The sequence below is a fragment of the Schistocerca serialis genome, chromosome 8, assembly GCF_023864345.2.
Source record: "Schistocerca serialis cubense isolate TAMUIC-IGC-003099 chromosome 8, iqSchSeri2.2, whole genome shotgun sequence".
NCBI lineage: Eukaryota > Metazoa > Arthropoda > Insecta > Orthoptera > Acrididae > Schistocerca > Schistocerca serialis.
The window spans coordinates 545,712,073-545,856,251 of record NC_064645.1 but is presented as its reverse complement, the minus strand read 5'-3'; positions in this window follow the sequence as shown (position 1 = coordinate 545,856,251).

Below are 144,179 nucleotides of genomic sequence, written 5' to 3'. Positions count from 1 at the left end.
CCACATAAACCAACAAAAAAAATATGCTCCTCACTTATTTTACCTCTTATCCACCAAAACTCCAATAATCATTATCATCACATAATCTTAATACTTCAATAATACCTCTTACGTCGATACATATAAACCTTATCATCAATGTCATTTACCTTACCTCTTGTCCACCAAAACTCCAATAATCATCAACTTCACACAGTCTCAAAACCTCAATAATACCTCTTCAATACGTCGACACATATAAACCTTATTACCAATATCATTTCACTTCCATAACAACTCCTTTCCTCTAGTCAGTCTCCTCGAACAAGTACTGACAAAATCCTAGTGCAAACTTCAATTCATCATCCCATACAATCCGAAGACACAATGTCCACACACAACCTCTGTGTAGTCCATCTCACCCAAATCTTCTACTCACTATGAATCATAAAATACTTTTTGGTTACCTTGCCCACCATTAAATAAAAGAAATGCCTACATGACCTCTAACAGCCTTCAGTTTGAATAACTTTTAGTAAGTAAGTACGAGTACGGAGTGTAAATGATAGTAATAATTCACAGTTGTGTACAACACTTTAGGAATCATGGCAAAACAGAAGCAAACATGTGGAGTATTTCTTGTGTCAAGTGTCACTTGCTATTTCAGTTGCTCACGAAGAATGTAGTGAAATAACTGTCAATGGTCTAAACCTAGTGTTGGTATTTCATGTCGTTAGCTTCCTTTCTATTAGCATAAATTTATACAGCTTCCATAAAACCCCCAGCTCATGGCAGTTAATTTTCTTATCTTAAAATATAAGGCACTAAGCGTAAGCAAAACATGCAATAGCGAGTAAATATACCAGTAGAGAACAGAATGTCAACAAGTGGATGCAGCACAATCCCTACAACCAGGCTCTGCCAAGCGAACAATAATTAATACCATAGTGTAACCTAAACTCTATGTTCGTACACCTCATATCAGCATTTCTATATACCAAATTAAAGAGTAGTTATGACAACAAAACAGAAATGTGTAAATATGCAATCCATACGCAAAGCAGCAAATATATATCTTACATAATAAACAGGTCATTAGCATCATATCAGCATAAGCAAATAAATGTTCATATGTAATCTTAATAAGTAAACATGAAGGCGCAAGCAGATAAATCACAAAGAATAACTTACATACTTAACCATATCAGCACAACTAATCGGGTGACAATTATAATTTAAATAAATAAGCACAGCAGGCACATAAAAAAAAATATGACATCAGTGAAAAAGCAGTGCAGCCAAGCGATGCATAATATACATAAGTAACAACCCTGGTCATTAATCAATCATTGTCAAAATCAGATAACACAAAGTATAAATCACGTAATCGCGAGCAGCAAATTACGTCTAAAGTATGTACCTAAGTGGAAATATGTTACCTGAAAAATAAACTCAATTAATAGTTACCTTTTTAGTTTATTAGTTTCTTCTTCGAAATTACATTCTTCCTGAAAATTTCTCGATAGCAAGTCCTCTTAACGTCGGACACACACAGAATTTACCTGAAGTTCTTAAATATTTTATACAACCGTATCCTGAAAAATACTGAACGTTACTAACACAATTTTTCAAGCCACTATAGCTTTATACTGAATTTATGCGGAGGAATTACATCGTGTATTTGTTTACGGCTGTCAGTGCATTCGCACTGAGCGCTCGATCAGCTGTAGGTACGCGTGACGTAGGAAGTAATTGTTTGCGGTCAACGACTGCCTTGTGCGGCACGCAGACTTGTCTGTTGCTTTGAGTATGTGCCGCCGCCGGAACGCGGCGCGGTATCCTTGTACTCTCCGTGTTTACATGTAACTGTTAGTCTCTCAAAAGTATGTCATTCCGCAAAAATTTTAACGTTCGATATATGATGTATTCCCTTAGAGCGCCGAGATTTAAGAGTTTCTACTTCGACATTGTTATCATGAATAATTTTGCGAACTCTATATGGACCATTATAAAGCAGAAAAAATTTGCGACACAAGGCTTTTCCTTTGTGAGACAAACGGTGAGACTTAATTAACACCTTTTGACCAACTGACAAGGTTTTTAAACGACCAGGACGTTTAGCTGATTTCTCTCTTCTAGCAGCCGCAGACGCAATATTTTGTAGAGCCAGGTTGACAACTTCAGAATGCCGCAGTTTCCGTGAAGGCGGAACAGGAACGATTTCAGAAATGCGATTTGTCGGTGCTTTATTTTTTAATATCAATAGAGGCGGTAAAGAAGTTGAATCATTAGGGAGTTCATTCAGAATGTTTTGAAAAATATGAAGATACTGATCCCAAGTTCTGTGATTCTGATGGCAGTAAAGACGACACAATTTATTGATTTCCTTCATCCATCTCTCTGAAGCGTTAGACTGAGGGTGAAAAAGTGAAATGATAATTGGTTTAATCTTACGACGCCGTAGAGTACGAAGCCAAATTTTAGAACGAAACTGTGATCCATTATCTGATATAACTTTATCAACATGACCCACTTCTTTAAGAAAATATTTGATGAAAGCATTAGATACTGAACGAGCTGTTGCTTTGCGTAAAGGTGTAAAACACACATATTTTGATGTCAATCCCACTGCTACCAAAATGTACGCAAAACCATTAGTAGAACGAACCACTGGACCGAACAAATCGACTGCAGCCATGTCCTTTAATTTCGCTGGAATGATAGGAAACAACGGTGCTCCGTGAGAAATAGTGGGCTGCTTAGCCTTTTGTCATAATTTGCATTTGGCAAGAACAGATCGAATACGTTTTTCCATATTACTGAAGTAGCAATTTTCTCGCAATTTATGAAAGCATTTTCTGGGACCAAAGTGTGCATAACTGAAATGTGTATACCAAATCAATTTATTAACCCACTCATCAGGAATGCAAACTAACCAAACAGAGTTGTCGACCGATTTTCGTTTAAAAAGAATATCATTGCGAACTAAATAATACTGTCTAATCTCTACGCTTTGCTTTTTCCTCCACTTCTCCTTAATGTCCTTCCAGATTGGATCCTTATTTTGCTCCTTAGGGATGTCCTGGAGCGAAGACGAAATAAAATTCTCAAACGCAACACCTTGAATATACATCAAACAATAATTGTTTTCTTTGCAGTCCTCCTCAGCACTTTATTTCAAACCCATAGGTGCGCGTGATAAAGCATCAGCAATAATATTTGAAGAACCCTGTATGTAAACAATACTAAAGTCAAATTCCTGTAGGTACAGCGCCCATCGTGACAATCTGCCATGTGTTAATTTTGTTGACATAAGAAATTCCAGAGCTCGATGATCGGTGTAAACCTTAATATGTCTGCCATACAAAAATATGCGAAATTCTGTGAAGGCCCAAACAACAGCCAAAGCCTCAAGTTCTGTAATCGAATAATTCTTTACTGATTTAGAGAGAACACGACTTCCAAATGCAATAGTTTTCTGTACTACAACGCCGTTATCTTCTATCTCTTGAAATACGTGTGCACCTAGGCCTTTGTATGATGAGTCCGTCGCCAAACAAAAATCTTTAGATAAATCCGGATATGAAAGATGTGGAGCAGCAACTAAAGCATCACGAAGTTGTTCAAATTCTGATTGAGCTTCCTCATCCCAACACCAATTAGATTTCTTTCCAGACAGTTCACATAAACGAGGTGTGGCCAAATCGTCCAATCTAACAAAGTGTCTAAGAAAATGACAGACACCAAGGAAACTACGAACATCACGTTTTGTAGTAGGAACAGCATAATTACGAACAGCGTTAATTTCTCTGGATCAGGAAGAATACCGTCTGTAGAAATAATATGACCAAGAAATTTCACCTGAGAACGACCAAATTCAGATATTTTCAAGTTCACCGTAATGCCAACTCTTGCAAAAATATGTAATAATGAATCCAAAATTTTGTTCTGCTCATTCCAAGAACGTTTAGCAATCAGAATATCGTCAACATATGAAGTAATATTGTCACGAATATAAACAGGTAAAATTTCGTTTAAACTACGAATGAATGCAGATGAAGATACAGTAAGTCCAAACAGTAATTTCCAAAATCACTTTTGGGTACAATAGTCATATCCGCTTATTTTTTACCGACTCTCTAGATAGATTGATAGTAGAAGAGTTGTTTTGATAGATACAAAGAATAGTAGAAGAGTAGGCAGCGGTGCAGAAAACTAAAAGGGAAATAGCACCACTACAGCTCGGGGCCCTGTGCACACTACGGCACATATTAACTTAGTGTAGCGAATCCCCTGAGGACCTTAACAGCCACACGTAAATTCCAGTTTGTGACTTAGTTGCAAATTTGGCGGAAGTGCGTACGTAAATTGATCTAACCATGAACATGGATGTATTTCACTCTTAGAATAGCGAAAGATCTTAAATTTCCGAACAGTTAAGAAGTACTTTTGAATGCATTACGGGAACATCAGTGATCAATGTCTTGTAAATAATTACTATTAAAAACAGTCTTGATCACGATTTATTTAACAAGGTGACCGGTTTCGACCACTACTGTGGTCATCCTCAGACCATTGAGTAGGAACCCCTTTCTGTTGGAGAATTCTGTGATTCTCCAACAGAAAGGGGTTCCTACTCAATGGTCTGAAGATGACCACAGTAGTGGTCGAAACCGGTCACCTTGTTAAATAAATCGTGATCAAGACTGTTTTTAATAGTAAAGTTAAGAAGTATTTATAGTCAAAGTTTTCTCCTCGTGGCGACAAAGACCTACCGCGTCTGTCCCAGTCCCAATGTCGATTATTGTAAAGTTCGTGCGCCTGGCGCTCTCTTGTTGCATCTCGTAAATGAAACAAATTATTTTCTTCAAAGCCCTCTGCTATCTGTGATTCTAAATTTCTTCTGCTGTCTTTTCCTACGATTTCGCCTTCAATTTGTTTGACTTGCTTTTGTAATGCCTAAAATTCCCTTTTAACGCGTTCATTAAATTTTCCCTGAATTTCAACATGTTTATTAATGCTCTGGTACTCTTCGGTTTCTGCAAATGGCAATGGAGCTGTATCATCTGAATCTCTGTCCCCATTTAATCTAAGACTTGTCAGCTTATCTGAAATCTCCTAAACTCTTTCCGATGAGTAACCTATTTTTTCTTTCTGTTTATTTACGCCTTCCGTAAGTGTCGCGACTCGGGTTTCGGTATTGTCACATTTAGTAGTTAACTGTTCATACTGTTGCGTTAAGTTATTTGTCCTGTCATTTGGTACGGATTCCTCGATTCTTTCAAGTATTTCTTCCTTATTGTGTGCACGTTGTAAATTTAACTCTGAAAATATTTGTACTATCACGCGATCTCTTTCTTCCTGTTCTCTGTCCTGTTCCTCTTGTCTAATTTCTATTGAAATTAAACTATTATTGTGAGCATTCAAAATCGATTGTACTTCTTCTCTAATTTCTTCCTTTGATTCATCATTCATGTTTTTGAAACATGTCCCTATTTGTGAGCCTAACCGTGTTACCATTGCTTCCATCTCTGTTTTTAATTCAGATCGCAGCTGTGTTCCCAATGTTTTTAATTCAGATCTTAAGTGTGATCCCAGATTTAATATTGCACTCATTAACTGCTCCATATTAACTGGGTCGAAATTCTTTTCGCCTCTAACATTTCCCGCAAAACCAACTTCTTCCGTCAAAGCTGTAAAGCTATCTGTGTTCGATACTATTCCAGAGTCTTCTGTCGTTAATCTCGTATTCTGAAAATGTTTTGATTGTGAAAAATTTTGAACTGGTTCTAAACTATTTTCCCGACTTATTAGATTGTTTTCAACTTCATTATTCATCATAAAGTTGTCCTGTGTTGGCGAGTTCGCCATGCCAACAATTTCGTCATTCTGACTATCCATCATTTTTGCCTTTTTCATCGATCGCGTGATCATTTACAAAATATACAAAACTCGTCCCTATACGAAAATTACACACAATGACATTTTATCACCAACAATATCATTCACACGAAATGCTTCCCTCAAACACGATTAACGAACAATTGAAATCTTTACCATTGCACAAAATTGTCAAACCCGTATACAAGACAACAAAAATTAAATTCTGCAAATATACCGTTAGAAGAATGACAATTACCAAATCTACACATGCAATATAGACTACAATTACTAAACTACAAATTACTACAACAATACTACTGTCTGCTATTTGTACAATCAGAAGAATTCCAAGGGACGAACTGAAGCAGCGGTCGCCACGTGCATGGGGGCTTAATTATATTATGAATGCAAATACTTCTTAATTTTAGTCGTTGTATGTCCGGTTACGAAGTCTCGTAAACGGTTGGCCCTGACCAGTATTAGTACGCAATCTGACTGCATAGAATAACAACAAGAAATGAAAGAAAACTTCCGTTAACACAATTAATTAATTAAGTCCCCAGCAACTATGAAAGCTACGAAACAACAAGGCACAAGTGTCACTGTTCTGTGTGTGGAAGTGTGATTCAACGTACACATCTGACACGGTTCCTCCTCAATAAGACCAGATACTTTAAACACCATTTATACTGAAGTAATTAAAAAAAACCTGAAATACTATCATTGCACATAGAAACCAGAAATACAGTCTAATACAAGAACACGAGCCAGATGCTTTGTTGACTGAGGCTGTGACCAAGTGGCATTATTGTTTAAGACATTGAAATAATAAAAAAAGGAATTTTTTACCTTCATATATATTGACAAAAAGCACATACACAATGGCGTTGATTGCATCGCAATATTCCCATTACCTCCCGAGATATTGAGACGCCAAGTTGACGCTTGAAACACCCGACATGCGCTGCTAGCGCACGTCCTGAGGCTCATGCGAGAACCCCATGCTGCAGGATGGCAGCAGACCGTATTATTCGTTTCGGACCTCTTGATAGGTATGGAAGTGTGATTACGCATGTCAATCATATCGCGATTACGTGCATGATTTGTCATGCTATGGATTGCTGAAGAAAACATATAGGAGGTCCATTTAAAAAAACATAAGTTTGTGTTAAAAAACACATATGCTTTCGTTTTAGAATGTTTCCAAATATGTACATTACTGGGCCCCAGCCCTACATTGATACCGGCGAAAGTCGTTTTCCAATAGCTGTTATTGTTCCAGAGATATTTTGGGTGGACAAGATAGCTGGGACACCCTGTATAATCTCCTTTCGTGAATTAAATTCAATATCTCTTGAGTTACCCAAGAATTTCTACTAGCCCTCGTCTTTTTTCTTACTTGATCCTCTGCTAGCTACACTATTTCATCTCTCAAAGCTACCCATTATTCTTCTAATGTATTACTTTCCCCTGTTCTAGTCAATTGTTCTCTAATGCTCCCTCTGAAACTCTCCACAACCTCTGGTTTTTCAGTTTGTCCAGGTTCCATTTCCTTAAAATTTTGCCTTTTTCCAGTTTGTTCAGTTTTAATCTGCAGTTCAGAACTAATAAATTGTAGTCAGAGTCAACATATGCCCCTGGAGATGTCTTACAATTTAAAACGTGGTTCCGAAATCTCTGTCTTACCATTATACAATCAATCTGAACCCTTCCGGTGCCTCCAGGTCTCTTCCCCATATACTACTTTCTGTCATAATTCTTAAACCAAGTGTGAGCTTTGATTAAACTACTCTCTGTGCAAAATTCCACCAGGTGGCTTCATCTTTCATTCAGATCATATTCACCTATTATTATTCTTTCTCTTATTTTTCCTATTATCGAATTCCAGCCACCCATGACTATTAAATTTTCGTCTCTTATGACTATATGAATAATTTTTTTGATCTCATCATACATTTCCTCAATCTCCTCCTCATCTGCGCAGCTAGCTGGCATATAGACTTGTACTACTGTGGTGGGTTTGGGTTTAGTGTCTATCTTGGGTACAATAAGGCGTTCACTATGCTGCTCGTTGTAGCTTACTTGCATTCCTTCTTTTTATTCGTTATTAAACCTACACCTGCATTACCACTATTTGCTATTGTATTTTGATTTTAACTAAGGCAGGATCATATTAAATTGGTTCACTTGTACGGGAGTGGTTCGAAGACTTCTTAAGCAATTCAGTCTACTATGTTGTCCTCGACTGTGAGAGACAGGGTTATCGTCGGGAGAGCCCCAGGAAAGCTTAACAGGGACACTGTTATTTTTTATTTGTATAAATGATCTGGAGTACATGGTGGACAGCAACCTGCGGACATTCCTGTTGTTGCTGTGTTGTGCGGGAATTTTTCCAAGACGAGTGAGTAACGGTAATTTGATACAAGATGACGTAGACACAATTTATAGTTGTTATGATGAGTGGTAGTAGAAAAACAAACCTGTAGCGTTGGGATACAGCCCTGGTAGTTTTCTGCTTGGTACAGTCACTTCGTTCAAATATCTGGGCGTAACGATGCAAAGCGATACGAAATGGAACGAGCGTGTCAGTATTGTGGTAGGGAAGGCTAATGGTCGACTACTGTTTATTGGGACAATTTTAGGAAAGAGTACTTCATCTGTAATGGAGACGACATATAGGGAGCTAGTGTGCCCTATTCATGAGTACTGATTGAGTGTTTGGGACCCCTACCAGGGCAGTTTAAAGTAAGACATCCAAGCAATTCAGAGACGAGGTGCTAGATTTGTTACCTGCTGGTTCGAACGGCACGCAAATTTAAGGAGATGCTTCAGGAACTCAAATGGGAATCCCTGGAGGGAAGGTGACATTCTTTTCGAGACACATTATTGAGAAAATTTAGAGAACAGGCATTTGCAGCTGACTGCAGATCTATCCTACTGCCCCCAACGTACATTTCCTGTAAGAACCATGGGCTCATACGGAGGTAGAGCAGGAACAGAGTTAATTTTTTTGTATCTTTTATTTGTAGTAACTGTCCTTTCACACTTATATTTCGTATTTATTACAATTTTACTATTTCTTCCTCTTTATTTGCAAATACACCACTATGAACACATATATCTGAATATGCCTCCCTCTTTCATAAATTTTAGTTGCTTGTCCATAAATATTCTTAATACTGTAATCCCATTTTGTTGTTACAGTTTTTTCAATACTAGAAATTATGTAAGGCCTCCTCCTTAACAAGGTGCGTCAAGCGTCAGGAAGGGCAAATGTGCGTCGCTAGAGACCTCTGACATAGAAATCATCCCAACTGCCTGTCCTGTAAGTCCCAGAAAGCAGTCATTGACAACTGCGCCTCCCAAGAATTCGTACTCGCCCTATTTTATTTAGGTTGGTAGCGCCCAGATTTTCATACGTTCTGAAGTCATAAATGAGAAGTGCGGAGGCACACCAGTCACGTTCACCTGATTTTCATCGGACCAACGGTTGCAGCAAGACGATTACGACCCTTCGACTATCAAAATATTGACAGTAAAGTGTCGATGTGTCCGTAACAAGGCCTCTGAATTTACTGCCCTCCGAGAAAGTTGTATCGCTGAAATTATTCTCGAAACGAAAAGCTGGCTCAAATCCGAAGTAGAAAGCTCTGAAAAATTTTGCGAGACATGGAATGTATATCGAAAAGACATATTAGACGTTAGCGGAGTGGGGGGTCTTCATAGCAGTCCACAACAGTATTGTATCTATCATGGTCGAAACAGAGACTAACTGTTAAGTTATTTCGATCCTTATAAAAGATCTAGGTGAAAAGTTAAGTATCGAATGTTTTTACCGGTCACCCAACTCCACCGCAACGATTTTAGAATCACTCAAAGAAAGTCCACGCTCAGTAGTACGGAAATATCTACATTACCCAATAATATTTGGAGGCAACTTTAACCTACCGAGTATAAATTGGGACACCTATGGTGGATACAGACAGCCAGCCTTGCAAAGTGTTCTTAAACACGTTTTCCGGAAACTGTATTGAGCAGCTAGTTCGGCAACCCACACGTAATGGAAATATCTTGGACCTAGTAGCTACAAACAGGGGATCAGTATAGAGACGGGGATTTGTGATGATGTTGTCATCGTAGCGATCATGGTTACGAAAGCTAGTAAATCAGTCAAGAAGGATAGGAAAATGTTTCCCTTAGAAAAAGCAGGTAAACAATTGTCAGCATCTCACTTACACAATGGACTGACGTAACTTAGTTCCATTATGATGGTCATGGAGGAATTATGGACAAAGTTAAAACAGACAGTAATCGTAACCTGGAGAAGTATGTGTCTAATAAGTGGATTAAGGATAGAAAATACCCACCACGGTTTAACAACGAAATTCGGAAAATTTTGAGGAAGCAAAGGCTGTAGCACTTTCGGATCAAAAGAGAAGGCGGAAATGACGACAGGCAAAGGACAGTGAATATAACGTGAATCTATGAAAAGATACATGAGCGAAGCATACATAAACTGCAATCGTCATACCTAGGCAAAAGATACGGCCAAGAACGCGAAAAAGTTGTGGTCCAATATAAAATCGTGTAGCCTGTCTAAGCCTTCCATCCAATCACTCGAAGACCAGTCTGATGTGGCAACTGAAGATTGCAATACGAAAGTTGAAGTTTTAAATTTCGCGTTTAAGAAATCATTCACGTAGGAGAAACGTACAAACACACCGTCATTTGACCATCGAACACACTCCCGTATAGATGGCTAAGTTATAAGCATCCATGGCGTAGACAAACAACTGAAAGCATTAAAAACAAATGAGTCGCCAGGTCCGGATGGAATCCCATTTCGGCTTTACGCACAGTACTCTACAGCAATTGTTCGTTACTTCACTTGCATTTATAGTGAATCACTCGCCCAGTGCAAAATCGCAAGTGAAACGAAAAAGCGTAGGTGACTCCCGTATATAAAAAGAGTGAAATAGCGAACCGACTAAACTACAGACCAATATTCTTAACATCGGTTTGCTGCAGAATTCTTAAACATATTCTGAGTTCAAATATAACAAATTTCCTCGAGATCGAGAAGTTTATCTCTACGAATTAGCACGGCTTTAGAAAGCATCGATCGTGCGGAACCCTGCTTGATATTTTTTCACATGGTGTACTGCGATCAATGGATGAAGGGCAACAGGCAGATTCCATATTCCTAGATTTCCGGAAAGCTTTTGTCTTGTTGCCCCACTGCAGACAGTTAACGAAGTTTCGTACATATGCAATAGGTTCCCAGATATGTGAGTGACTCGAAGACTTCTTAAATAATATATCCCAGTACATCATCCTCGGCAGTGAGTGTTAATCAGAGGCAAGGGTATCGTCAGGAATCACAAGTTAAGCGAGAATACAAATAAATCATGAACTGTAGGCAACACAAGTAGATACAACAAATAATCATGAGTCCACTGGGTGGCGATTGGTTGGAAAAGACTAAGATTTATTGGTTCAATCTGTCTACTATGCCTCAAAATAAGGATAACACACTCTGAAATTATCTAACGCTGAATAGATTTTGATGGATTTATTCTACACAGAAGTTATAGAACGTTGGTGCAGCTGAAAACAAGAGGTGAGACTGTGATCCTGTTTGCCCTTTAAAGGCACATTTCCATGCTGAGCTTTTATTAGCAGCAAACGTAATTATAAGTCATGAAATAAAAAAAATGAGCCATAGATATATTCCACGGCTGTATAAATGTCGTATGCAGCCGCTGGAAACATTTGAAGATTTTTGATCGTAACATGAATAACAGGCACCTTTTGTTTTCTAGGTCTTGTCCAGATCGGACGTATGCGGCATACCGCCATTAATAATAAATTATTTCATTATTTTATTCAAGAGTGGCAACCAAACTGCACTCGGAATTACATAATGTAAGTGTATTTTAAATTGTGCTTATATTTCAGAATATATTGTTATTATTAACCTACGTATGTTTTACTTTGTGTCTCTAGTCATTGTAATATAGTTGGGTGTCTTGGCATGCCAAAAGGTTCTGTACTTTTAAGCAAAAAGTCGTCCAGCTCGATCCACCGTCGTCTTCAGGTAATGTATTTTTTTCACGAAGTCCTATTCACCATAGAGAGAAGACACACGGTTAAAATACGTAAACGGACCTTTAACGAAAATGCCATGCTCCAGCGCCGAGAGTCTGTATGAAACATATTTTACCCATCCGTAAACATAATTGATCTCTATTTAATATTCATTACTATAAATCACTGTATGGCCTCGATCCAGGAACGAATGAGCAAAAAAAAAAAAAAAAAAAATTAATCAAAGCCCTAACAGCCCGGTGCAGCAATAACTTCTGGATGCATAGCGCTGTCTCAGATGACTGTCGCGGTGCAAGCGTCTGTACAGTAGCGATGTGCGACTTCTGTAATTCTTTATCGCGGGGACGAAATAGGCGAAGTAGCGACTTCGTGTCCGGAATCATTGTTGTATGTACTATATTGTCTTCCTTTTCTTACATGTTTATAGGAAACTACAAACGGGATGCGAGGCCAGAATTCATAATTAAGACAAATTACTGGATTGTATGTCGACACCTGAAATTTCGCTGCAGTCGCGGATACAAGATAAGGCACCGCATCTTTACATCAGCAATCTTTCCCAAGCGCTTTGTATCATTGTAGCTAGCTTGGTAGACCTATCACAATTTTCCGTTTCCGTAGCAGTGATTTTAAGCTACATCGTGGTTTCCAAAATTGTTTTCATTGTTCATAGAGTGCAATAGTTCACAATATGGCCGACTTTAGTTCTGTGAGACGTAGTATAACGTCCAGCCATTAGTATCCAAAATTCCACCATTACTTTCGACAATTAATGTTCTTACTCAGACATTGGCGCACAGCGAGAGTAATTTTTACATTTATTCTGCTTATCCATACGAGTTTCAAATTTTATTGTGTCATACATTACGTGTGGCATGGTACTGACTAGAAGAAAATAGCAAAGATGGAGAACCAGGGACTGCAAACTCAGTCGCAATCCGACTCTGACATACCATTAAATAATGAAAGTGGCGTTACGGTTGACTCGAATACTAACGAGCGACATGTTATTGACTATTCTGGTGACTCAAATTTAGAAAATAGACCGTCCACCATTAATATGCCTAAACCTAGTTCCGAACCCACGTTGGTGTCTGACGTCATGTCTAACGACATGGCGGGGGCGGAACTGTTGCATATCACTAGGACTGCCAGAATCTTCGATGCTATTATGAAACAAATGACACAACATAAACAGGACATTTACTGACTGGACAAATGTCCTACTTCAACGCGAAATTTTCAGGGCTTTCATTACAACAAGAAAACACAAATAAAAATGTGATATATCTACAAGCATATGGAAACAATCTCCGTAAAACATACGAGTCTGTAGTTACTCAGATTAAATATTATCCGCCTGGGCATGATGATATAAAAACGCGTGTTGTCGATGTCGAAAACAAGGTTGACACAATTGACAAACAGTTTTCTGATAAAGTAAGACTACGCACTGACAACCATTTCTCATACATCAATAGAGAATTTCGCAATTGTATAGAGCAAAAAAATAAATATCTTGACGATTGTTTACAAGAAAAATTGCCTGCTGTTGTCCACGATACTGTCGCGGAATTTATAAATAACAATATACACCTAATCAGTCAGAGAGCACAATCTGCCGCTGCGCAATCTAAACAGTTAGACAATTAAGTACAACCAGTGTGCAATGACGGTAATAGCAACCAAAACACACAGTTTGGCAATGAATACAAGTACATTTATGATGCATACTCACTGCACACCACGTGCTCACAACAAAAATCGTATGCACCTCGATATGACACACTGTATTGCAGTCGTGATAATTATCAACATTTTCTTTGCCATTCACCAGCTGAACCTTACAGTAATCAATCTTAAACTAAACATTACTATAATGCCAAGTAAGAGGAGAGCCTCATAAAACACAGACAATTTCCACCATTTATACCTGAAAATAGTACCGTACTTCCTGTCCTCTTCCTTAAAGCCTACAGAAATGCATTTCCTCGTAAGTAGAGTGACCGTAAGAGGATATCTTATGTTGCTGGTTATATCCAAGGCGTCGCAGCTGTACGGGTGTATAATGAAGCCGACAGATACATCACGTAAGAACAATTTGAGAGAGCCTTTTCATCTAAATTTTGGTCACAGTCTGTACAGGAAAGACTTCGTAGGCAGTTTGTGGATTCTGAACCATTCAATATTTAAATATGGGACATATCCTTGACGAGCCGATTGCAACGCGCTACGTCCTACGCGCACTGAAGGTAAGACTGCCGTTTGATATAAAGATAAACTAATGCATATCCCCGATAACGACGCAGAGTATTTTCTGACAGGGCTAGATTCTGTTTATATGCCTTACGAGGACCAACATTCCGTACGGCAAAACAATTGCTACAATGTTTACACCAGCGCCAAGCAAAATACGCGGGATAGCCAACCCAATTCCGGCGCGCCGCCTGCTGTCGGACAAGCAAGCCAACAGAATCAACCGCTTCAAATGGCAAATGTATATACACAACAGAACCAACATGCTCAACACAGCATAAACAGTAACTGTAACACTTCTTATTCGACTGGCGGTAATCCCAATAAGAGACAGCGCAACAGCAACCACAGCAACACCAACAACTACAACGGTAATAATAAGTACAGAATGGCAACAAAAATTTTAAGAGAAACAAAAATAACTGTCAATACCCACCAAACCAGCAACAGAGCCGGAGTAACAACTACGCTGCCCAGTATCAAAACACTGCGACACCGTCGCAGCAAAACAATAACACATGCCAATGGCGATTGCCGCCGCTGCAAATGCAAGCTGAGAACTAGAATGCGTTTACGAACCCGAAGGTGAGTCAAAACATGAGAACGTAACGACTGCCACAGTTCGGAGTCTAGAATAAAAAAATACCCAAACGTAAATATTACCGATGCAACTAGCGATACTCCACCTTCGTCTGTGCCTGCACCCACTACAAATGTGACGACGTCAAACTTAAAACAGTCACTACTATGCCCCAGGTCGTGGTTGTGAGTGAATTGCGAGGTGACTTCAATTTAAATTTTCTGTTTGACACACCCAGTTTGCAACGGCGCAATGATCATGTACCTGACACTTGTATATAGCTACCATTATTATTCATAAGGTATGAACGTGACGAAAACTTGTCTGATGAACTGTTACAAAAGGACACACAATGTCGTTCATCACCCAATGAAACTGTTTTGGCCTCAACTTCTGGTGTTGTGGGTGGTATTCCCACTACTATTATTCTGGACACAGGAGCAGCTGTTAGTGTCTTGTCCTATGGTTTTTATAAGAAAATGTTTGAGTTTGAACCCTTACCAGAGTATCCTGTCCAGAACTGTTAAATTTTAACTGCCGCGGGCATTAAGTCTTCTAGGGTTAAGAAACAGGTATTTGTGACAGTCAAGGTAGGCAATGGAATCGTACAATGGCCATTCCTCGTCGGCCAAAACCTAGCCACTAATTGTATTTTAGGTTTAGATATATTGTGCGAGAAGGACAGCGCTATTGACTTCTCCCAACGTAAATGTATACTTAGAGATAAGGGCAGTGAAATTTCAATTGACCTGTATACCAGGACTCTGAAACACGATAAATATTCTACAGGGTACAAGATTCAGTTAACTGAGGACACTGATGACGCTGACACACAGACACACGCATCTGATGCCGAGTTTGAGGACTTGAAAACTTTAATTAGTAATACGTTATCAGTAACCAAGCTGTCACACATGGTGAACGTAATGAACTTTATGTTTTGTCCAAGTATATACAAGTATTTAGAAAGCGACCAGGTGTGATCAACACATATGTGTATAAAATAAAAGTTAAGCCTCACCAGATTCTCTTCCACAAAACCTATAATGTGCCACTATCCCAACGACCTGCTGTGCGGCACGAGTTGAAATAAATGTTAGAGTGGAAAATTACCGAATCTTCCAAGTCACATACTGCAGCCCTTTACTTGTTGTAAAGAAACCCAACGGGAATATCAGAGTTGTTTTGGATGCTCGTGCAATGAATGAGCCGGAGTGGCCGAGTGGTTCGAGGTGCTACAGTCTGGAACCGAGCGACCGCTACGGTGGCGTGTTAGAATCCTGCCACGGGCGTGGATGTGTGTGATGTCCTTATATTAGTTAGGTTTAAGTAGTTCTAAGTTCTAGGAGACTGATGACCTCAGCAGTTAAGTCCCATAGTGCTCAGAGGCATTTGAACCATTTTTTTTTTTTTTTTGCAATGAATGAGGTTATTTTATCTGTTCTCATGAAACCTGAGAATGTAGAGGAGCAACTACAGAAATTTTTAGATTCCAAGTATTTTTCTATGATAGATCTGACCAATTCGTTCTGGCAAGTCCCAATCACGCCAGTTTTTACAAAGTATACTGCATTTACATTCAAGGTGGAGGGGGTGGGGGACGAACATATCAATATTGTGTCCTTCCCTTCGGTCTGAACGTCAGTTCAGGCGCGTTTATTACCCCATTGGATACTGTACTTGGTGATGAATTGTTTGAATCAGTTACTCACTACATTGATGACCTGCTCATAACTAGTAAAACTTGGCCTGAACACATTGATACTTTGCACAAGATTCTGCATTTATTCGCACATGCTGGAGTGACAGTTAATTTCAAAAAGTCAAAATTTGCTTCCAGTGAAATTGATTATCTTGGACATATTATTAATGCACAAGGTATACGAACTGACCCAGTTAAGTTAGATGCAATCAGAAATTATCCTAGTCCACGCACTAGAAAGCAATTGAAATCATTCCTTAGACTTTATTCTCTCTTTCGACGATTTTTGCCCTGCCAACTTTTAAATAGCAAACATCTATGGAACCTACTCAAAAAGAATCAGATATGGATATGGTCAGATGGGTGTCAGAAAGACTTTGCTTGTATTAAACACGCTTTGGTTAGCCAAACAATTTGGATCACCCTGATTTTAATTTAGATTTTAGTATGACATGTGACGCCTCATCCTATGACTTAGCCTGTTGTTTGTTTCAAGTTGTAAAGAATGGAGAACAAGATTTGAAAATTATTAGTTTTGCGAGCCGCACACTTAGTGAATGTGAACGCACATACTCTACCACAGAGCTTGAAACACTCTCTGTAATGTGGTCCTTTAAGAAATTCAATTATTATTCGTATGGTAAGCACACTAAAATTTATACTGGCCACCAAACTCTCATAGTTCTGTTGACTTGTAAGCCTGTACATCCCAAATTATCACGGTGGGCTTTATCTTTGCAAAACTACTCCTTTGAATTTGTTTATATTACGAGTAAAGAAAACATCATTGTCGACGCTGTGTCTCCTCTGCCTCAAGGCTTGAATGAGTGTACCTCTGAGCTGGAAATGTGAATGATTACCGAATACATCTCATGCAAGATAAGCTATATCACCAGTATTATATCGACTTATGTAGAAATATGTCAACGTTGCAGAAATTTGATCCTCACTGGAATAATGTAAGAGTTTTACTCGGAAATCGACCTGACCATCCTCTGTCCAACCGATATTTGATACTTAATGATGTGTTACTTTATAGCCGTCATCCTGAAGCCACTACTTGATGTGTTTATTTTCCTAATGATTCTGAACGCAACTCAATTCGGCAAACCCATTTTGTTTGGTGTCATTATGGTACCAAGAAGTGCCTAGCAAAGCTTAGTAGCTACTGTTAGTTTAGCAATATGAGATGTAAGATCCACAGTATACTAAAAACATTTGCAATCTGTCAAAAACCTAAATCGCTTAATTAGTCTACAAAGACTGATTTGCATTCTATTTTACCCAGTAAACCTCTATAAATTGTAAATTCTGACATAAGTGGTCCACATCCCACAAGCAGTGGCGGTGTGAAATACATTCTTGCATTTTACGATTTACTCTCCAAGCATATTAAACATGCTATAAGATTTCCTCCTGCCATTGCCATCATTCGTCATTTCTCAAGTGATTACATTCCTCAAGTGGGAAAACCAAAAGTTATTTTGTCCGACATTGCTGCATACTATACTGGGTACAAGTGGCGTATATTTTTCAAAGACAATAGTATTATGAGTATTTTTATCTCAAGGTATAGTCCCCAGTGTAATCCCACTAACGTGTGTTCCGTGAGATTGACAGATTTATGAGAACCTACATTTCTACCAAACATACCAACTCGGTAACATATTTACCTTTAATTGAAGAGCTACACAACAAGCTCAATGTTTATGAAACTCCGTACACTTCTAATGAGCTCATGTTCGATCGCAGAGAAGACAACGATAGGACAACGCCGTTAACAAAACTTTCTTTTCAGCAGACAACACTCGACGAAAAGGTACGGGAAGTGTATCAAGAGGAAGCAGGAACTTAAAGCTGGTATGATAGTGCTTTTACGTACTCGCCAGAAGTCGTCTGCTCTTCAGCGGCACAACGCGAAGTGGCGTCTGTTGTACGACGGTCCTTATATCATAGTCAGCATTCCACATCCTGGTGCATATCTGCTGCAGCATCCTAAAACAAAAAGAATTATTGGACTATATGCTCACCGTGATCTTAGAGTATACCATTCTCAACAGTAACCACATCTATAGATCATGCTTGAGTTATACGCAAGTATCAAATACACATACCTCACAGTACTTCTACAGAGGAGATACGTAGTATAAGAGTTTTATTTCAGCTATTATTGTCAGCAGCAGAAGGACAAAGAAGAGATTCGTCCTCACCGAATACTTACAGCAGGCACTTAAAATTTTAAAGTAAATTTTATATTAACTTTGTGCAGATGTGAAGAAGATATATTTTCAGTCAACGAGACTGACTAACTACACCGTCAGTCTTCGACTACTAATGACTGACTGACGTGAATATTTAATCATTCTACAACCTTCCACTTTCACCTTGAAACTGACTGGATACCCGTCTCACCATTGAATACAGGCACTTACGAGTAGCTAAGGCCATGCTTACAGTGCACACTTACATTCGTGTCGCGAGTGTTTTTTGTGTTTGATGTTAGTTAATTGCTTATTTGTGGTTGTGCGCTTGGTCTTATTGCTAGTGTGGGATGTCGTGTCTAATCCTCTGTTTCAGGTGACATTTGCAAAAGCAAAACATAGATCTGAACTTGTAATAATTGTAAATACTGTAAATATTGTAAACTTATGTAAAGCTATAGGAAAAATACTTCTGTGTGACCAATCATATTTGTGTGAAGACAAGAGAAATATGTCTCTATGTTTATGTAAAGCCAATACGTAAAATGTTTGTATGTATTTGCACCTATGTAAAAACCTGTATCTAACATGTTTCTCTGTATTTATCTGTATTTATGTCAAGCTAAATGATATATGCCAACTTATGTATCTTATCTTTACTTGTTACACGTGTCCATATGGGAAAAGTTATCAGACTTGCATAACCTGAAATTATATGTGGACGTTTACTATACGTTGCTGTTCGCTGCTCGTGGTCTTGCGGTAGCGTTCTCGGTTCCCGCGCACGGGGTCCCGGGTTCGATTCCCGGGGAGTCAGGGAGTTTCTCTGCCTCGACATGACTGGGTGTTATGAGTCTTTCATCATCATTTCATCCTCATTCACTCGCAAGTCGCCGTAGTGACGTTAAAGAATTCGTGGAGCGGCGGCCGAACTGCCCCATGAGGTGTCTCCCGGCCACCAATGCCATACGCTCACACACTATACGTCGCTGAGCTTGTAACTATGAGAAAACTGGTGTACAAAACCCCATAACTGAAAAAGACTATTCGTAATATATTGCTATCTATATAGACGTGACGAACTATTTATGGGTTCTGGGCGCTGCAGTCTGGACCGAGCGACCGCTACGGTCGCAGGTTCGAATCCTGCCTCGGGCATGGATGTGTGTGATGTCCTTAGGTTAGTTCGGTTTAATTAGTTCTAAGTTCTAGGCGACTGATGACCTCAGAAGTTAAGTCGCATAGTGCTCAGAACCATTTGACCCATTTTGAACTATTTATGTTTGAAATTTGTTTAGAAAGTGTTAATGTAAAGTGTTACGAACTGTTTGCGTACAGACTCATCAACGGAAGTTTGTTCTACGTCACAACTACTTGTGAACGAATATTTGTATATCGCTTGACAAACTGAGTACGTGAAAAAACTGACACTTTTGAGTGCATCGCAAATTGACATTTACTGCGCTACATCTCTGTATATCCGCATCTCTGCAAGTCTGAATAGTAAGAATTGGTTCACAACTGCACCTACGGTCGCTTTGTTCCAAAACTATGAAGACCACTGGACGGGGGGAGAAATTTAGGACGAGTCCTCAGGGAGCGAAATATTCTCGGAAATGACGGGAACTCTTAGCCGGTCTAAACGAAGATCGACGCCAGAGGTCGTGTCTACATGCCTTCACGAACTTAAGCTGTGGAATGGGAATCCACTAGTCTTCTATCAGGCGATGTACGACCTAGGGCAAAAAACAGTGACATCAGTCTAAATAAACAGTGCAGCCAGTGAAAAATATAAAATGTGCTACGAGTTATCGCGCACACGCATCTGTATCAGAACTGCGACATTTAACTGCTATAAACGATGCTCACCTATATAATGTTTCGTATGTTTTCGGCTCATGGGACTGTGAAAGACGACACGTTAAAAGACGTTGTATCTGAAACAAAAAGACATTTCAGGCGCAATACTGTGCGAAAAAGACTATCAGCAATGAGAATTTATAATTTCATGATAATGAATGTTATAACTTCAGGATTTTGTACCTGTTTTAGATGTTAATCCACATTTGTAAAATCCGTGATGATAAATCTTGCGACGTCTTGTGGGCATGAACACAAGGACTGATTATAAACTACGTGTCACGTGATGAACTCGATTCGCACCGGCCGCGCTATTACTGAGCTTTACGCGACTGTGCATGCGCCACAATCAAACATTGAAAATCTCTTTTGTGTAAATATTATATGTTATGTATGTTATATATGATATTTATGTATATTTGTAAATTTACATATGGAATGTGCTTTAGAGTGAATTCCTCGCCTGCAGATGTGTCCTTTCGCCTCGCAACTCAGGGGGCAGTTTAAAGGCACATTTGCATGCTGAGCTTCTATAAGCAGAAAACGTAATTATAAGTCATGAAATTAAAAAAAAAATTGAGCCATGGATATAGTTCACGGCTGTATAAATATCGTATGCAGCCGCTGGAAACATTTGAAGAATTTTGATCGTCAGATGATTAAGAGGCACCTTTTGTTTTCTACGTCTTGTCCAGATCCGACGTATGTGGTACGCCGACATTAATACTACATTATTTCATTATTTTATTCACGAATTGCAACCAAACTGCACTCGTAATTACATAATGTAAGTGCACTTTAAACTGTGTTTTTATTTCAGAATAAATTGTTATTACCGAGGGGTATCTGTTGAGACCCTAGACAAACGTGTGGTTCCTAAAGAGGGGCAGAAGCCTTATCATTGGCTGCAGGGCCAACAGTCTGGATCATTGACTGATCTGGCCTTGTAACGCTAACCAAAACGGCCTTGCTGTGCTGGTACTGCGAACGGCTGAAAGCAAGGGAAAACTACAGTCGTAATATTTCCCTTGGGCGTCCAGCTTTACTGCATGATTAAATGATGATGACATCCTCTTGGGTAAAATATTCCGGAGGTAAAATAGTCCCCCATTCGGATCTCCGGGCGGGGACTACTCAAGAGGACGTCGTTATCAGGAAAAAGAAAACTGGAGTTCTACGGATCGGAGCATGGAATGGCAGATCCCTTAATCGGGCAGGTAGGTTAGAAAATTTAAAAAGGGAAATGGATAGGTGAAAGTTAGATATAGTAGGAATAAGTGAAGTTCGGTGGCAGGAGGAACAAGACTTTTGGTCAGGTGAATACGGGGTTATAAATACAAAATCAAATAGGGGTAATGCAGGAGTAGATTTCATAATGAATAAAAAACTAGGAGTGCGGGTAAGCTACGACAAACAACATAGTGAACTCATTATTGTGGCCAAGATAGACACGAAGCCCAGGCCTACTACTGTAGTACAAGTTTATATACCAACTAGCTCTGTAGATGATGAAGAAATTGATGAAATGTATGATGAGATAAAAGAAATTATTCAGGTAGTGAAGGGAGACGAAAATTTAATAGTCATGGGTGATTGGAATTCAACAGCAGGAAAAGGAATAGGAGGAAACATAGTAGGTGAATATGGACTAGGGCTAAGAAATGAAAGAGGAAGCCACCTGGTAGAATTTTGCACAGAGCATAACTTAATCATAGCTAACACTTGGTTCAAGAATCATGAAAGAAGGTTGTATACATGGAAGAACCCTGGAGATACTAAAAGGTTTAAGATAGATTATATAATGGTAAGACAGAGATTTAGGAACCAGGTTTTAAATTGTAAGGAATTTCCAGGGGCAGATGTCGACTCTGACCACAATCTATTGGTTTTGAACTGTAGATTAAAACAGAAGAAACTGCTAAGAGGTAGGAAATTAAGGAGATGTGACTTGGATAAACTGAAAGAACCAGAGGTTGTACAGAGTTTCAGGGAGGGCATAAGGGAACAATTGACAGGAATGGGGGAAAGAAATACATTAGAAGAAGAATGGGTAGCTTTGAGGGATGAAATACTGAAGGTAGCCGAGGATCAAGTACGAAAAAAGACAAGGGCTTGTAGAAATCCCTGGATAACAGAAGAGATGCTGAATTTAAATTATGAAAGGAGAAAATATAAAAATGCAGTAAATGAAGCAGGCAAAAAGGAATACAAACGTCTCAAATATGAGATCGACAGGAAGTGCAAAATGGCTAAGAAGGGAAGGCTAGAGGACAAATGTAAGGATGTACAGCCTTATCTCACTAAGGTGTCAGATAGATACTGCCTACAGCAAAATTAAAGAGACCTTTGGAGAAAAGAGAGCCACTTGTATGATATCAAGAGCTTAGATGGAAACCCACTTCTACGAAAAGAAGGGAAAGCAGAAAGGTGGAAGGAGTATATAGAGGGTCTATACAGGGGCGATGTTCTTGAGGACAATATTATGGAAATGGAAGATGATGTAGATGAAGATGAAATGGGAGATATGATACTGCGTGAAGAGTTTGACAGAGCACTGAAAGACCTAAGTCGAAACAATGCCCCGGGAGTAGACATTCCATTAGAACTACTGACAGCCTTGGGAGAGCCAGTCCTGACTAAACTCTACCATCTGGTGAGCAAGATGTATGAGACAGGCGAAATTCCCTCAGACTTCAAGAAGAATATAGTAATTCCAATCCCAAAGAAAGCAGGTGTTGACAGATGTGAAAATTACCGAACTATCAGTTTTATAAGTCACAGATGCAAAATACTAACGCGAATTCCTTACAGACGAATGGAAAAACTGGTAGAAGCGGAACCCGGCGAAGATCAGTTTGGATTCCACAGAAATGTTGGAACACGTGAGGCAATACTGACCCTACGACGTATCTTAGAAGAAAGATTAAGGAAAGGCAAACCTACGTTTGTAGCATTTGTAGACTTAGAGACAGCTTTTGACAATGTTGACTGGAATATTCTCTTTAAAATTCTGAAGGTGGCAGGGGTACAATATAGGGAGCGAAAGGCTATTTACCATTTGTACAGAAACCAGAGGGCAGTTATAAGAGTCGAGGGACATCAAAGGGAAGCAGTGGTTGGGAAGGGAGTGAGACAGGTTTGTAGCCTCTCCCCGATGTTGTTCAATCTGTATATTGAGCAAGCAGTAAAGGAAACGAAAGAAAAATTTGCAGTAGGTATTAAAATCCATGGAGAAGAAATAAATTGTAATTCTGTCAGACACTGCAAATGACTCGGAACAGCAGTTGAACGGAATGGATAGCGTCTTGAAAGGAGCGTATAAGATGAACATCAACAAAAGCAAAATGAGGATAATGGAATGTAGTCGAATTAAGTCGGGTGATGCTGAGGGAATTAGATTAGGAATTGAGACACTTAAAGTAGTTAACGAGTTTTGCTGTTTCGGGAGCAAAATAACTGATGCTGGTCGAAGTAGTGGGGATATAAAATGTAGACTGGCAATGGCAAGGAAAGCGTTTCTGAAGAAGAGAAATTTGTTAACATCGAGTATAGATTTAAGTGTCAGGAAGTCGTTTCTGAAAGTATTTGTATGGAGTGTAGCCACGTATGGAAGTGAAACATGGATGATAAATAGTTTGGACAAGAAGAGAATAGAAGCTTTCGAAATGTGATGCTACTGAAGTATGCTGAAGATTAGATGGGTAGATCACATAACTAATGAGGAGGTATTGAATAGAATTGGGGAGAAGTGGAGTTTGTGGCACAACTTGACTAGAAGATGGGATCGGTTGGTAGGGCATATTCTGAGACATCAAGGGATCACCAATTTAGTATTGGAGGGCAGCGTGGAGGGTAAAAATCGTAGAGGGAGACCAAAAGATGAATACACTAAGCAGATTCAGAAGGATGTAGGCTGCAGCAGGTACTGGTAGATGAAGAAGCTTGCACAGGATAGAGTAGCATGGAGAGCTGCATCATACGAGTCTAAGGACTGAAGAGTACAACAACATCGTTATTACTAACCCATGTATGTTTTATTTAGTGTCTGTAGTCATTATAAGATAGTTGAGTGTCTTGGCATGGCAAAAGGTTCCGTACTATTAAGCAAAAAGTCGTCCAGCTCGATCCACCGTTGTCTTCCTTTTTTTTTTTTTTCACGGTGGCCGATTCACCACACAGAGAAGAAACACGGTTAAAAATACATGAACGGACCTTTAACGAAAATGCCCTGCTCACGAACCGAGAGTGTATGTGAAACATATTTTACCATTCCGTAAACTTAATTGATCTCTATTTAACATTCATTACTATAATTCATTATGTGGTCTCGACCCAGGAACGAATGAACAAAAAAAAAAAATTAAAGCCCTAACAGGCCGAAGCAGCAATAATTTCTCGATGCATAGCGCTGTCTCAGGTGACCGTCGTGGTGCAAGCGTCAATAGAGTAGCGATGTGCGGCTTCTGTAATTCTTTATCGCGGGGACGAAATACGCAAAGTCGCAGGCAGACGATCTGTTAGATAGATCGCAATTAGTCTGTCATGGAGCCCTGAAATCTCGGCATATTCCAGCGTGTGACAATCCAGTTCGCCGGCCATACCTTGGATCAATTTGACTCACTCAAACGGCAGTGCAAGCAAGGCGATCAGAGTGAAGGTGGTAGACCACATACAAATAAGATTGCCCTCAGCACAGTTAATTGTCCGAGATGACTGATGACTAAACTCTCGGTACAGATAAGAATTCACCGAAGACTCATGAAAAACAAGAAAAGAATAAAAAACAACACTCGCGCAAATAGCTTCACAAAGGTTTCGAAAAGAATAAAAAACAACACTCGCGCAACTAGCTTCACAAAGGTTTCGTGCCAGTCAGTCAAAAGACTCCACAAGCTCCATGCCTCCACTCTAACTCGTCTGTTCTACCCTTCGGACAATCCAAACAATATTCTTTTACCTGTTCAAGAAACAGCCAGTCACTGACTATTAAATTCCCGCTCAGGGAGGAGAGGATGTTATTCTCCCAAATCGTTTTTCCCAATGCCACTTTATGCAACAAGTTTTGCGTTTGCTTTTATGCCTAAAGTGTACAACACATTTATCATAGAGATCATTATCTTTATGGGCCGAATGTTACAACATGACAGACCAGGGCCTCATCAAAAGTAAGATAAGTGCTTTTTTGTGCCAACATAACCGTTTCAGACCCGTCATAAATGTTGCGTCGTTAGAAGACCTGAGGTTTCCCAAAAAACTCTGCAGGCAGAAGGGTGACACCATCGATAGCGCCTGGTTCAAGGTGAACATAGAAACTCGCAAATTTTTATGGCTGCCACCTCTTTACACAACTGGCGTTTACGACACTGTCGAAATGCCTTGGACAGGCGATCTACTTCACTTCTGCGTCCTTGTCCCTGCTGCGGCAAGAGGTGCCTAACAAGTAGATCCAGGTACACAGATTTTTGCCTTTTCAGCCAAAAGCATTGTCTCCACACTGGTGCGAGAAATTCTTGGGACCAGCGTTCTGTCCCCAGTAAGCGCTTCAAGATGTTCCTCTCTCCAATAGCTACCCCAAATGTCCACTGCAAGAGTTACTGTTAAATAACCAAATTGCCTGCTTGTTCTTAGCTTCAAAAAATACTGTTCGAATGAGAGCCGTCATAAATATCCAACATGCATTACCAATGTGCATGCTCCCATCAATGGCTGCTCTTATAGATAGCTTCCTGTTGTCTCACGAAAATTATGTCTAGGGTGTAATAACAACATTAAAGAGTGGTCTTGAATGGTAAAATAAGAGAGAATGACTTGTCCTCTCTCAAAGAATGATCCATGGAAGTGTGAAAGTGCCGTTCTTATTCTCTGTAAAGGATGAGTCAGAAGTCATGTGTCGTGGATAGAGTCAGTATCACTGAAGATAGCAAAAACTAAGACAGGGACGACCCATCACCACCACACCACCGAAATGGTTGTTTATTTAGTTATTTGTTCTTCACATAACAGCCTATTATCTACAAAGCTAACATAGGGCATAAGGTCACCTTTTTCTGGATAGTAATAAATGTGTGTATTAATTACTCATATCTGGTACCTGAAAATGCTACTACCACAGTTATTCTCTCACGGTAAAACTAAATGGGAAGAAAAAATCCTTGTCCAGTTACCGCTCTATTAATACTATTTTAGTGCTACAGATTCTGTTCTGTTTATGTTCATTTATTAGGATACAATCTAAACTGTTCATATTTGTTCTGCTGGTGGATCCGCCTGCATACCATTCCGGTCAACAGCCACTGCTGCCAGATTCCTTGGGCTTAGGGTTGTATGTCAGCAGCGTTTCCTGTTTACATGTGATTCCACGTTTCACTGTAACATCTTAGAGTTCACAAATCTGTGTTCACTTGCAACAACGCTATGTAGAGTCTTCAGAAATAATTTCATTCTGAGATCCATGACCTCAGTTGTCTTCTCTCCATCTGTAGAGCATCTCTACGCTACTTAAATCATTGCATATAAAAGGGAACAGGTCCGATGCTAACAACTACCAACGAATCTCACGTATGACAGCTTTATCCGAAATTCTTTAAGAAGTAATGTATTCAAGAGTAGCATCACATATTTGTAAAAATGAATGCATTGAATAACCGAACATCACCCATTTGGATATTTTGTGGTCTCTCAAAGGCTTTTTATTGTGAAAATCATGAAATTCCTCTAGATAAGCTTAAGTATTGTGGTATGAGTGGGACAGTGCGCAAATGGCTTAATTCATATTTTTGGAAGAATGCAGAAGGTTGAAATTAACAGTACAGATAGTCTGCAAAAATCGTCAGAGTCCTCTAACTGGGGAGGTATCAGAATGGTTTCCCACGGGGTTCAGCCTTGGGTCCCTTATTGTTCTTAATATATATTAATGGCTCTGAGTACTATGGAACTTAACTTCTGAGGCCATCAGTCCTCTAGAACTTAGAACGACTTAAACCTAACTAACCTAAGGACATCACACACATCCATGTCCGAGGCAGGATTCGAACCTCCGACCGTAGCGGTCGCGCGGTTCCAGACTGTAGCGCCTAGAACCGCTCGGCCACTGCGGCCGGCGTTTTGCAGTGTACTGATCGTATACACACAAAATAAAAGGTGGAAATGATTCTCATCCATGGGGCAGACGTGAGCTAACGAGAAACAGCAGCAGAATACCACAGGCGGCATCCAAACAAACGTAAGATTTTTCACAGAATGAATGGTCTTTTAATGTAACTTCGAAATCTGCAGGCGTTGTTCACAACAGAAGACGTTGAGACGACCACGAGTAGAAAAAGGGGATACACAATCAGCAGCCGTAGTAGTAGCTACGGCGATAGTGAGTCCAACTCGGTCAGTAGGGAAGATGGCACAGTAACGAAGCATCAGCCATGCCTACGTGTCATGGATACAGTCCTTTAATCATTTCCATCACTATAGCACCCACTTTGTGCAAGAACTACACGCTGACAATACAGATAGGCAGGTGCAGTTCTGTGAATGGTTTGAAGAAACACACACATACCAGAGGAACCGTGTAACTAATATTGTATTCAGCAATGAAGGTGATTTCTATTTGAACGGAATGGTGAAAAGACGTAACGCTGTCTACTGGGTTAACGAAAATTCAAATGTTGGCTGTCGAGGCATACGGTCAGACTAACGTTAAATGTGTAGTGTAGCGTACAGGGGGATGTCCTCATTGGTTCAATATTTTTTCACGGCCACACCTCATGCTGCACGCTACAGACACCATCTTGACGAAATGTTACAACCGTGCTTGGATGACCTGTCTCTCGAACAGATATTATTTTTACAGAACAATGCTTTCTCTAATTTTCAACATAATCCCCTTAAACATTTATGCACTTGTTCCAACGGGCTACAAGCATTTTTATTCCGCCTGCAAAGAACTCTTTATCTAGATGTTTGAACCAATTTCCCACAAACTTTTTCACGTCGTCGTTGCCCTGGAACTTCTTCCCACGTAATCCTTCCTTCAGTGCACCAATCAAATGGAAATCACTAGATGCTAAATCAGGACTTTTAGGGGGATGAGGCAGTACTTCTCAGCCCATTTTGTCGATGGTTTCACGGGTTAGTTGAGCAATATGAGGTCGTGCGTTGTCTCGCAGGAGAATCACACCTCTCCTCTGAGATCCACGACCTCTCTCTCATGGCTGACTTCACCTTGTTGAAAAGCAAATTCACGTAGCACTGGCTGTTCATTGTACGCTGGTCTTCGAGATAATCACGAAGAACTGGACTTTCAGCATCCCAAAAAACACCGTTAACATGCTTGGGTTTTTAATTTTTTCTTGGCAGGTGAGTTGGTATGCTTCCACCCCATGCTTCCTTTTTGATTCTGACTCATAATAATGAACCAAAGTTTCAGAATAAGTTAAAATTTAGTTGAGGAAGTGCTCCCCTTGTCTTCCATAGCGTTCCTTTAGCTCTGTGCACACTCTCAACCTTGTTTCCATGTGTAGCCGCGTCAACTTCTTTGGGACCCATCTTCTACATGTTCTGCGGTACTTCAGCTTGTTACAGATAATGTTATGAACTGTATCAGCACTAACTTGAGCCTTATAAACTATCATTTTCACACTCACACGGCGGTCGGTAAGAATAATGTCATCAATTTGACTTTCAAGTGAGGGAGTTAAAATTGTAAGTGGTCGCCCAGAACGGAGCTCGTCAGTCACTGAATCGCAACGATTTTTGAACTGCTCTACCCACTTGTAAAAATTTGCACTAGTCATAAAGCCTTCACCATAAACTTCAGACATTCTACAGTACATATTCACTGGTTTCTCCCCTTCAGCATGTAAAAATCGAATAACAGAACGTTGTTCAACTAATGTGGACGTTTCAAGCTGACTCGCCATCTTGAAATGTATTTTTGAGTTTATAAACAAAACAATGTTGGTACATCAGCTGATCAGGGCTCATCCCAGTGATGCCAACTTAAAGCCATATAAGTTCCAGACTTTCCCTGTTAACAGTTTTTCTCCAGACCAATTTATCTCCTTGATTATTGAATAGCCCTCGTAGGTTTTTCTTCCAACAGAATGGCGCACCTTCACTCTTAGAACGAAACGTCCACTGATTCCTGGATGAAGTTCTTCCTGGGCGTTGGATTGTTACACAGTGTCAGGTGGAATGGTCACCTAGGTCGCCAGCCCTGTAGTCGCTGAACCTTCTTCCATTGGGCATACCTCAAGCCTACAGTGTCCACCAGCTCACCAAGAACATTGACACGAAGGAGAATATCACCAGAGCCACTACAGAAATACCAACAACGACTTCACAGTCGGCGTGCAGCAGTGTCCATCGTCGTGTTCAGATGTGTCGTCTGAAGGATGACAGTCAGTCTGAACACCTTCTACATTACAGGCACGTGTGAATCACTGACCATAGATGGTCGTACCATTGTACTATTATGCTTCAGGTGGTCTCTGACTGATGAAGTAACACTTTGTTTGTATGGCTATAGCACAACTGCAACGACCGTTCGTATCTTTGTAGCCGGCCGCTGTGGTCGAGCGGTTCTCGGCGCTTCAGTCTTGAACCGCGCTGCTGCTACGGTCGCAGGTTCTAATCCTGCCTCGGGCATGGATGTGTGTGATGTCGTTAGGTTAGTTACGTTTAAGTAGTTCTAAGTCTAGGGGACTGATGACCTCAGATGTTAAGTCACATAGTGCTTAGAGCCATTTGTACCATTTTGTCTCTTTGTATTTTCATTATCTCTAATTACGATTTTGTCCTATAGTGGAAGACTGTGGAATCACCACTGTAGACTTTGTCGTGTAAGACATTACTTCTGCATCGCCCTACAGACACATAAATGATTACACGTTCAGGGTGAGCAGCAGCTTTCGGCTGTTTACTGATGATGCTGTGGTGTACGGGAAGGTGTCGTTGTTCAGTGATTGTAGGACGATATGGGCTGACTTAGACATTATTTCTGCTTGGTGTGATGAATGGCCCGTAATGTTCGAGTATAGCATTAGTGCTGTGCCGCTTGACACAGTCACGTAGATTAAATATCTATGCCTAAATGTGCGAATCGATATGAAATGGAACGAGCGCGTAAGGTTGTAGGGAAGGGGAATGGCCGATTTCGGTTTATTGGGAGAATTTTAGGGAGGTGTGGCTCATCTGCAAACGAGACCGTGTACAGAACATTAGACTGAGACATTCCTGAGTACTGCTCCAGTATCTGGGATCGCCAATAGGTTGGATTACAGGAGGACGTTGAAGAAGTTCAGAGGCGGGCTGTTAGATGTATTAGTGTCAGATTCTATCAACGAGCGTGTGTTAGGGAGATGCTTCGTGAAATCAAATGGAAATCCCTGGAAGCACTCCATCTTTAGGACACAAGTGGCCCATCAGGACCATCCGACCTCCATGTCATCCTCAGTTGAGGATGTGGATAGGAGGGGCATGTGGTCAGCACACCGCTCTCCAGGTCGTTAGGATGGTTTTCTTTGACCGGAGCCGCTACTACTCGGTCGAGTAGCTCCTCAATTGGCATCACGAGGCTGAGTGCACCCCGAAAAATGGCAACAGCACATGGCAGCCCGGTTAGTCACCCATCCAAGTGCCGGCCACGCCCGACAGCGCTTAACTGACGGGAACCGGTGTATCCACTGTGGCACGGCCGTTGCCCAAAATCACTGGAGGGAAGGCAAAATTCTTTCTACGAAACGCTATTGAGAAAATTTAGAGAATCGGTATCTGAAGTTGACTGCAGAATGATTCTGCTGTCGGCAGTGTAACGGATGGTGGTGTTTAAAACCGTTCGCAGAAGTTCAGTATGGGCTGTAATTATCGTATGGCACCAAAACTTGGTAGTTATTATAATGCAATAATGTGGAACCGATTTACGCTGAAAATTAACTAGCGCCAAGTTTGGCCACTAGCTGCAAATTTGGTGTATGTTTCCATATGTAATGGATTAGGAACGAGACGTGAGCGGAAAAGGTCAAGTGAGAAAGGCACTATGGTGTTTTTATTATTAACCACCACTTACACGATCGGTATGAGCACCGGAGAGGTCGACAAGATGCTGCATCCGTGAAACGACGTTATCAAACTTTGCTCGCGCCATTGCCGGTGGAATCTGAGCAACGCGTTGCTGTATACTGGCCTTCAGATCAGGTGGAGACTCAACATATTCCTGATAAAGGTGTTTCTTTAGATACAAGCAGAGACAAAAGTCACAAGGATTAGGATCACGTGATCTTAAAGGTAATCAATCTGGAAATCCTCTCTTCAATGTTACCTTCGTGGAAGGTAGCAAAAATAGATCTTTCACAGAGTGAGCGACATGAGGTGTCGTCTCATCTTGTATGAAAACAGCCCTGCTCTTCTAAAGCACTAATCACATGCGGTACAAGGAGATCTCGATAATGTGCAGATGTCATGGTGTATCTAACTAGCCCTCTGGGTGTATTCCCTTCAAAGACGAACGGACCCAGAAATAATGTGCTTCTGAGTCCCCACCACACACTCCCATACGGCGATTCCAAAAGTTCTTCATGTGCAACACACGGTAGAACTGTTTTCCAAATTCCGCAGTTCTGTGTATTCACCACACCCTGTAGTGTAAAATGAGCCTCGTCACTCCAGAGAACATTGTCCAGCCACATGTCAACAACCTCGATTCGTGTCAGAAACCGAAAAGCAAATTGAGAAAGTTGCTGCAGATCACGAGGTTTCAGTTCGTGCAACTTCGGGATCCTGTGTGGGTGCCATCCTGCTGACGATGTGATGGATAATTCTCGTGACGCTGCACGAGCACTAACACGACTCGGGGCACGCGCTGCGTATCAGTTACAGCAGCTTCGTCAACAACTTCCACGGGGGTAGGACACCTTCCTCTTCTAGGTACCACACCAAGGTCGTCAGTGTTTTCCAATTCCAATATCATTCTCTTTAAAACGTTTAATGACATCGGGCCTCTGATCAGACCTCCTTTCCGTCTTCGATACACTATCAAATCAGCATTGTAATTGCTGCCATTCACGTAAAAAGTTTCACCATCAGTGCATGGTCTTTCTTCTCGACAGCCATACTGTCCACTTATTTCATGGTTTGTCAAAAGACAGCGTGGATGTCAGATCGTCATGTAAGCATACAAACAGTGTACAAAACCACATTTTCTCCTGGTGCCCAAAATTTGAACTAATTTTTTTCCAGCGTAATTTGCTTCCGCATTAACCTATTATCGTATATACCCAGTTCCTCTGCAATACGATAATCAAAACCCACACTGGACGTCCTTGAGTAGTTACACATTAACTGCTGTCAACAACGAATTTACAATACAGCTCTGTGTCATGCATATCCTAAGACCAATTTCTGCTGTTGACTGTAGCCTGAAAAAAAAGAAAGAAAAGTATTTGAATGAATTAAGGAGCCTTTCGCTAATCTCACATTTTATGCACATCGTTCTTAAGATTCTCGAGTACTGCTCGAGTGTTTCGGATCCGTAGCAGCTTGGATTGAAGGAAGACATTGAAGCAGTTCAGAGGCGGGCTGCCAGATTTGTTGCGGAGATACTTCAGGAATTCAAGTGGGACTCCCTGGACGGAAGGCGACGTTCTTTTCGAGAAAGTCTATTGAGAAAATTTAGAGAATTAGCAATTGAAGCTGACTGCTGAAACAATTCTACTACCGCCAACATACATTGCGCGTAAGGACCTCGAAGATAAGATACAAGAAATTAGGGCTCATACGCATATGGACCGTCGTTTCTCCCTTGCTCTATTTGCAAGTGGAGTAAGAAAGGAAATGACTTGCTGTGGTACAAGAATTAAGTCGAGTGATGCTGAGAGAATTAGATTAGGAAATGAGATACTTAAAGTAGTAAAGGAGTTTTGCTATTTGGGGAGCAAAATAACTGATGAAGGTCGAAGTAGAGAGGATATAAAATGTAGACTGGCAATGGCAAGGAAAGCGTTTCTGAAGAGAAATTTGTTAACATCGAGTATAGATTTAAGTGTTAGGAAGTCGTTTCTGAAAGTATTTGTATGGAGTGTAGCCACGTATGGAAGTGAAACATGGATGATAAATAGTTTGGACAAGAAGAGAATAGAAGCTTTCGAAATGTGGTGTTACTGAAGTATGCTGAAGATTAGATGGGTAGATCACATAACTAATGAGGAGGTATTGAATTGAATTGGGGAGAAGAGAAGTTTGTGGCACAACTTGACAAGAAGAAGAGACCGGTTGGTAGAACATGTTCTGAGGCATCAAGGGATCACAAATTTAGCATTGAACGGCAGCGTGGAGGGTAAAAATCGTAGCGGGAGACCAAGAGATGAATACATTAAGCAGATTCAGAAGGATGTAGGTTGCAGTAAGTACTGGGAGATGAAGAAGCTTGCATAGGATAGAGTAGCTGGAGAGCTTCATCAAACCAGTCTCTGGACTGAAGACCACAACAACAACAACAAGAACCGCCAAGAACCGTGACGTGGGTTGCGGAGTATCTATATAGGTGTAGATGTAGATTTCCGCGTAATAATGAGATCTTAACAATGATTCACGTCCTGCCATTCTGATTTAGGTTTTCCGTGATTTCTGTAAATGACTTAATGCAAATGTCGGCACGGTTCCTTTAAAGGGGCACGGCCGCTTTCCTTCTCCATCCCTCTTAAGACGACTTTGTGCTCCATCTCTAATGACCTCGTTCTCGACCTGTCGCTAAACACGACACTCCTCCTCCTCTTCCTCCGTAAACAAAGACTTTTACAGTCTTTACCCGAAGTGCAGTTAACTTCAGTTTTTTCAAAAGCTTGGTAACATTCTGTTCCAAATATAATGTTTCGATGAGTCCTCCATTTGAGGTTCTTTCGTTCTGAGCACTGATGACCTGCGATCTCTTTGTCACATTAGTATTAGGAGCAGAAGGTCTGGGTGGCTGCTGGGTTCGCTGTACTCGTGCCAAGTCACTACTGCTCGGGCTGCTTCTGACTGTTCCCTGGCTTTGTGTGGTACAATCGCTTAACCTGTCACTGTTCACACACAATACAGGGTGAGTCAGGAGGAAAGATGCACGCTGTGAGGGGTGATAGGGAATCTGAATGAAGAAGAGTCGTACGAATGTACGTCCTGATCTTAACAGTTTCTCCAGCCGCGGTGGCCGCGCGGTTCTAGGCGCTTCAGTCCGGAACCACGGGACTGCTCCGGTCGCAGGTTCGAATCCTGCCTCGGGCGTGGATGTGTGTGATGTCCTTAGTATAGTTAGGTTAAGTAGTTCTAAGTTCTAGGGGGCTGATGACCTCAGATGTTAAGTCCCATAGTGCTCAAAGCCATTTGAACCATTTTTGAACTTAACAGTTTCCGAGGGAAACAACGGGAAACAGGACAAAAGCTACTAATAGTAAATGAAAAATTGTGATCTAATGTTTTGTTCAATTACGTACGCACCCTCACAAAACATGTTCAAAAAGTCCACCGTCAACTGAAATACATTTCGCAGCTCTTTGGCAGCTCTGGTCTGTTGCTGATCTGATCTCATTCCTACAGTCCTCCTTTGAGCACGCACATGTAAAATACGAGCGAGAAATTCCTCCTTTGTGTCCACTCTGCGCTTGTAGACTTCTCTCTTAAGCCAACCCTGCAAACAGTAATGCTATAGAGTAAGATAGGGCGAAATCGATAGCAAAGAAATAACTACATGGCGACCGATCCAACGCCCAGGGAACGTTTCAGTGAGGTACAGTGTCACTGGCCGTACGGAATGTACAGGAACTATGTCGTGATGAAAGTACCAACGACGTCATATTGCCGAAGAAATATCCTCCGAGTGCCGGCCGGGGTGGCCGAGCGGTTCTAGGTGCTGCAGTCTGGAACCGCGCGACCGCTACGGTCTCAGGTTCGAATCCTGCGTCGGATATGGATGTGTGTGATGTCCTTAGGTTAGTTAGTTTTAATTAGTTCTAAGTTCTAGGGGACTGATGACCTTAGAAGTTAAGTCCCATATTGCTCAGAGCCATTTGAACCATTTTTTATCCTCCGAGTATTCTGCTAACACATTTTGAAGGCTATCAAGGTACTGTACTCCATTAAGACGCTTATCTAAAACAACTGCCCCGACGAGTTTTCATCAATAGTACCGCACTGAAATGCTCAGTAAATAAACATTACGTAGCCTAGGGTCACCTTGGTTGTATTCGCATGTGAGTGTTGATGAAGATGGACATACGACTATTTTCCGTGGTTTTCAAACACGGAGACAAGGGTATATGTTCATTTGAAGCCTTTTGTCAAGAATCACCATTACTACCAGCTCTCAAAGCATGTACCTTTTCTCCTGTTCACCCTGGATATGAAAAAAAGTATTTCATATTCTTACATTAAGTAGTAAAGGTCAGAACAGGAAGTCCTCAAATGTATGTCCGGAAACCAAAACGGACAGAAATATGTTCAATATTTTTCTTTGATGTCCGTTGTCACAACGGAGATTTTGAAATGTCCAAAGCACTCATCATTACATGTCTTTCGCCCCTCTGTTTCCAAGTAGACTTCCGTAAGCTGGTTACTAAAATAATGAATTGCTGGACGAAATACTTCATAAAATTTTTTTATCCCATTTTGCATTTGAAGTCACATCACAGCGTTTGTGTGCTAGCTGGTTGGTTTGGAATACCTCAAGTTGCTAATTTTCAATCTGCCAAGAAATTCGAAATATGCGCAAGCATGGGGAAAATTCGTTCTGAAAACAATGCTCCAGTCTGTGGTTTAGCCATGTCTCCTCAGTATCCTTTCTCCGACGAGATCTGGTCCGGCAAGACATGCATGAGAATTTCTGTAACGTTTAGAAGCTAGCAGATCTAGTGGCGGAATGAGATCTCTGAGAGTGTTGCCAGAGTCATGTAGGGTAGTTCAGTCGGTAGAGCGGACGCCTGTGATGACGAAGGTCCCAGGTTCGAATCCCTGTAGGATACATAGTTTCCATCTGCGAGGAAGATTCGAATCAGCGTACACTCCTGTGGCGGATTATGTTCATAGGACATATCCTGAGGCATCAAGGAATTCGAAACAGAGGTAACTGTAGGGGGAGATAACAAAAACAACAATGTTCAAGAACAATGTAATTAAGGTCGACACCTCGACTTTATAATAATGTATTGTGCGTTAAGTGGGGCAGTTGCTTTATATACACTCCATGACAACAATAAAGTATGCGAAAATAGTTTATTTCACACAATTACAATGTTTCTTGTAAGATGTGTTTTATGTGAATCACTAAAAGATCACAAAAGTTGACCTAAATTTGCATGTAACAAGAATCATGAAGTGAGAATTCGTTTTTTAAAACAATATGATTTCTTCATATATCAGTATTGTCAGTGTGAAAGTTTGTTGTCAATGTTTCAATTGAGAAAGAGTAAGAATCATTAACTTCATATTTTTTTAAATTAGTACGTAGGACACCGTGTCAGAGTCTGCTAGAATGTGTCACGTAATTAAACAGATAAATGAGGTGTATTCACTTCACGAGAAGTTGAGACGACGTCATCCGAAGTATTGTTCGTTACGTATCGTCACTTGAAGCGACTTTTCGTGTCTTTCGCCAACCTCGGCAACCTCACAGTTGTGACACCATTGCGGCGTGGTAAAGCCCCGTGAGTTTCAGTTTGTTTTTGCTGTGGCTGAGTGAGTGCAACTAATTCAGTTAGGTTTATAGAATAGTGAACCATGGATAAAAGCAACCACAATAAACAAATATTACGCCAGAACGATTGAAATGACGTATAGAGGGCAAAGCAACAGCTGGAAATGGAACTTGTTGTTTGGTTAACTAGTGATTCGTGAAACAAATATATTTTAAAAAGTAAATTATGGGGAGTTTCATTTACAATCACTTTTACAGTAATAGGACAGGTAAGTAGAAACATATTTTGGGCCTGCGTGACTTGTGTATTCTTAGGTGTGGCCGGCCGCGGTGGTCTAGCGGTTCTAGGCGCGCAGTCCGGAACCGCGCGACTGCTGCGGTCGCAGGTTCGAATCCTGCCTCGGGCATGGATGTGTGTGATGTCCTTAGGTTAGTTAGGTTTAAGTAGTTCTAAGTTCTAGGGGACTGATGACCACAGATGTTAAGTCCCATAGTGCTCAGAGCCATTTGAACCATTGAACTTAGGTGTGTGTTTTGTTATGGCGATGGTGGATGGCTAGTCTGGTGGTTAGTGGTTGGTGACGGTTGAGGTCAAGGGTTTATTCCTGTTGTTTTCACATTAGCAACATCTTAAACAAAACTTAAATTAAAATTGGAAATGGAAAAAAATGACCTGATTGAGACATTTCTGGACTCTGAATTTGCTTCCACAACTCAAAATTCATCTTGCTGTGATCAAGAAAAATTTACTGCGGTTGAACTAGTCTTAACGTGTCACACGGTAACACGTAATTTGTCCTACTACATTATCGTCTGTATTTTTAAAGTGAATAAAATTATTTATTTTAATTGAAGCTCAGCCTCAAGTATTCGCCTGGCTAGAATCAAAAAGAAAACTCAAGTTACAGAGGTGTTGGGGCCTTACGCTTTTCAGAATACAATAAATGAGCTAAATACAGTCAATTTATTTTATTGCTTACAAACTGATGCTTTTAACAAGAAAAACATAAGATAGTTTGCGTCAGTGATTCAATATTTCCATCTGAAATGGCGTTAAATATAAGTAAATAGATTTTAACGACAATAGTAATATGTCTGCTCATACCATGTTTCAATCAATTCAAAAGTCAATGGAAAATTAGAAATTTTTCATAGTGTATCTGGGCTAACAGCTGACAACACAACGCTAATTCTAGAGTTAACTATTCTTTAACCATGAGTCTTTTTTATCATATGACAGAGAGACTGTTACTGTGAAAAATATGTGTTTCTTTTTTACACTCTGGCGTAAAAAGGGAAGAACTGAAAGAAAAGTATAGTATCAGTGGATGGAGACGTCCACGAAATGAAACATCAAGTGGTAGCAAGGTGGCTTTCTCTTTTACCCTGCATTCATACATTATTATTATACAAAAACGCCTCAGAAGTTTTATGTAAGCTTAGGAGAAAATAAAATTTTATTAATAAAACTATAAAATGCCTGCAAGGAGCTGCATGACATTTTTGATATGTGTTATACCATGGATATTCTTAAACACATACTAAAAAGAACTGTATTCTTTGAATATGAAATAGGTAGAAATATTAAACTGTTTCACTTAATTGAACTGAATGGTGAAATTCACAGAAACTTATTTTTTTACAAAGCTTTATAGTGCTAAAATAAATAGTCTGATTCCAGTGACAAAACTGGTTTTATCCAGTTCTTCACCCTAAGCAAAGTAAATTTAAAAAGCAGAGCTCAATATGACTATTTTCTTGACGTAGCTGAAAATTTAAACTTGCTAAAACTCAGTCAAAGAGTGAAAATTCTTTGTGGGGAAACTGCAGTATTAAACAAATTTTATGATCAAGTGTATACTTCAAATGGTTCTGCAGAATTATCCACGACACGAAAATGGGAAGAAAAATTAATAAGGAAAATGATCATTTTACAAATCTATACAAATTAATTTCATTTCTATTGTCGATTCCCGCCACGTCAGCATTCACTGTACTGAACGTTAAGTTGTGAGACAAAAGAGACAAAGCGCCTTCATTTCACAAAAACAAATACTTTATTTATCTTAACTTAGAAAAGCTCCAAAGGTGCTGTGAAGCGGTTTAGTAGTGCCAACTATTAGTTAAATACTGCTAAAAGCAATAAAATATATGTTTAAATTGAATAATAAAGCAAAATGAATAATACTGTACTTTATTGCGATACAATCTACTTTCTTTCATACCATTACTGAACAATACATTCTATTCGCTCAAAGAAATGCTGGCAACTCTAAGTATAATATACGTTGCCCGTAACTGTCTCTATATTCCTTTCTCCCTCCCTTCATCTCTCTCTCTCTCTCTCTCTCTCTCTCTCTCTCATTTCCTTGCTAGAAAATTTTTGAACTTGTTTTCTTTAATCTTCTGGGACGTGGCAGCGTGTTGAAGGAGTAGTAAAGCATCTTAATTGAAATCACAATTGTTGTAAAAACGAACTCGCGACACTGTTATGGAAGTTGGACTCCTCCTAAGTTAATTGTGTTTCAACATAAAACTGACAGTGTGGTCAATTAGCTCAGCGTTAGATCTGTTTACCTTTTTCAGAAGGAGCGTAAGAAAGAATTAGAGTCACTTTCAACATTTTATTATTGACCTCGGGGGTAACAAGCGACGAAAACGCGGGCAGCAGAATTATACACGCTCAAACGAAGAATCCTTGACCGAAAAAAGAGTTACAACTTGAGTAGTTATTGAAATAAATGAATAGTGAACCCTCAACAGAAGATTTACATTCTTAACACCCAATAGCAATGTGTTCTAAAACGAACAGTAGAGAGGTAAAGTAGTGTAACGAATTAGTGTATGGTATTTCCACGCCTAGTAATAGCGCTTCTTTTTGGGTAAATTCGAGTCAGCAGGATTTAACGTTCAGTTGACTAAGATGTCATTAGAAAAGAAGTACATTTTCACTTTTGGAAAGTACAGGAAATAAATCACCCGTTTCCGCTTCATGCGAAGTGTCGCCGCAGTACTCTTAAACGAATGGGGAAGCGAATGAAAGACTAAATATTGAGGAGCGGAAGGGAACAGGAATCGATGTCATCCGAAAGGTCAGTCTAGTGTCTTGCGTATGAAGCACCTGGCTCGGTTTAGGCAATTTTGATAATATTGTGGCCTAATGATTTACCGACAGCTGCAAATTACGCATATTCGGACGGTGTGAACAACGCAGATATGTGTAACATACGGCCCGAGTTCAGACTGGAACTCGGTGACTCACTATCGCAAACGCTGTGGACGAAAATACGAAAAGACCAGATTAACGATTGAGCTATTCGAGGAAGAACAACACTGTAGCAAGCAGAACGCTCGTGTTTCCGTGTGGGGCAACTGCAATTTCAAACGCAATTAGCTGATAATTGCTATGGCTAATGTGTTCACGTTAATTATCTGATCGAGAAACCTACGAAGCTCAAATTGTACTAGTTAAAGTGGCTTACCCGAGAGCAAATATTATATGTGAGCGCTCCTGCGGTAGACGTGCCGAGCAGTTGCGACAGCATGTGTACAAACATTGAACATTTGGTGAGCTGTTTCTGGAATGTGTAGTAAGACTTTGAAAGCCATTATTGTGGGCTGAACCATGCACAAATAAACTGAAATCAGCCAGTTCTCACTTTTGTTTTCTACCATACCCGTCGTGTCCGTCGCGTTATCCCGTGCTTCTAAATCGTTGAAGTCGTGATAGTGTCGTGTAACTTGACCCCAGGAGGGTGTGAGTGAAACAGAAGTGTGCTGCTTTTATTTAAATAGTCGGTTGGTGAACGTAAAACTGGAAGTAAGTTTCGGAGGCAGAGTTCCCTGTCATAATTGGAACCCAAAATATCTTGTTGTCACCCTGGACCGTACAATATGCTTCAGACAACACCTTCTTAACTTAGCTCAAAAGTTGAGGACTCGAAACAACATCCTCCATAAGCTATGCGGAACTACCTGGGGATCTTCAGCAACAACCCTGCGATCCTCAGCTCTGGGTTTAATGTACTCAGGTGCTGAGCACTGTTCACCTGTCTGGTTCAAAATGGTTCAAATGGCTCTAAGCACTATGGAATTTAACATTTGAGGTCATCAGTCCCATAGGCTTAGAACTACTTAAATCTAACTAACCTAAGGACATCACACACATCCATGCCCGAGGCAATATTCGAACCTGCGACCGTAGCAGCAGCGCGGTTCCGGACTGAAGAGTCTAGAACCGCTCGGTCACAGCGGCCGACTTGCACCTGTCTGGATTAACAGCCGTCATACGAGGCCTGTTGACACCCAGCTGTATACGACAATGCGTATAATATCTGGCGCAATCAGATCTACTCCAGTTTATTGGCTTCCACTGTTAACCGGTACAATGCCTCCTGATCTACACAGATGTACGGCCCCTATGAGGGAATTCCATAAGATCTTCAGGAATTCTAACCCACCCGTACATAGCGACCTGCCACTTTTAAATCGTAGGAGACTATAATCACGCCATTCAACTCTGTGCGATGCTGCTGACATGGCTGCTGAGGATCTGACACCCCTTGAGGAATGGAAAGGTGGATGGGAAGCAGTGACAGATGTGCGCCCGCATACCATCTTCTCAGGCGCTACGCTTTGAAATGGAGTCGACCCACCACGCAAGACCTGGACTAGCCTGAATAGTATTTCCGAGTAAACGATGACTTTTTTTTTGTCTACCGGAGAAGCTGCCTCTGTGTAATCTCTTACTGCTATGTTGCTAGAGGATTGCAAATGAAGAGTGGCGTTGATGCCTGTGATATCCAACAGGATGAGTTCAGCCGCCTGATGGAGAGGGTGTTCTCCTATGCGTACATTGGCCCTTTTCGTTGGTGATATGTGAGAGTTGTGTCGTATATGTGTTGTTAGCATGTACGTGAGTCTAATGGATGCTCCTATATTGTGATGTCGTATTCGTGTCGTACGACGATGTTGAGACAAAGGGAAGTGGGAAACCAGGTGCCACAACGTAGCCTAAAGCTCTCAAATAGCACCAAGTGTGGTGCCAAGCCTGCCCTTCCCATCCGACGAACGGATCGCCATCGATATTGTCACATCCCCTCACTTCATGAGACCCTGCGGGAGGTCTGGAATTTAATCCAGAACATTAGTGCAAAGACTTTCGTACACCACCTTCCTTCTTCTTGCGGCAAAATGCAGTGAATATTTCATCCACGTTCTAGATTGGAACCGGGTTACTTACCAGCTGGGTGCTACTGCACGGGCGTGCGCTACTGCTTCTGCTACGGAGGTGGTTTTGTTTCTAAGGGAATCGTGGGATAAAAGAGTCACATTACAGACAAGAAGAGTAATAATAGAATACTTACATGTAATAAAGTAATATTATTAAAGTTATATGTACTAAAGTAATGTAATTATGTATTAAAATAATATGTAGACACTTCTTGGGAGCATGAGCTGCAACAGTGCATAAAGTAGAATGCTCGCGGCGATGAGGAAGACAAATGATACTGTTATTCCACAGCAAGTTGGACGAGGTGGGGCGTCCTAGCTGCGTCAGCTCGCAGTGTCTGCAATGTGGGACGTTGCTGAGTGCAGCTATGCTAGGGATTGCTTATTGGGCTGCTGGCAGCGTTTGTAGACAGTAGTGCTGCAGAACGTAAAGTTGCGAACTATTTACTGCAGTCTGGTTTACTAGCAGCAGTAGAACTAGGTTGGATGGAATTTCGGAAACGCTGCGCCAAGTACTTGCGCTGGAAGGTGTTACAGCAAACACGCTAACCGATCTGTCCGCCATTACTGTACTGAGAGAGCAAGAATTCGTGTGACGAGACACAGGAACACACTATGCAGGCTGTCATTGCCATCTCAGCAATGACAGCCCATGGACGCTCAGGACACGCTGGCGACCCGTGCCGTTGGTGCACCTAATCATCTCAGCCAGCAGTAAGAATATTCGATAATCATCGATATTCCCAAAATATCGATGTTGAAAGTTTAATAGTTAATTTTCAGTATCGATAGTCAATTTGAGCATCATAATACTGATGTTAAGGACAGTATATCATCGTTCGATGTTGACAGAAAACCAAGCTTCTTGTCATTTTATTATATTTATTTATTATTAATCCCTTTAACTCCTTTTGTGGAGAATAGGGCTGTAACAAAGGATCGCCATCTCCTTCTGTATTCTGCTACTATTTTCACTTCTTCCCGACCAACTCCTTGTTGCTGACTTTCTGCTTCAGATGAGCGTCTCCTTGTCATTTTGGTCTTGCCTCGCATCCGTCGTCCCAGCGGGATCCAGTAACGTGCTTCCTTCACAATATGTTCATTTGGTCTCCTAAGTGTGTGTCTTAACCGTCTCCACTTCCTGCTTCTTATTTGCAACTCAATTGGCTTCTGGCTGGTTCTTTCCAAGAGCGTTTCGTTAGAGACGACATTTGGCCACCATTCCCCCATGATGTTCCTCAGACATCTGTTGTTGCATATCTGCAACTTATGGATTAGCTGCTTTGTCATTGTTCACGTCCATACAGAAGCACAGATTTTAAATTAACTCCAAATATCCGAAATTTGTTTCTTAGTGTTATTTTCTTCGGTTTTCAGATAGAGCGGTAAATTGTTAAAGCGCCTTAGCCTTTGTTGATGCGGCTTTTCATGTCCTCTGTTGCACCACAGTGTAGTGTAATAATGTTTTCAAGGTTGCAAAAAGTTCTCCTCTCTTTCGATTACCTGGATCCTAAGCTTAAACTCTGCGGTGTTCCTATCATTCGCCCGCATATCTTTTGGTTTTTGGGCATTAATTTTCAAATGACTTTCTTCGCCCCAGATTTCAGATCTAGCCTCTCTCTTTCATGTCATCTGAGGTCCTTGTTACACTGTGAATATTTTCTGTTATTTTTCTAAATTTCTGATCGGTGCAGATATCAGGACACAGAGACATGAGGACAGCTAGGTTTGCCGGAGATCTGCGACGTCTTTTTAAGGCAGTGTTCGGTGTTCGACATCGGCGGGCGGTTTCAAAGCAGTCATTGTTTCTGCCGCAACATGTATAAACAAATGGGGATAGAAGTCTTAAAGACGTACAAGTTTACATTTTGGTCAGCACGGAAAGGTACTGCTGCAGCTGGATGTCCTCATTCTTTAAACATTTCTGATAGTATTGCGAGACTGACGCGCATTTGACAAACTGCCTTTGATTGTATAAATACGACGTATTGTTTGAAGTGAAAGCAGTTCTCCGCAGCTGCGATGTGGATTACTGCTAGGATTCAGTTCCTTAAGCTAAAACTGTATTGTAATATTTAAAATGAAAGCATTGTCTACGAGAAACATTTATTTGCCGAACTGCGAAGTGTTAAATATAATGACTATACCATGGACTTATGCTATCTAATAATTTTGTACTAAAATACGAGTTAAAAAATTCTGTCGAGAAACTAGTCTTATGTTTTGTTTCAAATATGTAGTACGAAGACAAGCATGCTATTCGAGGTATATTCTGAGGCTAAACAAGCTTTTGTTTGTTCATGAACTAGAAAACATGGACTGCTGTTTGAATTATCTGTCTTTTTCACGTTAAACTTCAGCCTGTGGCAAATTCGTGGTGGCAACAATCCTCTCGACTTAACTAACATACTAAATAAGAGTATAGTAAGAGAGAAATGTCCTTGAAGAAGAAATATGAGCATAAATCAAGTTAAACAGTGCCCAACAAACTGTACACAATCATAAAAATAATCATAGACATTGAAAAATATGGAAAGTTAGCCCTTAAATGATGGTTAAGCATAGACAACTTCGAAGATATGTTTAAGGTAGATAGAAAACTAACACACTCTTTGCAAGTACAGTATCATATTTATTTTTAAACCTTCGCCTTTTAAGATTACTGCAATCATCGATGGAACATTCGTATTAATTTGCACAGGCTTCATCATTTTGTTGACAAACCGGCACGAAATTGTATCACACACATATCAGTATTTACAACGGAGAAGAGAACTCACAAGACACTGCTGTGTGTAGCTGAAACAATATTGTTTTCGACACGTAGGGTGTTCTCAAATATCCGCTGTCCGCAAGTCACCGTATCCGCGTATATCTCGGACACCCAATTTTTGAACGAACTGTGTAGGAACGTAGGCTGTTGTTGCAGTAATTATGAATGGACGAAGTCATTTTGTTGTGCATTCATGCTTTTGTGGTATCACATAGTGTATGCCTGAATTGCTTGGTATATGTTTTAAATGATTATTCGAATTATATGAATACGTTTTCTGTTCATGGTGCGCAATATTTCATTTCATCCGCTTAAATATGGAAACCATATTTTTACTGATGTTTGTGTACTGTCAGTGCTCGAAAAATTTTACATTTTTCGTTTGTTATTTTGTAAGATAATTATTACGAATAATAAACAACTTTAACATTTTCATATTCACGTGGTACTTGTTAACGCTAAAGATGACTACGAAATCATACGGCAGTGCAGAAACGTAATATACGACGACAACCGATGGCAGCTTTAACGAAATCGTCGTAATGAATGGGATTGATTTGAAATTTCGTTAAAGAAGAATAATAAATTTTATCTTTTGCTTTTAAGTTAATTTTCTTTCGTGCGAACTTTGTTGTAGAACCACTCTCTGATTTTCGTGTGGTAATAAAAATTTTTTACTTTCTTAAGAATTACGTACATCTAAAGAAAAAATAATATTTACGTGAACTCATATGAACTGGTTAAGAATATTAGGTTGACAATTGAGTCCTTTAAATCATTCGGCCTTGGCATACACTTTCCAGATGCAGTGGGTTTTTTGTTAAATATTTTTACTGAATTTTATCCCGGCACTAGCCATAGAACACAAGATTACCTCTATTAGCAGAAAATGTTTTAATTATTGCCAAGCCGACATTTATCACTGATCAAACCTACTTCATTACACATTTAAGATATTTTGAAAGAACCAAACTGTTTAAATTTCAATGTTAACTAACATTAGCTATCCGCCTACGAATGCACAAACGTATAATTAATTCAAATTTTATCAGCCACAGGATCACTGAAAAAGAAGAACAATTTCTTAATTCACCATTGATTTTTATGCATCTGTTCCCGATTTACGGGTTTGATAATTTTTTAAATATATTTATATGCCTATCATTGTTGGTCACGGCACAGCCCAGCAACACCGCTAAAAAAATGCTGAAAAATTCTTAAAGAAATTTTATAGATGACGTGGGCAAGCTAATTTACATAAATAATTCACACTTTTGATAAACTCTAATATATTTAGATCAAACAACAATACAACTCACATTAATTCGTAACGCATCGTCTAATGGCGGCTAAGTCCAGACAGAGACAAAAGAAGTCTACCCATTCGTAAAAAACTCTTTCACAGTGTCCTACCGCAATGACTTCTGAACAGAGAAGACCAAAGAATACATAATGCATTGTGCTTAAATAGTATTGCTGACTATTAACATTTCTTTGCAAATTGACGATATTATTCTCTTCTGGCAACATATCTCTGCTATCGCAAATACTGACACATTTTACAATCACATAATAAATACAGAAAAATTCCTATCCTAAATACAGAGAAATATTACAACAAAAAATATAAGGAGAATAACAAATGTCTTTTACACCACATTCAGTAATATTTTTGTTCAATAATTACGATATATACAACTTGCCCAGAGCGGCGTATATGGTACAAATAAACTCTTGTTCTTTAATAACATGAGTTTGCCAGGGAACGTTACATTGCCCCCTGGCAGCATTTGGCAAAGAGTTTTTACACTTCGACTCAATGGTGCCAGTAACGTTCTTTACACTTGTATATTTTACGGAATGGCTCTTTTATTTAGTCCCAGGGTTATATAAGTTCATGGCTCACCCATTTGGGCGTAGGCAAACAGAAAACCTGGGCAAAACTGTGGCGGAGCCCAGCCATCCCATTTGGTTCATGGTCAATATTGTCTCTTTAGTAGTTATTCATTTGAATTAAATTAGCAGTTCGTCACAAACGGTTACACAATTACACAATATCACAGTCACATACAGTTCGACTGAAGTTTTTTTTTTGTGATACTATTATTCTTGTGATACACTACAAGGTCACTTGTCCTACGTAGTAAATGTTCAATGTTTATCGAAATGAAGCCTTTGACATGTTATTCAGTTTATGTGAACATAAAAAAAATCAATAATGCTGTATTTGGTGAGCGGTGCGGAGTGATTGTTGAGCAGCGCTCGGCGCGGCGCGCTGACTCCGTGTAGGTCACCGCCCCCGGCGTTGACAGCTACGGCGCGGAGGGGCGTGGCTGTCTGTCTGGTCTGCTACGGGCTGCTGCGGCCGCTGCATAGCTGATGTAGCCGGATGCGCGTTGGATATCCGCTCGCCCGTGCGACGTCTTCTTGCAGTGCTCCAGGAAACATGCAACAAGTTCAGAAACAGTGTACTATCCTTATAGGCATTTTTCCTGCTGTGGGAAAGAACGCACACAGTTAGTGGCAGTTATTACTCAGTAGGCCTTCACTAGTCTGGTTTGCACAATGTTTCGTTGTCACAGTAACACGTTTTATGGGCATACAATATTTTTCACCATGTCCTGACTTGTCATTAGTCACACGCAAGTTTTCACCTTTGAACAAAATGTATCTCTGTAGTCAATGCGCTTTCCTAGCGTCCCTTGACACACAAAGAGTTAAAGTTTGACACTAGCTTGATCCACCGTCCGTTATCGGTTCACTGTTCGTGTCGTGCTATTTCCTTGTGCACTTGCACACACGGCGATGATACAGTTTTTTATTACTTATACTCAACTACTCCGTGACGTATTGCTGCAGGTTTAACAGTCACTGTCTGTCTCTGCCGCACAATACTGCACTTTTGTTTAAGTTCCTTTACTTTTATTTACAATGTCCGCTGTGCAATTTTTTTTTTTTTGTAATAGCACATTCGTAACTCTTTACCAAGGTGTGATATTTGCGTACATGGTAACAAAATATTAAAATTTGGTATTAGTTTGCCCAAAAGTCATCTATATTCGTGTTCGAGTAGATTTTATTTGTGCATTCCAGCCGGATTCAGGCATATTGTTCAATAACTCCTTTGAACTCATGTCACACTTTACTATCAACGTCCTACGTAACTACAGTGTAGTCTCTGTAGGCAAAAATTGACTTGGACTGTATCTGGCTAGCTCTTTTTTACTGTTTGAATCTGCACATGCTTCAATTGAAGCTTCTTTGTGCGTAACTTTGCATTACATAAATTTGCAACAAGTTTGCCTCCCGTGGTGCCCTCGGGTCACTACTGGGTGCATTATTTTCTCTAATAACGTTGGTGAGATAATAAAGTTCTCAGGGCCTCATATTATTGATATTATTCTGGGTTCGAATCTGTCAATCTGACAGCTACACATATCTACATACATACACATAATAGAAAAAATTGTGCCAAGAAATATTTCAAATTTGGGCACATAGAAAATTATGTAGTACACTAACTAATCATTACTAAAATGTTCTTTTTGATTGAACTCTGTCACAGCTTAATACTACAAATAATTGCACTAATCAGATTATCTGTGCAAACATTTAGAGCATGTTCTAGATAACACAAATTAAAAGAGTACATAACACAAATATCCATACACATGAGAAAGTCAATCATATTCTTATAACTAAACACTTCTACACTAGTACATTATCTCTAAAGATCACACATCATTAATGTTCATTATTTACAAAAGAATGGTGTCCACATAGGACTATTAGTCTTTTACTGTAGGAATGCTTTTACATCCTTACGCGGATACAGTCCCCGTACTCTTCCTGAGTGGGGATCTGCTAAGAGATAGCTATACTCATGTGGCACACTTACTACTCTAAAAGGTCCATTGTACACCAATTGCCACTTGCTATTCTGTTTCAAGGATGCCGAGGACTTAGGATGATTGCGTAAGATTACCAAGTCCCCAACACTAAATTTTTTGGTTATTCGTCACATGTCGATTATATTTTTCTTCCCTTTTTTAGCGCACCTGGTAAGGTGGTACAATGTATAACCTGAACAATTTATTTAACTCTCCAAATGTTCGTAAAAAAACTTTTTCCTTCTTGGGCCAAGGAATGGAGTATGAGGCTCGACAGTAAGTTTTGTGAGGCTTTACCTCGATCTTGTACTGATAACCCTTAACAATTCCTGGTCGTTCAGAAAATACATCTGCATAATTAAATAATAACTGCACCAAATCCTGTTGTTGCATTGAATTTAAATTTTCGGACTGTGATACTTTGTTCACAAGTGCGTCCACATTTGCTTTTAATTGATCACCTTGTACGTCAGGATAATAGAGATTCTGTCCTAGACAATGATTGTCTAAATGTAGTATCGACTGATTCCTACACCTTATGTTAATATCATTACAATTAGGTACAGGTACCTCTTCAGATCTGAGCATGGACAATTCTATTCTCCTACCAGCATTCATCAAGCTTAATTTTCCCCGAGAAAGGTCGATTATTGCGTCCCTTTCTCTTAAAAAATCTACCCTCAAAATGCAGGCTACCTTTAAACCCTTTACTACCAGGAATGAGCACGCTATGGCTTCATCCCCTAAATACATCTCTACCCGCACTTGGAGTTTAATTAATTGTCGCTGTGCACTTATGGCTCCAGTGACTTTACAATTATTCACGGGAAAAGTCAGCATACGCCTTTCCTTCCCCAGTACTTTGAATAAGTCCATACTCATAACACTGACAGTAGCACCTGTATCTGCGACCGCTTGCACATCAATATTATTAATTTTGTCCCCTATTATCGCTTGTACTTTGTCTTTGTGCTCCTTTATGCCCGTGGATGGTTCAGTTATTAATTCATCTCCCATCTGTACCCCGTCATTATACCTAAGGATACAGATTTTGTTCGGTGTTTTGTTCTGTGTCGGGCTGCTCTCACTCCAAACCTCAGCCGACGATGGAGAGCGTATCTCGGCTGCATCTAGTTTGTTGAATTATTGCTAGTGGATGGGTGTGGCTGCTCTGTGTCACTAACCTCCACTATGTGCACGTTGTGTTGCGTCGGCCGCCACGGTTGCGCAATTGGCGCATTTTGTGGTGGCGGTCGGTTATTGTCATACCTATCACTGTTTTGCCGGTCCGGACTGGGCCTCTGGTTCTGCGGCCAAGTTCGGTTTGCATCATTTTAAGTATTAGTATTGCTCGGCCCCCTGGCATTTTTCCATCTATTATTGCTTGGTGGGCCTGTCTCATACCGGTCATCGAACCTCCTTTTCCGGTCATTATTCACCGGCGGACTATTGCCGTTCCGGTCTCTATTTCCGTTTTGTGCATACTCTTGTCTCCTATTATTACCTCCGCCGTTTCCATTACTTGGTGGAGGCGTGTTATTTCTACCATTTCTATAACCATTTCCGTTACTTCTAGCCTGTTCAGAGGCTGCCTTAACGTCCTCCTGAATCAGGTCAATTGAGTCCAGAACAGACAAGAAATGTTCCATATCATTTTCAGGCACGTGTATAAGCTTTTCCTTTACATGTATCGGCAAGTGTGATTTCAAAAGCCTGATCAAATCCCGGGATGAAATCTGTTCGTCCCAGTAACGGGTCTTATTAATGTACTTCTCGAAATATTTTCGCAAATTGCCTAGTCGTGGAGAATACGGCTCTGGATTATATACCTCCTTCCGTAATCTCTCCTGGATACATGTTGACCAATATTTGGCCAAGAATGCTTTTTCAAATTGCTCATATGTATCACAACTGTCAGCTGCTTCGGTTGCCCATAAAGCAGCATCTCCTTGTATGTAAGACATAACGAACTGTATTTTCTGGGTATGACTCCAAACGCTAGGCAAAATGTTTCTAAATCCCTTGATAAACACTAAAGGGTGAACAGATCTCTTCTCCGTTGTAAAGATCTGAAACTGTCGGTTCCTAATCAAGCTTTCTTCAATCACTACTTTGGAATGACATTTATTTGTTTCGCTTACATTGGTTGCCTGTTCTGTCTCGCAGTCGCAATTTTTTACTGCAGTATTTATATGCCTATCATTGTTGGACCTGGCTGGCGTGACATACGCCTGTGCCTCGTCATGCCGCAAGCTAAGCTCCATTTCGGCAAGACGACGGTCCACACTCCGCTGCCACAGCGGAATGTCTTTGTGCACTATCTTTTTTAGATCCTGCACATCCGCACTTGAGCCCACATCTCTGGCCTCAATTGCGGCGTGCACTTTCTGATCTATTTCTTTTATGACTTCATTTTCTACTTTGTGCACTTGTTCGATCACTTTGTCCTCAATTACTTGAGTTGTGTCAATTTCCAATTGCTCGACTCTATTAGTCAGGACACTAATTTCCTCTACGATATTGGTGTTAGCCACTTGAATACTGTCTACTCTTTCGCTTAATTCATGCACTGTTTTGGGTATGGTTTCATATTTTTGTTTCAAACTAACAAGCTCACTTTGCATAACTTCTAAAGTCTGCATCAACTGCAAGTCCCTCTCATGCAGGCGTCGGTCACGCTCTGCTTGTTTAGCATCACGTTCTTTATCACGCTCTGCTTGTTTAGCATCACGTTCTTTATCGCGTTCTGCTTGTTTGCATGCAAATTCAGCTACCAATCTCTGGTCACGCTCTGCTTGCATATGTACAAATTCAGCTTGGAAATTGAGCATGCGCTCGAACATAACTCTTAATGATTGCACTTCTGACATCACACCACTCTCTGGTCCGTGTCCAGTGCTTGCAGATGGCTCAGTATTTCCGCTATCAACTGAATCACTGGGTGGCAGTGGCAACATTTCTTGTCCTTCTGCCCCCAGATTCTCACATTGTACTTCCTGAACTACGTCACTAACATTATTTTGTGTCCCACTTTCCAACTCGGTATCACTACTTACTGACTGTTGCTCATTATCCATGTTGATATCTTTCTGACTACGCAATCTAACCATAGTAAACAAAAGAAATAAAATCTGAACTAAATATCCTAACACTCAGGTTTCACTGACATAATCACACAAGAAATGGACATTAACTAATACACACTTACTATATACTACAATGACTAACTACCTAAATGTCCTGTTATTTTAAAACAAAGTACTAACAACAAGCACACCACTAATGATCCGAGAACACTGCACTGAGGCTACTTTACTACCCACAGGACAACTACACTGTAGCTTTACCTTTTGGTGATCTATCTTGGGTGCAGCTGCCCCCTGATATTGTGGTAGGTAATTAATTTTTCGAAATATTGAGCTCTCTTCTTCAGCTTGCCTCTGGGTACATAGTGTTCTCATGCAAAAAATCATACACAGGTATTACCACACAATATTGGTTATGCAATACATACAATACATAGAAAAATTATTAAATGTTCTGCAACAAAGTTCGACTATATTAATTCCCTAGTTATCTCACGGGTATTTAGTGGCCACTGCATATTCATGCCCCACGTTGGGCGCCAATTTAACGAAATCGTCGTAATTAATGGGATTGATTTGAAATTTCGTTAAAGAAGAATAATAAATTTTATCTTTTGCTTTTAAGTTAATTTTCTTTCGTGCGAACTTTGTTGTAGAACCACTCTCTGATTTTCGTGTGGTAATAAAAATTTTTTACTTTCTTAAGAATTACGTACATCTAAAGAAAAAATAATATTTACGTGAACTCATATGAACTGGTTAAGAATATTAGGTTGACAATTGAGTCCTTTAAATCATTCGGCCTTGGCATACACTTTCCAGATGCAGTGGGTTTTTTGTTAAATATTTTTACTGAATTTTATCCCGGCACTAGCCATAGAACACAAGATTACCTCTATTAGCAGAAAATGTTTTAATTATTGCCAAGCCGACATTTATCACTGATCAAACCTACTTCATTACACATTTAAGATATTTTGAAAGAACCAAACTGTTTAAATTTCAATGTTAACTAACATTAGCTATCCGCCTACGAATGCACAAACGTATAATTAATTCAAATTTTATCAGCCACAGGATCACTGAAAAAGAAGAACAATTTCTTAATTCACCATTGATTTTTATGCATCTGTTCCCGATTTACGGGTTTGATAATTTTTTAAATATATTTATATGCCTATCATTGTTGGTCACGGCACAGCCCAGCAACACCGCTAAAAAAATGCTGAAAAATTCTTAAAGAAATTTTATAGATGACGTGGGCAAGCTAATTTACATAAATAATTCACACTTTTGATAAACTCTAATATATTTAGATCAAACAACAATACAACTCACATTAATTCGTAACGCATCGTCTAATGGCGGCTAAGTCCAGACAGAGACAAAAGAAGTCTACCCATTCGTAAAAAACTCTTTCACAGTGTCCTACCGCAATGACTTCTGAACAGAGAAGACCAAAGAATACATAATGCATTGTGCTTAAATAGTATTGGTGACTATTAACATTTCTTTGCAAATTGACGATATTATTCTCTTCTGGCAACATATCTCTGCTATCGCAAATACTGACACATTTTACAATCACATAATAAATACAGAAAAATTCCTATCCTAAATACAGAGAAATATTACAACAAAAAATATAAGGAGAATAACAAATGTCTTTTACACCACATTCAGTAATATTTTTGTTCAATAATTACGATATATACAACTTGCCCAGAGCGGCGTATATGGTACAAATAAACTCTTGTTCTTTAATAACATGAGTTTGCCAGAGAACGTTACACAGCGGTTGGTGGTACTTTACTTCTTATTTTGCAACAATTACGTTTTTACTAAGCGCACTACAGGTTTGAAGGGGAATTCCTTGTTACTTTAAATGTGATGTTAACAGTTAGAAACTATTTATACTTGGATCATTACTATCAACAAGTAATAGTAACTGCTTTACAGTCTGTAACCAAGTAGTTATGGAATATGTAATCCTAACTGCTGTTGTATACATTGGTTATATAACATGGTATTGCATGTATTTGGATGTTGATTTTTACTCCAAGCTATATATTTAACATTTAATATCGATGTAAGAAACACTGGTGCTTTCAAATCGCTCATCGATGATCAAAATGTAATCATCGTCGAATATTTGTCAGCACTGCAAGTCCCTACGCTATATTTCCACTGTCGAATGGTCGCGCGACCACTGGAGCGTATACACCAGTGTGCAGACCACTGCAGTCATGGCCACGTCTGGGGGCACACACTTGGTCACACAGTCACCGACTAATTTGTCAGAGAAAGGGTTCTCACTCATCCCTCCCTCCACCCCCAATGCACCGTGATAATGCGCAGGGCATGCTTTTACACTGGAACTCTTGATGTACCTGTGATTAACCCTCAAGTGGGATTGATCACTTGATCGCCGCCTTCCTCATTTCATTACTACTGCTGTATCCGACTTCAGCATCTGTCTGCCGCCTATACTCGTATCTAGCCTTGCCACTGCTATTCATTCATCCACCATTCCAAGAAGCAGTGTTCATCAACTAGCATGATTACAACATTCTTACTGCAATACACTATTTTTCTTTCAATTTTTTTCTAATTTGTCTTTCCTTCTGGTTGACTGATTGCAGGATATTCCATTCTTTACTCGATCAGTTCATCTGATCTCCAACAGTCTTCCGTAACATTGCATTTAAAAGGCTCCCAATGTCTTATTGATAACCCTTTCACCACATGATTGTTGTTTTATTTCTTCTTATACATATTACAAATTTAAATGTTCCATTATTAATGTCATATGTCAATAGCCTTAGTATCATTTAGACAAATCTCCATAACTGACTCCCAAAAATAGTAAAATATTTGTATTTATCGTCCTCATCCCGCAAGTTTCGTATAGAACACGATAGCTGCTCATCAACACTTTTCATGTCTCTAGGGTAGGGTTCTCAAACTTTTTGAGCTTCAGGCACATTTGAAAGGCCGCAGAGAATTGTGGACTCACTGTACACACATGTTAATACAGAAAGTAAATACCGTGATAAAATAACAAGTCATTTTATTTTGAATTTCGCGTCCAGACTACAGAAAATACATCTCATATTGATAAAAGCATACACCATCACAATATGAACAAATAATTTTTGTATAAAAATGTCAGAGGTTCATGAAGCACCCAAATACGACAGCCGAGCGCCGTGTTACCTCCTACCCTGCCAAGACGAAGGGCAAGAGAAACTATTAAGTGAAGCGTATCGAAATAAGATAATGCAATAAAACTAATGATTAATTAAAATCATAGAGAAAAGTAATAATGTAACACAAATGAAACGTACCTTATGTACTCGAACCCGGGATCTCCTGCTTACATGGCAGACGCTCTATCCGTCTGAGCCACCGAAGGCAAAGCGGATCGTGCGACTGCAGGGATTATCTCGCGCCCTCCGGACATGTCCGAAAGAACAGACACCATATCCATATAAGTATACACTGAAGAATTCCTCCCTTTTTACGCTTAATTGTGGTGAGGATAGAAAATCCTAATTCACATAAATATGACGCCGGAAATTGAAATAAAATGTTGGAAGCCTTTTTAGATATCTACACATATTCTTCTTTTATAGAAATCCCAAAGGCTTCAAGCGCAATTCCTTACGCTTAATCAACAGTCCACGATCAGTAGATATAGGTGCTAGTTCTTCTTCTGTTAGTGGTAAGCCAAAATCACCTAAAGTTTCCATGAATGTGTTTCGAATCCTGTCGTACTGTTGAGTGATGGAAAATATGAATTCAGTATCTCTTCTAAACTTATTTAATGATCTACTACTGTTGTAAGTATTTCATTTATGTAAGTGCTCCTCTCCAACGGGACTATTTCCAAGTTACCTTGAACAGCTTTTCTTTAGAATATTTGTAGTTTTCTGTGAAACGCTTTAATTTTTTCGGTGGATTGAGGAAATTTTTCTCTCCATTGCATGCTAGTGCTTAAAGTATTGAACTGGTCAAATATATCGGCCAAATACTGCAATCTGGCAATCCAAAATTCACTCCGAAAGAGGTTTGAAAAATGTAAATGTTTCATTTCTTCGAAAAACACGAGCAGTTCTTGTCGTTGCTCGACAACGACCTGAATTCTTTGTGTGAAAGCAACCGTCTGTGTTCTAACTCCATGTTGATTAAAATTTTTTCGAATAAACGGGTTTTCACAGGTCTTGCTTTAATAAAATTTACCATCTGAACAACTTGCTCCAAAAATTCTCTCAATTTTTCTCCTAACGTTTTTGCTATTAAGGCCTCCCTATGAAGAAAGGAGTGAGTTACGATAAGATCTTCATACTGTTTTTTTACAAAAGAAATAATGCCCTTAACACAGCCTACCACTAAAGGGGCGCCATTTGTACAAATGCCTACACACGACTTCGATGTTAACAACCACTTATTAAGATAATCATTCAAAATGTAGAAAACGTCCTTATCTTTAGTAGACACACTTAATTCTTTTCAAAGAAGAAACTGTAGACACACTTAATTCTTTGCAAAAAAGAAACTGATTTACTATTTGATCTTCATTAATGAAACGGTCAAATGCTAAGAGTTGCGATTGGTTGGTAATGTCTGTTGATTCATCAACTTGCAATGCAAAGTTTGCGTGCTTGAGTTTATTACTGCATAAATTTTTCTTAATATCAGAAGACATTTCCATAACACGCCCGTGAACTGTATCATTCGACAAAGGAATCGTGCTCATTTTCATAGCTGCTTCATTTCCTAGCATCGTCAGGACAATTTTTTTTTTTTTTTTTTTTTTTTCAAACAGGCAAAATAAGTGACTCACCTAAATATGAGCTTTCATAGTCTTTGATACTAGTTCGGAGACTTGGTAGGAAACTATCAGAGCTTTATCAAAAACTGACATTACACTTTTAAAAGGATTTGCTGCCCTTGTTTGCTGTTCAGACATTCTCTTGAAATAGCTTAGAGGTTTATCTTGCAAATGTGAATGCATTATTTTAAAATGTTTTCTCAGCATACTAGGAAGCAGAGATTCATTTGCCATTTCATACCCTCATACTAAGCATACTGAGAAAGGATAATCTTCACTCCCAGTCCAAGTGAAACGATATCGTAAGTAGCTTTCATTGTACTTACGAATAGGCCGCTGTTCTGCTTTTTTACTCGCACTTGGCGTTTATTCACTTCCAGAATCGGGTTCTTCGACGGCATGCTTGTTTTTCAGAAACCTGTCCGTTTTATTCGATTGTATTTTGCATCTAAGATTACATCTAGCGCTTTTAAAACAAGCAGTAAGCTTTACACAAAACACGAGCCCCACGTATGCTACCATCAACTCACTGAGATGTCACCTGAAAGCTCTGTGATAAAATCAAGCGCACAACGATGGAAACGCGTTCTCCTTCTGGGTCTGGATTCTTGTGCCTCCATAGGTTAATAGTGCTGCCAACGACAATTTTCAAGTTCCGTTAACCTTGCTGGAAGCTTCTGTCATGATTCCGCTGGATCACTAAACATCAGTGGAAATGACGCTCAGAAGTGAGGCAAGGCTTCATGTACAATGACGACCATGTTCACATGTGCTACTGCTCTGTAGCAAAGAACATGAAATGAAATTCTTTTAGTCACGGACAGCTCGAGGTCAAACAATAAGCAGGTCTCATAGATAATTTGCTCTCCCAGTTTCTCTTTTCAATAACATTTTATTGACAACAGAAAGGTATGCATTTCCAATAAAATATTATTAAAAAGTGACGGTTGCGGATGTTATTTAGAATTTTTGATACACTAATGCGGTACCTAAATAGGCCACAATGGCCAATAATAATAATATGCAATTCAGCTCCTACGTGCTGTAGCAGCGCCACTCGGAGTAAAGTGGAATAGGTTCGCAATTATTGGGAACGACACGAAACCTTCCGAATTCTATAGACATGTTGTGGTCACATGCATCACGACCAGTGCTAGTCATCCACGGATGCCTATGCGCCTGGTACCGACCGGGGCTAAGACAGTTATATTTTGCACACAAAAGTAAAAAGCGCATTATTTCTTTCAAAAACTGTGAAATTAAGGAATGACTGTTGTAATACAATTCTAGTGCAAGGAGTTGAAGAAAACTGCATTTAAGGCATATATTAATTATGAATGACCATGAAGCATTATGTTGTAAGAAACTTGCAGTCCATGGTTTACAGTCTTGGACTGAAAGTTTTTTACAACATATCAAATAAGTTATTGTGTTGGCCACGCCAAAGTTTACCATGGCTAAAGTGTTACATTCATAAATAAAGTTAAATTCATTGTTAAATGAATTAATCACACCCACCACTGTGTATTGTTATGATTGTAGCACTATGACAATTATCTGACCATTCTGTATCTCCAGACCGCATCATTCTGCCATCCCACTGCGAATTACAGTTTCCTTAGATTTCCTCACTCGGTGGTGTAAGGGATGACCTCTATGGGCCAGCAATGGCTTTATCATCTCTCATTACTTGGAAATACCTTTGCCCAGTTCCCAAACAGCCGCTATTGTTAGACAGCTAAGATTAGCTACAATGGAAGAGAGAAGACAGTCGGCATGAAACGTTCTGCCAACGAGTGACTTCTCGTCCGACCATATTCCACATATGGTCGATTGGAGGCAAATCAGGAGATCGCGCTGTCCAGGGAAGTTGCTGCACGTCTTGCAGAACACATTGAGTTTCACGGGCAGTGTTTGGGAGAGCATTACCTTGTCGGAACAACATATCACCTTCCTGTTGAGAGAACGGCAAAACAACAAGTCTAACAACATTCTGCACGTACCGAGCGCTGCTCAGCGTCCCCTCCAGAAACACCAAAGGTGAGTGAAAGTTATAGCTTATCGCACCCCAGACCATAAAGGCCTGAGCTAGGGACAGTGTGAAATTACAATTAATTCAATACTATGAAATTAATACCCTTTGCTGTATACAGGCGCTGATATATGTCAACGAGTACAGCTGAAAATGTGTGCCCCAACCGGCACTCGAACCCGGGATCTCCTGCTTACATGGCACGTGCGATATCCATTTGAGCCACCAAGGACACAGAGGATAGTGCGACTGCAGGGGCTTATCTCTGGCACGCCCCCCGTGTGAGCCACATTTCCAACTTATTGTCCTGCACTATATTTGTAGTACCGCTGCCCATTACTCTCATTACTCGCTGCTTTACCGATTCCCGTACGAGTTCGGGCAATGTGTGTGCATCTGCACAGAAGATGGTCAAATGGTCGGTGAGCTCTAACTGTATATATGAAGACGGTGCCTTTTCTTTCGGACATGTCCGAAAGAACAGATACCATCTTCGTATAAATAGGGACGGTGTGCCTTGGATGAGAGCGGTGAACGAGACAGCCCTCACAGGGGCTAAGTAGCATACGCAATCGACCATCACCTGCATGCAGGCAGAATCTGCAATTCATCGATGAAGACCACGACGCGCCGTTCCATCTTCCAAGAAATACTCTGATAGCGTCAGTCGAGCCATAAACTTCGATGCTGTGACGTGAGTAGAAGACGGGCTAGAGATGTGCTAATAACCTGTTCATAAACGGTCGTGTTGCCACGTTTGAGCTCACAAACGCTCTTATCGACGCAAAGCTAGCTGTACGATCTGGCAATGCTGCCCTTACAATACGATGATTCTGGGTGGTGTTTGAGCTGCTTCGCCGTCCATAACTTCATCTCATGTTCTCGTGACCAGTGATGGCTCTGAGCACTATGGGACTTAACTACTGAGGTCATCAGTCCCCTAGAACTTAGAACTACTTAAACCTAACTAACCTAAGGACATCACACACACCCATGCCCGAGGCAGGATTCGAACCTGCGACCGTAGCGGTCGCTCGGCTCCAGACTGTAGCGCCTAGAACCGCACGGTCACTCCGGCCGGCGTGAAGGCCACAATTGGACCCCTTTCAAACTCACTCACTTGACTGGAGGACACACGACTTCTTCACCCTGGCATGGATGAGTGCTTGCTTGACACATTTACACCACAGTGAGCCCTCTGGCTGTGAACATTTCTTATTAAAGGGTAGACACATGTGATGAGCTTTGCCACCACACGATCTGTTGGTGGACGACATTGAAATCATTATCAGCACATCTACTGTCCCCCATGTAGCATATGCCATCACCAGATCGAAATCGACAACATCGTTCAATGTATGCAATTTCCTTTACCTGTATTATCTATCATGGAGTTCCATGTAACTTGGTAAGGACGTAGCTTTTGTTTGTGTTCGGTCTGTCTGTTCGACGAAGTTTCCGTCAAACAATAGTACGGAAATGACCGCGTCTTTTCCTAGAATTGCTCATGCCTGGAAGTTTCACAAATATATAAGGAATTTCTAAACATAAATACCCGGGCAGGTTTGATTTATCTTGGCTTTTTCCGACTGGTTTGAGAATATCGAAGAACAAACAAATAATAATAATTAATGATAATAGCATGTGATAAGTTTATACAAACTTTGCGCGCTTGACAATGTCCGTTCATTGTAAGTTTGGCCGTGAGTCATTTTTCTGAAAATATGTCTTTCTCGGACTCGCACATTGAATAGTTCCAAAGCTTTGGTTCGTAATGGACCTTTGATATAATTTATAATACGGAACCTTTACCCTTGCCTAGATGGCGTTTAATTCGAACAATAGCTTCCAACATAAATGAAACACATGAATAAATAATATCACCGTATTCAGAAAATGTTACACTAAATTGAATTACATAGACACATTCACTCTGTTGCTGTGTGCAACTACGAGCACGCCTAGTGAGATTGCGTCTCATAGAATAATTAGGGTGTACCGAATAATTATGAGCAGCGATGGCAGATATGAGTCCGATCAGGACGGCTTCCAGAACAAAAAGATGGCGTCTTCTCGGCAAGACAACTGAACTGCGTAAATATTCTAATGTTTCAGTGGTTACAAGGCACAATAGATACAACAGCTTATTCTAGTGAATATCTTAAGTAATTCTTTATTTATATTCTGAACTTATACCTACGTTTTGGCTATATATCCACGCCCATCCGGCCAATGTGCCTTTCACCAGGTATGCGCCGCCTGCGGTACCGGGCCTAGCTCCTTCAGTTGAGCAGAAACAGCACTTGGTGTTTAGAAAATTTCCCAGACTTTTTGCGAAAATTTATTTTCAACCTGACGAAACGTGAAATAACTGATCTTTTACCAACAGCTTCCGAATGCCACAAAGAAGCTGTATAGTGCCTTCAATAAAAACGTATTTGCATCGTTATTTCAACGGTCAAAAAAAGCTGAAAACAGTGCTATTAAGCATATTATGTTATTTGTCGTTTTACTTTCTGTATCTTTCCGAAATCTTCGTATTGATACCGAGACCAGTTTAGAAGATTTTCGAACTGGCCATCTTAGGCGTTACTTCCTATACATAAAAATATTAATGATAAATAACACTGGCGCCGTGAAGGTTTAACGTAGCTGGATCTAGAAAACGTAAAATACTGGCATGGCAACAAAGTCTACTAACTAAATCACATGAAACCAAAATCCAAAGACTGTATTTACTACAGAATGTTCGACTGAGAAGGTATTTAGAGGGAAGCACCGTTTAATTAAAAGATTCGCAGTCACAACTTACAATATAGTGATATGAATTATTATATTTCCCCTATGTCAATAATGTTTTGAAACGGCGCGCCAGTTCCCTCAAGAAATACCGACACCTAAATCAACGAACATCTGACCCCTGTGCGCCTTCCAGGACAGTTATTTCAGATAAGTAAAGAAAATCTGAAAGCATAGTTCTGAGCTGTCAATTTTCACTACTTGTGGGTTGTTTTGTAAGACTCACAACGTAATCTTTGCTCTTAGTGTCACTGAGTCAGTAGCAGTGCTTGTCGAAACGGGTGTTAAGAGAAGAAGCGCTGATGGTAACTCGCTTTTTACAAACTGTCGAAATTGCACTGAAAGCACCCTCTGCAGTAATAAGTGCATTACAACCATATTTCACGCTACACGGAACACATCTGATTTTGACGATAACTGGTAAATGTTTATCGTCATCGTAGTATTATGAACACTTAGCAGCAAATCATTTAATGCAGTACAGCCATCTTGTGACGACCAAAATATTCGAAATCTCTACAGCATTTGCAAGAAATAATGTAGTGCTTGAAAGAAAATAACGAAATGAGCGTGTGGCATGTTGACCGGGAGGCCCCAACCGGGATGTTTGGCCGCCGAGGGCAAGTCTTATTGCAGTAGACGCCACATAGGGCGACTCGTGTGCCGGTGTTGAAGATGAAATGATGATGAGGACAACACAACACCCAGTCCACGAGCGGAGAAAACCTGCAACCCAGCCGTATCCGGGCCCGCTGCGTGGGAGGCAAGCACGTTACCACTCAGCTAAGCAGGCGGACTATATATATATATATATACTCCTGGAAATGGAAAAAAGAACACATTGACACCGGTGTGTCAGACCCACCATACTTGCTCCGGACACTGCGAGAGGGCTGTACAAGCAATGATCACACGCACGGCACAGCGGACACACCAGGAACCGCGGTGTTGGCTGTCGAATGGCGCTAGCTGCGCAGCATTTGTGCACCGCCGCCGTCAGTGTCAGCCAGTTTGCCGTGGCATACGGAGCTCCATCGCAGTCTTTAACACTGGTAGCATGCCGCGACAGCGTGCACGTGAACCGTATGTGCAGTTGACGGACTTTGAGCGAGGGCGTATAGTGGGCATGCGGGAAGCCGGGTGGACGTACCGCCGAACTGCTCAACACGTGGGGCGTGAGGTCTCCACAGTACATCGATGTTGTCGCCAGTGGTCGGCGGAAGGTGCACGTGCCCGTCGACCTGGGACCGGACCGCAGCGACGCACGGATGCACGCCAAGACCGTAGGATCCTACGCAGTGCCGTAGGGGACCGCACCGCCACTTCCCAGCAAATTAGGGACACTGTTGCTCCTGGGGTATCGGCGAGGACCATTCGCAACCGTCTCCATGAAGCTGGGCTACGGTCCCGCACACCGTTAGGCCGTCTTCCACTCACGCCCCAACATCGTGCAGCCCGCCTCCAGTGGTGTCACGACAGGCGTGAATGGAGGGACGAATGGAGACGTGTCGTCTTCAGCGATGAGAGTCGCTTCTGCCTTGGTGCCAATGATGGTCGTATGCGTGTTTGGCGCCGTGCAGGTGAGCGCCACAATCAGGACTGCATACGACCGAGGCACACAGGGCCAACACCCGGCATCATGGTGTGGGGAGCGATCTCCTACACTGGCCGTACACCACTGGTGATCGTCGAGGGGACACTGAATAGTGCACGGTACATCCAAACCGTCATCGAACCCATCGTTCTACCATTCCTAGACCGGCAAGGGAACTTGCTGTTCCAACAGGACAATGCACGTCCGCATGTATCCCGTGCCACCCAACGTGCTCTAGAAGGTGTAAGTCAACCACCCTGGCCAGCAAGATCTCCGGATCTGTCCCCCATTGAGCATGTTTGGGACTGGATGAAGCGTCGTCTCACGCGGTCTGCACGTCCAGTACGAACGCTGGTCCAACTGAGGCGCCAGGTGGAAATGGCATGGCAAGCCGTTCCACAGGACTACATCCAGCATCTCTACGATCGTCTCCATGGGAGAATAGCAGCCTGCATTGCTGCGAAAGGTGGATATACACTGTACTAGTGCCGACATTGTGCATGCTCTGTTGCCTGTGTCTATGTGCCTGTGGTTCTGTCAGTGTGATCATGTGATGTATCTGACCCCAGGAATGTGTCAATAAAGTTTCCCCTTCCTGGGACAATGAATTCACGGTGTTCTTATTTCAATTTCCAGTAGTGTATATACATTATATTGTTCTGAAGCACAGAGTATAAATATTGTAGTTAATAGCGTAAGCATTCGATGTTAATGTCACACGCAATAGCTGGTTGTGTGAAACTTGCAAGTTTTTGACTGACGCCCTACTTGTAGGAGAACAAATTACCTCTTTTAACTAAATCGTGCGCGGAAGGGGGGGGGGGGGCGAAACAAACAAATCCACAGCTGTCCGACGAGACTTCTCGGGATGAAAAAGGATTGCCATCGGGCAGTATTCAAGTGACTGCTCCAGAATGCATTTCGCTAGTGGAACCCTACGATGTCTATCTTTAAGGTCATGTGAATTTGATAGAAAACATTCGATAATGCTTTTATCTCATACAGAGAGAAACTCACATCAGGAGAAGACTGCACCAAAAATATGTCCCATTGTAGATCACAAGCTATCCTCATCATTATTTGTCGTCATCTGCTGCCAAACTGAACAATGAGGCAGAACCTTTTATGACTGTAAGCCACGTTTGTTTTTCTATAGAAACTGTAAAACAACCAGTTAACTGTAAAAAGAGGGCGTTTCTAATGTGTGTGAGATGCTGAAAAAACTAGTACTTCCTCTTATTTTGTTACGAATATCACCCCAGCACGTGGAAATCATCAGCTGTAAAATAATAAAAGTAATTTTGCATACGAAGTTCTCATGAACGCCTTACAGTCCCTTCCTGGAAATTTATTTGCAGTGACACACTTTCCTATTCCTTTTCTTTTCAAGGCTTTTATTATTCTATTAATACATGCAATATACTGAGCATTATTTCTCTTCATTGGCAGCGTAATTTAAAAATTTAAAAATTAATTTTCCCAGGGGGTTAGAACCTACAACATTCGAAGGACAATACTCTTCTCCTCGCACTGTGCCGATGGTGCCTGATACAGATGCAAACATAAGTGCCTAAGGCGTCTCCCCATCCGCGTCATAAATGATATTTTTTCCTAAGTGCTCTGTCATCTGGAGCCCCCACTGAACCACTTCCACTTCTGGCATATACTCTAATGTTGGACGAAGTCTGTGATGACGAATAGGTGCGGTGTCCTTATTCTTAGTGAGTTGTTCCACGAAGACACAACGTAACATTGGAAGAATGTAAGATTTTCCACTTTGTTATTGTAATTGACTAGTGTTAAAGTTTAAAACATAGGAGTGATACGATAATAGTTGTTAAATTTCTACAGCCATTATTGGAAAGTAAGAATGATTCTCACCATTTTGTCATATTCACAGTATAATGTTACTTGCCATGGAAGGAGACTAAATTTTGTTTAGCGATGTCGTGCGAATTGCCTTGACTGAGCCGGTGGCCCAATGACGGGAACTGTATCTGAGCAAGCTGTCGTAACAACTGTTTGAATAACGTACCTTAAGAGTGCGATAGTTGACAGAATGTAACGAGTAACAGACTCACTAATAAATCTGACAAATAAGCAACTGAATAATCAATAACTAAGTGAGAAAAATAGTTAAATATTAACAATCGATCTAGCAAAAAATAATTGAACATTTACTTTATAACAATCAGTTGGATAACAATTAATTAAATAATTAATTTAATAAAATGATATTGCTCTACATTTTGTATTCTTTTCCCTGAGCACTACATTTCACTCACCTACTGTATTCCCTTAATACGAGGGTTGTCCAGAAAGTAAGCCCAGATCGGCTGCGAAATGTAAACAACTGGGAAAATCTGGTAAAGCTTTGCACAGATGTGTTGCGCAGTGTCTCTAGTATGAACGTCGATCGTGTCGCGTCGCTCTTTTCAGTTTTGAGTGAACAGTGAGCACGTAAAGATGCGTAGGGAATAGCGTCTGCCACCAAGTGTGAGGGCCTGGTTGGAGATTTCGCCTGTGTCATGCAGCCCACATAGCACAACTGTCCAGCAGTTCCTTCTTCATGCCAATTCTCGACCGCACACTGCAGCGGCAATGAAGACGCTCCTGCAGCGTTTCCGATGAGAAGTGTTTGATCATCCACAATACAGTCCGTAATTGGCTCCTCCTGAGTCTCATCTCTGCTCACAAGAAGCGCTGACTATGAAGACACAATTTTTCCACACACAACGAGCTGCAGACCAGTGCAGATAACTGGCCAAAAAAACAGGCGGTTGCTTTCTATGACGAGGATATTGTAAAGTTGATACAACACTACAACAAAACTCGAAGCTGGAGCGGCAACTATGTAGGTGAAAGGTGTACCTAACTGTTGCAGATAAAACGTTTCTGGTTTTCACTGTGGTTTCCATTTCGCGACCGATCGGAACTTACTTTCTGGACAACCCTCGTACTTAGTCTTAACGGCGAATTACCTGGTCCTCCGGGTTGGGGGTTGTGCAGTAGGCCAGCTCCTCATTCACATAAAAACATAAAAATGCTAAAAAACCTAATAATATGCCTCGGAAATATTGGAACTTTGGACGACGAACTGGAAACGGAAAATGGTGTTTGGATGCTGGATTGTGCAAGGTATTTCCACTAAAAGAAATTTACTACCTGCAGAACTTGACACGTTCAACATGGATGTTGTCGTACTCTCTGAAACAAAGAAGAAAGGCCAAGGAGAAGAAGAACTGGATAATTATGTACATATCTGGAGTGGGGTATCAAAATCAGTAAGAGCCAAAGCAGGAGTCTCCATTATGATAAAGAAATCATGGAAAGAAAGACTCATAAATTGGACATTCATCAATCAACGTATTATAACTGTTGAAATGACATTATTTGCTAGGGAAGTTGTGATTATTGGCGTATATGCACCCACGAACGACACAAAAGATAAGGAGAACGATACATTCTGGGACACCCTCAGGGAGACTATTGAAAAAAATCCCAAGAAGAAAGGAGCTGATTATCATGGGAGATCTGAATGGAAGGGTAGGAATTAGAGAATCCTGTAGAATAGCAGGAAAACATGGAGAGGACGAATATCATGACAATGGGGAACGATTGATTGCAATTTGTGAACAATTTGATCTAAAAATTACCAACACATTTTTCAAACATAAGGACATCCATAAATATACTTGGCAACAGAACACTAAAGAACTTCGTTCTATAATAGATTATATTATCATTAGGCAAACAAGTAGTTTCAAGGCAGTAGACGTCAGACCTTATAGAGGAGCCCAGTGTGGATCAGACCACTATCTAGTAAAAATGAAGTCTTTCTGGCCATGGAAGAATGCAAGGAATGATACAAGTAATATAAATAAAACGAACCAAACTGAGAAAGACGAAAATTTACCTTTTAATATTGACAGCTATAGCGTCCCCAGTGCTAAATTTTTATCATGTAACCGTAAAATAATAATTTCTCTGTGTAGGTTTAGATTGCAAAGAAATAATTTATGACAGAATGATCTAAAGAGACGACAAGATACGCTCTTTTGTTATTTTTTTAGTCGACTTCACTTCTTCTCTTGTCTTTATTGTATATCGACGGACATCCTTCGAGTGCTGGCAAATGTAAGCATATTTGTATGAGTTAAACATATAATATAACGATTTAATATTATTGTGCACTTTTAATTTGTGAGAGGTGATCCCGATTTCATGTCCGCCTTCCTTGAATTAACCTGCATTCAAGTAATTTACAGTTCAACAATCGCAGCGGCCGATGCAGCCAACGACGCCATTACGTGGCGATATTAACTTATGAAAAATTAGCGGAAGCGGAAAACTCGCCCGCTATTAGCATAATATTAATTTTTCTCCACAACCGCACGAAGTTGCAGAAATACTTAACTTTAAGATTCTTATTTTCAGTACCATAGCCGAGACCCAGAGCCAGGACTCTGACTACAATACAATGGTTAACGGAGGTAAGAAAAATACTCTCGCGCGTGTGTGGGCCGCAATTGTAATTAATAACTAAAGATCTTTTGCTTTAAAGTGAACTGACTAGCCGAGGAAATTAATATGAAAAGTTTATTACATTGTTCAACTTAAATATCATTTTTATTAAGGCCCACCACGTAAGTCGGCAACAATCAAAAAATAATAATAACAATAATAATATATATATTAAATTACGACGGCCGACGGACGCGAGAGATTGGCGCCGCAATTTTGGGGCCCGATTAATATGATTCTATTGTATTGAATGTAATTATGTATGTGTCTAATTGTTGTAAAATATTAATGCTTATATGAATTCTTGTACATGTACAACAACAAAACCACACCCTGAGGAGATCTGGAGAGGAAAAAGTGTAGAAAAGAAAAAGGATTGCGAGAAAGAAAAATAAGTAAGGTAAGGCCTATTGTGCAAGCATCCTGTGTAGCTCTGTGCGGAATATCGAACCCATGTGCACATGAGACACCTTCGGTGTTTTGTGTATTTATGTGTTTATTTTTGGAGGGGATAATTATTCGTTTTGTGTATTTATGTGTTTATTTTTGGAGGGGATAATTATTCGTGTGTGTATCAGTGTTAAAGATTTGTCAGTCGCTTAAAGTGAATTTATTATGGGTAAGATAGGACAAGCTAAAGCATCCGTACCAGACGAACAAAATTTTGTTAATATGGAAAGTGAGGATCATTTGCAATACGTAATCGAATCCCAAGCCACCGCCTCGGATAACATAATTTCCGGAGCGGGGGGCGAGGATCTGTGGACGGTGAATGACGCTCCAGAGCAGAATGGGAATAGAGTAACAACTCCACTGCCTGGGCAGTGCAGACCCATTTGCAGAATTTCTGCGCAGGTTAGAAGAAAGAGATAGGGAAAAAGAAAGAATGTTAGAACAGAGGGAAAAAGAAAGAGACGAGAAACTGGCTCAGATGCTACGTGAGCAAGGGCAGCGCAATGAAGCGAAACTAGACAGTATCCGAAGCGAACTTGCCGAGATGCGGGACGCGTGCAAAGAAATACCCGATCTTGTGCAAAGCTTAGCCGGCGAAATGCAAAAATTACAGATATCGCAGGCTGTGCTTGAAGATAATGTCCAGACTTTAACCAACCGCGTGGATAATGTGGAGATAGATGCACGGAAAAGTATTGACGCATATTTGGAAGTGCAAGCTCAAAAAGTAGAAAAAGAATTAAATGAATGGCGAGATGCAAAGGATCGCGAGATATCTGCAAAGATCGCAAGAGACGTAAAAACAACTGTAGAACGAGCGACTGCGGCCGCGAGTGTAAATATTGACGCTAGCGCTGCCGCACTACATGCCGAATTAGCACAGATCAAGTCCCGTGTGACAGCGGAGTTGCCAAATTGGCAACAGGAGGTCGCGCGGAGACTGTAATGATGACAGAATTTTTCATTAGAGTGTCATGAATACTTTTGAACTGTAGTAGTACGGCAACTTATGAAATTCAATATTATAGTGTATATGTTGTTCCATGTATTTATGTCTATACCGATCCTGAAATATGCTCAATCATAATTTACTTAACAATATGAGTGCAGGGTGTACATTACCCAAGGTACCTCATGTGTTGTGGACAAGGTACAAAGCAAATCAGTAAACGCGACTACCGCTTAGCACTATTAAAATATATTGCCGTCTGCTAAGGCAGAGATTTACACGAATTTATCGTGTAAACAAGAGTCACAAATCAAACACTAATCTAGGAACTTGCACGCTAGGCCTAGATTATAAAATGTGTACGATAATGCGAGAGGCAAAGTTTTGTAAAGTCGAGCCTGGCTCTGGAGGGCAAGTACGCAATGAGTGGGCAGACATGACATGGGGACTTACCTCAGATGAGACGGAAATACAATTGTATAGTCAAAAAATCTGAAGGCAAGTACGACTCTAGGTGAAAAATGAAAAGAGATAATTAGTGCGAGAGACTGGTAAAATCCAGCACGAGCCAAAATCCAGTTCAGACTGAATGAAATACATTAGTGTTTGTCAACTAATCGAAACAGTTACTTTAAACAGTGTGAAAAACTGTGAAGGTGAAACTGTGATATGGACAGTGAAGTGCTAGTATTGAACGTTCAACAGCGGTGAGGGCGCCAAACGCCAATATTACGCACGAAAAACTGTGAATTTGCTTATAAATGTGAACTGTTAACGTGAAGTGAACCCACAGTCAATATTTTTGGGACAGTCTGTAGTTTCAGTGAGCACAATAATGCGAGATTGGAATGCGATGGGTGGACTGTTGCAAAACAGTGACCGCAGAAACGGCGAATGTTTGTGCTAAGCTCGTATTGGGACACTCACCAGTGCCTGCGAGTGCGGCGAAAACAGGAACAATTTTATCAAGACAAAAACTGAAGTGTAATGGAAACATTGGCGCATCAAAACTTCATTCACGGGAGAAGATCCATGTCATGTATTCTGCAAGACAGTGCTAGCTTGACACTCGGAAACTGGCGAAGACTTAACAACAACTGCCGCACTAATAAAATGCTCCTTTCCCACTAGCGTAACCATCTGCAGCGGAAAACAAATGTTACGTTGGTTGTGTGTATGTTTCATGTACGGACGCGAGACAGCCTACAAGACGAAAGTATCAGAACACTCTTTGCGGCCAGGATGGAAAGGAAACTGGTTGAATCATTTGAAGGAAGTGCTGAGGAAATATATGACTATATAAAAACTAATGTGGGTAAAAAAGATAGCAACCACAACCGTGCAGCAGAGTGGTGGTCAGAGGAACTAGAGGTCCTCGTTAGAGAGAAACGAAATGCGTTCCTTCAGCGGTTGAATGATAAATCAGAAGAAACAAGATCAATATACAAGGAAAAGAAGAATGAAGTCATGAAAAAAATAAGGATGGAAAAAAATGAAGCATGGGAAAGAACATGTGCCAAGGTGAATAGCAAATTAGGATTTGGGAGAGCAAAAGAAGCATGGTCAGTATTAAAAGGGCTTCGAGAGGATATGAAAAGCAAAACTAATCTCCAACTAATAAGACAAAAGAAATGGGAAGAGTATTTCCCAAAATTATTAAATGAGGACAGAGAAGAATATCTGGAAGAAGGAACAGCTGAAGAAAAAGGACATGAAGTTGATGAGATCCAGATTTTAGAAAGTGAAGTACTTAAGGCGTTGAGAACAGGAAAGAATGGTAAATCACCGGGACCCGGCAATATCAATCTGGAGTGTCTGAAATATGGGGGTGACAAAATTCTGAAACTGATAACACAGCTCGTCAACAAATGATACATGGAAATTCAGTACCCAACGAGATGAAGCTAGGTTACATTAATACAATATTCAAGAAAGGGGATCGCAAAATTTGTTCAAACTATCGAGGAATTTGTGTTACAAACACATTAATGAGAATTTTTGCGAAAGTAATTAAAAACAAACTGGAAAAAAAATTTTGAACCGAAGAAGAATAATGTGGATTTACGGCTGGGAGATCATGTGTAGACCATATTTTCACATTACGACAGATTTTGGAGAAACATAGGGAAAAATCAGAAAATATAGGATTAATTTTCATAGATCTAGAAAAAGCGTATGATGCTGTTCCAAGAAAATTACTTTGGAGAACACTACATATGGCAAACATAAACCTTTCCTTGATTAAAATAATACAACAGATGTATAAAGATAACATTTGCCAAGTGAAAGTTGGTAATAAACTTTCACAGAAATTTAGAACAAGCAAAGTCCTTTTACAGGGCTGTCCCATGCCACCATCATTATTTAAAATCTACATAGATATTAGCCTTAGTACATGGTCTCGTAAATGTAACAGTATGGGATTAGAAATAAGAGATGGAGTTCACCTGCATCATTTATTGTTTGCTGACGATCAAGTAGTCGTAGCAAAAGATGGGGAGGATGCTAACTATATGTGCAATCAACTAGCAGTAGCATACAAAACTTGGTGTTTGAAGATTAATTACCAAAAAACAGAATACATGACTAATGATTCAGATGAGCTATACATTGAAGGAAAGAAAATCAAAAAGATAAACATTTTTTGTTATTTGGGATCCATTTTCGAAATCGAGGAAAAATCAGAGCCAGAAATCAATAAAAGAATTAGTAGCGGACGGAGAGTCTTTGGGATGCTTAACTCAGTCTTATGGAGCAGAACTAAAAAATTAATATACAAATCCATATTAGAGAGTGTAGTTCTGTATAGAACGGAGACCTGGACAATTAACATGAAGCACATTAAAAAATTACGAACTCTAGAGATGGACTTCCGGAGAAGATCGGCAAGAATCTCCAGGAAAGAAAAGATAAGGAACACCGAAATAATAAGGAGAATGGAAATAAAAGAAAGAATATGTGACGTTATGGATAGGAAGAAATTACAGTGGTACGGGCATGTACGACGAATGGAGAAAACCAGAATACCAAAATTGATACTGGAGTGGGAACCAGAGAGGAGGAGAAGAAGAAGAGGACGACCAATGACCACCTGGCTCCAAAATGTGCAGCACACAATGAGGAGAATGGGCGCAGAGGAAGAGGACACACAAGATCGAAACACCTGGAGGAATATTTTGAAAATATAGTTTAAGAACGTTTATTGTTTGTATTGTAATTTCCAAGTAAATTATTATGTTGGAGAGGAGCTTCTGTACTGAGGAAAGCTCAAAATAATAAATAATAATTATTTAGTACTGATATTTATACATACATATATCTGCGGTTTTCGTAGTAGATACCTCCAGGTGTGCAAAACAAAAAAGATACGCCAAAATGTAATATGAGTCACCCTTTACCTGCAATACGTCGTGATGATAGGGACATCCATGTAGCTCTCAGAACTTATAGTGTGCTAAGAACAACATTAGAAGGGCGTTTAGTGGAGAAAAACTACTCTTCCGTTGACAATAAAAGGAGTTATCGGCATTGCGGCTGACCTGCCCTTGGCAGTGGAGGAGGAAGTCTTTGCGCAAGTCCTAAAGCTAGAAGAATTCATGTTTGACAATACACCTAGAAAACTGCGTTGACGAGCTTTCGAGATAGCGGTGATGAAACTAGATAACACTGTGATGACGTAGAGAGGAGAGAAGCGGCGGCAAAAATGGTATTACACATTTATGAGGAGGCACCTCATGCTTAGGTTGCATCAGCCAGAAGCGACTTCGTTTTCTCCAACAAATGGCTTTAACAAGAAGCACCTGACCCACCTCTTTGATATACTAGAAAATACTATTGATAAAGATCAGCTCGAGGCAACATAAGTATTCAGCATTGACGAGACATGTTCATCAACTGTTAAAAGAAACTAAGAAAGACAGTTGCCCACAAAGGTAAAAGGGCAGTCGGGTCTGCTGTATTCTCTTAAGCCGCTTTTGTCGTCTCATTGTCTGTGTAGAGCTGTACCGTGGGAAGCAAGGAGAGGAGATTGATTGGCTTCCGGTGTCCTTGTTCTATAACACAAACTTCACGCAATTAATAACTGGGTTCTTTATTCATAAACAAAGAGCTGTTTAACTTTCCATCTTCTGTGGTACAAGCTCTTTTCTGTACAGTCCACGTAGCCTCAATGCTGTTTAAGTAGGAGTCCGCTGTGTTCAATATAAAGTAGTTATCTGCTGCCTGTCTCTGTGCTAGAGGCTAGGTCTGCGGCTCCGTCTCAGTGGCTCGCTGGAGCAGCTCCACGGTGTACAGACTCGAAATAACTGACGTAAAAGGCTCTAACTAACTGGCTAAACTCGAACTGACTAACTGACCCTCAGGTCCGCGGCAGGGGTCCTAAACACTGCCGGCTGAGAGGGCATTGGCGGCGCGTTTCCAAAATGGTTCAAATGGCCCTGAGCACTATGGGACTTAACATCTGTGGTCATCAGTCCCCTAGGTCTTAGAACTACTTAAACCTACCTAAACTAAGGACATCACACACATCCATGACCGGGGCAGGATTCGAACCTGCGACCGTAGCGGTCACGCGGTTCCAGACTGAAGCGCCTTTAACCGCACGGCCACACCGGCCGGCGGCGCGTTTCCAGCAAGTCTTCTTGTTGGCCTGTATCGATACTCTGGTAACCTCTATGCCGAATGGTGTGCTGGTGCCAGTGTACGCCAGCGAAGGCCAACAATCAGTGGTGAAAAAAGAACCATAGCTACTCTGCTATTGCAGTTTACTGCACAAGTGCAGGTCACAAGTTTGTCCCCACTCCAATCATCTACAAACGTTCACGTTTGGCAGAGGGGATAGAAGTTGTACATCCACCACTCACAACTTTTGCCTACAAGCCAGAAAGTTAGTATATCAAAAACGATATGTGTGTGAGGTGGTTGAGACATGTCATCAACAAAGTCCATTTCTCAGAGCAAGGGAAGTATTGGTGCTACGTGATGGCCATTCAGTCCACACAAAGTATCTCGATGCCCTTGGTACCGCTCGAGACGACGTCCTCAACCTGTTATCTCTGTCACGTCATACTACACGCAGATTACAGGCACAGAATGTCCCCTTTCCTGGGCTCTTGATTAGCTACTAAATTCCACAGATGGAGAAGTTTCTAAGGCATAAACGCAGGGAAGACAAATCTGAAGGTGTTAAAAATTTCTTATTGCCCATCTCGTCGGTAAAGCATATGGACAGGTTGTAACAATAGGGAACACAGAAAAGTTTTGAAGAATCCTGTTTTCTAGCTCCGATAAAATATGAAACGAATGCTATCCCCGCAAGAGAAGCACCTGTAAATCAGCTCATTCTGAAATCATATAGGTCTACGACTTACACTGTCGTCTCAGTATCTGGAAGTCAAGATAGGTCAGAATCTATTCCAGTTGATGCAGTAACGTTGGCATCGAAAGTTTCCTTGGATGAATTCTGTCACATACTGGACTAACTCTCACCTAGAAGAAACTTGAACAAAGTTCATAAAACCAGAGTCACCAAGAGCCGTCCATGCAGACAGACTGTATGAAACGGAAAATAAAAAATGGTAAAAAGGAAACAACGACTAGGCCTGAAAGACGTGCATCAAAGAAGTCAGCCAGAGTTCAACTCCCGTTTTCTTTGCAAGTTTCAGAGAAGTCTAGAACTAGGTCTCGGATGGAGTCATGGTTTTGTAGCGTCTGTGGCAATGACATACAATACGACCTTGCTTCAGTGTTTGTTGTGAATAGAGTGGGTTCATGATAAAAGTGCTGGCGTTACGAAGGGAACCAAAGTGTTCTAACATAAAAGTCTGTGTGAAAAAAGCTGTTTTGTATTATGTCAATTGCGATTAGGCTACTACGAAAAAAATTTAAGCAAAGGTTTTTGTTATGTGTTTCTAGTAGTTTGTAAATGCTCTGGTAATAGCCAGATTTGGCCCTTTTTCTTACTTTCGAAGGTCACATACTCTTTAGGTTCATATAATGTTATTTAGTATCAGATGCTAGCGAAAATCTAAAAATAGAAGGAATATATTGATACTCATTTACACATGAATGGTATAGAACAGCTTTTACACTATAGTCCTCTCATGGATACTACCTGGCCCAATGAATTATCCAGTTCCCTTGATTCTGCCAATGACATGTTTTTATTTTTCAAATATTTCATTAACCGTAAATATTTGTTATTTATGCCTCTACTAAAATGTAATGCAAAATATTGTGTTGAAATTACACTGAAAAAGAAGTATTTATTACAGTAACCCAGGATTTAATTACATATTTTCCAGGGGTGGTTCATTACTATAAAGCAAGAATAGTGCGACCGAGAAAACCAAGTTAGCGCTTAAGCATGTTCATGCTAATTGAACTTGTGAATACCACGTGACTACTTGGATTCAGCTGGTTGTTTAATGTTCGCAGCCTTGTATTAGATACGAAAAAAAAGGAAATAGGTGCGTGGTGACAAGTGTATCCTAGTCCCACAGTATATTTTTCCAGATTCTAAGGAATATGTGCACCAACTCTGGGTGAAACTGCTTACAGTATTCTAGAGTTATGATTTACTAATTACAATTTCCTACAGACGTCTCCAGTTATTCTTCCGTGCCTTAAACTTTGGATACCATGACAGTATCATTCGCTTTCGATTAGTTTTACATATTCATCCTACCGCAACCCACCCATAAAACAGAAGTGTTATTCTAACCGTAGGTATTTCAAATAATATATGATATATTCTGAAGAAGAGAAATTTGTTAACATCCAGTATTGATTTAAGTGTCAGGAAGTCATTTCTGAAAGTATTCGTATGGAGTGTAGCCATGTATGGCAGTGAAACATGGACGATAAATAGTTTGGACAAGAAGAGAATAGAAGCTTTCGAAATGTGGTGCTACAGATGAATGCTGAAGATTAGATGGGTAGATCACATAACTAATGAGGAAGTATTGAATAGGATTGGGGAGAAGAGAAGTTTGTGGCACAACGTGACCAGAAGAAGGGATCGGTTGGTAGGACATGTTCTGAGGCATCAAGGGATCACCAATTTAGTATTGAAGGGCAGCGTGGATGGTAAAAATCGTAGAGGGAGACCAAGAGATGAGTACACTAAGCAGATTCAGAAGGATGTAGGTTGCAGTAGGTACTGGGAGATGAAAAAGCTTGCACAGGATAGAGTAGCATGGAGAGCTGCATCAAACCAGTCTCAGGACTGAAGATCACAACAACAACAACAACAACACATGATATATAGTCACTAACATTGTCCAAATTGCTCGAGACGTTTCTGAGCTATGCTCTTCTCCAATTGTTACAGGTAGATATGTATGCTACACCTTTTATATCACAAAGGTATTTTCTTTAAGATAGTAGGTCGAATTCGTAGAATCTCTGATGGAAAATTCTCCATGCGTTGCATAGATGCTTTCACGCATCAATAAAGCCCCATCTCTAAATCGGAGAGTGTTCTAGTCTTACAGTATTTTTCTCTGCCTTGTGATTACTGGGCGTTGTGTGATGTCGTTAGGTTAGTTAGGTTTAAGTAGTTCTAAGTTCTAGGGGACTGATGACCATAGATGTTAAGTCCCATAGTGCTTAGAGCCATTTGAACCAAGCCATCTTACAGTATTTTTTCTCCAACTGTGAGTTATGTGAGTACCACATTTAGTTGAAAGTTCTCCAGGCGTTTCAGAGTTATCTCTCAATCGTAAATCTTTTCTGTTGTCAGGCCCACCGACAGGCACTGGCTGAATGTCATCAGTGCTGTCAGTAAACAGCGTAGCAACATCGAAAATCATGACCGAACACTAATGTAATTCGTTTCCGATCATTTTTACGTATCACCCAGTTCCCTCTCCCATTACATCAGTAAGGGCGCTACAGATCTTTTACCCCCAACTGTAAGTAATTCCAGTTAATAAATTTTGTTATGAGCCACGATTATCTAAAATCACTCCAGCTATCCCTCGTCACTTTTTAATGTGTCACCACTTCTCCACTCGTATAAGCAGGGACGCAACGCATGTCTTCCCTACTGTAATTGATTCTTGCTAATAAGTCATACGTATAACTGATATCCTGAAAGGCAACATCGTAGGGGCAGTATTCCTTGAGTTCCTCATTTGACTCAGTAACACATCAACATTTCGTATTTAACGGTACGGCCGTATAGGGTATTAGAAGAAATTTGGACTTAAATGATGATTTCTTTGATAGATGGTCATCGACAGATGGATAAGTAAATTCAGGAGTACCCCTAAGAAGCGAATTGTTTCCCTTGGTGCTCATGTAGAATTATAATAGCTGGGCGGACAATATTGATGTTCACTTCATATTTTTTGCAGATAATGCTTATAATATAGTACTATCTAAAAAATGCAAAAATACCTAGTCCTACCTTCATACGATGTGCTAACGGCCTTGCCGCAGTGGTTACACCGGTCCCCGTCACCGAAGTTAAGCGCTGTCGGTCTGGGCTAGCAATTGGATGGGTGACCATCTGGTTGCCGAGCGCTGTTGACTTGCGGGATGCACTCAGCCCTTGTGAGGCAAACTGAGAAGCTACTTGATTAAGAAATAGCGGCTCCGGTCTCGTAAACTGACATACGGCCGGGAGAGAGTTGTGCTGACCACATGCCCCTCCATACAGGCATCGCCTGTTTTCTGAGGATGACACGGCTGCCGGTCGGTAGCGTTGGGCCTTAATGACCTGTTCGGGCGCAGTTTAGTTTTTTATCTTGATAAGATTTCAATGCGATGAAAAGATTGGCAACTTGCTTTAAACGATTAGAAACGTAAAATTTGGCACTTCGATAAAGGCAAAAATGAGTAATGGCTGGAGTCAGTCAACTCCCGTAATACCCGGATGTAACAATTCGTAGAGATATGACATGGAACGATCATATTGCCTTGTTCGTAGGTAGAGGTGCTCCCTGCCGCCGTTGGATAAGCAGCTGCAGCAGTGAGTCGTATACCCCTAGCTCACTTATTTGTTACATAGTTTAATTCTTAATTTCTTTGCGTGTTTTTGGGTACTTCCATTGTTTAATTCATAAATTTCGGGCGTATTATAGTTTTTGAGAGTTGTAGCATCGCGCTTTAGTGTTTACTTCGTAGTTTCTTACTTAAATTGCGTGTGAGTTTCGTATAGGAGGTGTAATTTCGAGTTTTAGTTACTGTAATCGAAAATTCAGGCAGATTGTAGCGCAGTCGTTAGGCATTTGTACAGGTTAGTTCATATATTCTTTGCTTGTTTCCCTTGCGTTATCTAGGCACGGACTCGTCTTGAACTGTTGTTCAACATCGATTAGAATGGACAGGGACTGTGATTGCTGTGTTCGGATGAGGGCTGAGTTGGCATCCCTTCGCTCACAAATGGTTCAAATGGCCCTGAGCACTATGGGACTCAACTGCTGAGGTCGGTAGTCCCCTAGAACTTAGAACTAGTTAAACGTAACTAACCTGAGGACATCACAAACATCCATGCCCGAGGCAGGATTCGAACCTGCGACCGTAGCGGTCTTGCGGTTCCAGACTGCAGCGCCTTTAACCGCACGGCCACTTCGGCCGGCGCCCTTCGCTCACAGCTGCAAGCGGCACTGACCTCTGTCACGCAGCTTGAGGCTGTTGCCAATGGGCACCACTGTGAGGAGCCGGACTTGGGTATCACGGGGATGTCAACCTCGTCCCGTCTGTCCCCAGATCGGTCTGCCGCTGTGGTTGCCCCGGTTGCTGCCCGCAGTGGGGCTGAGCCCTCGCCTGTGGTTGATTGGGAGGTCGTTCCAAGGCGTGGCAGGCAGCGAAAGACGTCCCCGGAGGCTGATCAGAAAACCTCCCCGGTGCGTCTGACAAACAGGTTTCAGGCACTGTCTCTGGCTGAGCCAGATGCAGCTGCCTTCCCTGTTTCAGAGGATGATTCTCAGCCTCCAAGGTCCGGGCAATCACAGAGGGTGGGCTTATTCGTAGTTGGGAGCTCCAATGTTAGGCGCGTAATGGGGCCCCTTAGGGATATGGCGGCTAAGGAGGGGAAGAAATCCAGTGTGCACTCCGTGTGCATTCCGGGTGGAGTCATTCCTGATGTGGAAAGGGTACTTCCGGATGCCATGAATAGCACAGGGTGCAGCCAGCTGCAAGTGGTGGCACATGTCGTCACGAATGACGCGTGTCGCTTTGGATCTGAAGAAATTCTCTCTGGATTCCAGCGGCTATCTGATTTGGTGAAGGCTGCCGGTCTTGCTTACGAGATGAAGGCAGAGCTCACCATCTGCAGCATCGTTGACAGAACCGACTGCGGACCTTTGGTGCAGAGCCGGGTGGAGGGTCTGAATCAGAGGCTCAGACGGTTTTGCGACCGTGTTGGCTGCAGATTCCTTGACTTGCGCCATAGGGTGGTGGGGTTTCGGGTTCCGCTGAATAGGTCAGGAGTTCACTACACTCAGCTGGCGGCTACACGGGTAACGGAGGCTGTGTGGCGTGGACTGGGCGGTTTTTTAGATTAGAAGGCCTCGGGAAAATACGGGGTGGGCTGCAATCTCAAAGGGTGCATGGCAAATACAGGACGTGCTTGGATCAAGGAACAGTCGGAATTGTAGTTGTAAATTGTTGTAGTTGTGCTGGGAAAACCCCTGAGCTACAAGCGCTAATAGAAAGCACAGAAGCTGAAATCGTTATAGGTACAGAAAGCTGGCTAAAGCCTGAAATAAGTTCTGCAGAAATTTTTACGAAGTCTCAGACGGTGTTCAGGAAAGATAGATTAGGCAGAATTGGTGGTGGAGTGTTTATGTCTGTCAGTAGTGGTTTATCTTGCAGTGAAGTCGAAGTAGATACTCCGTGCTAATTGGTATGGGTGGAGGTTATACTTGACAGCCGAACTAAGTTAATAATTGGCTCCTTCTACCGACCCCCAGACTCCGATGATATACTTGCTGAACAGTTCAGAGAAAATTTGAGTCTCGTAACAAATAAATACCTCACTCATACGGTTGTTGTTGGTGGGGCTTCAACCTTCCCTCGATATGTTGGCAAAAATACTTGTTCAAAACCGGTGGGAGGCAGAAAACATCTTCCGAGATTGTCCCAAATGCTTTCTCCGAAAATTATTTCGTGCAGTTAGTCCACGAACCCACGTGAATTGTAAATGGTTGCGAAACACACACTTGACATCTTAGCCACAAACAATCCAGAGCTAATAGAGAGCATCATGACTGATACAGGGATTAGTGATCACAAGGTCGTTGTAGCTATGCTCAATACCGTTTATTCCAAATCCACCAAAAACAAACGCAAAATAATTTTATTTAAAAAAGCGGATAAAGTGTCACTAGAAGCCTTCCTAAGAGACAATCTCCATTCCTTCCGAACTGACTATGCACAAGTAGACGAGATGTGGCTCAAATTCAAAGATATAGTAGCAACAGCAACTGAGAGATTCATACCCTATAAATTGGTAAGAGATGGAACTGATCCCCCATGGTACACAAATCAGGTCCGAACGCTGTTGCAGAGGCAACGGAAAAAGCATGCGAAGTTCAGAAGAACGCGAAATCCCGAAGATTGGCTAAAATTTACAGACTCGCGAAATTTGGCACGGACTTCAATGCGAGATGCCTTTAATAGGTTCCACAACGAAACATTGTCTCGAAATTTGGTAGAAAATCCGAAGAAATTCTGGTCGTATATAAAGTACGCAAGCGGCAAGACGCAGTCAATGCCTTCGCTGCTCAGTGCCGATGGTACTGTTACCGACTACTGTGCCGCTAAAGCGGAGTTGTGAACGCAGTTTTCCGAAATTCCTTCACCAGGGAAGACGAATGGAATATTCCAGAATTTGAAACACGAACAGCTGCTAGCATCAGTTTCTTAGAAGTAGATACCTTAGGGGTTACGAAGCAACTCAAATCGCTTGATACGGGCAAGTCTTCAGGTCCAGATTGTATACCGATTAGGTTCCTTTCAGATTACGCTGATACAATAGCTCCCTACTTAGCAATTATATACAACCGCTCGCTCACCGATAGATCTGTACCTACAGATTGGAAAATTGCGCAGGTCGCACCAGTGTTTAAGAAGGGTAGTAAGAGTAAAACATCGAACTACAGACCTATATCATTGACGTCGGTTTCCAGTAGGGTTTTGGAGCATATACTGTATTCAAACATTATGAATCACCTCGAAGGGAACGATCCATTGATACGTAATCAGCATGGTTTCAGAAAACATCGTTCTTGTGCAACGCAGCTAGCTCATTATTCGCACGAAGTAATGGCTGCTATCGACAGGGGATCTCAGGTTGATTCCGTATTTCTGGATTTCCGGAAAGCTTTTGACACCGTTCCTCACAAGCGACTTCTAATCAAGCTGCGGGCCTATGGGGTATAGTCTCAGTTGTGCGACTGAATTCGTGATTTCCTGTCAGGAAGGTCGCAGTTCGTAGTAATAGACGGCAAATCATCGAGTAAAACTGAAGTTATATCAGGTGTTCCCCAGGGAAGCGTCCTGGGACCTCTGCTGATCCTGATCTATATAAATGACCTGGGTGACAATATGAGCAGTTCTCCTAGGTTGTTCGCAGATGACGCTGTAATTTACCGTCTAGTAAGGTCAACCGAACACCAGAATCAGTTGCAAAGCGATTTAGAAAAGATTGCTGTATGGTGTGGCAGGTGGCAGTTGACGCTAAATAACGAAAAGTGTGAGGTGATCCACATGAGTTCCAAAAGAAATCAGTTGAAATTCGATTACTTGATAAATAGTACAATTCTCAAGGCTGTCAACTCAACTAAGAACCTGGGTGTTAAAATTACGAACAACTTCAGTTGGAAAGACCACATAGATAATATTGTGGGGAAGGCGAGCCAAGGGTTGCGTTCCATTTGGCAGGACACTTAGAAGATGCAACAAGTCCACTAATGAGACAGCTTACACTACACTCGTTTGTCCTGTGTTAGAATATTGCTGCGCGGTGTGGGATCCTTACCAGGTGGGATTGACGGAGGACATCGAAAGGGTGCAAAAAAGGGCAGCTCGTTTTGTATTATCACGTAATAGGGGAGAGAGTGTGGCAGGTATGATGCGCGAGTTGGGATGGAAGTCATTAAAGCAAAGACGTTTTCCGTCGCGGCGAGATCTATTTACGAAATTTCAGTCACCAACTTTCTCTTCCGAATTCGAAAATATTTTGTTGAGCCCAACCTACATAGGTAGGTATGATCATCAAAATAAAATAAGAGAAATCAGAGCTCGAACAGAAAGGTTTAGGTGTTCGTTTTTCCCACGCGCTGTTCGGGAGTGGAATGGTAGAGAGATAGTATGATTGTGGTTCGATCAACCCACTGCCAAGCACTTAAATGTGAATTGCAGAGTACTCATGTAGATGTAGATGTAGATGTAGAAGCGGTGGTAGACTTTTCTTCATTGGTATGATACTGGGTTCAAATGGTTCAAATGGCTCTGAGCACTATGGGACTTAACTTCTGAGGTCATCAGTCCCCTAGAACTCAGAACTACTTAAACCTAACTAACCTAATGACATCACGCACATCCATGCCCGAGGCAGGATTCGAACCTGCGACCGTAGCGGTCACGCGGTTCCAAACTCAAGCGCTTAGAACCGCACAGCCACACCGGCCGGCGATACTGGGAAAATGCTGAGATTGTACATAGGAGATTGCTTACAAAACACTGGTGCAACTGATCCAAGAATGTTGCTCAAATGTGTGTGCCCCTTCAAAATAAAAGTAAAAGTGAATAATGTACACATACAAAAAAGGGTACCAAGAATCGTCTCAAGTTTGTCTGTCGCACGTGGTATTGCCGCTGAGATGCTTGAAGAACTTTACTTGCTGAAGGATGAAAACAGACACTAAATAAGTGAGGAGTTTACGAATTCATTGCACCCACGCGTATCGCAGCTATAGAGAACGGTAAACCAAAGTTAGACTAGTTACAACGCACACAAGGGGCATTTATAAAAAAAAAAAAAAAATGCCTCTAGATTTTCAGGAGACGACTGCGCGAAAACTAAATACCTACGGAAAAACGACCCATATCAGTGGATGGAGCGTATCTCTGCAAATTTTGATTCGTAATACGCGCTGAGGTGTAGTTACAGATCACACGACTACGGGGCAAGCGAGTCAGAATATGTATCTACTCCAGATTTCCACATCGAGTTAGTTCGCTCAGTAGACAAGCAACCAAACGAACAGACCTCCAAAGACTGTAGGCAGTAGCAGCTTCTGTCGCTCTCTGTCATAGTTATGATGTAAGACTTAAAGTTAGTGGCTAGCTTTGAACATTTAGTTGTTGGTCTATCGAAGCAGATAATACATTTTTTATAAAATGAAGTGATGAGTGATACTGTTTGTGCTCACACAGAGCCAGTAAATGTTAGATAGTAGTTATTGCTACAAAGGCGCAAAGTGCGTATTATTCATTTGCGAGGCAATAAGATTATCAAGAATTGAAGTGACCTTGTTGGTTAACAAATATTGACCATTGTCCATGACAAGTATAGAAGAGGAATGAATTTATAGAGGAACTCAAAGGGAAAGCAACTGGAACAAATTTGTAAGATAATGATATTTTGTATATTTAATTTTAGATATGCAGCAACACGATATGTGGATTTCGTTGAATTGTACAATACTGACCCTTGAAGGTCGGAACCAAGTAATTTCCATCAGATTTAATGCATAGGTTGATTAGATATATCCGATTTGTAATATTTTCTGTGTTTCGTAATTCTGATACAGAGAAGTTAAATTTTGGAATCTATTTTGTCAAACGATGTCACTTTTTCTCGTGTAACAATCACAGTGTTTAAAATTACGACGATAAGTGAGAATTGTAGAACAGTTGAGAAGTTGACCGATTTTGAAGTTAATGTAAAACGTTTTGTCTCAGATTTTGTGAAGGTGAAACTCTATTTTGAATACAATTTTCAAACTGAAGCATTCGGTCTTAGCGTATCCCCTTATTAGTACTTCATTGTCTTCCGCGTCGTTATCATTAAAATCCAATGAATATTTTTCTAAAATAAACCATTTTTCAATCAGAATCAGAAAAATATTAATGTGCTAGACCGAGAAAAGTATTAATGTCTTTAACGGGTTCAATGCGGCCAGCATTGCACAGCGCTGAGACAATATCCGGTATTTTCACTGAACATTTGCAAGGTTATTCATTTATCAGCCAATTTACTGATATTATTTGTATGAAGGCTTTTACGGCCGACATTGCAATTCTCTGTGCCAAGATTGAATATTTTCTATTCCTACTGTGGATTACGTACGTTGCTACTCTAGAGCCAATGAAAATTAATTCATTGTTTATGTGCACAGGGAATTAGGTCAGTTTATTGTACAGGGCCATAGAACTGGATGCTTAAGAGACTGGGTAAACTGCAGAAGGACTGATTTCATTATGGGTATTGCGTATAGGTTTTCCAGATTAAGCTGTGTAATTTTTTTCCTTTGGATTACAGTAAAACTGATTAAGCACACAGAAAGTTTGCATAACACAATCATCACGCATTTACTATTCATTGGCAATGAATACCTCCGCCCTACATCTTCTCCGTTCCCTTGGTTTTCGATTCAGAAAGTGTAATGATGACGAAAATTTTTGTGGAATTATAAAGGCACATTTGCATGCCGAGCGTGAGTTTGCTCGGAAACGCGAAATATTAATTAAATAAATAATCAGTGACAAATAAATAAAGCCTATGGCACACAACTGCAGCGCTGTGTCGCTGATAAAACAAAAGCACAATTACGTTACTCTTATGTTTGATTAAGAAAGGGAGAGCTCTGGTTGAAGTGGTGCGAGAAGCACGTATTTTATTTTATTGTCTGGCACACCGCCATATTTCATGTTATAGAAGAATACTGCGAGTTGCAACCACACTAGGCACTCGATTCTGTAAAGAATTTATATTTATAAAAGTAAGTAGGATTATGAACTGTAGGCTTATTCATTGAATATATCTGATTTAACTAACTGTGTAACCGTTTTATGTTTAGTAGACAATCACCTCTGTACGACGTATTGGCATGGCTGGCAAATTATTGTAATATTGAGATTTAGATTATGAGTCCGCACCTACCGCAGCAGTCTTTGGAAACGATTTAATTACGAAGTCCGATTATTCAGTTTTATTTCACGGTCAACTACGAGTAACATTGCCTTTACGAAAAAGCCATTGTCAAGCGTCTGATATCGAATAATTAAACGTCCACGATCCAGATAAGCAAATACGATTGCATCCACAATCACCATCATACAGATAGAATAATCAATATCTAAATAATTAATATTTTTATTTATTTATTTTATTTATTTTATATTGGCGACTGCGTGTCGGACTTGTTATTTTGTCATTTGTTACATTGTTCTCTTTGTTTCATGTAAAAAATCAACTTTCTGGTCCTGGACGTCAATGTATGAGAGATAACAAAATCTGAAGATTTCTTCACAATAAAGGATGGCAGCCAAAAACAGTTGCAGGATAGAATTTTTTTTATTAAAATTCTTGACCAAGGTTTCGGTACATATAAATATACCTTCATCAGAAGTACATTTCCTGAATAGAAAGACACATTCATTAGAAAAGCCATATCAACGAAAGTGAGAAACAGAAGCTTAAATAACGGTGAAATTGCTAAAGTAATACAGGCATACAATCTTTAGTACTTACTAAAATTACATCATGCACTGGAGAATAATGAAACAATTATGCCAAAAGGCGTCGTCAGTAATTAAAATATCATCTCCATTTGTACAACATGTGTAATGGGTACAGGATCAAAGCGAACAGTTTAACAATGTTACGTCGCCTATGAACTGTTGAGACACGAGTGTGAAGGCACTAAGGTAGATTGTTTCGCCGAGAGAGGGCACTTGCATGCGCCAGACTCGCGCATATTACAATCCATAAATACATACATAAGCGCATCAAAATTATTAAAGGTTGTGTTAATTCAAACTTTGTCTTAATAAATAAAGCGTATCACGCCAATTAAAGACATTTATGTAAACTAGAAATATAGAACCAAATTTACCTATGTCCTAGTGTCAAACGGATAAAGCTTGCGCTTGGAACATCTAACGAGAGAGGGCACTACTGTAATGCGCGAGAGTCTCGCGTAACGTAGGCAGTGAAATACATACTAGCGAAACAACCAAAAAGTTATAATAAAATGAAACCATCTGTCTGTATGAATAAAACATAGTAGTCATTTAACCTCACATACACATTGAAATTCATAATTCACAAACATCACAATATGTAGATCCCAACAAGATAGGAAAAGCGCATTTCACCGGCATCAACAAGCAAGAAAATAACTCCTAGTCAGCCAGACTATATTACATTAAGGCAATGAGGGGTTTGAAACTGTCTAAAAAATTTTTGTTTCGAAGCTGCACCTGTTCATTAAGAACAAAACCATCTTTTAGAGACAGATGCTTGAAAATCTCTAATTCTTCGAGCAAGTCTAGTTTGTCACCTTTATCAGCTTCATGAAGCAGCTCTACGTCGTCCAGTTCTCTTGGCGTGTGCTGTAAGAGCCATAGATGTTCAGCAAAGGTGGAATTATATACGTTTTCCCCATTTTTACCTAACTTGTGTTCTTTATACCTAACTTTAATGGGTCTACCTGTCTGCCCTATGTAATAGTTTGGGCAGTCGTTACAAGTAATTTTGTATACACCGGACTTAGTGCTGAGTTCTTCTCGTGCTCCAATATTATGAATTACTCTACGTTTGAGGCTATTATTTACGGAAAAAGCAACTCTATAACCGTATTGTTTCTGTAAAAGTCTTTTAATCTTATATGAAACGTTCCCTAAAAATGGAATAGAAATAAAGTTATTACTCTCATAGTTTTTTGCCCTGTTATCTCCTAAAGTAGAAAATTTTACAGCTGTTTTTTTCTTAGCAATTTGGTCAATTAATTTAGGGTCGTATCCATTGTTAGTGGCTATTGATTTTAATAAAAATATTTCATTTTCAAAACAATTCTGTGCTAAAGGTGTGCTCACAGCGCGATGAACTGCAGAATGAAAAAAGGCGATCTTGTGAGTTTGAGGATGACAGGAATCTGCTGGAATAATATTATCAGAAAAAGTTTCTTTACGGAAAATGTCGAAGCTAATGGTGTTACCCGATAACTTAAGTTTCAAATCAAGAAAATTGAGTTCACTCTCGTTATTTTGTATCTCTTTTGTAAATTTCATTTTCTCGTGGAAACTGTTGAAAACATGAAACAGTTGTTGTAGATCTTGGTCACAACCTTGAAATAGTATGAGTATATCATCAACATAACGAGCATAAAAAGAAATCTTATTGCCTAACGTAGGGTTGTACTAGATTACAATTACTTCCAGTTTAATAGTAAAATGTATGAGCAACCATTCGGCTTAGCCATGGGTTGCCCGTTAGCTGGCATCTTTGCTGACATCTTTATGAATGCACTAGAAGAAAATTTCTTCAAAAACAACCCTACGTTAGGCAATAAGATTTCTTTTTATGCTCGTTATGTTGATGATATACTCATACTATTTCAAGGTTGTGACCAAGATCTACAACAACTGTTTCATGTTTTCAACAGTTTCCACGAGAAAATGAAATTTACAAAAGAGATACAAAATAACGAGAGTGAACTCAATTTTCTTGATTTGAAACTTAAGTTATCGGGTAACACCATTAGCTTCGACATTTTCCGTAAAGAAACTTTTTCTGATAATATTATTCCAGCAGATTCCTGTCATCCTCAAACTCACAAGATCGCCTTTTTTCATTCTGCAGTTCATCGCGCTGTGAGCACACCTTTAGCACAGAATTGTTTTGAAAATGAAATATTTTTATTAAAATCAATAGCCACTAACAATGGATACGACCCTAAATTAATTGACCAAATTGCTAAGAAAAAAACAGCTGTAAAATTTTCTACTTTAGGAGATAACAGGGCAAAAAACTATGAGAGTAATAACTTTATTTCTATTCCATTTTTAGGGAACGTTTCATATAAGATTAAAAGACTTTTACAGAAACAATACGGTTATAGAGTTGCTTTTTCCGTAAATAATAGCCTCAAACGTAGAGTAATTCATAATATTGGAGCACGAGAAGAACTCAGCACTAAGTCCGGTGTATACAAAATTACTTGTAACGACTGCCCAAACTATTACATAGGGCAGACAGGTAGACCCATTAAAGTTAGGTATAAAGAACACAAGTTAGGTAAAAATGGGGAAAACGTATATAATTCCACCTTTGCTGAACATCTATGGCTCTTACAGCACACGCCAAGAGAACTGGACGACGTAGAGCTGCTTCATGAAGCTGATAAAGGTGACAAACTAGACTTGCTCGAAGAATTAGAGATTTTCAAGCATCTGTCTCTAAAAGATGGTTTTGTTCTTAATGAACAGGTGCAGCTTCGAAACAAAAATTTTTTAGACAGTTTCAAACCCCTCATTGCCTTAATGTAATATAGTCTGGCTGACTAGGAGTTATTTTCTTGCTTGTTGATGCCGGTGAAATGCGCTTTTCCTATCTTGTTGGGATCTACATATTGTGATGTTTGTGAATTATGAATTTCAATGTGTATGTGAGGTTAAATGACTACTATGTTTTATTCATACAGACAGATGGTTTCATTTTATTATAACTTTTTGGTTGTTTCGCTAGTATGTATTTCACTGCCTACGTTACGCGAGACTCTCGCGCATTACAGTAGTGCCCTCTCTCGTTAGATGTTCCAAGCGCAAGCTTTATCCGTTTGACACTAGGACATAGGTAAATTTGGTTCTATATTTCTAGTTTACATAAATGTCTTTAATTGGCGTGATACGCTTTATTTATTAAGACAAAGTTTGAATTAACACAACCTTTAATAATTTTGATGCGCTTATGTATGTATTTATGGATTGTAATATGCGCGAGTCTGGCGCATGCAAGTGCCCTCTCTCGGCGAAACAATCTACCTTAGTGCCTTCACACTCGTGTCTCAACAGTTCATAGGCGACGTAACATTGTTAAACTGTTCGCTTTGATCCTGTACCCATTACACATGTTGTACAAATGGAGATGATATTTTAATTACTGACGACGCCTTTTGGCATAATTGTTTCATTATTCTCCAGTGCATGATGTAATTTTAGTAAGTACTAAAGATTGTATGCCTGTATTACTTTAGCAATTTCACCGTTATTTAAGCTTCTGTTTCTCACTTTCGTTGATATGGCTTTTCTAATGAATGTGTCTTTCTATTCAGGAAATGTACTTCTGATGAAGGTATATTTATATGTACCGAAACCTTGGTCAAGAATTTTAATAAAAAAAATTCTATCCTGCAACTGTTTTTGGCTGCCATCCTTTATTGTGAAGAATTTTAACAGTTGCTGCTGCAGCCATGTTTAAAATCTTGAAATCTGAAGATATTTTCCAATTCTGAAATTTTGCGGGAAGAGGCAATGAAACTTCCAGCAAAATAAGGTAAGACGCAGCATCTTTGCATTAGCAGGCTTGACCAGACGTATAATTCAGTGTATTAGCTTTTCAGTAAATTCTGTAGTGTTTCTTTTCCGCATAACAGTTTCAGTGATAAATTTCATTCTCAGTACTTTTCCCTAAACAATAACGTATGCAACAATACCAATACACGCGTGTACAATATGGCCGACTTCTGTACGATATCATGTAACATGGCCAGCAGCCATTACCAATAATCTCAAATTCAGTTTATATTTTTAAATTAACAGACAGCCATTGTTGCTACGAGCGATTCATGCTCAACTACATTTTATTCTAAAATCAGTGTCAAAAATTTTCTTGAAACATATATCACGTGTGGCATGGTAATAACTAGAAAACAATACGCAAAAATGGAACAGCAAGGACGTACTATTCAGACGCAATCCGACTCGGACGTGAGACAAGTGTTAGAAAATGACTTTACGACAGCAACCGGTAGTGACGATTCATCAAACATTGACGCAAGTGTTGACGAAAATTTTGACAGTAGGCCGTCCACTACAAAAATTTCAAAATCTCAATCAGAGCCCATGTTAATGCATGACGTCACGTCTAATGACGCGGCGGGGGCAGAGACCTTGCAAACGGTAAACATTGCCGACATGTTACAAATGCTAATGAAACAAAACGCAGAAAATATGGCAACCATAAGGAAACAGAACGCCGAAATCATGGCAACCTTAAAGGCACAATTAGAGACACAAAATGAACAGTTAAAAACACAAAATGACGAAATCAAATCTGATCTCATAGCAATCAAGATAGGTAATGACACTTTGTGTAAACGTGTGGAACTTATAGACGCCACACTGACCAAACAGATGACCGAACTCAGTACTAAATTTTCCCAGCTCAATACGAGACAAGAAAAGACTACAACTGACGTAGCACTTTTACAGACACAAGTAAAAAACCTTAATGTCACGTGTGAAGTTCTTACTGAACAAATTCAAACATATCCTTCAGTACATGACAGCCTTGAAAAACGAATTACTGACGTACAGAATAAATTTGACAATGTTGAACAACACCTGACTGACATCTTACAATCAGATGCCACAGCTCATTTTCAAAATATTAATAAAGAATTTCATGATTGGGTTGAGAACAAAGACAAACATTTTGATAGATGCTTACGTGAAAATTTACCAACAATTGTGCACGACTCCGTAGCGCAATACATTACTAATAACAAACAGCTGATCAGTGACGCAGTACAATCCGTCACTGCACCCATGAGACAATTCACCGATCAACTACAGTCTGAATGTAACGAAAATATCAGTCAAAATGTACAGTTCAGAAACCAATATACATTCGAGTATGATACACACATACCGCACACGACAAATACACAAGAACAAAACACACCACGACTACAACACATACCACGATGTGGAAACACAAACACAAGCTATTATCATGGGAAACCACAGCAACATTATCGTAATTACTCGCCAGCTGAACATACCAGTAATTACAGTGGAATAAATCCATATCACAATGCGAAGGAAGATGAAAGCTTAATGAAACACAGGCAATTTCAGATTTTTATCCCAGAAAAACGAACCATTCATCCGGTGATTTTTCTTAAATCTTTTAGTAACGCATTTCCACGCACTTGGAGTGACCGGAAAAAGATTTCATATATTGTCGGTTACATCCAAGGCGATGCAGCTGTCTGGGCATACAGTCAAGCTGACGTATGTACCACGTACAGTGAGTTTGAGCGTGCTTTTCTGAACAAATTCTGGTCGCAATCCGTCCAGGAGCGACTCAGAAGACAAATTTTAGAACCTGAAACTTTTAACAGTAAAAATGGTAACTTACGCAGATATTTTGAAAAATACTTGAACATGGGACATTTTTTAGACGAACCAGTCGCAACGCGTGATATACTCCGAGCGTTGAAGGCCAAATTGCCTTTCAACATTAAGGAAAAACTTCTACATATCCCGGATGACGATTCAGATTATTTTTTAACAGCTTTAGATTCGGTTGACATGTTACTTGAAGATCAGCGCTTCGCGCGGCAAAACAGCAGCCACAATGTTTACACTAGTGGTATGCAAAACATGCAGGCTTGCCAACACAATTCTGGCGCGCCCACAGTTGGATACGCGGTACAACAAAAACAGCAAACTCACATGCCGTCTCAGTACGGAAATCAAAATCAACACGCGTATTCCAATACAAACAATAGTTACAACAGTAATAACATTTCATGCGGCAATCCATACAAAAGGCACCGCGGTAATAACTACAACGGTAACAACGGATACAAAGGTAATAACAAAAACACAAACAGAAATAGAAATAATAATAACTACGAGCCAAGACAGCATCAAGGTTGGACTCGTAACGATCAGTACTTTCATTCAAACTCTGCTTTACCACAGCAGCCACCAGGTCAAAATTGGAGCATACCTTACGACCGACAGGTAAGTTATAATGCGCAACAGCAACAACAACCGCAAAAGTTTGGAGATCATAATAGGCAATATCCGAATGTGAATATAATAGAAATGACACCTGATGCACAACCTCAATCTGTGTCAGTACCTAGTACAAATGCTATTCCAACAAACTAGAAACAGTCACTACTTTGCCCCAGGTCGTGGCTGAAGAATTCTTGGGGGGCGACTTCAATGTTAATCAGTTATTTGACACCACACTTGAACAACAGACTAATGATATGCCGAGTAATTCTAAACAAAAACTACCTGTTTTATTTATAAGATACAACCACAATAACAATATATCAGATGAACTTTTACAAGACAGTACACAATGTCGTTTAAACACAAATGAAATTGTTTTAGCATCTACTACTGGTGTAGTAGGTGGGATTCCAACTACTATTATCCTAGATACAGGTGCAGCTGTGAGCGTTTTGTCTTTTAATTTCTATAAAAAGATGTGTGAATTGGAACCTGTGCCTGAGTTTCCTGCCCAAAACTGTAAAATAACTACTGCACTAGGTAATAAGTCATGTAGGGTTACGAAGCAAGTTTTTGTAAACGTTAAAATAGGTAATGGAACCGTACAATGGCCATTCCTGGTTGTACAAAACCTTGTGACAAATTGCATATTAGGAATAGATATTATGAGCGAGAAGGACTGCATTATAGACTTCTCCAAAGGTAAATGTATTTTAAATGATAAAAGCAGGGTAATTATTATTGATTTGGACAGGAGAACTCTAAAGCATGACAAACACTGTACAGGGTACAAGGTTCAGTTAGTACTTGACAATGACATTCAAGACATGCAAACACACTCATCTGACACAGAGATAATGGACTTGAAAACATTGCTTGATCATAAGATAAGTGAAGCTACAGCTCTCAGTGTACATGAACGTATAAAACTACAGGAAGTGTTATCCAAATATTTACAAGTTTTTACCAAACGATTAGGTGTTATCAACACGTATGTATACAAGATTGAAGTTAAGCCTCACAAGATCTTCTACCATAAGACATATAACGTACCGTTATCTCAACGACCTGCTGTGTGGCAAGAATTAAAACAAATGTTAGACTGGAAGGTCATTGAACCATCCGCCTCACCTTATTGTAGTCCTCTACTTGTTGTCAAAAAATCAAATGGAAGCATTAGGTTAGTGTTAGACGCACGAGCTATTAATGAAATAATTTTACCGGTTCACACAAAACCTGAAAATTTAGAAGAGCAATTACAGAAATTTCTGGATGCAAAATATTTTTCCACAATAGATCTCGCTAATTCGTTTTGGCAGGTGGGTATCACTCCTGATTCTCGGAAATATACTGCATTTATGTTCGGGGGGCGAACCTATCAGTTTTGTGTTCTACCCTTCGGACTGAATGTCAGCTCTGGGGTATTCATTACAGCCCTGGATACCGTGCTTGGCGACGATTTAGTTGAGACAGTCACACACTATGTAGATGATATACTGATAGCTACACGATCTTGGAATGAACACGTTGACACTCTTCAAAGAATTTTAGAAAAATTTGCACAAGCTGGAGTCACAGCCAACCTAAGAAAATCAAAATTTGGTTGCAGTGAGATAAAGTATTTAGGACATATCATTAATTCACAGGGCATACGTCCGGATCCCAGTAAATTAGATGCTATCAGAAACTTTCCTAGCCCTCGAACTAAAAAGCAGTTAAAATCATTCCTTGGGCTATGTTCATTTTTCAGACGTTTTTTGCCTCAACCACTTTTGAACAGTAAACATCTGCTAAATCTACTCAGAAAGAATCAAGTTTGGATCTGGTCGGAACAGTGCCAGAGTGACTTTAATACAATTAAACATGCTTTAGTGAATGCTAACATATTGAGCCATCCAGATTTCAATTTAGATTTTTGTATGACTTGTGACGCTTCACGTACTGGTTTGGGCTGTTGCTTATTTCAAGTTGTAAAGAATAAAGAGCAGGAACAGATAAGAATTATTGGGTTTGCGAGTCGCACTCTAACTGAATGTGAGCGTACATACTCCACTACTGAGTTAGAAACACTTTCCATAGTATGGGCATTCAAGAAATTCAATTATTATTTATTTGGAAAACATACAGTAATTTACACCGATCACCAGGCCCTGACATTTTTGTTAACTTGTAAACTTGTACATCCTAGACTATCACGATGGGCAGTTACACTTCAAAACTACTCTTTTGAAATTAAGTACATAAGAGGTAAGGACAACACCATTGCAGACACTTTGTCTAGACTTCCACAAGGTATGAATGATACCAACAGTGACTTAGAAAATATAAATGACTACAGGATTCTCTTAATGCAAGACAAGCAGTATCACCAATATTATATTGATATGTGCAGAAACATGGCCGAATTACAAAAATCTGATCCTCACTGGTATAAGATAATAACATTACTGGTAGAAAAACACAATCATCCTTTGACTAAGTATTACAAGTTACACAATGATGTGTTATTTTACCGCCGACATCCAAATGCTACTAACTGGTGTGTATGCATTCCCAAAGAGTCTGAACGTAATCTAATTTGGCACACACACTTAGTTTGGGGTCATTATGGGACGAAAAAGTGTTTGGCAAAGCTCAGTACATACTGTTATTTTAGCAATGTGAGAAGAAAAATTTACAGGGAACTGAAAACATGTGTCATATGTCAAAAATCAAAACCTCAGAATTTATCCACAAAAACAGATTTACATTCTATTTTACCTAGTAAACCCCTGGAAATTCTGTGTACTGACATCAGTGGACCGCATCCAGCAAGCTCTGGAGGCGTCAAATATATCTTAGCTTTTTACGATATATTTTCTAAACATGTAAAACTTTATGCTTTAAAATCCGCCACTGCAAATGCTATAATACGAAGATTCTCAAGTGATTACCTGACGCACGTGGGAAAACCTAAAGCAATTCTATCAGATAATGCAGCATACTACTCTGGGTACAAATGGAGAAATTTCTTGAAGGACAATAACATTAAAAGTATATTTATTTCGAGGTTTAGTCCACAATGTAACGCGACTGAGAGACTTTTCCGAGAATTAAATCGATTCATGAGGACCTATATTTCATCAAAACATACTAATTGGGTGTCCTACCTAAGTCTTTTCGAAGACGTACACAATAACTTAAATATTTACGATACGAATTACACACCTAACGAGATCATGTTCAATTGCAAACAGAACGATCAGTGGATAGAACCATTACCTAAGTTGTCAGACAAGGAAATCACACCTGAACAGAAAATAAAAGAAGTATTGACTACATTGACACATCACGCACAAATACGAAACAAACATCACAGAAACATAATAAAAAGAAGACAAAAATTCGAGGTAGGAATGCTTGTACTACTTCGTACTCATCATAAATCTGTAGCACTCAAACGACGCAACGCTAAGTGGCGTCTGCTATATGAAGGACCTTATATAACTGTTAACATACCGCATCCTGGTGCGTATCTGTTACAACATCCTAGAACTAACAAAATTATTGGGCTATACGCACACCGAGATCTGAGAGCATTTCATGCTGAATAATGTCAAAGTCATACCCATCAAAATATTGCTAAGCAACTCGAAAAACTCTGTTGTTACAACACAGATAATAAGTAGTATAGAAATTTTCATTTCAGCGGTTCCAGTGACGCAGTTGAAGACAGAAGAACTCTTCTTTCAGCACGCGCCTCCACCTGAAAGACGAAATATTAAAGTAAAATTTATGATTACGTAGCAGTGGATGACATATTAAATTTTCACGGAACATTTGTTACTGAAGGTACCACTGACTTGGTGTGACACCTGACGAACTGACAGACGTCATCTGTGAAGCGATCTTTTACTTTGAGAAATAGATTAGACGCACATCTCTCAACACGAAAAGCATCTATCAGTAGTCAAGGCCACACAGACACTCTACACACACGCACAAAACGCGAGGAATCGAACATTTTCTCTCTCTTACTATTTTGAATATTTATTGAGTAGTGAAAACGCCTGGTCTTGCCTACTGATGTAATGAATGTTGTGTCTAACCTATCTTAATTTCAGATGACATCACAAAAAACATCGATAATATCCCAGCAAACCCGCTAAAGAGGATGTAAATATCTGCAATTCATGTAATCAAATGTGACACAATGTAATAACCTATAGCGATGTAATGATGATGTAAACATGTTTATGTGCAACTATATTATGTTTATGCTAAGAAAATATGTGACGTGTGTATGTATAATTACTTATTTTTTTAACTGATGTATAGTGTAACTGTTACTATGTAAAAATTTGAACAAAACGAGTGCCAAAAAGACATTGCATAGTGAACCACTGTTCACGGACTTTAACGAACATCACTAACTCTGCAACTACGCGGAAACCTATGTGAAAGAAACTGTTAATGCCATTCATTATGCAGCGTATCTATGTAAACGCGATGAACCATTTCCTTGTTTAATAACTACGAACATTTAGGTGAGCTATATTCAGCAAAAAACTGAAAATGTGAAGTTCATAATTCGTGCATCGTCTAGTGACATTACTACAGTACCCAACTTCAAGATGTTAACTGGATTAAATGGACACAAAGTGCCTGTCCAGGAAACAACACGACGGGTGGAAGAATTTTGGTTGGAACTTCAGGGAATGAAATGTTCTCGAAATGTGACGGACACTCTTACCTGGACTGTCCAAGGATCGACGCCAGCTATGTGCCGTCCGAGGTTCTGCAGCCAAGCTTCCACGGAATGTAAAAAACGAACTGCACGTGGACCAATTACTCGACGGGTCACGTCTGATCTGTAATAAGCAATGCTTTTAGTCACAACGAACTGCATCACTACGACTATAATGGAAATGAGAAATGGACACGCTTATGTATTAATCACGTTGTTATACAACGATGTTACTGTGATCAAAAAAACTTTACCACGACGATACTAACCTGTAAAAAATTATTGTGCAGCGGACGAATATGAACTGTAATAACGACACGATGTGTATAGGTCAACGCACCTGAAAAATACGGACATTTTTCTTTGAAGTATTTCAAAACAATACTATGTAACTAAGAACATTCAACAATCTAGTTGTATTGTGTTATAACAAATATTGTAAATTTAAAACTAAGTTACCTGTCATAGAATGTAGTCTTCATATGTAATCTTGGTTGAATATTTTCTTTGTGCTACGACTGAGAAACGCACGCACACGAACAATATGAACTGCAATACTGTGCCGCGTGATCTAACTGTACGAAATAACGGCAGTGCCGCAGTTACACAGACGCTTCTGCGCATGCGCGCACTCTATCTGCCAACATAAGAACTTTTACGGCGCACCCGCGTCATTCAAATTTTGTATATAATGTGTATAATGTGTAATGTAAGTCATGTAAATAGTTGTAGATAACTTAGATTTTCTTGTGCCTTTAGGTGAATTGCTCGCCTGCAGGTGTGTCCTTTCGCCTCGCAATTCAGGGGGCAATATAAAGGCACATTTGCATGCCGAGCGTGAGTTTCCTCGGAAACGCGAAATATTAATTAAATAAATAATCAGTGACAAATAAATATAGCCTATGGCACACAACTGCAGCGCTGTGTCGCTGATAAAACAAAAGCACAATTACGTTACTCTTATGTTTGATTAAGAAAGGGAGAGCTCTGGTTGAAGTGGTGCGAGAAGCACGTATTTTATTTTATTGTCTGGCACACCGCCATATTTCATGTTATAGAAGAATACTGCGAGTTGCAACCACACTAGGCACTCGATTCTGTAAAGAATTTATATTTATAAAAGTAAGTAGGATTATGAACTGTAGGCTTATTCATTGAATATATCTGATTTAACTAACTGTGTAACCTTTTTATGTTTAGTAGACAATCACCTCTGTACGACGTATTGGCATGGCTGGCAAATTATTGTAATATTGAGATTTAGATTATGAGTCCGCACCTACCGCAGCAGTCTTTGGAAACGATTTAATTACGAAGTCCGATTATTCAGTTTTATTTCACGGTCAACTACGACTAACATTGCCTTTACGAAAAAGCCATTGTCAAGCGTCTGATATCGAATAATTAAACGTCCACGTTCCAGATAAGCAAATACAATTGCAATCACAATCACCATCATACAGATAGAATAATTAACATATTTAAAATAATATTTTTTATTAATTTTATTTATTTTATAGAATGTAGAGAAATTGCAGCAATAAGGGCAAGTTATTGCGAGCGATGCACTTAATGCGTGCTGAGGACAATAGACATACAGTATACTTGGAAAAAACATGGCTTTCACAAAACCATACGCAAAGATACTGTATATTTGGCTGCACTTCCGCGGAAATAATTGGCCAGAAAACACCTACATGTACTACTGCATAGCGTTTACCGGAGATTTGGATGACGAGTGTAGTGACAGGGGGGTCGCAAGGGCTCCAAGTAAAAAATTTTCGGGAGGATTGGAATATTCTCGGTCGTTTTAAGGTGAGCCATTGGAATGAAGTCTCTTGTAAGAAAAAAAAGCTTCATAGATGACACTATACGATAACGGTGTGTCAGATGCAACGGAAATTAATTTTATAGTTTTCTTCGCAGCTCTCTCGTTGAAAATTTCTACAAGCTCCATCAGAACGGAAATTGGTCACCGACGACATTATTTGTTGTATAGGTGGTACAGTTTGACAATTCTTAAGGTACTTTATTTTTTATATAGGACTACTTTTATGTTTTCACGATAAAATACGTATCTCTTGCGTCTATAATCTTTGAGAATGCTCAATTTTTTTTCAGTTCCTTTTTTCGCGACAGCAGTCGCTAGTTTCAATTGCTGGCACTCCAGGCTCCCGCATGTGAGAGGCTGTCAAGATGACATATTTGGTATCGCCTATTGGAACTGTGGAGGTGACGTCCGTTGAAAAGTACGTGGCTTTGAAATTTTGCTTTCGTTCCAACAAATCTTCTGCGAAGCCCTATGCAATGTTATGGGACGTCAGTGGAGTGTCCTTTCCTCCCAAGCTCAAATTGATGACTTAAATTGTTTAAAAAGGGGAGAAACGCAAATTCAATGGGCAACAGCAGTTGCTACTCTTACGAAAGAACACATGAACGTCGCTATGTCAGCGTGAGGGGTGAATAACCTTACGAAGACTATCTGAAATACTGAAAATTTCCTTAGGTGCCACCCAAAAGTTGATGACAGAAAATTTACACATTAGATGTGCTTGTCCGCCGTGGGTTCCAAGACGGCATATTCAAATGGGTCTGCAAGCAGGTTGAAGTTGATGTATAAAATAAATAAATAAAAATTAAAATAAAATATAAATGTTAATTATTGTAAATGTATGATAGTGCTTGGTTGTAATTAATATTTGCTTATCTAGAACGTGGACGTTTAATTATTTTGTATCAGACGCTTGACAATGGCTTTTTCGTAAATGCAATGTTGTTCGTAGTTGACCGTGAAATAAGACTCAAATAATCGGGCTTCGTATTTAAATCGTTTCCAAAGACTGCTGCGGTAGGTGCGGACTGAAAATCTAAATCTCAATATTAGAATAATTTGCCAGCCATGTCAATACGTCGTACAGAGGTGACTGTCTACTAAACATAAAAAAGTTTACACAATTAGTTAAATCAGATATATTCAACGAGTAAGCCTACAGTTTATCAGTTTATCATTTAAAATACATTTACCTTTGGAGAAGTCTATAATGCAGTCCTTCTCGCTCATAATATCCAATCCTAATATGCAATTTGTCACAAGGTTCTGTACAACCAGGAACGGCCATTGTACGGTTCCATTACCTATTTTAATGTTTACAAAAACTTGCTTCTTAACCCTGCATGACTTATTACCTAAAGCAGTAGTTATATTACAGTTTTGGGGAGGAAACTCAGGCACAGGATCCAATTCACATATATTTTTATAGAAATTAAAAGACAAAACGCTCACAGCTGCACCTGTATCTAAGATAATAGTAGTTGGAATCCCACCTACTACACCAGTAGTAGAGGCTAAAACAATTTCATTTGTGTTTGAACGACATTGTGTACTGTCTTGCAGAAGTTCATCTGATATATTCTCATTGTGGTTGTATCTTATAAATAATACAGGTAGTTTTTGTTTACAATTATTAGGCATATCAATATTTTGTTGTTCAATGGTGGTGTCAAATAACTGATTAACATTGAAGTCGCCCCCCAAGAATTCTTCAGCCACGACCCGGGGCATAGAAGTGACTGTTTCTAGTTTGTGGGATTAGCATTTGTATTAGGTACTGACACAGATTGAGGTTGTGTATCCGGTGTCACTTCTATTATATTCACATTCGGATATTGCCTGTTGTGATCTCCAAACGTTTGCGGTTGTTGTTGCAGTTGCGCATTGTGACTTACCTGTCGGTCGTAAGGTATGCTCCAATTTTGTCCTGGTGGCTGCTGTGGTATAGCAGTGTTTGAATGAAAGTATTGAACGCTACGAGTCCAGCCTTGATGCTGTCTTGGCTCGTAGTTCTTATTATTTCTATTTCTGTTTGTGTTTTTGTTGCTATATTTGTATCCGTTGTTATGGTGCCTTTTGTATGGATTGCCGCAAGAAGTGTTATTACTGTTGTAACTGTTGTTTGTATTGGAATACGCGTGTTATTTTGATTTCCGTATTGAGACGGCATGTGAGTTGGCTGTTTTTGCTGTACCGCGTATCCAACTGTCGGCGCGCCAGAATTGAGTTGGCAAGCCTGCATGTTTTGCATACCACTAGATAAACATTGTGGCTGCTGTTTTGCCGCGCGAAGCGCTGATCTTCTAGTAACACATCTACCGAATCTAAAGCTGTTAAAAAATAATCTGGATCGTCATTCGGAATATGTAAGAGTTTTTCTTTAATGTTGAAAGGCAATTTGGCCTTCAACGCACGGAGTATATCAAGTGTTGCGACTGGTTCGTCCAAAAAATGTCCCATGTTGTAGTATTTTTCAAAATATCTGCGTAAGTTACCATTTTTACTGTTAAAAGTTTGAGGTTCTAAAATTTGTCTTCTGAGTCGCTCCTGGACGGATTGCGACCAGCATTTGTTCAGAAAGACACGCTCAGACTCACTGGATGTAACCGACAATATATGAAATCTTTTTCCGGTCACTCCAAGCGCGTGGAAATGCGTTACTAAAAGATTTAAGAAAAATCACCGGATGAATGGTTCGTTTTTCTGGGATAAAAGTCTGAAATTGCCTGTGTTTTATTAAGATTTCTTCTTCCTTTGCATTATGATATGGATTTGTTCCACTGTAATTACTGTAATGTTCAGATGGCGAGTAATTACGATAATGTTGCTGTGGTTTACCATGATAATAGCTTGTGTTTGTGTTTGCACGTCGTGGTATGTGTTGTAGTCGTGGTGTGTTTTGTTCTTGTGTGTTTGTCGTGTGCGGTATGTGTGCGTCATACTCGTGTGTATATTGGTTTCTGAACTGTACATTTTGACTGATATTTTCGTTACATTCAGACTGTGGTTGACCGGTTGACCGGTGAATCTGGAACGTGGACGTTTAATTATTTGGTATCAGACGCTTGACAATGGTTTTTTCGTAAATGCAATGTTGTTCGTAGTTGACCGTGAAATAAGACTCAAATAATCGGACTTCGTATTTAAATCGTTTCCAAAGACTGCTGCGGTAGGTGCGGACTGAAAATCTAAATCTCAATATTAGAATAATTTGCCAGCCTTGTCAATACGTCGTACAGAGGTGACTGTCTACTAAACAGAAAAAAGTTTACACAGTTAGTTAAATCAGATATATTCAACGAATAAGCCTACAGTTAAATAATTCTACTTACTTTCATAAATACAAATTCGTTACAGAATCGAGTGCCTAGTAAGATTGCAACTCGCAGTGTTCTTATGTAACATCAAATATGGCGGTGTGCCAGTTAATAAAATATACGTGCTTCCCGCACCAGCTATTCTACTCGACCTACTTCTTGTTAATGAAACATAAGTGTGTCATAATTTATTTTGTTTTATCAGCGGCATAGCGCTGCAGTTCTGTGCCATAGGCTTTATTTATTTGTCAGAGATTAATTATTTAATTAAGATTTCGCGTTTCCGAGGAAACTCACGCACGGCATGCAAATGTGCCTTTACAGATGTTAGAGGAAAATCTGGAAGTTCTTTCTAAGGTGTCCACTGCATGGCTGCATCATTTTCATCCTGAAGGCAAATAGCAGAGTTCGGCGTGGAAATCTCTTCAATCACCAATCCCCAAAAAGTGCAAAATATGGTTGCCTCTGTCCGCAGCTCGTGCTCTAATGACTAGCCTTGCTGGCTCTGGACCATGGGACCCCGGGTTCGATTCCTGGCCAGATCATGGATTTTCTCCGCCCAGGGACTGGGTGTTTGTGTTGTCTTAATCATTTCATCATCATTTCGGTAAGTGGCGAGATTGAAAATGGAAAGATGACCACAATGTTGAGTGCCCCACAAACTACCATCACCACCATCATGGTTGCTTCTGCTGAGAGCGTTAAGGTTATATTAACTTTTGATATTCATGGAATGGTTTATCAATATTTTCCATCAGCACATACATAAATAACTGGAAATTACTACAGAGATGTGCTGAAAACTTGGCAAGTCCATATCAGTGGTAAAAGATCGCACATCCATGGAACAGGCTGGATGCAACAAAGCGCGGCAGCATATTGCAAACGCTGTTACGGATTTCCTTGCAAACAGAATGTCAAGTGTTTTCCTCGCCCTTATTACATTTAGAAGTTAGCCTCGTGTGACTTTTTTCCTTCCCTAAACTAAAGAAAATCTTCGTGGTAGGCATTTTCTGTCGTCAGATGCAGTTGTGAAGGCTGCGGTGTCGATTCCAAATCTATACCTGTGTACATACATCGCAAGCCACTGTACGATGCATGGCGGAGGTTGTCTAGCACCTACTACCTATTGCCTTTCCTGTTCCACTCAAAACTAGAAAAAGGGAAAAACGATCATCCACACTGATCAGCCAGAACATTATGATCACCGCCCTGGTATCGATATAAACCCGTCCAGACAATACCAGTGTCAAGTAGTGAGGAATAATTTGTCTTCGAAAAGTGGCGAAACCAGAGTGAAAGTACGCCCAAAGCAGTGGGGGTGTGTATGGCCATCCCTCACTCCAGATGTCGGACGTCGCGGGCTGGGCAGACTGGTAAAAAAGGACAGGCAGTGAATTGTGGCGGAACTAACATGTCACTTTAATGCTGGGCAGAGTACAAGTGTGCCTGAACACACAATGCACCGAACACTGCTAACGAGAGGCCTCTGCAGCGGACGACCCATGCATGTGCTGATGCTGATTCTACGACATCGTCAACTACAACTGAAATGGGAACGTGACCATCGGCACTGGACGTTGCCAGAGCGTCGCATGGTCTGCTGATCCCAATACCCCATTCATCATGCTGATGGGAGGGCGTGACTCCTTGGTCTTCCAGGGGAACAGCTTCTTGACACATGTGCTGCACGACGGAGACAAGCTGGCGGTGGTTCCCTTATGCCTCTGGGAACATTCACGCGGGTATGAATCCAGTGGAGCTCGTGCAAGGTACCGTGGCGGCTAAGAATTACGATAAATTGGTCGCAGACCACGTAAGCCCTTTCATGACGATCATGTTTCCCGACGGCAGTGACGTTTTTAAATAGGATAACACGTCATATCAGAAGACCAGGAGTGTGAGGGCGATGGTTCGAATAATGCACTGGCGCGTTCCAAATGTTGTACTGACCTCCCGAGACACCAGATCCTAACCCGATCGAGCACATCTGGGACACAATTAACGTGGCGTCAGATCTCATCGTCTCCCTCAACGGAATTTACGGGAATTAATGACGTGTGTGTGTAAGTGTGATACCAACTCCCTCCAACTACCTACCAAGGCCCGATTGCCTCCATGCCACGAAGCGTCGCCGCTGTTATGCGTGCCAAAAGTCGCCACACTGGCTGTTAGGGAGATAGTCACAATATTCTCTCTGATCAATGCATATGCCTCCGCACGAACCGTAGTTTCCTTATATTCACGGTCTTTACGTGAAATGTACATTGCCGGCCAGGGTGACCGAGCGGTTCTAGGCACTACAGTCCGGAACCGCGCGACCGCTACGGTCGCAGGTTCGAATCCTGCCTCGGGCATGGGTGTGTGTGATGTCCTTAGGTTAGTTAGGTTTAAGTAGAACTAAGTTCTAGGGGACTGATGACCTCAGAAGTGAAATCCCATAGTGCTGAGAGCCATTTGAACCAGCTAAAATGTACATTGGCAGCAGTAGGATCATTCTGCAGTCAGCCTCAAATGTCGACGCTCTAAATTTTCTGAATAGAGCCTTGCGATATGAAAGTCTTCCTCCAGGGATTTCCATTTGAGTTCACAAAGCAACGCTGATTCAGCCTACTGATAACAAAACTACCAGCACGCCTTCGAATGGCTTCGGTGTCTGCTTTTAATCTGATCTGGTGGGGATCCCACACACTCGAGCAACACTCGAGAATGGATCGTTCTGGTGTTTCTAAAACTGTCCCAATAAACCGAGGTCGACCATACTCCCTCCCCAATACCGCTCTTAATGTGCTCATTGCAGTTCACATTGCCCTGCAGTGGTATGTCTACATATTTAATCGGCGCGAGTGTGTTTCAAGTACCACACTAATGCTGTGTTTGAACATTACGGCATTGTTTTCCCTACTCGTCTGCATTGATTTACGTGTTTCTACATTTGGAGCAAGGTTCTACTCATCTCACCAACTAGAAATCACTCAACAAACTAACTTTCCCTACACGGCAGCGTCATTACAAAACGGGCGCACATTGTTGTTCAGCCTGGCAGTCAGATATTTATGTGCAGAGAAAATAAGAGCGGTCCTATCACACTTCCCTGGGGGCACCCTGACGATAGCATTGTCTCATAAACACTCGCCATCTATGACAAAGTGCTGACTTTAGGCGTCTTCGAGCCACTCACATACCTGGGAACCTATTCCGTATGCTCGTATCTTCACTAATAGTCTGCTGTGGAGCACACTTTCGAACGCTTTTCGGAATCTAATAACATGGTGTCTGTCTGTTGCTCTTCATCCATGGTTCACAGGATGTCATCATAGGAAAGGGCAAGGTGACGATGCTTCCTAAATTCGTGCTGATTTGTGAACAGCAGCTTTCCTGTCAAAGGTATCTGTTACATTCCAACTCAGAATATGTTCAAGACGAAAATAAAACGTTCTCGGTTTTCCAGCCGCGTCAATTCAAATAAAACGAGCATTTTATTTGAATTAACGCGGCTGGAAAACCGAGAAAGTTTTATTCATGTATGCCGTCGCGAAAGACTCCGAGGACACATATGTTCAAGACTTTAACAGCAAACCTATGTTAGGGATATTGGTCTGTAATTACGCGAGTCCGTTTTTTTTACCTTTCTTATATATGGGAGTCACCAGTCCTTTTTTCCAGTCTGTGATGGACTAGAGATTCGCGATAAATCCAAGCTAAGTAAAGGTCCAATACCGTAGAGTAGTTTATATAGAACCGGACTGATTTTCCTCAAGGACCTGGCGACATATCCGTTTTCAGTTCTTTCAATAATCAAGGACCTTTCAAAAAATGGTCTCCAGACGCCTTTGCAGACTGGCAGAATGCATGGTACACGTATATCACATCCAAAGAAGACTATTTTCCGAAGGGCTATCAAAATTAAGAGCTTGTGTCGAGGTATATTTTTAATAAAAGATGACTAGGTGCGAGTAGGACTCGCGCATTGGAGAGGTCCGCACAGACTTAATTTTGTTTGTAGTAGCTCATCCAGTCCGGGAATCGAGAACGTCTAAAATTTTTCCCTGTTATCGATATTGATTCTGGCTAGATATCGATCCTGGAAATTCCAAGACCCTATCGAAATCTCTACAGTAGTCTATGAGACTATGCACCACGTACAAAAAGCGTGCAGGGCAGTCCGGCTTGTGAGCAGATTAAATAAAATGCTTTTTATTTACTTACTAAAACATGATTAAAAATTGCATCTTGTGTTTTCATGCAGTTATGCTTTTGTAATATTGAACGCAATGTTAAGTTGTAATTGCAAAATGATATTTTTTATGTGGTATAGCCATAATTTAACAATTTTCGGGATTTTACCTAGCTTTTACAGTAAAACTTGCTTCTTGCCGAATTTCATGATTCTAAGTCAACGGGAATTACACTATCGGTTTTAATCAGTGATACGGGAAATGTATTCGCAGTTGTCAATATGGACCACTCTCGGCTTTATGTATCAATGACGACACAGAACATTTTTAACGGAGCGGAACTCGACACGGATTTCCCGCTTACTCGTTTCGGCCATCCGAGCACGAAGCACGGCCAGACCCAAACTTCCACATGTCGTCGTCCATGTGTCACAACCTGTACTCGTACTTACGTAAATTCCTGACCGCAAGGACACATTTATTGAGTCGTGAGCCGGGTACTGGCGAAAAAAATACGAAATAGCAGTGTCTGTGTCATAATATGAGGGTAATCCCAAAAGTAAGGTCTCCTACTTTTTTTCAAGCACATAGACCTGTTTACTCCTACAATGGTGTACATCAGCTTACAGCTTGAGCATATAGCTATTTTTCGACGTAGTCAGCATTTCTGTCGATGCATTTTTGTAGACGCTGTGACAGTTTTTGTAAGCCCATGTCATACCAGCTCGCCGCCATGCTGTTCAGAAAGTTATGAACCTCTTCTTTCACCTCGCCGTCGGAGCTGAATCGCTTTCCAGTCAAATGTTCTTTTAACCTAGGGAACAGGTGATAGTCACTGGGCACCAAGTGAGGACTATAGGGTAGGTGGGTGATTATGTTCCACTGTTGCAGGAGAGCAACGGTTTGACGAGCGATGTGTGGCCGAGCGTTGTCATGGAGAATGTGTACAGCCTTGCTCAACATCCCTCTTCTCCGGTTCTGAATTGCCCGTTTGAGTTATTTCCGAGTCCCACAGTAGCTGTCAGCGTTAACTGTGGTCCCAACGATTCAGCTCCGACGACGAGGTGAAAGAAGAGGATCATAACTTCCTGAACAGCATGGCGGCGAGCTGGTATGACAAGGGCATACAAAAACTGCCACAGCTTCTACAAAAATGCTCGACAGAAATGGTGATTATGTCGAAAAATAGCTAAATGTTCAAGCTGTAAACTGATGTAAAGCACTGTAGAAATAAACAGGTCTATGTACTTACTTTTGGGATTACCCTCATATTGTAAATAGGTTTAGGTTTTTATGTTGGTAACGCCACGTAGCGCTCTGTATGAAGATCACTGGCTGTGCTGTGTGCAGTATGTGGCTGGTTTGCATTGTTGGAATATGCTATTGTAGTGTTCGGCAGTTGGATGTGAACAGCGCGTAGCGTGGCGCAGTTGGAGGTGAGCCGCCAGCAGTGGTGGATGTGGGGAGAGAGATGGCGGAGTTTTGGGAGCGGATGATCTGGACGTGTGTCCATCAGAGACAGTAAATTTGTAAGACTTGGTGTCATGAACTGATATATATATATATATATATATATATATATATATTATGACTTTTGAACACTATTGAGGTAAACACATTGTTTGTTCTCTATCAAAATCTTTCATTTGCTAACTATGCCTATCAGTAGTTAGTGCCTTCAGTAGTTTGAATCTTTTATTTAGCTGGCAGTATTGGCACTCGCTGTATTGCAGTAGTTCGAGTAACGAAGATTTTTGTGAGGTAAGTGATTCATGAAAGGTACAGGTTATTGTTAGTCAGGGCCATTCTTTTGTAGGGATTTTTGAAACTCAGATTGCGTTGCGCTAAATATATTGTGTGACAGTTTAAGTAAGCACAGTCATTTATAATTTTTCTAAGGGGACGTTTCATAATATGTACGATGCAGCGTTCTCGTACTTCTTAATAACACAGACACTGCTAAGTCGTATTCAGTGAGTGAGTTGGCGAGTGTCATAATATGTGACATTAATGACCATATCTTTTGACTGCACTGACTTCCAACCTTAAATGCTGTACATCGCTAAGGGACAGTAGATCTTAGTAGGTGTCTTGAATTCCAACTTGATATGCCTACCAGTTATTGAAAAAGAAGGGTCTCAACTGTCTGACGGATAGACAGACAGAAAACAAAGCTATCCTGTAGGTGTTCCGTTTTTTCCTATTGGGGAACGGAACCCCAAAAATTATAGCCATTCTTTATTGAACAGTTCATGTAGTCCTCTGGAACACACACACACACACACACACACACACACACACACACACACGCGCGCGCGCGCGCGCGCGCGCATTTGGGCGTGCTCAGAATGATATTGGTTGATAATTCTCACACCATAAGTAAAAAGACGACAGAACTCAGGTCAGTATTATTATGTATTAAACAATAAATATACTATACGTCCAGGTTGTTTTGTTTATAGTACAGAACAATACAAGGCAGAGCGTGTAATTAGGTGGAGTTCGCCGTGTATCGATGGCGTTCCCTCCAACCTGCCGTCCCGGTTGACTTGTCGCGGGCGGCCAGTCGCTGGGCCAGCCTTGTGGTGGCGCGCGGTGTCTTCGCCTCCACTAGGCAGGGTGCTTGTACAGATGTATCGCCGTCAGCCGACCTCTTGCGCTGGCCTTCAGTGGCCTCTGGACACTGCTGGTGCTGCGGCGCACTGTCTCCCCGCTGTGCTCGCCTGAATCTCCAAGGCTGCAGCAACGGCGCAGATGCTCCCTCCTCGTTGGTGGACCCATCTGCTGCCTGCTCCGGGTTGGACCGCTTGACGCGCCTCAGTGGTCGGAGGGCGGCCTCCGCCTTCTCCGACAGATCCCCCCACAATTCACTTGGTGGCCTGACGTACATCCTGTTCAAAAAGATGATACCACGCACTCGCCTTGCCAGCGGGAACCACACGGAGAAAATCTTGTTCAGCCCTAAATCAGGCTCCAACTCGTCCCTGAGCTCGAGCTTGGAGGCTTCTGAGCTTTCTTTACCTGGTGCAATCCCAGCAATCATGTTTGCCAATTGGGAGAGCCGTCTTCTACGTGCGTTACCTAGATGCATCTTATACTTGTGTAATCGCGCACCACTAGTGGAACTGCCTACAGCTTTGGCTGCTTCGTTCCAAGGAACTACTTGTACACCAGGGATTTTTTCCGTTATCCAGCTGTAGTCCGGGCCAATAGCTGTGTAATAAGTTTTAGACTCCTCTTTCTTCTCCCTCGAGGTTCCATCGCAAGGTTTCGGTGTTACCTGTGATGAAGAAAAGTAAACAACAAACTTAATCAAATTCGTTGTGAAATATCGTGTTCTGACATTCACTAACATCTAAATACCAGTTCCTTCCAACACAAGCGTTTTACGAAATTCGTTCCTGTCCTGGTTTCCGATAATTTTTTGTAGAAGTAGCATGTAATTTAAAACAAAATTTTGATGACAGTATTCTAAGAACACCGCCAGAAAATAATATCCAAAGAGTTTTTGCCTGCAACCCTCTTTGGTACAATGTATTTTATGGAAATCGATAAGTTTAAATGCCAGCCGGTGTGGCTGAGCGGTTCTAGGCGCTTCAGTCTGGAACCGCTCGACCGCTACGGTCGCAGGTTCGAATCCTGCCTCGAGCATGGATACGTGTGATATCCTTATGTTAGTTAGGTTTAAGTAGTTCTAAGTTATAGGGGACTGGTGACCTCAGCAGTTAAGTCCCATAGTGTTCAGAGCCATGTGAACCATTGAGCAGAGCTCTAAAAAATCAACAGTTTTCGTTGAAAAGTTCTTCGTTTTCATTTCGCGACAAGTTAGATAATTTCATACTCCATGAATCACTTGGATCTTATATCGTACTGTTGTGGAACGTGTCATTTCATTCACATCACAAATGAATTTTTAAATACGGCATCATGCTGGCCACTTACAAGTGATTCCGTGTTTTCTTTTCTTTTAGTATACAAATGTGAGTTAATAATTCCTACCCGCTCATATTTTCGCGTTAATGTAATTTAAATCTTGTACTGAATATGAGTTTCAAGGAGAAACTTCCTAGCGAAAACAACCCATTTTCACTAAATTTGCGTTTATTTTTAAAGGTCGTTTTAAGCGCCCAGAGGACAGCCACTGAGTTATGTACGAGGAAGGGAAAAGAGGGGTCAGGACTTGAAGGCATCTGCCGCTTGTTTGGTACAATGTTCTCATACCGGCCCTGTACGGATTAAACAGTTTCTCTACATACTGGTGCAACTTAAAGGTGAGCACCATTTTGTGCTCCATTCAACTGGTCACTAAACACGTCTGCTGATCTCCCGCACTCAGACGTAAGGACACATCGAAGTACACTATTTGATCAAAAGCTCACGGGCACCCTTACGTAGTGAGGAAGTGACCACTAGACATCATGGTAGGTGGGCACGCCAATATAAAAAGGGGCGGGGAGTATTGTGTGTGGAGAAGCAGTCATTGGTCACCACGTAAGTAACGAAGAAACAACCGCAGCTAAACAAAATCCAGGCTTACGTCATGTACAGACAGACAGAGAACGTCGAGCATCATGGAGGGTCATTGTAAAAAACTCGCATGGAATCAGTGGATGTGACCACTCGTGAGTTCCAAAGTGCTACCAACTGTCCAGCTAGCACACTGAGTGAGAGTACAGAGATAAAATGAGAGGGATATAGTGGTCGAACAGCATCTCAATCCACACGTCACACATATCTATAATCAATGTCAAGCGACGCCTTAGGTGGTGTAAAGAGCGAAACACTGGACAGTGGGTGACTGAGAACAAGTGGTTAGAAGAGATGAATCACGCTGCACACTGTGGAAATAGGATGGAAGGGTTTACATTTGGTGAATGCCTGGAGAACGTTAGCTGTCATCATGTATAGTGCCATCAGTTAATTATGGTGGAGATGGTTTTTGAGTAAAGGTTACTTATTGTGGTTACGGACTGGTCCTCTTATTGGGCTTAAGGAAACACTAAGTGCAGAAGGCTGTGAATACATTTTACAGCATTATATAGCGTGTACACTGGAGGAACTGTTCGGAGATTACGACTGTATCAGCATGATAGTGCACCCTGTCATAAAACACCATGTGTGAGGCAATAGTTTGTTGACAATAACAAATATAAAATGGAAAAGCCTCCCAAGACTCCCGACTTGAACCCAATTAAACTCCTCTGGGACGAGCGAGAGTGTCGACTTCGCTCCGGATCACAGCATCCAACATAGCTACTTTCTTTGGTTTCGGGTCTTGAGGAATAACGGCCTGTAATTCCTCCGCAGACACCCACACATCTCATTGAAACAGCTCCCGGCAGAGTTCAAGCGGTGATAAAGGCGAAGGGTGGACAAAACCCATATTATTGTCTTCTAATTTGTGCCCGGATTCTTTTAATCAGATAGAGTACTCGGAGCAGACGATGCTGGAGACCCACAAAGGCAGAAAAGTCACAGCAACCGAATGTGCATCTAAATAACAATTTCCAGCATTATCTGTGGTGGGCTGTTTTCTTGTTCGTTATCAAGGGGCCACTGCGCGTCTGCCTCATAAATACTTCCCGGGCTAGATATATTTTGACCATGCCCCTTTCTTTTGACTCATCGGTCTTCTGCCTAGTTTGATGCAAGTCTCCACGTATTCCTGTCCTCCGACAACCTTTTATCTCAGAGCTTAGCCTCTACAGCTTCCTCTAGTACCTTGGAAGTTACTCCCTGACATCTCAACATATCCATCATCCTTTGTTTTCTTCTTGTCAGTGTTTTCCATATATTCATTTCTTCGCCAATTCTGCGGAAAGCCTCCCCATTTCTTATGTTATCAGTCCATCCAGTTTTCAACTTTATTGTATAGCACCACATGCCAAAGGCTTCTACGGTTTTCGGTTCAGTCTTTCCCACAGTTCATTTTTCACTATCATACAGTACTGTGCCAGACGTACGTTCTCAGAACTTTTTTCCAAAATTACGGCCTATATTTGATACTATTAGACTTCCCTTATGCAGGAATACCCCTTTTACCAGTGCTAGCCTGCTTTTTATATCCTCCTCGCTCCGTCCGTCATGGATTGTTCTGTTGCGTAGGTAGCAGAATTCCTTAACTTCGTCTGCTTCGTGATTCTCAGTTCTTACGTCAAGTTCCCCAATGTTCTCATTTCTGCTACTTCTCTCATTGCTTTCGTCTTTCTTCTATTTACTCTCCATCTGTATACTGTACTCATTAGACTGTCCACCCCAGTCAAGAGATCCTGCAATTCATATTCACTCTCGCTGAGGATAGCAACGTTATCATCGAATAGTATCATTGATATCCTTGGACCTTGAGTTTTAATCCCACTTTTGAACCTTTCCTTTTTTTTCGTAATTGTTGTTTTAATGGACTGAGCAGTAGGGGCGAAAGACTACATCCCATCCCTTACTATCTATAGCGTCAGGAGATTTCAAGCGTATCTCCTCTTTCCTTAGTAGTTCTGTGTCCCAATTCTTCACGGATTTAATCTTCCCACCTAGTCTCTTGAACTTCAGCCTACTCTCCTTCATTACCTTACAGTCCCAATACCTGATTTCGGAAACTCTGCCTGCCTATGGTGTAACCTAACTGGACACCTCCCGTATCTTCCAGCATTTTACGAGTATACCTCGCGCTTTTGTGACGATTAAACGGAGGATTCACCATAACTGGCTGAAATTTATTACAGAATTCTATTAGTCTTTTTCGTCTCTTATTCTCACGACCAAGCCCTGACTCTCTCGTAACCTTTTCTTCTACTCCTTCCCCTACAACCCCACTCCTATCCTGCCGGCCGAGGTGGCCGAGCGGTTCTAGGCACTACAGTCTGGAACCGCGCGACCGCTACGGTCGCAGCTTCGAATCCTGCCTCGGGCATGGATGTGTGTGATGTACCCAGGTTAGTTAGGTTAAAGTAGTTCCAAGTTCTAGGGGACTGATGACCTCAGAAGTTAAGTCCCATAGTGCTCAGAGCCATTTGAACCCACTCCTATCACTCATGACCTTTAGCTTTTGGTCTCCCATTATGTATTGAATTACTCGTTCAATACATCATATACTTTCACCATTTCTTCATCTTCTGCATTTATATCTGAACTGTTTTTGTCGGTTTTGATTCGGTGTCAGTTCTACCACAGAACTGTTCCTATTAATTCACTCTCTGCCCTATCTTCCTATACAGAATGAATCCTACTTCAAACATGGAATTTTCTGGTACTGTTGAGATTGCCCTATACTCATGTGACCAAAAATCTTTTCCTTCCTTCCATTTCACTCCACTGATCCCCACCACTGTGTCTAGATTGAGTTTTAGCACTTCCATCCTGTAGATACCGTAAACTGAATTTCCTTACTGCTGTGGCAATACTCGCGTTTCATTTGAGTCTCTTTGCCACTACCTTGCCAAAGTCTCTGTGGTGGTCGTTGTGAGCGTACAAGGGGGAGGGGGGATTATAGCGGCTGTTTCCCGCCGCAGAGCACGTGGCTGGCGGTTGCTGCAGAGCCGTGTCGAGCGGCTAGCGTTTAGGCGGCCTAGGAAAAATCCGAGCTGACGCTTAGCAGGGGAGACTATGGCTGCGTTTGCACGCTTGGAGAAATTTATATGCCACAGAAAAATTGATAAAAACAGAACTAAGAGCGACAAGACGGTGCGAGTTGGCACTCATGGACACAAAAATATGTAAAACTAAATTATCTAGAGGCGCCACAAAAATATGTAATAGTTTAAAAATTATTGTTGTATTAAAATTATAAATTTATAATCCTAGAGGGAGACCAAGAGATGAATACACTATGCAGATTCAGAAGGATGTAGGTTGCAGTAGGTACTGGGAGATGAAGAGGCTTGCACAGGATAGAGTAGCATGGAGAGCTGCATCAAACCAGTCTCTGGACTGAAGACCACAACAACAACAACAACAACATGAAAGTTCAAAAGCTAACATCTCGGCTATGCTTTGGCCGATTAACATGAACAAAGTGTTGACGGATGCGGCTAGTAGAGCTGTATCGCACAATCATAGCTGTTTTAGCAGAATATGTACAGCTTTTGAATAAGAGGCCGGCCGCGGTGGTCTAGCGGTTCTAGGCGCGCAGTCTGGAACCCCGCGACTGCTACGGTCGCAGGTTCGAATCCTGCCTCGGGCATGGATGTGTGTGATGTCCTTAGGTTAGTTAGGTTTAAGTAGTTCTAAGTTCTAGGGGACTGATGACCACAGATGTTAAGTCCCATAGTGCTCAGAGCCATTTGAACCATTTGAATAAGAGGTCGGAATATGGGATTCGTCTGAGACAAACTGAGTTTTTGGCAGTAAATAAATTTAAAAAGATGAAACTAGCCACAGCATTCTACAGTTTAAAGAGGTAGATGAGGAATTAAGTACGTAGTCTTAATTGTTTATTATTGTTCAGTATCGAAAATCCGGGAAAAGCAAACTCACTCCACAAGAACATTGTTTGTGAAAAAACGGCAGGAGATACAGAAAATTGGACTTTAAATTGTTATTGCCCAGAAATGTTCCCTGTTTTTCAATGTATCATATGTGTTTTGTGGTTAGTTTTAGAATATTGGTAATTTTTTTGTCAGACATTGTTTAGAGTTAGGCCGTCGTTTGGATGGTGCATAGAGCGGCCATCTTAGAGGACAGTTGAGCGACGTTAAGAGCCGGACGAGCTGCCCGTCTGGGGGTAGTATTGGGTTGGCAGCCAAAATCGGGGACAAATATGTATCTAGCGACGTTCGAAAACGTTCAAGTTGAGCGCAATAGAGTTGTTTAGGACAGCAGACAACAGTGTATATCCTGAAGTGTGAACAGACTGACGAGTGCCGTGATCGTGACATATGAATTTTATACTGTAGTGTTGTAGTATCGGTTACTAACGACCGCCCTTACGTAGAAGCCCCTAAAACTGAATTTCAAGTGTTTAGTCAATACATTGAATACTTTCGTGGAAAAATAGAAGAAACTACTTGTTCAAATTATAAATCAGTGTGAGAGACTCAATATTTTTAAATTTCACAGCAATACATGTCTGCATTGCTTTTTTGTATTTTATTTCAGCTTAAAAATTGAGTTTACGACAGGTGTGAACTGGCACCCTATGACGAAAAACGTAGCCAGAAACATCTCTGGGCCTCTCAATTAAGCGGAGTACTGAGTGTAAAAAACACACACACACACATATATAATATATATTCGTGCCGTAGCTTGTGGGGGCTCGAGCTAACTATTCAATCTTCAGTGCGTAGTGCCCAGTACGTCGTATCGTAAACGCGTCTATTTTTTCGTTTCGTAAAGCCGTATTCTAGCAAGAGGGCATGTTACGGAATGCAGAGAAAGTCTCCAGAATTACCGACAAGCAGATCGGTTCCGTGCAGAGACAGATTAAGATCGTCCACAACGATCCCTACGTGCCTTTCGACGATTGGATGCTCCGTTTGAAATAATGACCTTGCGCAATTGACTACCAATTTTAACAAATAACTCAACAGAAGTGTTGGAGATGGTATAAGTGGTATATATGCTTACATATTTCTTTAACGACAACTTTCCAAATAAGAGAAGTTCTGGTTGAATAAAAGTACTATTAATAATCACTTGAGGGCTGTTTGGATCCATATCATACCCATGTTGATCAAGCATTCAGTGAAAACAGTTTCCAGATTAGAATTGCCTTGCACAAATGGTCTACAGACAAAAACAGTTATCTCGAATTTCAAACTGTGGGCTAACAAATAAATTTATAATGCATAACAGAGTTAAATTAGCGCAATATACATTAATAGTCATAGCACATCGGTCACAGATCACGTCGATATGCCAACCAGTACATATGGATCATAAATACGTGATGCGTGCTTATCCATGATCGAATTATCTGACTTTATACTTTTGATATATAACGGTGAACGTTACGCTGAATTATCAGACTAGACTTCAAGAGGGGCTATGGGATGTCCTGCTAGCAATACATTTCTAAACGTAGGTGCAGCAAGATAGTTGTGTGGCGCAGTTCTTCTTGTCTGACAGGTATACCTTGCACATCAAAGCTGTGTGCCAGACCGAGGCTTAAAGGCGGAACCTTAGGACCTCAGCCTTTCGCTGGAGTGCTCTATCGAGTGAGCCAGCGAAGCTTGACTAGCGACCAGGACGAGTCTTGCTTGGAGAGCTTAGTCGGTAGAGAACTTGCATGTGAAAGGCAAAGGTCCCGGTTTCGAGTTTCCGCTCGGAACACAATTTTAATCTGCCCGAAAGTTTCGTATCAGCGTACACTCCGCCTCAGAGTGACAAATACATTGTGAAAACGTATATCTTGGCTTATGTTTCCTGTCCGATAGGTCAGCGGCATAGCCACATCCATCACCTACTTAACCCTCCCTCATTATTTCCTTTGAGAACTTAACAAAGGCACTGTACGCTATGTGCCCAAAAGTATTCGGACCCTCCCAAAAACTTACGTTTTCATTATTAGTTGCATTGTGCTGCCACATACTGCCAGGTACTCCATATGAACGACCTCAGTATTCATTAGACATCGTGAGAGAGCAGAGTGGGGCGCTCCACTGATCTCACGGACTTTGAACGTGGTCAGGTAATTGGGTGTCACTTGTTTCATACGTCTGTATGCGAGATTTCCACACTCCTAAACAACCGTAGGTCCACTATTACCGATGTGATAGTGAAATGGAATCGTCAAGGGACACGTACAGCTCAAAAGCGTACAGGCCGTCCTCGTCTGTTGATTGACAGACATCGCCAAGAACTGAAGATGGTCGTAATGTCTAATAGGCAGACATCTATCCGGACCATCATACAGGAATTCCAAACTGCAACAGAATCCACTGCAGGTACTATGAAAGTTAGCGGGAGGTGAAAAAACTTGGATATCATGGTGGAGAGGCTGCTCATAAGACACACATCACGCCGGTGAATGCCAAACGACACCTCGCTTGGTGTAAGGAGCGTAAACACTGGACTACTGAACAGTGGAAAAACGTTGTGTGGAGTGACCAATCACGGTACACAATGTGGCGATCCGATGGCAGGATGTGGGTATGGCAAATGTCCGGCGAACGTCTTCTTCCAGCGTGTGTAGTGCCAACAGTAAAATTCGGAGGCGGTGGTGTTATGGTTTGGTCGTGTTTTTCATGGAGGGGGCTTGCACCCCTTGTTGTTTTGCTTGACACTATCACAGCACAGGCCTACATAGATGTTTCAAGCACCTTCTTGCTTCCCACCGTTGAAGAGCAATTCGGGGATGATCGAGCACCTGTTCACGATGCACGGCCTTTGGTCGAGTGGTTGCACGACAATAACATCCCTGCAATGGACTGTCCTGCACAGAGTCCTGATCTGAATCCTACCGAACACCTCTGGGATGTTTTGGAACGCCAACTTCGTGCCAGGCCTCACCGACCGACATCGATACTACTCCTCACTGCAGCAGTCCGTCAAGAGTGGGCTGCCATTCCCCAAGAAACCTTCCAGCATCTGACTGAACGTATGGCTGTGAGAATGGAAGCTGTCGTCACGGCTAAGGGTGGACCAACACCACGAAGTCATTTTTAACCAGGTGTCCGGATACTTTTGATCTCATAGTGTATATAAACAGTGCCCCTCAACAAGAGATAACTTGAAACATTGAATTCAAGGTGAATGCTTGTCCCTCCCTGATTCGGAGATTACCTAGCTCAGAGGAAAAGAAAAATTAGTTACCCCTAGATAAATCTTAATAAGCATCACTTAATCCGGTGTGATTCTGCCCCTGGACTTCATAACCGTCTGCATTCGGTTACTAGGCGAGTCGACAATGTTGTTCAGATATATCGCATCGAGATTAAGCCACTCACTGACGACTATACTGTGTGATTCCATCAAATTGGGTGGATGCTGATTTCGCCGTCTCGTCATATGTTGCAAAGTGTCCCGCACATTTTCTGGAAGGTTCAGGTTATTTTGCAGGTTTATCGGGTTATAATACGGTGGGGAATGCTCAGAAACTACACACATATTCTTTCAGACAGATGAACTTCTTGTCGTTTTTATGTGCCAGTACGGGCAATGGCCTCTTGCGATGTGATCGACTCCAAATGTTAATGGAATTAAGTTGCGGTCGGAATGTTCAGTCGCTGACAGGCCGAGATGGACTTTCCTGCACTGCCTTCAGCAATTCCTGTCGTGTTAGGAAACGATTTTGATTCGCAAGCCGCTACATGCGCCTTTTGTCCCTCTGTCAGGATCATACTCCAGTCACAATTCTGACGTCGTGTTCGTAGGCACGCGTGTTACACCGCTGCTTGTAGACAATTTCAACACTCCACTGCGAAAAACCAACAAATCAAGCAGCTTCAAACATCGTATGGCCATGGGCATAGCCAAACACGATTGTTCCACTGTGCATTTGTCACTGTGTCACGTCATTACATTTACCCATGTTTACGAGCAACATCCGCTTGGAACATAAATGCCTGACTGATTGCTGCTGCCTTTTGCTCAGTTAGAGACAGCGGCCGCGCAGATGAGAGCAGACTCGATCGCTGTGCCAAATGTGAGGGATTACCGAGTCATCTATGCGTGCACTACAAGATGACTAATTTTTTGTACGATGCGGTTACTTAGAGGTAGTTAAAATGCAGGCAAACTATCACAAACAAAGTGGAGGACATTTTAACACCTGTTATCGTAAACAAGCACATAAGAATGAATAGGTTTCTTCCATTTTATGTGAGTTAAAATGTCAAACGGAAATTATTTGGAACTGATAATCTTACAGCATTAAAGTGTACTTTTCCTACCCAACAGATTTTATATTTCCTTAAGCTTTGTACGTATCATTAGTTCTCAGGCTATACGTCTTACTAGTTTAATGCCTGCTGCTTTGCTTGCGTAGACTGTATGGTTTGCATAGATTGTTTTTTCTTTAACCAAATTCTTAAGTTGTTCACAAATTGCAACACCTTCTACACTTTTCAGACCATAGAAGAATGGCCTTTTCTGACCGTATTTCTGACCAAAAAGCGATTCTGGTACCTCCATCCAAATCTTTTGTTAATCATGCCTTTTGTGTTTTGTCACGATATTTACATAGAAACTTTCATCCCCTAAAACATACTTCTATTTATCTAACCGAGAAGTGAAATACCAATTTTCATAGATATAGTTTTAAAACAATTTTAGTTTAACGAAATATTTGCTTTTAATTTTTCATTCCCTATTTCACCCCTTAGATTGGTACCCCATCGCTGTCTGGTGCATCTCCAGACACGTCTTCACTGGTCATTGGGGCTCAGTTCGAAGCAGGACCAATCACCAAAGACAGTTCTACTTCAGTTAATAAGAACTCACTCCGGTTTTTGAGGCGAGGACAAGTCTTCGTTCGTTCTTGGAAAAAGAAAAATCTGATAACTGTTCTGAAGTAGTTTTAGCCTTGAAGAATAAAAGCACATTGTCGATTAGTAGCAATATAAAAATTTCATTTCAGTACAGACTTGCATACATCTGTCAAGAATCTACTGAAAGAGCTGAGGAGAGTTTAGCGTCGCAAAGAAGCCTGTGCTCTTGCGTCGGATCAGGGCAAATAAGTGTGATGGTCAACACGCGTAATTAATTGTGTAGTTGGGTTACAAAGATCGCCAGCATATGGTGTACGGTAAATATTAGATGTCATCAGGCAATACTACGTGCACTACTGTTCAGTCCACTAAGAGGTAGCGGGGTCGCGGGTTAGATGAGAAGCAGAGTATCTGTAGTGTGTAGTCAGTTCTACAACTGCAGAAACTGGATTGATTTTATGGTTGTAAAAGTATATTTACGAAAGAACGTAAATTATTTAAATGCTACTTATTGAATGGAGAGGAGAAATTATTATGATGTACCAACCCAATGTGAATTAATCGAACCAAAATTGATACCACATTCTAATAATGAGGATTCCTGTATTAAAATAATCTGCCCAAAGACACACGCTCTGGGGGACGTGGAATTTTAAGAAACCAAACAAAAATTGGGAGAACTTTTTGGAACAAAGAAGGCTTACTTCTAAGATAATTAGAGGAACCAAACGGACCTTTACACAAAACCAATTAACCCACATTGAAGAGAGCTTCGCAAAGAATAACTCCAGAGATTTCTACAGAACCTTCAAGCAGACACTCAGAAAATACACGCACAATACGCCAGGCTTCCACGTCAGAGAGTCGCAGGACAAACTGGTTTTTAACGACAAGGACAACTGTCACCTATTAACTCAGTACTTTAAAAACCTACTCAACTGTGATCCACCCAGCGAAGACTTTGACTACAAACAAATTACAACAAACCCAGTTTCACTGTGTCCTTCATTGGAAGAAGTTGGACAAAACATTCTACTTCTAAAGACTAATAAGGCAGCTGGAGACGGCTCTGTCGTTGCTCAACTCTGGAAATGTGCTGGAACCAATGCTGAGGGCAAGCTCACCGATTTCATCGAGGACATCTGGGAAACAGAGAAATTACCACCTGGAAAACAGCAGTGATCCATCCGCTTAGGAAAAATGGAGATTTTACTGATCTGAACAAAATGGCTCTGAGCACTATGGGACTTAACATCTGAGGTCATCAGTCCCCTAGAACTTGGAACTACTTAAACCTAACTAACCTAAGGACATCACACACATCCATGCCCGAGGCAGGAGTCTAACCTGCGACCGTAGCAGTCGCGCGGATCCGGTCTGAAGCGCCTATAACCGCTCGGCCACCGCTGCCGGCTGATCTGAACAACTACCATAGAATTTCTCTTGCCCCAGTAACATACAAGATTGTCTCCAAGGCGTTACTAACAATGGCAGAAGATCAAGTGGATAGTAAACTGGGAAAGTATAAGGGGGGCTGATCCTGTGCTGAACAGATACTTAAATTTAAAACTGTACCAGCATACTCCAAGATGAGAAACCGCAAGGTGGTCTTCACCTTTGTTGATTTTAGAAAGACCTATGAGTCCGTTGATAGAGAAACGCTTAACAAAATCCTCCAGGAACCAGGACTAGACATCAAACCCGCAGACTCATTCTGGAAATCTTCACCAACACCCATTCCAAAGTCAAATTTAGAGGTGAGGTTTCAGAAAGCTTCGAGACAAAAACAGGAGTGAGATAAGGGGATGGACTTCCTCCACTTCTCTTCAACTGTGTCCTCGAAAAGGTTGTGAGAGAATGGCGCAAGGAACTGACGAGTTTCGATGTTCGGATTGGTGTTTACCTGGCCAGTGAGAACGAAGGATTGATTGTAGATTGCTTGGCTTTTGCCGAAGAGTTCTTCAGCAACATCAAAGAGGCTAACAGAGAGATGTTACTAGACTAGGGAAACATCACAAGGACTCGGAAGTTTAAGTACCTCGGCGAATGGGTTGAACTCAACTTATCAGAAAAACGTCATTATCCATGAGAGTTAAGTTGGAACTAGCCTAAAGACTGACTATGAACACTTACAACAAAAAATGCCTGTCACTCAACCTGAAACTACACATCCGTCTTACGACCAGAAGCCCTGTATACCACGGAATGTCTTTCCATGAACCGGAGAGATTTGATGGAGAAACTGGAAGCCACACAGAGGAGAATCCTCAGGAAGGTCCTAGGCCTGATAGAACAACATGGGGAATTCAGAAGGCGACATAACTCAGAGCTCTACGAACATACCGAGAGGCTCTCTGACTGTGCAAGAAAAAGAAGGGTAGCTTTCTATAGCCATTTTGCAAGATTGCCGCCAAACAGATTGACTAACCGTCTGTTCACATTCTGGCAAAACAAGGAGGTTCGACTACTTGGCTGACAGAAACTGAAAAGGACATTAAAGAACTGGAAATAACTGGTCTCCAGAACAGACGTTCTGTGAGACGTACCCTGAAGGAAGCCCGAGGGTTTCAGGAAAAGCCCCGAAGGAAAGGTGCCCCCTGGACAGAAGAAAGAAAGGAGTTACATCGGCAGCGGATGCGACAGTACTGGGCGAAGATCAAAGGCCAACAGTTGAATAAGCGTCGTCGAAAGTAGGCCCATTCGCAACAAGAAGAAGAAGAAATGAATCTGCAAAGGCCAGATAAAAAATTACCGTTGAACCAACAATACACAGAGACACTTTGTTTCTCTCTGTACATACAACCATACTTTAACACAGACTGAAATATTTGTAAGGGATGTTGTTAAACGTCATGAACGCAAATTTTCTAATACAATATGAACATCTCCCACATCTTCGAATACCAAACCTCTGTGTTGATGCCGTATTTTAACTACTAAAAGACGAATTCCCGTTATACGTCGAATGAAATCTCTTCTTAGTAGATGTAGTTAGCAAATTCTGAAATCGATCAGGATAATTATACTAGTTCGAAGTAGTTCATATACATATTCCATTACTCCTACAGACTGAAAGCATATGAGATCTTTGTTTGCCAGATTAACTTTGGAAGCTTTTCCGTGATGACTTCGCACAAATTCTGCTATCCTGTAGCATTTTCTTGACAGTGCCTTTCACATATATCTTTACATGCAGATTCTGCAGAAAACTTCCTCTGTTCTTATTTTAATAGTTCATCTAATTTTCTACTTCCTTCTATAGCACCATACTTGTAACACTTCGATTCTCTTCTTCCCGGTTTTCTCACAGTTCATGATTCCACGGAATTCTGCGTTTCAACAGTACTTTCTCAGACATTTTTTACTCAAATTAAGAGTGACGCTTGGTATCAGCAGAATTTGACCAGCAAACTCCAATTTGCATGCAACAGCCTGACTTAATGTCCTCCTTGCTTGGTCAGTGATGTGTTATTTTCCGTCCAACATTGCAGAATCTCTTCACTTAGCCTATTTCGTGATCCCAAATTTTTGGTGTTTGGTTCATCTTTGTTTTCATTTCTGTTACTCCTCATTAGTATTATGTATCTTCGGCTTACACTCATTCCATATTCTGTGCTCATTAGGCTTCTTATTCCGTTTATAAGGTCCTGTAATGCTCCCTCACATTAACTGATCTTGACAATGTCATTAACGAATACCATCACTGACATTTTTTCAAGCTGAATGTTAATCCCATTGCTGAATCCATCTTTTATTTCCGTTATTGCTTCATTGATGAGCAGACTGAACAGTGGGAGTGGAAAACGGCATCCCTGTCTTACACCCTCTTCGAATCTAATTACTCTCTTTATGGTCTTTCACTCTTCTAGTTCGTTCGGTTCCTGTGCACAATGTATACGAAACATCTTTCCCAGTTGCTTCCATCTAAGCTTCTGAGAGTGTAGAGCATCTTGCACAATTTTATATTGTCAAACGGTATTTCTAGGTCGACAGTTCTTATTAAGGTTCCTTGATTTTTCTTAAGCCTTGCTACCATTATCAAGCGCTACATCAGAAGAACCTCTCTCGTGCAAAGCAACCTGATCGTCATATAACCCGTATTCAATTTCTTACCGCTCTTGTGTATAGTATTCTTGTCAGCAACGTCGATGTATGAGCTGTTAAGCTGATTTTGCCATCTTTCTCACACTTATTTGCCATTACAAACTTGGGGATTGTGTGGATGATAGTTTTACAGAACTTTGATGGTATATTTTCACTCTCATAGAATCTACTTGCTTGATTGTTCCTAAAATTATTTCAGAAATTCCGTATGTGATGACAGTTCCTATAAAGCTCTGATAAGGTCTTATCCTGATACTAGAGTTCATATGTGTCATATGGGCTCCCATTTCTTCTTCTGCCACGTCATGATGTAATTCATCTCTGTCGTAGAGTCCTCAGATATCTTTCTACTTACATATTTTCTCTTCTGTGTGGAGTTCCATCTGCACTCTTAATGTTATTACCCTTGCCTTCAGTTCACCGACGGCTGTTATGACTGTTTTACTGTATATACTGACACCATCTTCCGATAACCGTTTCTTTTCTATTTCTTCACGCTTTTCCTGCTGCCATATTGCTTCAGTTGTTCCGCACATCCTAATTATTTCATTATTCACTGATATATACTACTGAATTCCGACTTTTATATTTCCTTGTTTCATCGATCAACTGAAAGACATACTTCTGGCACCGATGTTTTTTTAGCAATTAACTCCTTTGTACCTATATTTTCCCGTCCAGCTTCTGTAAGTGGCCTTTCTACAGATTTCCGTTTCTATTTAAATGAAGTATTTACCGTTGTATCCATTTCGAAGTATCTATAGCCTTAAAGAACGTCAAACGCACATCGTCATTTCTCAGTAATTCAATACCCACTTCTTTAGCACCAATATTTGCTGACGCTTCATTTAAATTTCATCGTGAACTTTATCATTATGCTCTGAGTCTACATCTGTTCCTAGGTATGGCTTCGAATGCAGTATCTAATTTCGCAGTCTATCGTGGAGTTATCTAGCAGAATGCTCCCGTGTCTCAAGGCGTTTTGCGTATTTCGTTCCGAAGAGACGCCATCATGAGGACTGCAACTGTTGATAATACAAATAAAACAGTTTATGATATCATAAAACTGGCTTTTCAGAAAAGGCACTGTTAAAGTTAAAAATAACATGAATTTGTAAATTTTACTTACAGATCAAGCAGAGTCGATAAACTGGTAGATACTGCAGCTTGTTGCATGTGTTCTTCACTGTACATTTGTCTAAACCCTCAGTTCAAAGGTGTTATAGAATCAGAGATACGCTTTATGACATTGAATTCAAAGATAATTTCAAGGTGTAATTTCTGGATCTTGGCTGTTCGTTCACTTACATTACAATTCAATTATATATATATATATATATATATATATATATATATATATATATATATATATATATATATATATATATATATATATATATATATTTAAAAAGTACATGGATATGCCTTAATAGAATATGGACAAGTTTATGAACAAGAGAGAAAGTCATCAATAATAGGAGCAAACTTGATTTTATTTAGTAAGTTGTCACTGAATTTAGAATTATTTAAGAAAAGGATAAAGAGATAACAATTTTATGTTGCAAGTGCTGGATATTATTTAAAGTTTTCGATGAACAAAATATTTCTTGTATTTTACAGGTTTAAATGTCTTAAGTTCTTACTTGCGCTATAAAGAACAATTTAGACAGACAGTACATATACGCAGCAGGCGGATTAAGAAAGACTAAAACAGATATTATGTATATACTGTAGCACAACATATTGGGACATGTAGGAAGACATTACATAAATTGCTGTGCATTGATATTTATTGTAAATTCTGCAAAAATTTTACATACTTTGCCAGAGCTCTTGAAAAAGTTGTTTGAGTAGATTTTCTCCATGTTACGTTCTGTGGATAGAGATTCATAAATCTTCATACAGAGACCTTACACACGGAGAACAAAGAACACAAGATGTTAATCAGTAAAATCCTTAACCACGGAATGAAATTTGACCAAAGCCTACTCAGTAGCAATACTGAAACAGTTAGTCAACTTTTTCATGAGTTTTCAGAAAGTCCATAAATTATGTTCGTAATTTCAATAAATTTCCAGACACAGCAATATATAAAGTCTTCTATTCCTATTCCAGTAAGTTGTATCCATGGTATACTGTGATCTGATTTACTCCAATTATAGTATATGAATGAGTGAAAACAATAAAGGTACAAGTGACATTTTTTGCAAAACTGAGTGAAGTGCACTTTCGACCACGAAACAAGGGATACTTGTCAGTGGCACAAAGACCGAGGTGCCCACAGCTAGCCGGCCGTTGTGGCCGAGCGGTTCTAGGCGCTTCGGTCTGGAACTGCGCAACCGCTACGGTTGCAGGTTCGAATCCTGCCTCGGGCATGGATGTGTATGCTGTCCTTAAGTTAGTTAGGTTCAAGTAGTTCTAAGTTCTAGGGGATTGATGACCTCAGATGTTAAGTCCCATAGTGCTCGGAGCATTTTAACCATTTTTGCCTACTGTTAAAGTCTGTCATCTATCGGCATGTGGTATAATAACTACGTTTATTGAATCACAATCGATAGAGAGTGTCAGGACGGTACAAGCAACAACATGGCGGACACTCCAAAGAATCGCTGTTTAGGCTCTCAATTACTGACGAAATCCCGATCAGAAATGAGTAGTTCTATCTTTCAAGGTCTCCTGTGTCGTTCAGACACGACTGATGAACAGTTAGCAGATAATGATTCAGTCGCAGACGAAGATTAAGTTCGTGTTCGAGGCAACTAAAGCTCAAGCATTTTGACTTTTGTGGCCATTAGAAATGTCTTAAACTATCTTTAGTATATAAGCACCCATCAAACTAAAATAACGACTTGTCCTTAATGTCAATAAAATTTGTGTTCCACGTGAAAAATTCTGTCACGAAAATATTGTCACTTGTACCGGTATGTCACTGAAATGCTTAACATCTTTGAGATACGTTAACATTCCTTTGACACAATTACATTCACCAAAACGACGAGACTATTTTGTGAATTTTATATATGAAACTGATTTTTATATAGATATTTGCTTTATATCGATGTTCCAATGGTATATTTCATTTTCAATCCAAATGAATCATCTTCTGATGAAAACGAAGAACATAGCAAGCCAGAAAAAATCCTAACAATAAAAAAATCCATAACACAACTGAAATGTCGTGCGTAGAAGCCCTTCATGAAGAAACTCAAGAAAACATTGTTTCAAAAACGAGAAAAAGGGACATGGAGTCATGGAAGGTGTCATGGAATGTGAATGAAAGAAAAAAACATGCTCCTGGAAATAAAGTACCAGAAGATCGCCACACTACCGTAAGGTTCAAATGGCTGTGAGCACTATGGGACTTAACTCCTGAGGTCATCAGTCCTCTAGAACTTAGAACTACTTAAACCTAACTAACCTAAGGACATCACATACATCCATGCCCGAGGCAGGATTCGAACCTGCGACCGTAGCGGTCGCGCGGTTCCAGACTGTAGCGCCTAGAACCGCTCGGCCACTTCGGCCGGCCTACCGTAAGGAATCACGTGAAAAGCTTTCCTCATAACACAAGTCACTATTCTCGTGAACGTAATCCTCACAGGAAATACCTGTCGCCAGAGCCATCTGTCTCAAAAATATATATGCTTTACACTAAGAAGTGTGAGGAAGAAAACATTTTGCTAATGAAGGCCTGCATTTACCGTAAAGTGTTCAATTCAGAATTTAATCTATCATTTTATAAGCTAAGGATTGACACCTGCAATACTTTTGACCGATTAGAAAATTTAATCGAATTGGAGGTAGATACCACTAAAATTAACAATCTGGAGCCGGAGAAAGAGCTTCACCTAAGTTGAGCAAGCAAGAGCCGCTAAGAAAGGAGATACACAGAGGTCAAAAGAAGGCACAGAGGTCAAAAGAAGGCTCAACACATGTACTTACTTTCCAAACATGGTTCAAATGGCTCTGAGCACTATGGGACTTAACTCCTGAGGTCATCAGTCCGCTAGACTTAGAACTACTTAAATCTAACTAACCTAAGACATCACACACATCCATGCCCGAGGCAGGATTCGAACCTGCGACAGTAGTAGCGGCGCGGTTCCGAACTGAAGCGCCTAGAACCGCTCGGCCACAATGGCCGTCGTACCTACTTTTAACCTTGAAAAAACATTTCCAACTCCAATGCTAACAAACAATGTTGTTTACTGCAAGATACAGCTTTGGACATTTAATCTTGGAATACACGACTGTAGAACAAATTATTCTTTCATATATATGTGGTCTTAAAATACTGCCTCACGTGAACCTTGAGAAATTGGTTCTTGCTTACTGAAGTATGTAAAATAATTGCCATATGACATTAAACACGTTATTGCCTACAGTGATAGTTGCGATGGGCAATACAGAAACCAAATAATCGCCCCATTTTGGCTCTATATTGTTGCTCATACCCCTACTGAAACTGTTGATCACAAGTTCCTCATACCTGGACATAGTTACCTTGAAAGTGATGCTGATGTTTTCTCACATTGAGAGGAAGAAAAAGCAAGCCCAGTTTATTTTTGTGCCACAGTATTGGATGAAGCTTGTAGAAAATGCCAGGGTGACATTTCATGTGAAAGAAATGAAGCAAGATTATTTTCTATCTATAGAACCAATTGCAAAACTTCTCATCAACAGAAAAGTAGACACAGAGAAGTAAAAGGTTAACTGGTGGAGACGGAGATGGATGCAATACAGGAAATCTGAACAAAAAACTTTCATCAAGGAGACATTGAATGAAGACATACAATTTCGAAAACTATGCCTTGCACGTCCATGCAGGTCTGGAACAATAGCTGAACAACTTCCACTACTTCTACATGGATCAGTACGTTAAAAGCAGGCAAAATTTGATGACTTGACACCATTGTTACAGTTTATTCCTTCAGTGTACCACAACTTCTATAACAGCCTAACAACGATACAGAGCTCAAAAGAAATCCAACCAGCACGTCGTGGTCACCCTTGTGGTCGTCATCATGGGCGTGGCAGAGGTCAGCTTCATCTTCCACACTTTCTACAGTACACTGCAGAACCAGGTGATGAAGAATGCCACCGTGACAACTGTGATAGTGATGTGAAGTGAATGAAAGCGACTAAGAGGAAATAGTTTATTCTTTAAAGGCATAGTGATACAAGCGACATTTTATGAAGACAGTTTGAAATCATAAAGGTAAAAGTGAATGTTATGGATATTTAAAACTATGACGCTTTACAGCAAGAACCTTCAGATACTTTATCATATATGTGTCCCTCAAGTGTAAAACGCAGTATAAATCTTTTATTTCGTTTTGTATAACCGATGACTATGTATAAACACTGAAATATTTAAAGTCGTTTTCCTCACAATAAACTCTATGGTACTTTCACCATTATGATTTTCACCCATTCATATGCGTATGGTCTTTAAAAAATGATCTCTGTAACAAGCAACAACTTAAGAAGTGTTAACTTCTAATATATAAGAAAAACTTTGTTAATAAACTAATGCAATGAAAATCTGATGCCTGAAACATTAGACTATTAACTGTTTAGCCTTTCCTTCAAGAAATCTAAATTCAGTAACAAAAAACTAAATTAAATTAATTTTACTCTTGCCATTCATTACTTTCTTTCCAGCTTATGCACATGTCCATTTCTAATACAGGTCATCCATGAATCTGTATAATAAGAAAACACATTAATGTAAATGTAAACATCTAATAAAATATTGTAATAGATTTTTGATGTACAGTAAACAAATATACAAGATCAGGCAACTGTACCGTAAAATTATCATTGTATTCAAAGTAAGCAAGATTTCTATGACTACGGGAAATCCCTTAAGTGACAATGTAAATAAATGTGCAGTGACTAGGACAAGCCACAAGTAGCACTATGCAAAATTTTGTCGACTCTTTAAATTTCAACAGTGTCTTTTCCGAAAAACCATGACATACTTCGCACTTGGTCTGCTGCAGTGAACTGGCGTCTCTGCTCTGCACTAACACCACCTACGTAACAGTAGAGTTCTCCAAGTGAAGAGGATGGTGCGAACCATCGAAACTCTCATGGAAAAATAAAGCGACAGACGCAGTAAACTGCTTTATTTACATTAACGCCTTTACTTCGTATACCTCTTCTTCTTGTGATTTCTTGGAGAGTTTATTCGTTATTACTAACTGAAATTTATTGCAGAACACGGTTAGACGTCCTCCTCTGACATTCCCACTACCGACCCCTTATTCCCTTTGCCTGTTGCAGCGTTTCAACCCACTATTATTATAATAAATTCATATAGTTTTATATATTCAGTTACCCGTTCAGTTACCCTGGAGTGTCTTAATATATAGGGTGTCAATTTGAAGTTGACAAACCAGAATATCTCGAAAAATTAGCCTTACACGAAAAAATGTTTACAATCCAAAGTTGATTATATTCGAGGGGGAAATCTGATGGTGCTAAAATGAGCCAACCAACCCAGCCCCCTGGGCGTGCGGCGGGACACACCATTAAAATTTCAAATGGGAACCCTCATTTTTATTGCAGAATCAGATTCCACATAAAAAAACTACGTACATTTTTTCTTAAACATTTGTTTTAATTCTTAGTAGTTGGCGCTGTAATTAAAGAAAATTCATTTTTTTATTTTCTCGTCAAAAATGGTTACCGATAAATAAAAAATACTTATTTACTTCGTAAACTTTGATTCGCTAGAACTAAAAATCTCCCTCTCTCCCCATAGGGTGGGGTTTGAGAGAGAAGAATTAGAGTTTTACGAATGATGGCTCAAATATAAATTTTTTCTGCAGATTCGGATAAGTTTTGTTTGTTTCGTGGTCATGAGGCCACACACTAACCCCTCGCTAAGATGAACGTATTCACGTTTAAGATTTGGTAGTCCTGAAAAGGAACGATTTGTTTCGTTTTACTGTTGATTATTAGCAAATACTTGCAAGTAAATGAATTTCGCCGTGCTTGTTTCCAGTCCTCGCCTCTCAATTTCTGTCTGCTTGTTGTTCATAAATCCCTTGCATCTCACCGTTTTATGAAATCAAATGTTCAAAGTGATGACCTCCAACTACGATGCATTTATTGACTCGTGCTGTAAATCCCTGCACACATCTTGATAACATGACCGGTGTAATTGCAGCGCAAGCATCTCTTATTCTTTGCATCATGTTTTCGCAAGTGGTAGGCTTTTCCTGATAAACGATATTTTTTAGATAAGAAACGATATCTTTTAGATAAGAAATCTGGTCAGGCGATCTGGCTGGCCAATTGACAGGATCTGCCCTGACAATCCACCGACCGTGGTAAAGTCGATCTAGTAAATCGTGCGCTACTAGTGAATAATGCGCTAGACAAAAATCATGTTGAAACCACATGTTTTGTCGAAGTTCGATGCTCAGGTCTTCAAGTAGATCTGGCAGTTCATTTTCAAGTGGGTTTCTATATTTGTTGTCATTCATATTACCGTCGATAAAATACGGACCGATCAATTTATCGCCAATTATACCACACCAAACGTTAACTGACCAAGGTTGCTGATGGTTGACCTGTCGAATCCAGTGTGGGTTCTGTTCACCCCAGTAATGCATGTGATGGCGATTAACTTCGCCGTGGTTTGTGAATGTTGTATCATCGGAGAAAAGTACTCTGACAAAATGTTTTGGTTTGTCTGTGCATCCGCTGAACTGCCCAGTGACAAAACGTTAGACGGTTTTGGAAGTCATCGCCATGTAGTTCCTGATGCATGGATACATGGTATGGATGAGATCTGTGGAGTTTCAAGATTTTCCAAACACTCATGTGTGAAATTCCTGATTACCTTGATATTTCTCTTGTGCTCGAATGTGGATTATGAGCCACAACAGCTAGGACTGCCACTTGATTCGTTTTCTCCACAAATTGCTTAATAATTTGAACAAAAGAGGACCGTGATCGTACTTGGCCAGGAAAACGCTGCGCATAAAACGCGACTGCATCGTAAAAGTTTCTCCCTCTTTCTCCATAAATGTACACCATTCAAATTTTTTGTTCCACAAAGAGATAATTCATAATGACATATGCCACCTATTAATCTCAAGAGAGGAAAGATAAAGGGCGTCGAGAAAGGCAGGGTTAGAATTTCTATGAGCGCGAAGCGGCCCGCTCGGCGTAATTCCGCCTAGCAATACTAACTCCGTATCAAACGCGACTGGTATCAAGCAAAAGCCACGAACACAGTCGCACAAAGTAATGAAACGTAAGTCGCCCAAAAGACAATCATTATAAGCGATATATTGCTGTCTGAATGCTCAGTCAGGTAAAAGAGACAGTGCGTTTATTACGTTAATACTTGTAATTTCTAAAGCCCAGTCTGATTACGAGAAAGGGCGAATTTCTCGTTCCTGCGCTAACTATCGGCGGCACTCGTAAACATTACGCCGCTCATCATCAAAGGCTGGATAACACCATCGATTATCGATCAGGGCTATGTGGGATATCGATTATCGTACATGATTCTAAAACTGTAAACGACGTAACAGCCACGATATTCCGAAATAAAATAAAGGTGTGAACAATGTGATTTAAGTCAATAAATTTATGAATGTCGTTTTCTTCGTTTTTCCACCCGAAACTAAAAGACTCAAATTAAGCAAGCGCCCCAGATTCTCGACAAACAAGAGTGATTACTCCGAATCTAATAAGAAATTAGGTTCGTGAGTCAGTTAGGTTTTTAGTTAATGAGTTCACTTGTTAGTAAGTTGGATGTTTGGTTAGCTAGTCAGATGATTTGTTTGATAAATAAAAGTTGTGTGGCCTCATGACCAGGAAACATACAAAACGTATTCGAATCTGCAGAAAAAATTAATATTTGAGTCAACATTTGTAAAACTCTAATGCCTCTCTCTCAAACCCCACCCTATGGGGAGAGAGGGAGAGTTTTAGTTTTATCGAATCAAAATTTACGAAGTAAATAGGTATTTTTTATTTATCCGTAAGCATTTTCCACAGCAAATATGAGAATATGGATTTTCTTGAATTACAGTGCCAACTACCACGAATCAAAACAAATGTTAAGATTAAATGTACGTAGTTTTTTATGTGGAATCTGATTCTGCAATGAAAAATGGGGATTTCCAGTTGAAATTTTAATGGTGTGTCCCGCCCCACCCCAGGGGGCTGGGGTGGCGGGCTAATTTTAGCACCAGCAGATGTCCCCCTTGAAAATAATCAATTTTGGATTCTACACATTTTTTCGTGTGAAGCTTATTTTTCGTGTTATTCTGGTTTGTCAACTTTAAATCTACACCCTGTATATTTTTATGTCTTCATCTTGTGACTGTGATGTCGTCATGGCTACCTGAAGGTGGCATTGGTTTTTTGTTGATCCGACGAGAAGAAATTTGCCACTAAGTCGTTCACTACGTCATTCTCCGCCCTGTCCTTCTATTTATAACGAACTTATTCCCGTTAAACCAATTTCTGCTACTGTTGTCATTATCCTGTATTCATGTGACCAGAAATCCTTATTATCCCTCCATATTACTTCACTGATCTCCACTACATACATATTGAACCTTTAAATTTCCGTTTTCAGACTCATTACCTTCCCTACCACATTCATTATTAAAGCCGTGTTACAGTTCCACTTAATTGAACATAAAATCTGATTACAAGTTCTGTAAAAGGAATGAGTTCGGAGCACAACACACACTACTTGGTAGTGGCGAAACACTGATTCCATGAAATAAGGGAATTTTCATAATATCACAATGAGTATTCCAGTCATAATCAAACACCAGACCATGGCGTTACGTTGTCGGCATGGAGGAAGCCGGCTTATATTTGGTAACCATCCTGGCAGAATGCATACTGACTTACTGTCGCTGTGCAGGCTACTTTATTCCGCTCCGGAGATCACACCGAGTGGCTAGACGTGACGTGTCCCCACCTAGTGCCATTGTCGCTGCTGCCGGCGCGAGCATGTCGGTCGTCTAGTTGCGGAAGCGACTAAATAGTTTCTCTCTCTGAGTTGATCGAGGAATTGCTGGATGCAGCATTCAGACTTCTGAATTTCCACCCTGCGCCACGCGGGGTTTTATACTTTTATTGATTGTTGAACTCTTTATCGTACTCACCTCCCCCTTTCCAGCTGTCCCCTAGTGTCATGTTTTGCCAATGGAGGGTTAATCATGATAGTTTTTCAATAACAGATCACGTGTCCTGCTGGGTATACATTACGTGTCTTTAGTACAATAACTCCTGTTGCCTCCTGTATCTTCATGGTCTTGATCAATGCTGATTTTTCCACTTTTTATAGTCATTTCCCCACCCGAAGGACAAGACGGTGTTACAATTTCGCTGCTCTGTCCTCGCTGACAAGAGCGTTGGCAGAACGGGACAACCTCTGTGTCGGAGGGCTTCGGTAGCCATTAATGATTTTTATTTAAAATTAAACCAGGGATTATATTTTCATATACAGGCCACACTGTCGTTAACTCTTAATTTACTGGAGTGACTTTGAAGTCGCTGCAGATTCTCTGCGCAGTTGTGTCAGTCAACAGCCTGTTGGATCTGTAGGGAGCGAAAGGTTTGTGCTTCATACGCTGGATGCCAGCACAGGCTGCGAGTCGCTCCGAGGCCTGCATATCAGCCTGAAATGTGAGCAGCTGTGCTGCAAATGGCTGCTTGGCTTATATGTGAACTGAAATGAGTGGTAATTCTTATGTAGTTACCTTTATACATACTGAATTAATTCGGATAAAATATCAGTACAGTACCATTGTACTATTCAATTATAACGTAAAACATGATTGAGGCTTAGCATTCCAATAAGGTCTAGGGCGGTAACACCACAAGCTGAGGTTAAATTTACTTTCGACTGCTCTGAGTAGTGGTTTATAGCTTCTTCTGCTGTCACGTCCTTTTGCAGGTAAGAACATATCCACACTGGAGATACTATGGCATGTCATTTTATATGAAAAAGAAAAAAAAAACGGCAGAAGTAACGCGTGACGAGTAAAACATTAGTGTTCTTAGTAAGAAAGTTTTGTTTCAGGCTATGGTACCTATTACAGAAAAAAGCTTACAGACGAAGAGACTCGTTCTCAACAACAGTGAAGATGAAATGATGCTTAGTAATCCGCGAAGTAACAATGAAAAAACTCTTTAAGTGTTTGCTAGTACTTCACAAAATATCGCAGAACTTGAACTACGTGCTGAGGAAGAGGCACACCATGAAGAAAACACTCAAACTGTATGTCTTCAGGTACGTGTTACTACTTCACAGAATGTAGACGGATAGTCGTGCATTCACTTCATTTCAAATTGACGTGGAAATGAAGTATGAAACTTCTCTAGAACCCAGAAACATGGAATAAAGACTGAAGCAGGGCAAGGACTGATGTACAAGATTATAATGAAGACATGGGTGGTGTAGATAAAGCTGACATGGTGAGGTCTCTTTATGAAATATAAAATTTAAAAAAAGTATTGATACAGACTGTTTTATGCAGTGGAGGAAATTACCCTTGTGAATTTCTGTATTTATATACGGTGAACCAAAAGGGACACATTCATTGATTGATATCATTGTAGAATTAGAGTTGGTCTACTCACACTTGGAAAGCAAATATGCAGAACACGAGGAAGGCCCACAAAGAATCCAAGTTCTCCTCTTTCAGTTCCATGGAAAAGAAACACATTTTTGGTACCAAACAATGTACGTTTCCAGAATGTAGGTTCCTGCTGGCCCACATTTGTCAGTTTAAGGGACAGATATAAACCGTGCTCATCTTCAAAAGATGGAAACTAAACTCCATTCAAACTGTAATAAGCGTAATACTTTTTGTGTGTTAATGAAAAAAAGAAATGGTTTTATAATAATAACCAGAAGCCATAATCCTAGCTGTATGATTAGTTGGGATTTCTCAGTCTCTTAATGTAACTCAACTGCATAATCCTGTAGGCACTTACAAGTCGGCTGAACATTTTCTCCGTGTTAATGACTCTGTATCATTCTTAAATGAGATAATTTTCTATTAATTCAATAACAGTTTAACAAGTAGTAAAGTAAAAACATTGAAATCTGATTTTATATTTTATACGGTTACAAGAAAAAAAGGGCTAAAATTTTCTTTCCTAAATGAGGTCGTCATAACCATGTTCACTGCAGTATAAGATTGGGTTCTGTATTGTATCAAACAGCAGTATGGGTCGTGAAAACGTATACTCTAAGTTTCTAAAACTAGCTTCATTCAGCTTTGTGGAATAATATATTGTGTTTAGTTTAGATAATGCAAACACAACTGTTAGATCCGAATTATAAATTACAAAAATCAGCTGGTTCTAGTAGGCATAACCATTTGCTTATTGTAAGAAAAAACTGTGATGCATTTGGATGAAACTTACTTCAGCATTCATTTGTAACATATATCTGCAGCTGTAAATCTACTGCATACGTACCAGAGCTATGAGCACGCCTTGACAGACAACCGGACTGCCTAAGTGTTTTAGGCTAACAGGTTCCTCTGTTATTTCCGACGAACACAGAAGATCGGCACCTACCATCTCTGGTGACATTACTTCTAAGCTGTGAGTATCTCTGGTCTTCTTACCAGCATCACCTAAAGAGGGAAGCCTAATAAGTGGTATTTTCATGGCAGAAAACACATCTTCAGTCATCTTTCTAATTCATTTAAATTTTCAGAAGAAAATATAGTTCTTATTAAAACAGAATAATAGATATTTGCTTTTAAATAATATATGGCTTACTTTTCAAAAATTACCTGATTCTTCTACATATACCTACGCGGTTTTTATGCTACATTTCAGACCAATTTTTGTTATATCATATCTAAACGATTACGCTGACCTAACTATGCGAGCAAGCAGGAATGGGAAATTACCAACTCCACAAGTAACGCGTAGTCAGGGAGCGTGATATGCTGCGTTGTGCTGAGCCGTGGACAGGGAGCAGGAAATCTTGTGTTGGAATAACTTCTAATTTTAATATTTAATGCTTTAAGATTTATACGCTTTGTTAACAATACTCAAAACATTATACATATAACTAAATTTTGGACTTTTACCGATCAATCACGAAAGAACTTTCAGCTAGCTGCCGGGATAATTAGAGCCCGGTAACAGTCTATGACTAGCTTTCACTTAGGCAGCATGTGTGCATTACAAGTTTTTGTCTCGTTTAATTAAAAGTGACATGAAGCTAACTTTTGTAATCGTCAATACAGGGTAGCACGGTGCGAATGCATGAACATCTTTCAAAACCATGCGCGATCTGTACACCATCCTGTGCACGTAGTTATTCTTATTCACGGTGTTTCCGTAAGAGGATGCCGCACTAAACAATTTGAGGTAGGGAACCTGGGGTTGGAGAAGCCAGCTTAAGGAGGTAATAGGAATAAAATCACCCAGCCAGAGTGGCTGAGCGGCTCTAGCCTCTACAGTCTGGAACCGCGCGACCGCTACGGTAGCAGGTTCGAATCCTGCCTCGGGCATGGATGTGTGTGATGTCCTTAGATTAGTTAGGTTTAAGCAGTTCTAAGTTCTAGGGGGCTAATGACCTCAGAAGTTAAGTCCCATAGTGCTCAGGGCCATCTGAACTACTTTTGAATAAAATCACATTACTGTGTACTTTGTTATTTGCATTATTTACATTTAACTGGCAATACGATCACTGACAAAATGTATTTACCATCTGTACTTTATCTTATGAAATGTGCTAAAACTGACGACGATCAACCGCAGTCCAAGCGTGACGTCGGTGACCAAGATTCTGACTCTCCGCGACCAATATCCTTAGTGTGTTTCGAATCACATCACAGATAACTAATTCTGGTAACTAATAACGTCTCCGTATCCACTGGGTTCTCATACCCAAGGGACTCTAGCTATAACCGTATGAAATAATGAAGGGGTTTCAGGTCAGGTGACCTTGCAGGCCATAGAATAGGACCTCCCCTTCCAGTCCAGCGACCTGGAAATACAGCACTGAGATGGTTGCGGATATCCACACAGAAATGAGGCGATGCACCATTATGTTGTATCCACATCCTCTCATGAACAGCCAAGGCTACGTACTCCAACAATTCACGCAGAACTCTTTGCACGACCACAAGTACAGGTTGAAGGTACATGGCTCGTCCTTCTTGTTTACTTGCAGGAAATAAAGAATATACATGTAAATAAACAGCACAGTACATGTAAAATTGTACACATGTTAGTTGTAAATAAGCTGGAAAACAGTAATGCTAGACAAGTAACGCTGGACAAGTTTACTTCCATATCTACTTAAGTTATCTTCTCCGACCCCAGTTTCCTACATCAAATTGTTGAGTGGAGCGTTCTCTATGCCTTGTTACATTTTTGCACCCTCTTACGGAAGCATACTGTATAGTACGTATGCTACTAGCGTCATATGTTTCTGCTTCTGCAAGACTATACTGTATTTTCCTTTATCCATAAGGCGTTACAACACCGTCTACACAGCTTGAAAATGTCGTTTTTTTTTTAACAGTATAATTGTGTTGTTACCTGACGATATTACATGAGGGGCATAGATGGACAATGTCTGCTATAATTTTACGTACGCAGGGAAACTGTGACTTTTATCTCCATTACGTTGGAATTTGCACTTCAGCAGAAACACTGGCACTGCGAGCAACACCGAGCGAGGTGGCGCAGTGGTTACACACTGGACTCGCATTCGGGAGGGCGACGGTTCAATCCCGTCTCCGGCCATCCTGATTTAGGTTTTCCGTGATTTCCCTAAATCGCTTCAGGCAAATCGCGGGATGGTTCCTTTCAAAGGGCACGGCCGATTTCCTTCCGCATCCTTCCATAACCCGAGCTTGCGCTCCGTCTCTAATGACCTCGTTGTCGACGGGACGTTAAACACTAATCTCCTCCTCCTCCACTGCGAGCAACGTCAAAAATCGGTCATTTCTGTTTGAGGGTCACGTAACATTGTCAAACGTTTAATCCACTTAACGCCTGTATCAACTGTGCTCAGCCGATTCGATTCAAACGGTCTTGCCACTCCATTTTATCTCTTTTCTCCGATACTTTTTCGAAAATTTCAGCGTCGGCAATAAGCGTTTCACCACTTTACTCGTCCTTTTCAAGAGCTTTGGAATGCCCTTAAAAATATCGTTACGTTTTAACAAACTATATATGCTTCAACATCTAGATTGATGGAAACGTACATTAACCACGCAACAAAATTATTCGGCTCTCTGCGTATTGTCAAATTTTGGTAACGTCATTTCGAGGATTTGCTATATTTCGCTGGTTGTCATTCTAGTGGGGAGTTTCAAGTGATTAGGGATGGCAGTAGGAAGAGAGAATCGTATGGTTTTGTTTGCGTTGTCTGAAAATAATCTTCAGCTGTTATCCTCCGGAGCCGACCGCTGTGGCCAAGCTGTTCTAAGCGCTTCAGTCCGGAAGTGCGCTGCTGCTACGGTCGCTGGTTCAATTCCTTCCTCGGACGTGGATGTGTGTGATGTCTTCAGGTTGGTTACGTTTAAGTAGTTCTAAGTCTAGGGGAGTGATGACCAAAAATGTTTAGTCCCATAGCGCTTAGAGCTATTTGAACCACTGTTTATCCTCGCGAGGATAGCGTCTCAGATCTCCTGGTTGTTAACAGGGTAGAATATTCAGACTCATTTAACGTGGAGCAGGGAATCGATTATCATAAGGCCATCATAGTATAACTGGCAAAAAGTGCAATATTTATCTCAAGAAAGATATGGTGGCATTTCGGTTTTGAAAATGTGACAACAAACAAGTTTCTTCTGCTAGTTTGTATACGTTAACAGTCATGTTTTGCTCAGGTGTTTGATACTCACTAGTTGCTCTTAGTAATTATGGTTCCGCGGCCAACATTGTACTTAGGAACCAATTCTTTAATATGCATAACGATCTGAGGATGCTTGCGAGTCATAATCAGCAAGTTGTTATTATGCACCCTAAGACAATAAAAGGCAAAAGACGCACAACGAAGGAATTAACGGAATGGAATGGATATCGGTAAATGTGATGTCATCTACAGACAAGCAAATGATTACAGTTTCAGAAAAAATGGTTGATTTATTGGAGTGAAAGTGATTCACAAATTGAGGAAGTCAATGACGCACCGGTCCAGCTCTGGACTCTATGCAAGCAGTTACTCGGCTTGGTACTGACTGACAGAGTTGTTAGCTGTAGGTCTGACGGATATCATGTCCAATTCTGCCCACAATCTCGTGGTCGTGCGGTAGCGTTCTCGCTTCCCACGCCCGGGTTCCCGGGTTCGATTCCCGGCGGGGTCAGGGATTTTCTCTGCCTCGTGATGGCTGGGTGTTGTGTGCTGTCCTTAGGTTAGTTAGGCTTAAGTAGTTTTAAGTTCTAGGGGACTGATGACCATAGATGTTAAGTCCCATAGTGCTCACAGCCATTTGAACCATTTTGTCCAATTCTGTCCAATTGGCGCCTTAGGTCATCAAAATCCCGAGATGTTGGGAGGGGCGTGCCCATACTACTCGAAATGTTTTCAGTTGATGAGACATCCGGTGACCTCGCTGATTTGGACCGAGCATGAAAGCATACTTTATCACGCTTTATCTTCCTTTGTGAGAAATGTGGTAGTGTTAAGTATCGAGGCAAACGTTTAGGCACTCACCGGAAATCTTCGCAGAGTCTGCGTCCGCGTTGTAGAGCGGCTGATCAGATGCTGTTGCAGCGCCTTTGACTATGGTCCCATTGTGAGCCGGGTCAAGAGAAGGTGCTGCCGCCGACCTGCCCTGGACTACGGCGCTGATGTCACTCGCTGAATCTTTGCATTCGCTGCCGCTGGCCAGTCGCGTTTCGACAGCGTGTGCTGTATTCAAGCCCGTCTCGCTGGGCTTAGTTCCAAACGTGATGACCTCGCAAGAGCCCTCATGGTCTGAAAAACTACAACACAACAGTCAGTCCATACGTTACACTCATAGTTACATTTATACGCTTTGTATCTAGAGTACAATGTTTATAGAACACTGCTTCAAAATTCCTAAGGAAAAACTGACACTGCCAGTTGCTACGGTACAACCGAGAATTTCCACGGAACACCCGGCAATTGCTACGGAGCACCTGACAAATGAAAGCAAGAGGAAATGTAGAGAGCGGGACGTGTTAACTGCAACGAAGACTGTACACGAACACTCAGTATGCATTCGACAGTTCGTGTGGTACGGTGTTTAACGAAGATTATTGTGGTACCGATTAGACCAATTTCCGTGTCGTAAGGCAACGTTATCTGCAAGACATCATTTGACTGCTTAGGGTCGAGGACGAGCAGTTGGACGGTCAAAGTGTCACTATTGTGGTCACAGTATTGCATTTGTTCAAGAGTGTCTTCTCGCGATTAAAAAAGACCGTTGAATGTGGGAATGCTACGTGACAGCGTGCCAGTACTCGCACAGACGGACAAATACACCGCAAGAGGATCGATATGTAATCCTAGTGTCGAAAAAGAACACATGTCTCAGTCCAAGGCAGATCGCTGCAGACCTTGTAACCGCTATCGGTATATGTGTCTCTGTCAGCATCATTTCGTGGCGATTAAATCACGCCGGTTTCTATGTTCTAAATCCTGTTAAATGCATCCAACTTCAACGACACCATCGTCCAGAAACAGTTCGTTGGTGTAGGGTCCTTGCTGTTGTCAACAACAGTGGTCAAAAGTGATGTTCTCCAACGAATCCTGCTTCAGTGTGGCAAGTGTTTCTAGCTAACATTTATCTTGGAGAGACAGGGGAACGCGCTACACATCACACAATTTTCATGAGCGTCACCGACATGGCCTAGGCGTTATAGTGTGAATAGGCATTATGCAAAATGGGCGAGCACCACTGCATGTCTCTCGACGAGGTACCGTTACAGAACAGCTGTATTGCAGGGAGATTATTCTGTATCATACATGTCTGTTTACTGGTGCGGTAGGTCCCGACTTTCTGTTTATGAACCACAGTGCCTGCCCACGCGGGACCGCTGAGATACTGAACGTACAGAATGGCCTTCGTACTCCCAAGACCTAAATCCTATAGCACTTGCCTTAGGCCGCTCTTGGCAGACGTGTATCTCTGCTAAATCCGCATCCCCGAACCGTGCAAGAACTGAAAACCGCCTTGAGAGAGGAGTGGTGCATTATCCCCCACGAACTCCTCAACAATTTAATATCCAGCATTTATATCAGGTGCAAATCGTGGGTTAGTGCCCCAAGAGGACGTATTCGTCACTGAGAGTCCGATATCGACCTTTATATTGGGAGTCTGTGTCCAATATGCGGTTCTAGGAGCTACAGTCTGGAACCGCGCGACCGCTACGGTCGCAGGTTCGAATCCTGCCTCGGGAATGGATGTGTGTGATGTCCTTAGGTTAGTTAGGTTTAAGTAATTCTATGTTCTAGGAGACTGATGACCACAGAAGTTCAGTCCCATAGTGCTCAGAGCCATTTGAACCATTTTTGTCCAATAGGAATGTAATTTATATCTGTTTTCTGCTATCCCTTGCGATGAAATCTGAACCATTTTTCGTTACGAATGTACCACCTCATCTCTATTATTTATGTACTGTGGTTCATGTTGTCCATTATTGCCTGTCATTATTGCTGCCCAACAATGGTCTCTGTTCCTTAGCGATATCGAGCAGTGTACTCACGGCGCTATCTGCCTCTAAATTATGGCTGCACACAGAACTGCAACGAAATGACATCACAACCGGTCTGATAGATTAAAATCAACGGTGGAGAAATAGTTCCCACAAAAGAATCCACGTGAAGCACTCCAACATCGAAAGGAGCGAGGATTCTTAAGGGTTGAGATTCTGAACTCTTGTTGCGGAGGGCCGGGGTTCATATTCTCGTTCAGCCATCCATAATTAGGCTCCTGTGCTTTACCGTATTCTATGGACGCATATTCCAGTATGTTTCCTGTGAAACGGACTATATCGATATGCTGAACCGTGTTTCGTCATTCCGAACTTTTCTGTCCTTTATATCGCCGTTACAAGAAGTTGAACCCTAACCTTCCTTTCGAATTTCGATCACGGAGTCGGGCTTTTGGTAGTGTACTCCATCAAATAGAAAGAGTTACATAAAATAATGTGACAAATACAAGACGATAACAGGAAATTTTTGCGATATCTGTGATGAGATGTCTTCTACCCCTTCCAAATTGGTCAACGGAACGAGTTATTCATATTAAAGGGGACTTCTTGTGCTACGAAGTTACTAGACGGGTGTGAAGACTTCCAGCGATCCGTAAAAAGCTACGACTATCGCGACGATGGTAATGCGAAGAACGAAGACTGCGGACGACATGGTCTGTAGTACGAGTCAGAGGAAGAAAGAAAACTGTAGTCTGGATGAAATGACGTTGATAATTCAGCGCCGCGTAGTCGTCATCTAAGAAAGAAGGGAATATAGTTCCGAAGAGTGGGAGAGGAACTTATGTGTGTGAAATTATCTCCGCGTCCACCTCAGGTAGCGTAGAAAAAACACGGCAAATGCACTCGTATGTCCAGGTGGCCATACGGATATCTGAACACTGCTTCAAACCGCAAGTCAATAGTCTTAACCACTGGCCCGCCTAATTAGGATTGAGATTTTAAGTGGAGCGACTGAGGGCTGTACGAACCTAATGCCAAATACAATGAAGTAATAAAAAGCAACGCATGTATCTGAAAACACGTAAAGAAAATGCTCAGAGTAAAGTCCACATCTTATTAGCACTTTCTTTTAAATCGTTAGTCTTTCCACTCGCTTGGCGCCGTCCTTCTTCCCCCGCTGCTTTAAGCTAAGCTTTCAAGACATTCTGCAGAGCCATATAAAAGAGTAAGTAGCAAGCAGAGCACAAGCGTCTGTAGAAAGAATGAAGAGAATAGTATTGGCATTTGTTCAATACACACCAGCCTGAAACACAAGCGTGAGTAAAATATGAAACCTCTGTTGTTTTTAATAATACGTTCTTTCACGTGAACATAAAAAATAGTGAAACTCGCATGGTTTCATCATGCACTCATAGCGAATAGTCGATAATATAAACCTTATTTTGGTCGCTTTTTCAAATCAAACATATGACAATAGGTTTTGTATGAATGGGAAACAGTTCTTTCATTTCAGCTGTTTATTGTGAGTTAAATTAAATGATGGTTTCGACCGTGAGTCCCATCTACTCAAGCTGTACTGCGAGATATTATGTCTCAAGATTGATTACTTTATTAAATTGTTCAT